The following is a 115,740-nucleotide window of genomic DNA, read 5'->3' on the forward strand; positions in this document are numbered from 1 at the left end:
TGGATTATGATTACTCAAGGATAAGAGATAATATGGAGGGGATCTCGAGGAGATTAGTTCCGTGTAACTATTGTAACAAATTCCGACTAGCTTAACATTAGGATATAACTGGATTTTGAATGAAGGGGAATTTTCTCCGAACTGTGTAAGCTCTCCGGACATGTTGGAGCAGATGTTTGTGTACGACCTGCGACCCACATTTTTTGTTTTTAGCGCAACTGCGTGAGTCACCGGTGAATCACACTTCGAACAAAATAAAATATGAAAAATGATTAGTTAAATTCTCGCGTGATCTGAATTGAGTTGCGTTCCAGCACGAAAAATCCGAAAGCCGAAATGGAGAAAGATTTGCTGCGTGAGCATCTGCTTCTGCTCTCCTTTTAATTGCACTCGAACATTCATCTAAAGTACAGCTGCTTCTGAATCGCTGTTAGGAAATTCCTCCGTTCGATTCGTCAAAATCTTAAGGATTTGGTATGTACACTATTTTTTTAGAAATTATCATACCATTTATGTATGTCAGTCAATAAATCAATGAATAGAGGTAAGCACGAGAAAAATGAACGATCTCACATAATCTATGTTTAAAATTTCTAAAGAAAAAAGAAAAGCAATAAAAGAGAAGAAAGCTGGAAAAGAAGTTCAACTAAGCTTCTTTTTTCCCTCAAAATGTGTGCAGAAAGGTCGTTCTTTTCCTTCTCGTGATTTATATTCATTGTTTCGAAAGTGCAGGATTCTGACAATTTTTTTTCGGATACCAAAGTATCATCCTCTGAATTCTGAAAGAATATTGTGTGCTTATGTACTCCAGTTCAATAATTGTAATATTAGTGTAATTTTAAAACTAAACACAAGTAATAATATGATTATTTATATATCAATAATAATATAATACAATTAGTAATAGTACAATAATTTAATAATAATATAATTTTAATAATAACAATATAATTTTAATAATAATAATATAATTTTATTATAATAACGAACTGAGTTCTCCTATATTTCATTGTGATCGATTTGATCAAGCCCAAGAAAACTCCTTGAAGAAATCGAATTTTTTCTCGTTAGATTCAGTGAAGATAATGGTGGAGGAAGAAAACTCCAGAGAGAAAACAGAAGTAAAAAGAGACGGCAGAAAAAAGAAAATTTTCGCTATCGAAATTTTGACAAGATCTAAAATATGGATTAGCTGAAAAAAAACAAACAAATGTGATAGGCGCTTTTTGCAATGCATCTGCTATTCTTTGAAAATGCTTATTGTTTTATTCTTTGAAAATTCCCTTCATCCCTTTTTTTTATCATAGAATGTCTTCTTTACTGATTCATTCATTCATTCGCTTATTTCTCGAATAATTGTTTGAAAGATGTGAGGGTAAGACATTTAGGGTCTGGAAGCTATTAGGCTGCAGTCAATCCAGAAATGATCCAGATGTCCAGAATCGCGATTTTTTCACGCTCATTAGATAGTTATCTTGTTATCCATGGCCTATTATTAGGTTGTCAGGCTGGCGAATGGATCAACGTAACCCAGTCAGTAAAAGTGCATCGATATTATCGAACCAGTTAACGTTGGGGCGAATGTGGAACCATATGCGAAGCCGATTTGCAAAGAGTTTTTGTGGTTTTACGCACATTGCGTACGTTTGGTGCTCGTGAACAGAAAAAATAAACGAATTTCTGGAATGTTCTCTTTGAAAAATGTCCGTATATTATCAATAATTTTTATGTAAAAGTGTTGACTATGGAATATTCAGGAAAATTTAAGAAAACTGCACGGAAGTATGTAATATTCCTAGAGAGGTGTGCCTTTAGTTTGTTAAAAGATTCGAGGAAGTATTGATTGAGAAAAGTTGGCGGTACTACCGCGGGTGTAGTATACTTTTGCGATTAGAACACTAGAACATTTATTGGGCATGTTAAACGTTCAATAGTCTCTTTATTTCCTCCCTTTTCTTCTCCGGAAGTGCCGAAACATTCTTGCTGAGACATTTGCTAGTAATATCGCTACATGTAAATACAGTCGTTTGAGCTGAACGTGAAAAGTTAGGGGAAAAGGAGCGGAACTACCGCAAGAGTCGAAAGTCTGTAGTTTGACACCCTCACTATTCCATGCAAGTTATGAACTTTTTTAAAATTGAGACTGCAGCAGGTGTTTCGAAGGCAGAGTCATTCCAGTAAGATATTGGACATTATACAGGGAATTTCATTCTTTAAATTCCAGAGAAGCCAGGAAGGAGAAATTTTCCTACTTATAATATATTTAGTTGTTTATTTTTTAGTCTACTCATGAATAATAACACTTCGTGTTCCTCATTAACTCTATTCACTTCATTCCTGCCCTTTTCTTCCTTATTGCACCTCATTTTTGCTCATATATGTAGGAAATTCTGGGAATTTCCTTTTTTTTTGTTTCTTTCTGGAGGTACATTTAATGAGATTTTCTTCTCGGTTTTTTATAATTCACTTTTTTCAAAGCAGAAAAGTATGGGACTTTGAAACTGCCAATTTTCGTGCTGTTACAAGCAAATTTCTCTGATTATCCTCAAAAATGTTTTTAGATGATGAATTCCAAAACAGATTGCTGTGTCCAGAACTTTCAGAAACTAACGCAAGGGAGATTTTCGAAATATTCAATGTTTAATAGATCTTTTTGGCCTCAATGTACTTTGTTCGCACTTTTAATGACCTTAAGCATTTCGACTCCTACGATTTCATTTTCCCATGCTCATCTGGGAATCCCCGATGCCTATCGTCGCCGCTAATTCGTCGGCATTGCTCGTTTTGCTCGTCAGCTTCACCGTAAATCAATGTGAATGTCCGGCCTCGTACTGGTTACCGAGTGCTTACAGATGGAGAGTCCAACATCAACGGCACGATCTCCAGAAGATGAGCTCATTTTCGAGAAATCCGCAAAAGTCAAACAATGGGTAAAGAACCGAATGAAGGAGGTGAGTGAATTTTTCCTGTCTCGCTTTCGTTCTTCATTCCTTCCCGTTTTTTCCGTTAGTCTGCTCAGAATTGGGATTATTTGCAGTTTGCTTTTTTTTTCGTGCGACTGGGTGAGAGCACGTCGTTAGGATTTGCATAAATTTCCGGAATTCCCCCTTCCCAGTAACTAATCTACATCACATACACACACATAAAACATCGTTCCACGACAACTGTTAGGAGTTTTAATTTCTCTTCCAGAATCTTTTGTGAATTTAGTGCGACAAGAATTTGCGGGTAAATAAGTAAACAAAACGTTTGGGAAATTTAGTGGAAATCTGTCTCTTTCAGTAATTTTTCTGCATATGGTACTTTTTTTTTAGAAAAATGAGTAGTAGCATTGCATGTTTTGGATTGCGAAGCGCTTATTAAGAATTCTTCCTAATGGATTCTGTTTGGATACGTTGTTTGTCGCCGGAAAGACGCTACGACGGAAATTTTTATTCGATAAGAAGTGAAACCCGTTCTAATTAATCGGCTTTTTGATAGCAATGTTTGCAGTGCTCGGTCAATTCTTCACAGACTTGTCCATAATTTCAAAAAAAAAATCCGTTAAAGTACTGCTTGAAGAAATAATCCGTGTTCTCTTTTTATAAATGAATACAGCAGTATATTCAGATGTTTCATTCCATTATTTGTTTGTTTACATGCATATTCATGCCTGCATATGTGGTTTTTGGCTTTTTCTTAAAGATATTCGGTTAGTTCTCATCGAATTATCTTGTCAATTTTCAGAAGCTTTTTCAGAAGTGGATGCCTATTACTTAACACTTCCAGTTATTTGTCTGATATCCAATGATAAATTTACAGTGAAGAAAAAAGTACTAACCTTTAAAATTTGCTGCTAAAATTGGAAAGATCGGTGGTTTCGCCAGCATAGCTTATTTTTTCCTGCAAAATTGTTGAAAAAACTCTGGAATAGAGTTTTGATTTTTAATTTTGCAATGAAGTGATGAAACATCTGAATTGTTGGATTTCGGCTACTACGGTCTACACGACCATACATAATCTTTGCGGTTAATGCTAGATCTGAGTACGAAAAATTTTTTTGCTCTCTATAATCTTTGGGAAAATTCTCCGTTTCTTTTTAACTGCATCATTTTTTTTATTTTGGCTCTTTTTGTTGTTACAGATCTTTTTTTTAAATAAAAGAACACTTGATTATTTCTATGATATGATGTTTTCTCCTCGTAGAAGATTAATTGGACTCAAACAGATTCAGTTTTTTCTCTGAAAGATTCTCCTTTTGTTTCGTTCACTTTGTTTTCTGTCATTTACAGTATTTCTAAACATATTTTTGCATTATTTTGCTCATGAAAGGAGTCAGACAAGGAAAAATTCGTAGCAGAAATTTTTCTAGAAACTATGAGAAAATGCAGGAAAAAAATTAATTGAACTGTATATGGCTGAGAATGTGGCTGTAGATCAAATGACTTAAATATTTGTCAGGTGAATGGAACTAAAAAAGAACGATAAAATAAGATCGAAAATGCAAAGAAAAAGAGGTTTGCTGACAAAAGAAACAATGCAGAAAGTTCGTAGTCAAAACACTTGAAGCGAATTCCTATACGTCTCGTATTTTCTCCGTTATTCAAGTACGGATGCAGTCATGCAAATTGGGATTCTGTCCACGTTTTTCAAGGACTTCAATGCATTTTGGAAAACTCGCGGCAGCATCGCGCGCTCGTCGCTCGGCAAAATTCATCCATTGCGCGCTTATCGCTGGAGTGTTCGCCTCGGACCGATGGACGGACGGACGGACGGACCGACCCTCAAGCGTATTGGATCCCTAGCATTCGCCCTAATTATGTCTGGATATCGACTTACTGGTGCGATGTGGGGTTTCTTAATGTTTATGACATTCATCGCCCCCGAATACACATCGACTATACTTCCGTCCCTTTTTGGCTGCCAGGTTTAGGAAAAAATCGCAAAAAAAAAGAAACAGATGCAAATGAGCTTACTACCTACTTATTCTATCCAATCATTGATATTATAAGAAAATTCTCTGGAAAATAATCAAAACGGTGTTAATGAAATCATTCATTAATCTATTCTCCTAATCGACTTATTTTGTCACAGCATTATTATTCATTTTTATTTCTAAAAAAACCACTGAGGCATCATTGATATATTCATTAATTTATTTTATTTACTTATTTTATTTTTTCTTTATGTTTTGGCTGATTTTGCTTGTCATTTATTTAATTGGTTTATTCATATTCTACCTATCAGAAATACATAACTGAATAGAAAAAAACCAAAAAATCTACATCAGTAAATCTACATCCGCAGTACATAATTTTTGAGATTTTCGGCATCGGGAACCGTAACAAAAGAAAACAAATTAGAGGATATTCCCATGCTGATGGACTTTCAAGAATTTCTTTTGCTACGAATCTCCGGGAATGAACCTATCATTCTTTGTTGTGAAGCTTTCTAGCAACGAATAATTTTCTGGAAATTTCCCTCCAAGTTAACATCATCCTTCTCGGATGCTAATCTGCTCAATAGTGCTTGTAAGCGAGTGCCCGTGCCAAGCAATCTTTCATTTTCCATGCATTTTATTTGTTCGCCAGCTCCTTCGCTTCAGTCATTCTTTCATCGCATCCGTGGTGCTCTCCGGGCTACTTCCATTCGGACTTCCGATATAGAATTTCTTGGGAATTCCTGCCGAAGTTTCCTGGAAAATGCAGCAGAATTTCCTGCCTATACCCTCTTATACCTTGATTCTCTTGCCTACAGTGGCTTAGGACACTTCGTCAGAAGATTTAGCAAGGGTTTTCTGGAGTCTCTAGCAGTTTTTCTCTGGAATATCCGCACATTATCTAGCCCATTTCCCTCATATCTTTCCTCTTAAACTTTCGACATGTTTTCTGTCGGAGAGTTCGTGATTGAAGATCGATGAACGTTAATGCTGCCGCCTTTGCACATTTTTTCTTTGTCTACGGCCGAAGTGGCCAGGTGTGAAGCGACCGCCGGCCTATCCCCCTCAGACACAGACGCACTCAGTCCTCTCACTTCAGCTGCCCTTTTAATTTCGAGCGCCGGCCATCGAAAAACTTCCACGTTCACGAACACATTCCTCATTAAAGGAATAATCCATAAGAAAGTGGTCTTTGAGCCGTGTTAGCTCAGAAAGTGTCAGAAATCCATCAAAATCGCTGCACCACCGTTGTCAACAAAATTTTCGGCTCGAATCCATGGGTTCAATTATAATCGCTCTCCGTTTTTTTGTTTTTCTAGGGGAGTTTCTAAGTAGGAGCGAAAATTCTCCAGGGAATCGATAGCATTTTCCGACTACATTTTGCGACAACGAAGACTATCTAATTGGATTTTCTTCACGACGAGCAGTTTGTTTAGAAGTGACGAAAAGCCACGAATATTTGCCGCTTTTGTAACGTTGTCATTGTAACAAATTTCCTCTGATAATTTCTCGCGTCCGGATGTTTTCCTGTTTTTTCTTTATTCTTTTCTGTTTCCATGGCAAAATTTCTTTAAGGAGTGGGTGTGTGTGTTCTTTTGTAAAATGTCCTTCGTTTTGTTTGCACTCAAGAATAACGATCGCTCAGATGCCTTCAGTTTTTTAGCTCTCATGAAAGAAGACATTTTTTTCCTGGTCCGACATCCCTATGCGTTGTTTTGTTGAGAGACCCTCTTTTTGTTCTCTTTTTTTTGTTTCGAGTGCCTTAAGCAGTGCTAATTAGTAAGTAGGAAAAGAAGAAAAGAGAGAAATATCAATTGTCAGGGTATTTCTTTTTCAAATATTCAATATCCCCATATGTTCGAATTTCAAGTCGTAAGAGTTTCAGAACTCGACTCTCTCGAAACTCAATTTATTTTGAGCCGATGAATTTAATGTATGTGGGAAGCATCAATTTCGCGTTTTTTACGTATTTCTATCACTTTTTTACACCTTTTGAATCCTTTATTTCCTTTTTTTTCCTGGATCCAAGTCCTTTCCGTTGAGATCCTTAAAATTGGAAAAACGTCTCGAATTCGAATACAAATTAAAGTTTCGAAAAAATAGCGCAAATCTTCCAAAATTGTTTGAGATCCGATAATGAGTTAAATTTTTCTAAACTTTTAGAACATCATCTTTTCTTGTTTAGTCTTCCTCTCATTTTCAACAGCTCCAGTTTTTTCTCGGAGTTTTCCTCTGCTTTAACTTCCCAAAGTTCCTCTCCTTTTCTTTTAGCTTTTTAAAGGAACAAAGAAGAAACTGAGACTCGGAGTGTTCCCGCCGATAAGCGCAACATATTTTGCATCTAGGATTAGTAGTAAAATCAGTTAGCCACGAAAGGGTCCTTTACAAATTACGGAAAATTAAAATACCTTCGGGTCAAATTAGAAAAATCTGAAAAATTTGAAAATTTCCAAAAACTAATTACGTACGCATCGTTCCTTTTAATAATTCCTCTTTTTCACCCTCAACCAGATTTCCTGGCTCATTACTACGATCTGTTTGAACAGAAGAAAACTAGGAATAACCAGAAAAAAGAAATTCTTTTCGATGTGCAACTGCATTTGAACTTTTATAATAATTTCTGCGAGTTTTTGTGAGAGAAATAGATTTTTAGAGAATAATCTCATGATATTATCCGATTTCATGCTAATTTATGAACGAAACAAAAACGTTTGGGAGTTGGGTGATCTCTGATCTCCAGTATATATATAGAAGTTTCATTCTGGATTTGTTATTATTTTCGTACTCTTTCGTTCCACTCACCAGAGGGCTCGAAAATCGAGCGGATCTCTCAACAAATCCCATATTTCCACGTCTCTATTACTACTCTATTACTATTTGGCGGTGCAATTGTTGATGGCCGGAGAGTGCGGCGCTATCGATGAGGTGCAGAGACGATGGCGCTGGCGACCGCCGGCGTGCGCTGCTGTGGAGTCGAATTTCAAATGGCCTCTTCCTTCAGTGCGGGTGATGGCATCGAACCGCGTCGCCGTCCCGTACGAGATAACCATCTCCATCGCTTCGACGCAGCTGAACGACCCCGTTCAGCGCCGAGGAACAGCTGAAGCGGTAGCTCTTTCCGCAATAACCTCTCGCCTCTTAGTGCAAATGCAGAACTTCAGCGATTATCGGATTTCCCCGACACCGCGACTCGGCCCGGAAATTGGTTTAGCGTGGAGGTTACTGGATAGTTAGTGCAAAGCTTCCGGAATGCGTTAATTTTTCAGGAAAACAGTTATTTTGATAGTGGAACGGAAGAAGAGCGTTTCACTATCAGTAGCGTTTCACGTATTGAACTTGTAGGATTTAGCTGCTGGAGTTTCTAAAACTTCGGAAAACTGAAAAAGAAATTTTAATATGAATTTTCATTGATTTTGTTAGAAATTTCTTGGATGGGAAAGTATGTCTGACATTTTTTTCTGTGATCATAGGTCTGGGTTTCACTTTGAAAATTTCAGAAAATTCTATTGGATTCTCCTAGTGTCATTTATCACTGCCACGATACTTTTGCGACAGAAGCTCTATCTTTGACTCATGTTTTTGCGCGATATTTTAGAAGTATCGGTTGGATTCTTTCATAGGAAATAAAAACAATGGAGTTAGTAGACGTCAAGAAGTTAAAGGTGTTAAATTCGTCAAGGTGTTAAATTAGTTTTCTTTTCTCCCGGAAATCTTGCTAACATAAAGTTTCGTTTTTTATATCGGTGGCCAGCAAGACTCCTTCTCATAGGGAATTTCCCATTGTTTTGCCTCCCGTCTTCTCATTCCAGAAGAAAAAAAAAGAGACAAAAACGCAAAGAATTGCAGTTTTTAAAATAAATTCCTTTGAAAGGAAAGATAAACAGAACATATTGTTAGATTTCTTCCTGTGATTTCGTGAAATTCCGTCTCATTTCTTTTTTTCTGTGAAGAGTGTTTTTTTTTCCAAAAATTCACTCGAGGAAAAAAAGCTGGAGGAAGCTCTTAGAAACTTATTGGAACTACTTTGAAAACGACGGATAGGTCCTCTTTTGTACTATAAATAATAAATAATCAATTCGACTATTTATATACTGTAGAACGCTTTAGTAAAACGCCTATAAATTTCTTTTAAATTCTGAAAATTTGGCAAATCTCGGAAGCTTCTAGGAGGTTTTTGTGCTCTGGAATGAGCTCGTGACTTACATACAAAGACGAAAGATTCCAGAATCTTCCGCAACTACTTCACAGAACCATTTAACCTGGAATTTAAGAAATAATCCTAGAGATCTATGATCTGAAAGGAGTTCCCATGAACCCCTTTGATAAGTTCGAAACATCAAATTGGATTTTTTTTTACTATTAAAAATTTTTTAGACTAAATTTTCGAAGATTCATGCTCATAGAAATCTAAGTCTTTCCCCGGATTCTCTTCCTCAGGATATCTAATCAATTTTTCTCTTTAAGGAAAAATAAGAAAAAATGGAGTAACAAACACACAAACAGTAACTGGAGTAACATTCATGGGAACAAATATAGCTTTAAAAATTAATAGGAATTATAGTTTCCTATAATTTTTTTTTCTTTCAAAATTGTTGCACATGAAACTGCTCCTTGTTCTCGCTTTCTAGCTGTTTAGGACACGAGGTGAACGAGGTGAGGTTTTATGTGACGATTACGTCAAGGGCGTGACTGTCTCCGTTGACATCGGCACGGAGGTTTCTGACGTTCCACCCGAATGGGCGGGCGGAGTCTCCATGTAATGCCAGCTCCCCAATCTGTATCCATTACGCATCGCTTATCTCGTCGCCTTTGTTTTAACAGAAAGTTCTAGCGCTGAACTCGGGAATTTTCTCGAAAACACTAAAAATTTTTAATTATTTACTAGTTTCACGTTAGCTGCAAGGGCTGTTTTTTTCTAGTCTTTGTGGTTTTTCTAGTGTTTAACAATAGAACAAGGGTTTTCAGAGTTACGGCTGGTTATCCATGGGTTTGCCCGTTGAGTGAGTCTAACCGCTTAATTGTTGCTTAGGAGACAATTTTTTCTGTTTTCCCGGGTAATTTATGCTCGAAGCAGAGCTGTTCTGACTGTTTTGCTTCTCATACTCATAAAATTATGGTACACGCTATTCCTTGCTATTTATATGGTTAACTTTTCCTTACTTCGAAAGAAACAAAATATCTTGCCAGCCATATTTTTCCAGGAAAATTTCGTAGTCTGCAATAAAAAAAAATCCCTATAAGATTAGAGTTATTGACAGAAATCGCATAACCACAGCTTAAAAATTCGAAATATTCTAGGAATTTTTCAGATTTCTTTTTTTACTACATCATTTACATAATTCGACTTAAAACTACTCGAACCTTCTTCTGTGCTGCGGTTCAGCCGGCACTTCTTACAATTTTTCACTTTTCAAGACATCAAAAAAGAGCAAGTTACGCTATTTTTCAAGTCGTTCATCACCGTCTTCACTCTTCTTACCGTTCAGGCGCTTGTCGTCTCTGTTCAAAACTCTCGGAATGACCGCAGCACAAATAAAGCAAAAAAGAGATTTTTCTAGGAGTTGAGTTCAAGTATCATCTGCTCTCCAAAAAAATAGCCTGTCTTTCAGTGTCCTTGGTTAAGCGCAGGTTCCTTAAAGTTTTCTTTTTTCTCAAAGCTTCTTTAGAGTTATATTGCACTGCTTAAATCCCGACGTTCTACGAATCGCTTCTATTTTCTTTCAGATAATTGGAAAGAGGAGATTATCTTGAATTAACTCCCCTGTTATAATTTTTTCCTGTTCCTGTAGAACTTTGGATTAAATGGAATGAACATAACGAGACAATCTGCTTTACCTTTACGCTAACTCCGAGATGTCCTTGATTTAAATTTCAGTTGAGGTTCAGCCTCAACTCACAGTTTACGGCGACGTCTCGTTTGCCGGTTTTGAACGGCATCATATAGCTTTTTTCACTCCTTTATTTTGTATTTAATGCGAGTCGAGTTGTGCAGCCTTGCAAAAATCGTGATCCTGTAATTTTAGTGATAAGTTACAGTTGTCGGCAATATACGATAGTTCTCAAAATGAATTATACTCTCCTATTCATTCCAAGAAAAAAAAACAGGTTCAAAAACTTTTGGGAAGGTTCGCAGGTTAAAATTAATTGAATTAAAGTTATACTTGAAATTAATAATGTAATCGAAATGACAGATAAATTGAAATAATGTATAAACAAAATAAATGATCAAATAAATAAATAAATAAAATGAACAAAAATGGAAAAGAGTCGAAGATCCAAAACCTTATAAGATGATCTCGGTATTCTATTATTTTTGTAAGTAAGAGAGAAATTTTCAGAATATTTTCTCCATAGGGGCCAAACCGCCTAGAGAATCTCAATTTGCATTCAAAACCTACCGTTTCAGCTTCCAATAGTCCGAAAATTTCTGCATTTTCCAGAGAAAAAACTCCCTCAAGTCTCGCAAAGGGTGTCATCTAAAATTGTAATTGAGACTTGCTGCATGTTACTCTCACCGATATTACATTACATCCATCGGTTGGCCCTTTGTTGGATTTTCTCCTACTCCTACCTCTTACATTTATCGGTATTCCTCTGTCAAAGACTACTGTGTTTCCAGGAATTTGTTGTTTATGACACTTTCGCTGTAGGATCCCCCCTCCCTCGAAATCCAGTCTTTTGGACAGGTTTTGTCCGTCAGAGTTCTGTGGCTTCCCTCAAGCACACTTCTCGAATGTTCTACATCTCGCGAAGAAATTCGAATCCTGGAAATATGAATCCTGCTTCTTGCGGGGATTCCTGTAAAAACAGCCTATTCCTGAAGAGTAGTTGTTGACAGAATGCGAAAACTTGTCCCGTGTCTCGTTTTTCTCGAATTTTCTCCTACATTTTCTCGTCATATCCTTCAGAAATGCTCATATATGTATGTAGATACGCGCGAAAAGTTCGTCAACCATAATATATGTCATTTTTTCGCTCTTAGTTGCCACGTGTGTGTGCTAACCATGGAAAATGCTTTCATTACAGTAATCCCAAAGAATACGGTGTTGCTGCCGATTTGCAGCATGCGCAATATTTACCGAACGTTTCCCGGACATTCTTTCTAACGTTTTATTTGCGAGCTTAAATGTGCCTTCAAACAGATTAGTAAATAAAGCAACGTAAAATAAACACGTAAGTAGAAAGGGGAAATTTTTGTTTGGCGATTCATATCCCTCATGTTTTCTGTAGTGTTTAGGTAGTCTCATATTCGAACGACTATTCAAATAAAGACCGCTATACGACCATTTTATTTAATTTTGTAGAGAAAATAGGCTATCCGAAGTATCCTTTAACCCAAAAAAAAAGAGAAATGCGCTCATTCGTTCGAAAATCAGAAAATAATTGCCCATTCAGAAATCCGAATGGTCAGATATATGTTCAAATATCAAGATTTGAATCCTGACATATAACGTCGTGATGAAAAGATCAAAGATCTCTGGAAAAGGAACTATTTATATCTACGTGGATCTACACAAATGTACCAATCAACGGGGACCTTTTCTCGCAATTCTTCCTATCTCCTCTTTCTATGAAAAAGTGACAGAGAAATAATCAATGGAGGGGTAGGAAAATTTTCGTGGCTTCTGAGCCACTGTGTTCTAATTTGCGACAATAGGAAACGTTTTATAATATAAAAATAAATACCAAATTTTAAATAAATAAATATGCATAAATAAATATAAGTATAAGCAGTGTAAATATAAGTATGTAATTACTTTAAATACTAAATTCTAATAATAATAATCTTTAAACAATAAATTCTAATGTAGTTCTTTAGCAATCAATACTGTCTCCCCTACCCAATAAATATTTCTTATTCTAATTTTTTTTAAAAACATCGCCTCATGTGCACTGCAAGTGCTTAATTACTTAGCAAGATTAGCTACGTTGTGAGATGTTTGCCCTTGTGCAAAAATTCCTTAACTCTAGGGAAATTTCCCTTGTTCACCTCCAATCAGGAAATTTGATGCATTTTTAGTGCATTTAAGTTGCAATTTTAATGTGTTCACGTTCCATGTCAAATCGAATCGCCACAGCAACAGACTGACTGCTGTCTCGATAGTACTATTAGTGATAGTTAATTAGTTAGAAGAGCGTTAATTAGGTGATTTTGAAAAAAGACCCGGACGGACAGAGGTTGGTTTTCGGCGAGATCCTTCTAGAATTTCGATTTTCTTGTCTGCTCGCTCGTTTTAACAAAAACTGTCCATCATCATATTTCTTCATCGATTTCTATAGGCGGAGCTCTGCGTACGTACTTCCTCACTCCTCAAAGTGCCCTGCCTTGTTATCGTCTAAAATCTCTGTTGTCTTCTCCTAAATGAGCATATTCTTTTATTTGTTTCCACTTTCACCACCACCCCATACTTTTATTTTATTTTTCTTCTAAGTAAATGATTTTTGAATGATATATTTGTTTTATAACATACACTTTATAGCGTGTGTATTATTAAATATATCATATAAAATATGTAATAACCAGTCTGAACGCCCCACCAAGCCAGGATTTCAAACATTTTGTGCTTTTGTATTTCTGTGCTCGTTTCTCTCTCTTTCACTGAACGAGAAAAACTAAACGCAGTGGCATTTCTTGTAAAATCAAATTTGTATTTTTCTAACTACGTTTTGTTTTTTTTTTTGCAGAAAAAAATTAAACATCGATGAGCAGTATAAGATAAGCACCGAAGCGATGGCGCTGGGACCTTTGTCACCCCGCTTTATCGATTTTTAGTGCCAGCGCACCAATGCGACGCAGTGGGACCCGTCTCACTGCTTTCTAGAATTTTGTGGCAGAGACATAAGGCAGAATAAGCGTTTTATTATTATTATTATTATTGTATAAGATTTTTCTCATAAACCATGCTATATATACGCAGACACAAGGACTAAACGCGTTATTACAGCATGGTAAGTACATGTATGTTATGTTTATGCTTTTTTTATTATTGTTTATATTCCTATTTATTTGTGAGCGTTATTTGCGCAGAGTATTGCTTGAGAACGAAAGAACACGCACGAACGAGAATGAATTAGCTGATCTAGAAGAAGGAACTGAAAAAGTGAGGAAAAATAAAGTGTAAGAAGAGGACAAAGCAACAATTCCACTTTTGGATTTTCGGAATCCCCAGAGACATTTTTCCGTGATACGCACTCCTGAAATTTTTTTCCATAGATATTTTGGAAATTTGCGACGAGAAAATATTCATAGCTTCTCCTCTCTTTCATTTTTCTGCCCTCTTCTTTTTCTAGTAAGTTCAAAGTGATCATGCTGAGTGTGGAGACGTCCAGTTTTGGAGTATGTCGTGGAATTAATTTGAAAAAATTACTGCTTTGCACGAGAATACAAATGAAATTTCGCACCTATCTATAACCAGGAATATATTAAAAAGTTTCAAACCTCTGTTTTTTCGAATAAGAAGCGTTGCAGACTTTTTTTTGGCTTACTTTGTACGACAGACTCGTTCACATTTATCCAAGAATTTTCGGAAAGGACAGAAATCCAACGTAAAACTGTGAACGGGTCTGAAATGAAAGTGCACGCTCAGCTCATCTGACAGCAGTTGCGATGAATACTTTTTGAAAGCGGCTCACATACGAACGAGAAGCATCGGAATTGCGCTGGGGGGCAAAGCATAATACCCGATGGATGGATGTATGGATGGGGGATCGATGCAAAGGCCAATTCTAGCCGTGTGTGTGTTGACTAGCTCACATTCCACTCTTCAATACCCCATTGTTCTTCCTTACCGCTCGTTTATTCGTATACTTATTAGCGTTTGTTCCTCTGTTCTACGGATAAATGTCGGTTATCCGAGATCTTTAAAGGGTTTTTTCCCAACAACAACACTCTGTTCCTATTCCCTCGGCTGCCATTCTTCCACTCCCCAAACATCCGAAGATTCCTGACAAATGCGTTTTCGATGGCGCTTCGCCCTGCTTTTCGAAGTTTTTCTCGTTCCATTCCATCAAGCATTGTCGCGGCCATTTTTGCAGTGTATATATTCCCGGGAATCGTTCTGCCCTGAGTCTTGAAATAGCTCCCTCGCTGTTCGGGTCCCTATCACCTCCCCCGCTCTCTCCTCGCGTCTCCGAATTACGACCACGATTTTTCAGCTCGAGGACCAAAACGAACGTTTACGATTACAAAACCTACGATGTACGACACAGCTGCAGATGTTGAGAAGTTTTACTGAGAAAAGCAAACAACTGAAAGCGGAAATGGCGATGAGTAGAAGTATTACGGTAGGAGAACTGTTACGGTTTTTCCACGTGGTTTTTTTTTTCTTCTGATTTCGAATTATTGTTTGAGCTTCGTTATTGTCACAGTTTCATGCAACCACGCGAATTGATGCATTTTGTGCAAAATGAGACGTACAGTTTGATTTTATGGAGATTTTTCTACTTTTGGAAAATCCCAACAGCCATTTCTGTTGTAATATTTTGAAATTCTACTTCATGACGATTTTTTAAGAACTAAAAGAAAGCAATCTCATTTCAGTAGAAATTTGAAAGGAATCAAAATTTGTCCAGAAAGTTTGTAGAAGTTCTTTCTAAGCAATTTCTGGAACATTTCCCTTCTCTTCGATAATTCCATTCCCCACGTAAAAAGAGGATATTTTAACGCTACGTCCTTTTTCTTTCAAAAGTAGATTTAGGAATCTTTGCTACTTTTCCCATCAAAATCCACCGTTCAGAAAAGTAATAGACGTGCACTATATTTTGAAAATACCTTTTCTGAATAGATTTAATTACCTTTATTTCAACACCAAATGCATTAACACCTGCCAATTTTCAATCGTAAATTAAGCTTTCAAACGTAGATTTTTTTACGAACCGCAATCCATATTCTCCGTTTTTTTGTTGCTAGCGCTCTTTGTTTAGGGAAATGATCATCCGATCTTTTAATTTTTAATTCAGTATGTTGAAAACTAATTATTCTCTAGAAATTCACTCAATTTCCGGGTTCTGTCATTGGACCAGTTCTTTTTATGGATTTTGCAATTGCACTCTATTGCGTTCTTCGCTTTTTGTCCGTAGCATTTACTATTCCAAGGGAAATCCAGTTTTTATTGTCAATTGGATTTTCCGTAATCCGTATAGGAAATTTCTATAGCTTAAAAGTTCAAAAGAATACATTCTATGTAATATTTTATTTATTCGATTGACTGGGAAAGTATTTGGAGAAGTGAAGAGTAGACTGCTTCCAGAAAAAAGATTCTCCCATTTTTGTTCAGTATCGGGGTCAAAGCTGCAGCTTATTCTCCGAGCCACCACCTTTTTTTCCGAAAATAACTGCAAGTCGACTACGAGTAGCTGCCATAACCGAAAGTGCTTGCCAGTTCCTGACAATTCATCATCCTGGAGCGCATATAGAATGCTTGCACCGATTGCTTTCTTCGACTAAAACGGCAGCACCTATCCAGCACCAGCCCTAGGCTATTTCTGAAAATCCCCCTGATTCAGGGAACATTGCCAGTGATGCGGGACACTGAGAATCGTACGTCGGATGATTCGGGACTTACAAGTGACGATACCAGTGAACGACGTCTACTAGGAACCAGTGCAATCGAGTCAACACCGAGGCAACAGAGGAAACCAGGTGAGCTTACGGGGAGTTCAGTTGAGTAACCTTCTTTTTTTCGACTTTTTCTTCCTATTTTTTCTTCGTTATTTTCAACAGAGAAATTTTTCGGGGATTTGTTCTGTCGATGTCGAACATAATGTTTACATATGCATAATTGTATGTATATCTCACGTTATTCATTTGTTTATGAGAAATATTGCTTAATAACGTATTTTATCCACCTGGAGAGTCCTAGCTTTAATTTATTATAATACTTTTTTTTCGAAGAATTTGGTTTGTCTATTTTTTCATATATTTTTTATTGCATGAAATGAAGTACAACACTTATTTATGCGAATATTTTGCTATTTTCTGCTTTTTTTTTGCTCCGCGTATTTTCCAAATCGCTTAATGAAATGACAACGGTTTTTGAAAAGTTATTCAAGAAATTAATTTCTTGATTGTTCGAGTATATTCGATGGTTCTATCGTATTTTTATGGCCTCAGCAGGACAACCATTAATCATCTTCCACTTGAACAATTCTGAGTTCAACTCCTTTTTGTGAACCTTATTATAAACGCTGAAAGGACAAGACTGAGAGAAACTGGTTTCGAAAAGTTTTTCTCTAGAATAGACGATATATTTCTATTCAGTTTCTCATGGCATTGCTAGCAGAACGGGTATGCTTCCAAATTGGGGACAATCGCCACGAGATCTGAGATTAAGTGACAAGATTTTAGGCATCTTTTCAAATTTTACTATTTACAACCAATGATTGGTCAGAGTTGTAAATATCAAACTATATATATTATATACTCGAATCAATTTCGAAGCTTAATCTTTAACTCCACAAAGAAAAGATTAAAAAAAAGATTAAGAAAAAGATCCAGAAGAAAAAGAGGATAAAAGAGACTGCGGAGCACTTTTCCTCAGGACTTTTCCTTCCTCCTCAATGTCGAAATAATGAATTCTTTGAGGTTTTAATGAGGTTTTATGAAGAAAAACATGTTTATTTCTCTGAAATTTTTCAAATCTCAGGTGCAAATTCCAATTTTCCACTCATCCAAATAAATGACCATCTCGAAAAATGTCTGCGACTATTTTGCAAGAACCAGATTTGACTTATGGAGGCAAAAATTCCCAGAAGAGATAGAAAAGCCGAAAACATCCAATTTTGAAAAAAAAATTGGAAACTTTGAAAACAAATACATGCGGTGCTCTTCTACACGGCTGCAAACTCTATTTCCCTCTTGAGATTGCTAAAGTCTTGATTCCCTCGGGATTTTCCCAGGATGTGAGCAAATTCTCTTGCTTTTAGTTCGACTACGGAAAGAATCCAGCGAAGGAGACAAAGGTTCATCCACGTCGGATTCATCTCCGTGGGAGGAGAAGGCGAAACCGATTCCAGTACCGAGGAAAATCACCGGCAACAATAATTTCGTACGAAACTCAGCATAAATTTCTTGAAGCATCGATTTTCTAGCCGTCGTTTTTTTTTTCAGATGGAACGAGACAGCTTGAATTCGTATGCTGATGACTATGAATTTGACGTTGAGGATGAGATTTTTGATGAAATCGGTTCGCCAGCTGACAAGGAGGGGTTAGGATTTTTCTCAGCTGCTTCGACATTCAAAATAAAGAGATAATAGTTCCTTTTTCTCCAGGAATCATAAATATAGCGGTTATGTGAATCTCTCCGACTTTGTTGCAATCCGTGACGATAAGAACATCTACAGTGACATCGTGAAGTCGTCCAACGAACGTCCAGCACTTCCAGAGCATAAACCAAAGGCATGGGTGCGTGAAGGCTCAGTGAAAAGTCGGCCGCCGTCATTCCATCCGGGGTGGTCGCGGTGGTGGTAATTCATCTTTTCCAGGAGTCGAGACTGCTTCACTTAGCCACCGAATGCTTGTCAGTGAGTGATTGCGCGGCCGAGTGCGACGTCCCATGCACCAGCGCATCGCCACACCATTCGGCTAACAACCTTGGGGTTAGTTAGCTACTTTTTTCAGGATTATTCACAGACGGACCTATATATATATGGAAAAGCAAACATTTTGCAATATTTCTACAAAAATGATACATGGCTAAATTTCAAATCGTTATGAATCACATTGAACCACATATTCTGTCTACTTTCAACCTACCATAGCAGAAAAAGTTTTTTTTTTGTAAAAGAATTAGGTTTCTTCAGGACTTTTTCAGTATTGTATACAGACGTCGCCCGTTCCGCAGACTTTCCTCACTCCCTGAGAACATTACAAGATGGTGAAGGTCCCCTAACTGATAATGACCTTGGGCAAACTTTTTTTTTTACAGTTTTCCAATTTAAAAAACCTAATAACCTAAATTTTGCTTTTTTCACGATTATTAACGCAGTCAACGTGATCCTCTCCAAGATTAGAGGTTTCTGATTTCTTTAGCACCCATCTCTTTTGAAATCGATACGAATACGTAGAGATTGCGCCCAAAGTCCAAGGTGAAACGAAATTTTCTAAAATGTTTTTTCTCCCTTTTAGACAGATTCTCCGGCCTCGAGACGCTCCTGCATTAGTAAATTGTCCGTGCGCTCCTCTCCTCGTGCTCTGTCCTTATCGTCGGCGTCACCGATCACTCCCGAAGGTCTTTACGCGATCCGAGATGTCTCATTGGAAAAACGAAGCGACGACGGCTATTACACTCCACCAGATGCTTCACGACATAGCGGTGACATTCGAACATCACTTATACCATCATTTGATACGGTAAGGAAATTTTGGAATATTTTCTCGTGAAAAAAAAAGAAAAATTGTCGATCTTGCCTCAGGTGGAAAAAAGCGGATACTGGAATCAGATGTCAGATTCACGTCTGAAATCGTTGAAAAGAAGATATGTAGTACTTAAGAATAATCAACTCAGCTTCTATAGGACAGCCGTAAGTTGCTCCTCCGTTCCAATCAATACCTATCTACTTCATCTGATCTATTTTAGAAACATATTACGAAGGGAGAGGATCCGCTTATGAAGATTGCGGTTGCTGATATTATTTCTGTGGCAAAAATTTCACAGCAAGGATCAACCTATGCATTTCAGGTACGTCTCAACGACTAAATCTTAGTGACAACCAATCAGGTGTAATCTACGAACATTCTTCCTCTCTTGTAATTGGTTGCTGCAGGGGAGGTGCTTTCAACAAAAAAAAAAAGATTTATATAATTGATTAAGCGTCCTTATTTTTCTGGTTCGTTCTATTTAAAAAGATTTCATGGTCTTCAGTTCCAACATGAAGAAATTTACGGGCAACATTACATAAATTGAAATTTTTCTACTCGGGCAGCGCTCATTTGCTGATTTGCAGTTAGTCACGCAATCAGCTAAGTACCAGTTCATGACCGACAGCGAACGGACCACACACGAATGGGTCACCACCCTCAACGCCGTGATCAAAGGTACGTTATCGATCGGCACTTTGATCTACGTGATTGACCAATCAATTCAGGATCAACTATTCGTGATTTGGCCACTCGTTGTGCCCCGGTGGAAGCGTCGATCAGCGGTTGGATGACGAAAGTCCGATGTGGGCATTCGAAACGAGTATACGCCTCATTAGTTCGACACAAGCTTATGTTTTTCAAGAGTGCTGAGGATACGGTAAGTGATTTGGACGTGTGATTAGGGTGCCATCGTTCTAGTATTTCTTTCTAAAGAAAAAGGCAGCTTTTAATATTCATCTTCATTCAGGTTCCTTGTGGATTTACACAGTTAAAAGGAGCTCGAGTTATGGACAAACAAAAAACCTCCTCAGATGAATACAGCGGCAGCAGCGACGAGCAGAACACTGAAAAAAGCCCACAAACGCAGAAGAAGGACACCTACAGCCTAAGCATAGAGGTACGGTCTAAACCTCATCTTCCTGGACGAATTTCCCGAACGATTTGGTTCTTCAGATGGCCAATGAGGATCCGTTGTATATAGTGTTGAGAAGCAGCGAGGAAAAAGAGAAATGGTTGTATTTTCTGCGAGCAGCGAGTGGCGATGCGACTTTGTGCGGTTCACCTTTTGCCGTTTTGGTGCAACGAATGTTAGCTGAGGGTGGAGCGCCAGGTGAGGACAATGGCTGCGATTCCTGGAATCGTTCTATATGCCATCGTTTTTGGAATTTCAACCCTTTTCGTTTTTCCTAATGGCAGTGTGAGGCGAGAACTAGTCTCCAAACCGTATTCTACCGCTTCTCGCGCGACGTGCGAAGTTGACTGCACTACCGCTACTTGTGTTTATATTTTTGCGTCGCGACGCATCAACTCTCTCCTTCTTCTGGGCTGGTTGAATCGAATTCGTGAAGCGGTCTTTCATGCGAAATGATGCACTTCCAGATTCTCCTCTGTGGAAGGACCTATTGTTGACTTCATGTGACGACACCCCCAAGGAAACGCTCATGGATTTTGATGGAACTGACAAAAAGAAGGCACTCGAAATTGCAAAGGTACGCTGAAGAAGAATTTTCATATAATCACCAATAATGTAGCAAGTAAATTCCTGTGCAAATGCAAAACTGGAGAAAAAAAAATTGACTGGAAAATTGGAAGATTGATTATAATTTTGTTGTAATCACATTTGTCAAACTTTTTTTGAACAAAAAGTGCGAATGGCAAAGATGCAACGAAAAAGCGTAATCGTCAGAAAAACTTATTGATCGATGTGATTCCAGAAGTAAATGTGAAAGAATATAAGTGTGTCAAATTTTGTTTTTAACTTAAAGGCAGCATATCACGAATCTGACGTGCTGACGAAGTGAGAGAATCCATGGGCAAAGCTAGAGATGGGTTGTAATTTGCGGGAACCGGGGTAGTTCCTCTCCCTCATAAAACAACGGAGTGGAAGACGACATTTTTTTAGTATGTAGTTGTAACCTCTGTGCACGCGCCGCATACACGTGCGAGCGGTCGAACATCAATGATGTCCTCTCACCAGCGTGGTTAAGTGAAACCAATGAATAGGCTGCTGAGGGGACCGGAACGTGCACATAGAGGAGTCTTTGAGCGGAACCACCCTCCATCCCGTCACCTACTACTCCACGTCTACTGGATTCCCTCACCACGTAAGATTCGTGATATGCTGACTTTAGAGTTTAAATTGAATGTTTAGTATAATTACTATAAGCACTGCTCTAGAATAAAAAGAAAAACAATTTTTCGAAAGAAAAACAATTTTTCGAAAGAAAAAACAAGGTCAAGAAATGGCAGAGAGAGGGTTTCAGTGCTTCTAATAGGGAATGTCCTCGGGTCGTCGCTCGCAAACTGCTTTTTCAGATCGAACTCTATTGATCTGACACTAGCTACGGATTTCAGAATCATTATAGAACGATAAAATTCGCTTATTCATTCTATTTTTGTCGCAACCAGTCATTCAACACTTTTTTCACCCGCAAACAATGTTATAAGCTCCTAAGTACAGCCGCGTAGGCAGCTGCGATTGAAACGACGCGGTTGAGATCGAGAAGGTATCCTCGCATGCACCGTTTGTCACTGTAGTCCTAGTGACGCCAATGATGGTTCCATGTTTCCTTCCAAGCCGCCAGCTCCACTGCGTCGCTTCGAGCGCTGCCACTCACGCAGCTGCACCGGGCTTCACATCCCATGTCCGTATGTTCCGTTTATTTGCCTTTGGGAGAATTACGTTATCATTACGCTGGAAACGGAAAAAGAAGAAGTAGAAGAAGAAAAACCATTTTCTTCTACTTCTTCCTTTTCTTTTTCCAATCGTGCGATCCAAAACTACTTGGCAATTTTGCTGACGCATACTCGGTGCAACGACACTTCGTTGCGGGACCGTAGATGTTTGCTATAGAAACGTTTCCAGTGATAAGACGTGTGGAGACGTACTTCTGCTGCGTGACGCGTTTGTCCGCTAATAAATTTTTATTGGATAGCAATGTATCCGGTAAAGGTACATTCCTACGCTACACTGTGTTTATCCAACTCAAGAAAGTTTTGTTGAATAAGGGTATACGCATAGGTTAAGGTGGTTCACGATGTATCGGTTTGAACACAATAAAACAAAGATTGATTCAGTGGATAAAGTTTATTGAAATGAAGCTAAGAGGACAGAAGTTCCCCTCTGTCTCCGGCGTATAGAAAAGAGCAACTCGGCCGCGAACGACCCGCCTCCTTGCCGTATGGTCCGACAAGGAGAGGATAATATGGTAACATAACCATTACAAATAATTATGTTCCGAGATCGGAGCAACAGGTTCAGGTCTTTTCGATCCTACCACTGTATCGGTGTACCTTGCGTTTAAATTCCCATGTTCGTCTGCCCACTGTATCATATCAAAATTTTGCCGCGGCTATCGAGAGGTCGAGAAATCACTAGCATTTGTCTGGAAACAATAAATGCCCGCTTATAGCGACTATTAGTATCAAAATATAATAGTTACGGACACTAGCAGAAACAATAAATTATGCAGTGATTTTCAGGCAACGTACCTTTTTGTCTCGGTACTAATGCGTCCAATTGCTGCCCAATACCATATTGATCTCGCACAGAATATTCTGTCTACTGCCATGCAAGTGAGTGTTTTTCTGTGACAAATTCCTACATTTACTTTATAATTTCATTCTATTTTTCATAAGCAGAATGATACATTCGTAGTAATGAACTTACCGGTATGATATACAGCAGTCCATGCGATTTTAGCACGAATTCCTTCGCAACGAGGTGTATGCGCAACTAATTAAGCTGACAAGCGGCTCAATGCCCTTCTCGCTCCAGGTGGGGTAAACAAACTCGTGTCGTGCGGTCCCTTCTGGTAAAATGACATTTAAAGGGCTGGAAATTGCTGGCAATGGCGATTCCACTATTCGTCCCAACACAGTACTCACTACTTTGGCTGCTGAAGAAACACATCGCCCGTTGGTGTATGAAGACCGGCGACGAGTCAAACATGGCCGAGTACTGTCAATGTGCGCTGGAACGGGTGCTGCGCGTCGGCGGACGAGAGGCGGGCCCGAGTCGACTCGAGACCACGTCGGTCCTGACGCGAGATCCCACAACCACCAAATTCCCGCATTCGATTTCGGTTCGACTGCCAAATGGACAATATCAGGTGCGATTTCGTTGAACTGTGGGAGTTTGTCAGGGTTTCTTTTCAGGAGTCAAGATTTCTTAGTGCAAATGCACTAGGGGTGGAGTTCAACGCTGCTCCAATCGACTTGATCTTCGGCGCGCAAAGAAACACTCTTGGAGCGCTAAAACAATCCTTAGAAGCATCACCCCACGAATTTGAGGTGGTACGGATGTCAGGTGGAGTGTTCGTATACGGGATCGTAGATTAAGGAGAGGGGCGATTCCGTCCATTTCTTCCTAATTGCCATAAAAAACGGCCCGGAAGATACGGCTTCGAGCGTTCCGGCGTGCTATTTTCTGCAACAAGTTCGATTGGAGCGCGCCAGCCTTGTGGACACGCCGTATCTTCCGGGCCGTTTTTCACGCCAATTAGCAAGAGATCGACGGAATCACCCACCTCTCCATAATCTACGATCCCGTATACGAATACTCCACCTGAAATCTATACCACCTCAGATTGGGGTGATGCCTTTAACTGTCATATGTCTTTTCCATTGAGTGGCATTGGAGAAAGCGATAGTTCATCAGTCGAAAGTTCATCACTGAAAGTGAATAGCTATGTCAGTTAGGACCCTAAAACTTAAGCATTAGTCTTCCATGATCCATGACTTGCAGGTTAAAAGTACAAAGACTTGAGACATTAGTAGTTCAAGCTTTATCTTCCTTCTCTCTTTTAGTAGCTTTACCCTACATGTCATCCTCATAGATCATGTCCTAGATCCTCTAAAACTGATGCTCAGCTTTTAGCGGCCAGACTGACTTAGCTATTAACTTCCAGTGATGAACTATCGATTGATCGATCAACTTTCGCCTTCTCAAGTGGGAAAGACAGAAAGACATTTTACAGTTAAATACGATCTCTAAGGATGTTTTTTTTCGCCCCACAGTACAGGGCGATTACAACGGCGCTGAATGCCCCCTCCACTTCAAATCCCTTTGGGTCCTACCTTTTTATTTCCCAGTTTTCATTCGAAGCAAAAATTTTGATGGAAAAAGTTCTCCGTTTCCATCGAGGGAAATATTTTCGCAATATTGAGCATCTGATCGGAAATCGAAAATCGGAATTTAAAAAAGATTATGTGGCTGCTTATGCAGAACACAGATTATCGAAGGCATTGAAGAAATGTCTTTTGTTATAAGAGGAAATGTTGACGAAATCACTAAGCTTCATGAGAGAAAGAGTTACAAGGTTCTAAAGGTGCTGATGAACTGTTCAAGATAATAGTTACAATTGAAAAAATATCCATTTGCTAAACTAATTATAGCGCAGAAAAAAGTAGGTGGAAAAAACAACTTGTGGTTTCTACCAAATTGTTTTTTTCTTTTTCATTCTAAACCAGTTTCATCTTCCATACGTTGAAAACATCTGATGTCTGTGCCACTTCAGGTGGTCGAATTCGATGGTTCCACAGAAATCGGTCAATGTCTTTCGTCCTTGTGTCTGAAGCTTGGGATTCGGCCAGCTTTGCTTTCCGGCTATGCCCTGTACATTGACGATCCAACAACGAAAGGTCTTCAATTGTTAAAGGGAAAACAAAAGGTTTGAGTGGCTAGTTCTCTTCACTTTTTGTTAGAATTACAGTGGCTCAGAAGTTCGGTTCGTCCGGCCTTCTCTGCTTCAACTTTTTCTTTGCAGCTTTGCGATTGTCTTTATGAATGGGAGGTCCGACAACGGGATGTCCTCCGTGGTCGAATCTCCGCTGATTGTACAGCAACTCTATCACTCAGAATGCGGCACTACTGGAGACATTTGGTTCGTGATTCCATGAGCTTCGCGATTTCGAGCAGCTGACAGTTTCTCTTCCCAGATATGTAACGAGACAGCGATGGAGCGATCTTTTTTGGTGTGGCGAATGGCGGATGAATTGGTTTGCGGGCAGATCCCAACCAGCCCACAGTTAGCAGAACAGTTGGCCGCTCTTTATGCACAGGTACTGTATTGTTTGATCTGCTCTCTTTTCCTTGCTTTTTTTCTCTGAATTTTTGATTTGGAAAAATATATTTGTCTAAATTTGATCTGCTCGCCACTACGGAAAAATATCACATATTTTGAGTGAGAAAAAAGAACAAAATTATGCGCAATTCTATCCTATCCGAAGAAGAAGCAGGAGGGTAAATAGAAACGAGCAGCGAAGAAATGAATTCCTTATTAAGATACACTTAAAATGTATCAGATAGTAAGGTGCTGTTACCATAATGATGGCTCTAATTATATGACAATCCCATTTTTGTCATACTGTCATCGCAACTGACCCAGCCTTCGCCAGAGACATTGAACTACCTCCCATCACAAATTACGAGTTTTGCCTTACAATTCATCTTTTTGAGTAACCTGCTCTCTTTTCCTTCTTTTCAACGGATTCCAGTCATTTTCCCAGCTTAAGAATACGTAGTATTTCGTGTTTAGCTCTCCTATGGTGATGCTCCTGCGCAAATCACTGATGAACAGTTTTCTTTTATTACCAAGCAATTCTATCCTGCAAAAATGCTCGATGTGTCCTGCTTGAAGTCATTAAGGTATGATTTCCTACCCATTTCCTATATTCACGAACTGCAGTCGAAAGATCTATTGATTCAGATCATCGCTTCATTCAAGCTGGAGTGAGCTTTGTGGTATGGGTGAGGTGGACTCCATTAGGGTTATCCTTCAGGTGATCATCACCTCCATTACTCTTTCCTTTGTTTTTTTTCTACGTTAATTGTTCATTTTCTCCAAATTAAAAAGTTTCATTTGGATAGTAGAGTTGGATTGTGTCAAGAAACAGTTTCTGCTTTCTTGAATAGTTGCTGTTTTGCCTGATCCTCCTTGTAGTAATCGTTTGTGTCCCTTTTTCGGTCGCTTTTTCATAAAAAAAGTGGACTTTTTGAAGAATTCGTATATATAGTAGGGTCAGAACGACATGAAACACGTATGCAATTGCGTACGCGGCTTCTTTTGAGGCGCTTCGCTGGAGCGTAGTGGCTAGGAGCGTGGTGAAAATCCTTGCTGGCACCAGCCATCCCTGCAGTTTGCGACGGTCCCAACTTGGTTCCAGCTGCTGCCTTCACCGCGCCATTTCGAGCGCGTACACAAATGCACCGCAACTACATTCGTGTTTCATGTGGTATTGACCTGACTATACTATTGTGTTATTGTGTAAGTAGTAAGTGTCTAGTAGTTGAAGCTGTACCTTCTTGGCCTGTTTTCCAGGGTAGAGCCTTTAAAACATAATTAAACTTAACTAAATTACTGTTGAATGAGGTTTCGTTGATGCCATGAAGACAATAATCAGGACCAGGCTTCACAGACCACCTTGGTTCGCGACGTGTAGTACTTTTTATGCAAAAGATGCATATACAACATAAAAGCAAGTGTGCATCACTGGATTTCATTTTTATTACATTTTAGATGCTATAGTTGTTCTCTAACCATGGTGAAAAATCTACGAAACTTATTTCTACAATTCTATCTGTTCAGGTCCTGCGAAAGTGGCCGCTTTTCGGTTGTCATCTCCAGGCGGCTGGCATGAGGACTAGCAATGAGCGGAAAGTTTTCCTGGCGTTGGCGGATACCGCCGTCCATGTCATTGATCATCGACATTTTGTACGTTTTCCTTTTCTATGCGAGCGATTCTGCATTCTTGCAGAAATTTACATCTTCATTTCTTTTAGGATGTTATTCGGTCATTCCCTTACAATCGCCTAGCGTCTTTCGGTGGTTTTCACAACGATTTTATGTTGACAGCCGAAAGAGTGTTGTTACCCGAATCTCATCCAGAAGAAACAAGTCGAGAGAGGGTGACTTTCAGTATGGAAAAGCACGAGGTCGAGCAGGTTGGTGTGTTGCTGGGATCATCTTTGATTAATTGATTCTTGCGATCGCTTAGATCATCATTTTTAGTTGACACTTCATCTGGCTGAGTACATACGTTGCCAAAAACTCGTGTGGAAAGTTTCTAAGTAGTCTGTGGTTATTCTCATACAAATGTGCTCCATATAATATATTTGGTCATTTGCCTTTGTTTTGCTTGCCATTGTGCATAGTATTGATGCCACCATTTTTAATTTGTTTGTAAAAAGTAAACTATTCGATTTTTGTTCCTGTTCTTCTTTTCAGTAAAGTAGAAAGTGGAATGGATAGAGCTACTTTGTAGCTTTTTTGCGGGTTCAGCACTTTTTACGTCGGAAATAGTTCTTAATAAGTACATGGAGGTCACTGAAGAAATTTCTGTTTTTAAGCAGTAAACATGGTCGATAAATGTGTGATTTCCGACTTTTCTAGGAAAAATTATGAAAAGAAGTTGTTTGCGGATGTGATGAGTGCGGAGACATGTTTTTTTTTGGCAAAACAAAACTGCTCCGGAAATGGGAGGCGAGACATATTCAGAGTAAAGAGAGTAGCAAACAAATCCGAGAGCATCTCCACTGTGAGTTGACATATTTCGACATTATTGTCGAGATATGTAAAGAATTTCAAAGTAAGGTTCTCTTGTTTAACAGTTATTCGTGTTGAGTGTTCCTAGTTGAGCAATTCCAGCAAACTTTAGTTTTGACATTCATTACAAGAATTCGTTAAGAACCATTGTAAACCCTTGCGGAGAAGCCCCAGAACATTATTATAGCGTCTTGTTGTAGCTTTCTGTTGTTTCTCGAAAGCGCTGATTATCTTCTGTCTTTGTACTCGTGGAGCTAGACATATCACATAAGGAGAGTTTCGGCGGGCAGAGCGCAGTCGGGAAGATGTTCCGTTGTGCCCTCCGAAAGCTGTGACTGCACGGTCGACGGTTCGAAACCGCCCTAGTGCTAACCGCAAGTCATTCTTAGGTCCACGCGCGTTCATGAGCCTTTAAGAGAATAAAAACTTTGAATAGACTTACCGTCTAGCCCTCGCAAGTCATTGTATAGGTTATACACACGTTCGCAAGCCTCAAACGATTCTCAATTAAAGGCATCACCCAACGAATCTGAGGTGGTACGGATTTCATGTGGAGTATTCGTAAACGGGATAGTAGATTATGGGTGATTCCGTCCATTTCTTCCTAATTGCCGTGAGAAACGGCCCGGAAGATGCGGCACGTGCAGAAGGCTGGCGCGCTCCAGTCGAATTGCTTGTAGAAAATAGTGCGCCAGAACGCCCGAAGCCGTATCTTCCGGGCCGTTTTTTACGCCAATTGGCAAGAGATGGACGGAATCACCCACCTCTCCTTAATCTACGATCCCGTATACGAATACTCCACCTGAAATTCGTACCACCTCAGATTCGTGGAGTGATGCCTTTGAAGTGAACGCGGTGGCGCATCCCGCACGGAACGCCAGTCACTTTACTCTTTATCCTTAATGGAGGTTTTAAATAGGGGCGCAAAAGTAAGACGAGTGGTGCAGGCGTTTTCAAGTTCGTTGCACCAGTATAGTATATATACTGTATGTGGTTTAAAGGGATCATTCAAATATTAGACGCAGATGACGTTATTTGTGGTTGGTCCGGGAATTGCGACGCATGCCCACGCTATTGCAATGAGTCCAAGTTTGCAGCGGACAGGATTGCGTGAATGCCAGCAGTAACGGAAGTAGCAGCCTGCAAATATTTTTTGCTACTTTGCCTCATTGTTTATGACATATATATATGCATACATGCATAAAGGATGAAGTGTCTGACGTTAGCACGGAATCTTAGTCTTGGTTTACGAATACGTGTCTTGGCTATTCAATGGCTTACTGAAGCTAGCCGGTGTATCAAATGTCAGTGTTTTCATCCTTCCAAACAAGTCTGGTACCAATTTATCGACCTGGAGGGATAAAAGGCTTAGTTGACTTCAGAGCTGTTTCGAACCATCGACCGTGCCGTTATTGCGGAACCTCTCAGCAACTGCGCTACAACCGCCTCACATACACACGCACATATAGTCGTTTCAAAACGACATGAAACACGGACATTTGCGAAGCGGCTGCGCTCAAAGCGTAGCGGTTGGTAACGATCCACGCTACCGCCACACACCACTGCTGTTCGCCATGGTCCCACCTCGATTCCAACCGCTGTCTCCAACGCACCGCTTCCGAGCGCGGCCGCTTGCGCAACGATCCGTGTTTCATGTCGTTTTGACCCAACTATATGTATGGAATCTGAAATGGTGTGGAATGTGGAAGAATACGCACACGTTCTCTATTTGACATCTAAACTGCCCTCATCGAAGGCACCCTGTGTGGATTTTCAAACAAAGGAAAACGGAGCCGCTTGTAGTAACCTCACTTGTTATGCAGCTTTGTTTATTCAGTCTAAATTTCTTTCTGCAGTTTATGTTTTGTTTTCTTTGCGAGTGCAATATTCCCTAGAACTATTTAACGACTTTTCCGACGCCGATATTCTTCAATATGTCGATGATTGCATGACTCAGCAGCACACCGCTACTTAAAATATTTAATGGAAAAATTACCAATATTTCTTACAATAATTTTTTCAAAACTATTGTAAGAAATATTGGTAATTTTTCCATTAAATCCTAGAAAAGGCGTTTAGGACTCGCATGTTCTCCTGGTACAACGGCCAAGTTGTAGAGATTGAAATAATGAGCATGGATATAGTCGGCGCTGAACGTTTTCAACCAGCTGAACGCGACGCATCTGCCGCAACTGCCGTTATTTTCCTAGTTTACATACACTTGTTCTTCTCTTTGTCCTGGCACAGCTCAACAGGCCAGTCATGCATTCAACTGAACACATCCTGGAACGACTATGCGTGTTTCTCTGGAAACAAAATTACTTAAGGTCCCAAAAATTCTGAAATACCTCAAAAATTTAGCTGCTCCCTTTCTTTTTTGTGCGATTTCCTCTTCTTTTGCTCTATTGCTAGGACAATGCAAGTCCAAAGAAATTTCTCTATGGACCAATTTTCATGTTCTCCGCTCCATGTCATTTTCATGATCTCGACCTTTTTTTTCTCATTTCTCGAATATCTTAGCGTATAGCGATAGCGTGAAATTTTTGCAGATTTCGTCTGCAGGAGATTCCACTCATTTAGGAGTATGTGGGACTCCTTCAGTAATGCCATCGGACGTCGGACACGACGACTTATCGCAGGCCTCTAATGCAATAACGCGCTTGTTGAGCTCATTATCGTAAATGTAACAACGGCACCACGTGAACAACAACATTTCGGATGCAGTGGATAGCAAGAATTTTCCGGAAATTACATGAAGAGAGGACGTTTCTGGAATAGTCGTTTGAGAATTTTGCAGCAATTCTCATTCTAAGTCGAAGAGGATTTTAGAAATTTTATGGAATAACACCTGTTGTGGTGTTATCATTCATTTTCTTTCTTTATTTCTCTCGAATATTTCTAAAAATTTCCAATTCTTGTAGTTCTTATAAAAATACCTCCTAGTCATCCAACTGTGTATATTTTTATTAGTATGACTGGAGGTACACAGCAGCAGACATCTCACAGAAAACACACAAAGAGATCAGGGAATTTCGTGGAGAGCGAACACCCGAAATATTTACGATTATATAAACATGGATACAGTAGACTACAGTAAATTATTGTAACTATACAATAATCTCGTAGTCTTGTTCACCAGGAAAGTAGTACTTGATAAGCCTGCGTAGTGGAGGCTGAGCAAGATTCAACAATGTGACGAGCACAGCCATCATCAGTAGAATGGCGACACCAACTAGGAGGTATGAATTGATCACGTGAGGTTCCATAGAGCGGTACGACCGCAAGACATGAGACGGCGAGCTGAAAAGTACATTTTATAGCTGGTTTATCTGATTGAGGAACGCAAAATGGAACAAAAAAAGTAACAAGGAGACGGACTAAACAACGGGCTTGTTTACCTGCCCGGAATGGAGATTTTCTGGTACTTTGAGTTCCGGGTCAACCAATGGTCTTCTTTAAAGAAATAATAGCATTACCAGCGCAGATAAGTATTGTGTGCGGAACACTTATTCAAACCTTCACAGAACTACATATCGTGTCCTTGTGTGTCTAAGTACATCGAGACTAGTAGACGGAAATTGAAATTTTTTGAAAAATTGAGTTTTTTTTTTAGCAGCGGTGTAAAATGACTATTTACAATGTCTCAAGGCACTTATTTTAAGATTTATCCACTCTCATAGATCAATACGAGTAAACAATTGTTCGATAAGAGTAACAGTTGCATGGATCGTGATCAGAGGGAGAGGGTTCAATGAAAAACATTTTTTTGCGACATGAAAATGAGATAGATAATTACGAAATGATGTAAATATGTAAGAAGAGTAAAAGCGAGGAACCAAGAGTAAGTCGAATACAGATCAAAAGTTCAAACGAGTTTACCGGGGGAAAAATCGGAGATTTTCCTCGCAGTTTTGGAAACACAGAAAGACCAAAGTTTCTTGCCTTGTAAAACAGAGCAGTAGTATAAAAAAGGTAAAGGAAATCCTTCATTCCAGAAAATTCAATTTGCTAGTGACGACAAACATTTAGGAATGACCTTTCGGGAGAACACCTCCGAACTTTTCGATATGAGGAGAAATGGATTGTATGCCAGCGAATGTTTCGGGCAAAACAGAAACAGACGGACAGAAAGTTCGCTGTCCGTGATTGTTTTACGATGGAAGTTTCAGGAAAATCGCTGTTGAAATTAGCGGCTACTGCTAACCACAGTCCATTGTTCGTGACTCAGCTTTCTGAGGAAAAAGGAGGAAAAGAGCTTGTAACCACTTATTAGCTTATTGAGGTCTAGTAGTCATTAAGCGATGTGATCAGTTCAAGCGCAAAATTCGCTTCTGAAAGCTTTGGTAATTCTTTTCAGAGGCGATTTTGGGTTTTCCATTCAAATGCCTTCTATTTCCAAATGAAAACTCGTGAATTCAGCACCTGTGTAATTTTTTTGCGACTAGAAAATGCAATAACCAATGAGAAAAGAAAAGAAGGAGTTTCAGGAATAGATTCTCTTTCCACTTTTCTGATCAGCTCTTTGCTTGATCAGTTCTTAGATTGATCGCCTTCTAAGATAAGGACTATAAAAAGAAGCTCAGCCAGAAAATTCAGCAAATCATGGATAGAAGACGAGAATTGCAATCTTCCTATATTTAGTTTAGAACAGCTTCATGGATGTAGAGACCTCTGATTGGGTCAGCTATTTAAGCCAATCACATTTCCTCACTAAAAAAAACCTAATATTTTTACCAGACGAAAATTTGACTCAATGGGTGGTAATGTGGAATTGAACACTGCACTAAATTTTCACGCTAACAATTAGGTCTCACTTCTGTTGTCCCGATAGGATGGATGAATGGAGAATTTAATGAGAATCCATAATAAAATAGTAGGTCTCCTCAGGAAAATAAGGCGATTACTACTACATGAATGAGATAAGAGTAAGAAAAAAGTATTCAATAAAAACGGGAAACTTAAATTTTGCGGCATTCTCCAAATGAAAAACTCACAGTGCGCTTACAATGGAAAAGTGCAGTGTTTTCATTCGGGCGTAAAGCAGACACAAAACGTGAGAAGCATGAGCCATTCTATTTTTACCCCATTGACGAGCATAGAAATTTGAAGGAACAAAAATTTTCCCGGAAGAGCGAATGTTTCGAAACTTTTTGGGAAAACTAAATTAGTTTTTTTTTCGGAAAGTATCTTTTTTTCTTTACTCACGTATAGGTGAGATTGTATAACGTGTAAATATGCACATCATAAGATTTTTTCATAAATTTTTTGATTGGTTCTAGTATCTAAGAAATTCTAAGCTGCTAAAATGTGGTAGTGCCCATTTAGTTCAATTATTAGGGGCATATGAAAGAAATTGGTAAAAAAAAATATCCGATGAAATAAGAAGAGCTAACACTCTTACAACATAAATATGTCCACACTGCAAAAAGTAAGTGGATTTGAAACCCGTGTTAAGATCTCAAGCATCTTTTCAGAATAGAAATAAGTGAAGATATAAATCCAAAGTCTTTATTGCGTTCCACCGGGATTTTCCCGAATTTTTCTTTCGGACCGGATGTGTCCCGGTTGAAGACAACATGCAGAACCAGTTTGACGACATCAATCCTCCAATGTTTTCCCATCGCTAGCGCTTCACTCTGTCTAATCAACTTCTGGAAGAATCTCCTCCAATCCAGGCGCTCAAGAACTTCTCGAAGATCCCCTCGACACACGTGATCGTCATGTCTAACGAGCCTTTTGAAGGTCCGTCGCACGCAAAAACTACCGTAATGCGAGGCGATGACGAGAGAGCAGAGAAAAACAAGAGGTAACGGGTCAGGTGGGGACAATAAACGCATACCTGCGCTCTTTGTCGACGTTAACTCCGGAGATAGTATTGTAGCAGAGGAGACGAGGAGAAAGCCACCAACCGCGCCGACCTTGATGAGGGTCACTCTTGGCAACGCGCCAGGCCGACGTTCGCCTGCCCGCCCCGCCCTCGTCACCTCAAAGGGGCGACGGTCACCCAGCTCCAGCCCCGTCCGGCCGAACCCGTAATCGATCGGGCCCGTCCGTCTGCTCCCAGGTGCTCTCACCTGTACATGACTCATCGTTCAGGTGTCCGGATCTCGACGTACTAGGCAGCCGGATCGTCTACTGCCAGCCGCCTGCGATTCATGCGGCACAATGCTGCTCCGCTCTCGACTTCTGATCTGCTTGCTGGTCCATGTTGGCGGAATTCTGGCCCAGGGCCAAGTGGTGCTCGATCCTGGCCTGATGCCGGCTCGGCAGCCGATTCAAAATATTCTTGGCGGAGTTTATTCGAACAATGTGACGTTGTTCTTCCGTAACTCACCCTATAGAGTCACTAGCGACCTTACGGTTGAATACGGTGCAACGTTAACCATAGAGACTGGTGTACAAATGTATTTCGATACTGGTGTTGGATTGAAGATTAAAGGAGCATTGCAAGCTATAGTGAGTGTGGAGCTTTTTCTGGATTTTTTCTTCTATTTGCCCGATGCAGCTCGCTGCGACGTCTTCTGTTGATTCTTATCGATCGACGGTGGTTTTTTGATGACTAATGCTACGGCGATAGTGGGGTTTGCATTATGAGGGGAAGCATCGCGAGAAGATTTTTTGATAATGATGTTTATTTCGAGATTATTTATTTATTTACTTATTTGTTTATCCATATGCATCAAAAACAAACCAAAAAAAAAAGAAAGAGAAGAAGGTTGCATCGAAAACGGGGCAAGATTTATGTAATCATCCTCATTTCTGACAGATTTGTGGCAGATCCTGAATAGTTGGTTGGTTGGGGCATTCTCTCCCGGTTGAAAATGCAGTAGATTTCCAATCTTTGCGTTATCCTGGTGTTAAGCGGCTACGAACCCTATAGATCAGGATTTTTCTCCCGGTGAACAGTATGAGTAGTAGTAACAAATAGATTCATGTTCCAAGTGTTCATTCCCGTACACTATGTGCTCTGTGTGGATAGAGTCACCTGAGCATTATTTGCTCAGCCTGTCCCAACCTTCTGACCACCACTTCCAAACGAATGCGAATGGGAACAATAACAAAAAATATGGACTCCTTCAGTCAATTACCTTCGCCGATATTTTGACCTCAAATAGGTGCAGGATATTGAGAGTAATGGATTTTTCCCGGCGATTAATGGCAGTACGGGGACCCTCACCAGGTCACGCTTAGCGGTTTGTCGATGGTCATGGGGAAATAGAAATCCATGGATCGTTAGCCACCAGGTTGCTGATTAGGGACAATTATTGCGAGACAGTATAGGATGCGGAGAGGTGCAGAATGTGAAAATAGCTCTGCCAACCAGAGGTTACGTATTCGTAAATCATTGCAATGAAGGAGTTCAAATCGTAGGCTTAGGATCCGGATCGTATTGTAGTTCCACCAATAATTACTTATGCATTCTTCAAGTATTATTATTAGTATTCGTTTAGTATTCTCTGCATGTGTTCATAAATTTCGTATAATTGCGTTTTTTTCTTCTTTTCTTTCTTAATTTTTTTTCGAATTTCTCAAGTTCTATGTAGAGCTCCCTCTGCAGAAAAGAAAAAAGGCCAGCATTATTTCTCGTTTTTTTCTGGCAATTTTTTATTTCTTTACTTGTTTATTCATTTCTGTTTGCGTAAAAAGTCGCTAAGTTGTCGTTGTTCGTAAACTTTGGAGCCAGTTCTGTATAAAAATTACGCAAAATTACACAGGTTCTTACATCTATTGTTAATATTATGTGTTGGTGATTAAGGGTCGCAATTAAAAACATGGAAGAACACCACCAATTAAGATCTTAATTTTGGTGACTACGCTTCTTGGTTACATACATTCCTTATCCATATTTTCAGAGCCTGTTTTTATCAATACATTCCTATAAGTATTTGTTTTTGCGCGCGTGTTGTGAAGTTTTGCGTAATATTTTTCGAAATCATTTTTCCCACAAATCTGTACGAGAAGCAGCTAGAAGTTTACGCAGCAGTAATACAAGAAAAATTACTGTGGATATAAAAATAAGGATAGTGACTTTTTTCCTTTTATTAAACGTTCTGTAAATTTCTGTAAATTCTGTAAATTATACACAAACTATAAAAATGTAAGTCGTGAATGAATAAACTGGTAATGTATGCCATAGGTATATAGCTTTTTTTCGTTTCCATAAATTTTAACAATTTTTAATTTCTTTCGTAGGTTTGGTTTTTTTGGAAAATTTCGGCTGTAAATCCTCTTACATCTGGGAATATTTTCGAAATATTTTTAGGTTTAGGTCCCACAACTACAATAAACAATTTCATTCACGTAGAGGAATAATTCAGCGTAATTCAGATGGATAGGTCTAGTTTTCTTTAAAACTTATCTGCGTGATCGAAAATGTTCAAATATCGCTGGTGAAACTTTTATTTCTGGCATATTGTTTTCCATGTAATCCGTAAAAAGCTGTGACTATGCGATGCGTCATCACATTGATCACAGTGTTTTTACAAAAGCATCGCATAAATTCACAATGCCATTAAGATATCAGATGATAATGTTTTGCAAATATTTCATCGAATCAGCCCGGTTCCCATGAGATCGTTCCGATTACTTTAAGGACGAAAACATCGGACAGCGGACACACACATACATGAAGTCCGTAGCGCAAATGATGAAAAGAAAACGGTAGAAATCATCCATTTTTATTTCTCACACACAGTATGAAATTCAAATTCTTTTTATTCTAGATGATAATTTGGACCTCTAAAAAACCCTAACAATTATTGTTATCTTAAATTTTGCTTTTAATCATTACTGTCCCTATGTATTACCGATGACTATTTTTACTACTATTACTATTTTTTTATTATTACTATTTTTATTATTACCGTAGAAAATCGGCAAAAATATTACTTTCTAAGTGTTTCGCTTCACCAGATCTCTGGATGGAGCCAAAAATGTTGCGAGGGTTTTTATATACGTTTTCTTGTTTATGTGCGTTCTGCTTTCATTAGTTTTTCTTTCTTTTTCGTGCTCTTAAAGAAATTTACACCGCAATTACCCCTCATCTTCTTCCACTCCCCTAATTGTTGTTCATTCATTTTATTGTTACGTTTTCCTCACCTCAGGACCTTTTATCTCAGCTTTTTTTCGTTAAACCTTTTTGTGTGTATCTTACTGGCTTCAACGAATGGTGTTAAGATAATGAACAAGTAGGAAAGAAAAGAAATAAGTTATTCATTAAGAAATGCAAAATAAGAGAGAAATTTCTGAAAATTTCTCCGTTGTATGAATGAGAAAAAGGGAAGAGTACGGGCATCTTTAGTCACATGGAGAACAAGCACACAAGAAGCAACATTTCCTATTCAATTACCTTAGTAAGAAACAAAAAAAAAACAATTTAATAAGTGGTTTTAAGACTGTTCAAGTGAAATTAGCATAATCTTTGAGAAATTTTTCTTATATGCAAACAGAAGTAGTGATAGGATTTTGTACTCTTTTAGAATTGTAAAATTAAAACAAATTAAATTGAAGAAGGTTTCTAAATAACGACTGTGACTTTTTTTCTTTTTATTAAACGTTCTGTAAATTCTGTAAATTATACACAAACTAAAAACATGTAAATCGTGAACGAATAAACTGGCAAAGTAAACCATAGGTATATAGCTTCTTTACGTTTCTATAAATTTTAACTATTTTAAATTTTTTTGTAGGTTTGATTTTGAGCGGTGGGTGGTAAATAGTTTATACCAGAGTTCTCAGAAAGTTGATGCATTTCTGAATATCAGAGAATCACAAAATAGAAAATAAATGCGTAGTGGCTTTTTTTTCGTCTGAGATCTAACAATATATGCAGCTCACATTTTGAGAAACACAATCAGAATTTCTTCAAGCAGAAAAAAAAGCCAAATGCGATGAAAATGGGAGGAAAAGTGAGGGTTAGCTCATGACGCAAGCCGTTTGGAACAATGTAATGCAAATTTGAGCACATTATTTGCACATATGAAATTTGATCGGTGACTATCTACAGCCTACGCGCCACCGTCGCGCCAACGGTTCCCATCAATTTGCGGGAGCCTTTCGCACATATGTAGGTGTATGTACTCCCGCGCACAAATCGAGTTACTGTATTTTTCAGGGAAATGAATTCGCTCATATTCAAATGTTGCCATATCAACAACAGTTGAACTACGATGACTCGTTCCCGAAATTTCGTCTTATCGATGGAGCGACGGTCCGGGAGGGAAGGCTGCAGGCATTGTTCCGAGATCGTTGGCGTTCTGTATGCACTATGGTCACTAAGTATGTGCTTGATTTTTGCAGTAACATGTTTTTATGCGGAAAAAATCCCAAAAATACCAATAATCTTGAAATTTTCCTTTTTTCCTGTCACAAAGTGTTACGAGAATCGGGAAACTGACGTAGTCGGGAAACCTGTGAGAAAATATAGAGTAAGAGGCGTAGATGACGATTATGAGGCCTTTTTTTTCCTGAATGTCCCAGAAACGGCCATTTTAGTCCATACAAGGTACGTTAGAACGCGACTCCACGTTCATGTTCTGGTTCTCTAGCTGCCCATTCATTTGTTTTACTTCAATTGATTACCGAAGAGACCCCATTGATCTTCGGCCGCCCGCTCGTGGATGCGACGCGCGCACAAAGATGGCGCGCTGCAACTGACACCCTTGGTACAAACGCAGTTCCTCTTGCCGTTTTTTGGAATAATTAGTAGAAAATGAACGGGCCACGCTAATACTCGTAATCTTCACCACGAACCCTACGTTTCCCCACAGAAAACCCAACATCGTCGGTTTCGTGATACGCTGCCTTTAATATTGGCTCTTCTCCTTTGCCTTGGAGGCAAATTTTGTCGAAATTCGTAGGTTTTCACTGCTGTTTCTATTTTTAAAACGACCATCTTTAGCTGGACCAGCATTGACACTACGACCGCCTGCCGATCCATGGGCTATAGCGACGGAGGTGAGCTGTTTCATTTATGCTGTATCATCGTAGTTTCATTATTTTTCTGGCTATTTTCCTGTTTATCCCATCGCCAGCAATTTTTTTAGAGATATTTTTCAACTCTCTTGATCTATCGTTCTATATTTTTCATGATATTTGCGTTCTTTTCTCTTCAAACTCATTCCAGCTGTTTACGTAGTCATTGTTTTCTTTCCGAGTATCTTTTTACTCACTTATTTCCTGTTTCTTTTCGCTTTCTTTTATGCTGTTTATTTCTTCATGTTTGTTATTGCGTGTATTGGTCCTGTCAATTGATTGATTGAAATTTACTTGTCGATCGATGACTGACTTGACCTACCCTTCTGCTATATTAGATATACTGCTTATTTACTACATTAATTACACATACTAATTATTCACTGCTTATTTACTTCTTATTTAATTATTTCATACTGTTTATTTACCTCTCTCGATTTCTTTCTCATATCGCTCATTTCTTGTTTGTTAACTCTTATTTCTTTTTGTACCTCCGTCTTTCTGTTGAGAGGAAAGCAACTGTAACTGTAAGATTTCTAACATTCCCCTGGTATTTTCCAGCCCCAAATATGAGAAATGGAAGACTACCCCTCCCCACCCCCCCCTCCCTTTCGAAAAGCTCTAATTGAAAATTGAATAAAATAAAACTATAATTAATTTTAAAAAATTGAATCCAGACGTAGTCTCGTGCGAAATGCAAGAACTTTTCGCCCGTCTCACTCATCAAAATATTCAGGGGCTAGCGAAATGCGTAGGCTAGGATTACCCCATGGTATCACTTATCAAATATCTGCTTCCCTAATAATCATAGATGTATTTCTGCAAGTTTTCGTAGAGAAAAGGTCCGACACTGCCCTTTTTGTGCTCTCGTAAGCAGATCAAATCTACTTCTAAATTCTCTTGTCGCAACAGCCGCACATTCATATCCATGCCGCCAATCCTGTTACCGAAACAAAAAATGTCCCCTCGCAAAGTAGTGAAGGTGATTTGGAATTGTTAGCAAAGTTCCAGAAAACGGCCGGAAAGAGTTGATCAATGATCTAAGTCAATCGGTGCTAAAACCTTTGACCAGGGGTTGGTTTTGATCCATCGGATCAATCGATCGGACCACACAAATCCACGGAGATTTCCCGCCGATCGGCTATCTCCGACGAGATCAACTTAATATTGAAATTACGTCATCATACGCAATTTTTGCTACTAAGAAGTGTTTTTGCACCTAGAAACTGTCATATACTGTCATTTCTTCCTCTTGTTCATCTTTCTTCTCCAAATTTCCGCCGATCTGTGGTTTTTTTTCTTTTATTTTTCTTGAACTAAGCGCACTCATTTCAGCTCATTAACTCTTTTCTTTCTCATTTTTCCATCTTTTGTTGTTTCGTGATTCTCACTACTTCTCTACATATACATATCTCGTGGTTTTATGCAATCTTTCAACCAATTCCACATTTTTTGTTATCTATTTTTAATATTCTATTTTTTTCACAAGTTTTTCGTTGTTCTTTTCTATCGCTTAAATCCCAGACATTAGAAATCTAGAACTCCGGATGTTTTAGGTTCCGGTTTGTTGGTTTTTTTTTGCCTGTCTCTTGCTCTATCTTCTCTACAGTTTTTTTTTGTGGAATTCGTTCATTCACTCTCTTATTTGTTCTCTATTTCTTTGAGATATTATTATTGCATTTTCTCAATCCTCCAACTACTTTTCAATTCGCCCTTCACTTCAATTTCGCTGAATACCATTCACATAACGTGCCATTCATTTTCTTTTTCATTTTTCCTTCCTTTCCTTTCTTCCTCATTTACTTTCTCCTCTATCTCACTTAACTGGCCTTTCCTCTTCTCTCTCATCCCGATCTTGATCCAGAAAATGCACTAATAACTTCTGAACTCAGGGTTTCTCAAATGGCATCTACGTAACAATGACACTTACCCTCTGGCAATGCCACGCCCTGATTGTCATCCGGGAGCGAATTCCCTTTGGGATTGTCCAGGTTTTGCTGATCCGAACGCTATTCGCCTTAGCGAGAACCTCTGCCAAGGTGAAGACGATCTAGGACTCGTATGCTGGGGAGCGCCGATATTTCAAGGATGGGCTAAGCATTGGAAAGGTACCTAGCACTTTTTTCACTTTTTGTTCATTTTTTATTTCCATTCATTCTTCTTTTTTTTTTGTTCAACTCTCCCAATTTTACAAGGAGTTTTTTTTTCGGAGGAAAAAGCCCTGAGATTCTTGTTTTGTATACCGTACAAGTCTCGGAATCTTCCTGAAGCTCTGTTCTGTTTCATTTTCGCCGCTCCACGACCAATTTTCTCAAGTGTTATTTAAAATTCGCGGTCATCGCCATTAGTAACACATTTAATCGCAGCTACTTTACTGTCCCTCTTTGAGTCATCTCATTATTCCGTGGCCTGCTGACTAGCAGACAATCAACTTTTTTCTCAATTCCAGCTCCAGAAGAGGAAATAAACAGGTGGAGAGCTGACAGTTTAGAACAAGAGGTGGACGAGCCGATATGGATGGGGTAATTTGTCAGCAAACAAGCTGCGATTTTGAAATGAGTTCGTACATCTGTGGAAATCATGTATGGACAGACAAGGGGGCAAATAAGCGAAGGAAGGGGAAACATTGAAGCGACGGCACTTATTTTTGCATAGGCAATCGTAACGCATTTTCCACTTCTCAGTGGTATATCAGTTGGCAAGCGTCAGAGGAAGTGCATGAATTGCGGCCGACGTCTTGCGCTGCGGTTTCGTGAGTCGACATAAGTCCTGACGGTTTTTTTTCACAGATGCAAGATTGCAGTAATCTGCAAGTACGCTAATTTCTGCTCATACGCATCCTAATTCCAGTTCTCCCTTCTTGGACATCCACTCTTTTCTTTGTGTACATCCACTCTTTTCTTTGTGTACATCATTAAACGTGGCGTAAACAAACAGATCGCGAAATATTTATATGAAATGGTCCTTTTCCAGGATTTTTTTGTCTCAGTCTCTTTCAATTACTGTATTAGGGACAATTTTCCAGATTCATTTCTCCGCTATGATAACAGTTTAGTAGGCTGCGGAATTAGAGTTTATTCGCGAAGAAGGTCAAACTGAATAAAATTGTGATTTTATGGAATTTCTGCGGAATTATTCCACGGAACAGAGGCGTCGATGACCGCGAAGTGATTTGCGGCCAGCGCTTGTGCGGAGGGAGGTTTTGTCAAGAAGAGGAATAAGTAGTTTGCGTCTCAGTCGCAGGAATTTTCTTTTGATTTCACGTAGTCTGTCGTTCGGCGAAACTGTTTTTGGATCCCCGGGATCATTCAGATAGAGAAATTACGTAGATAGAGTGACGCTGATTTTTTTAGAGGATTTATTTTTGTTCCTGCATTTTTGAAACGAGTCGGAGAGGCCTCGTCAAGATTATCTTTCCAGGAGTTTCCTTTGGGTGCTTTCTCTCGATTACATGACAGAGAACTAATCATTAGCTTCGTTATTATACAGCGTAAGGAGAACTGCGACAGCACAACTCCTTGAAAGTGTCCCTCGGGTGATTCAACGTTAGGATCTGTCCGCTACAAGTGCTTTTGGCGAAAATAAGTGACATTATTTTGAAAAAAGAATAAAAAACTTTTCTGACGTCACTTTACTAGTGAAAGTAGAATTTCACCTAATCTGATTAATTTAGGGCTTCAAATATACAACTCACCGTACACCTACGTTAGCGCGGATCCGGATCACGTAGCAGTTCAAAAGGAATCGCTTAGTCGCATGGAATACGTGGATATACTCTACGCTGGCTACGATGGGTATGCGTATTGATTTTTTTCCCGGCGACGTCGCCATACTTGATTCGCATTCGCTATAGGTCGACTAAAAACACCACAGCTGCGTTGTGCATCGAAGGTGTGGCACCGATCATGAATGGGATTCGAATAGAGCGAAGCGCTCGAGATGGGCTCTATGTCTATGAACCGTCAGGTGCGCGTAATTTCGTGCCGCCGTTGTGCTGCGCTACTACCGATCCAACTCTAATGTTTCAGGTCCAATTTTGATAGCGAACTCAACGTTTTCATGGAATCGCGGTCATGGAATCATGATCGATAACACTACCGATGGACGAGTTTTCATCAATATGACTAGGATCGAGAATAACTACGGAGACGGGGTTTGGTACAGAGAAAAAACTGGTGCAAATCTACTTAGTCATGGAATAAGTGGGTTGTTTGGACTTTTAAATTTCTTGGATGATATTAGAATGAGATGATCCAGGGAATCGTCGAGATGTCACGAATTTCGCATTCGCTGAGGAAAAACCGCGAGCGGATATTTGTCGTGAGCATTCGTTGTCGACGCAGTACTTTTTTCCGCATCTGCTGATGGCTCGGCTCGATAATGGTACCCTATACGATCCATCGAATCCTCCGTCTTGTTGGATTGTACGCTGTTGCCTTGTCTTTTCTCAAATTGACGCCTTTCTTTCCTCCTTCTTCTTCATAGAAAAAAGTTCTAGGCGATATCGTTGCCGCCAAGGCTACAGTACACCTATTCGCTGCAATTCGTGAACGTTCGAAATCTGAACCCACCTCATACGTCGAACACTCATTTAGTTGTTTGTGATGCTACCCAGGAAAAGAGCGCATGTGCACTGGAGAGGTTAAGGGTCTCCATTCTAGACGGGATCTACCCACAGACTGTCAGTTTGAGGTCAGTGGCCCAGAGGAAATTTGTACTTCAAATTGTAGAAGTTTGTAATTTATTTTCCTAAGAATGGAAATGGAACGTTTTTCTTAAATTAATTAAAATATCCTAAAATAATGCCCTACCAGAAGCGGAAGTACGCCTTTGTATGTTGCGCTCGAGCACCAACAAGAAGGCAACCAGGCTGGCTACGTAGTAGGAGATGTTGAAGTCTTTTTTCGTGTTCACGCTAGTGTTACAGGTGGGCGTGGTTTATTTTCCTTTTTTTGAAATCGCGTCGTAATGATCGCTTTAGACAAGGCATTTTATGGGCTCAACATCACGAACTCAATAATCAATAATAATATTGGAAATGGTGTCTTTGGAAGAGATATCCGTGAAAGAACCGCATTCTCGAACGTAACCGTCAATCTGAATCAGGGTCTGGCTGGATTTCTTGTCAAGGTGCAGGGAATTTTCCTGGCATATTCTGTGAAAAAATTGGGAAGAAATATAATTAAAGGACGGAGCAGCTGATATTTGGCTGAACGACACACGGATTCAAGAGAATTGGGGTGATGGTTTGAATGTGAGTTATGCTGGAGGAGCTATTACCGTCAATGGGACGCGATTGGAAAGAAATCGATGGCGAGGTGTGTTCATTCATTCATTCATTCGTTCATTCATTCATTCACTCATTGGTTCGTTAATTTATTAATTAATTCGTTTGTTCGTTTATTCACCCACTTGTTTGTTCGTTAACTAATTTACTGATTCGTTCATCCATTCACTCGTTCATTCATTTGTTTCTCTTCAATCCAATCATCAGTTTACTCGGCTATTTCCTCATTTATTTATTTATTTGTTTATTTCGCAAGGTGAGTAATGCACCTAAATCCGTTTTCAGGAGCTGCTTTCCATTTCAACGATTCCTCTCCGTTCCTGGCTCTTCACCAGGAAATCGTCTTTAAAGGACGTCCATCGAATAACATCTTCTACCTCCCAACAATTGTGGCCAACAATCTCTGGGGTGGAGTTCTGGTGGGGAATTTCTGTCTCCCAGCGTACAGAAATATCGAACCGAAGGTAAGTCGTGGCCTTTACATAAATTCACTTCATTTTTACTAATTTTATTCGTTAGAATCTCTTGAGTAGCGAGAACAGGTCTCCATTTTGGACTAGGTAGCAGTCACTTCGTCTATTTTCGAACCTCCTTCCTTTCCCTCCCCTATTGCAGTGGAATCTATCAGAATAAAAGTAAAATCAAGTAAATTAAATTTGAATAGGAACACATTCTGAATCTACACTTTCGAAGACCTGTTCTCGCTAGGGATTAGAAATAATTCTTAAAAATGTAGAAAGAATATAGAAGGACTACAGAAGCAACTATAAAATTGCTCTCTTGATGAAGATTCAGAAAACGGGGACGGGAAGAGCATTTCACACCAAAATTTTTATTGAGAGAGAGTTAAAAGACGCTTTTTCTATTTTTCTCTGTTTCTAAACTTTGCTCTTTTTTTGTATTTTTCCTCAGTCATACATAACTATATGTTTTTTTTTACTTTTTTTTCGTTATTTGTTTTTTTTTATTTGGCCTTTTTTTGCATATTCTTCGTCGTCGCTTAGATTTTATCATTTTCGAAGCAGGCAAATTTTCACCTTCTTCAGCTACGGACCAACACCTTTACCAGAAAAACACCTCAGTTTCTCTTTTTTTCTGAAAATTCATGTAGTTTTCTTTTTTTTTCGCAAAAACAATAAAAAGCCTCTGCTGTAGAACCTCAAGAGCTCTTCTTTGCGATAACAACTTAGAAATGCACAGGAACCTAGCAGTTCGTTACCGTAGTTGAGGAATTTTAATATTACGAACTCTTCTCTTATCTATTCATTACGTACAACATGCGTGGCTTCCGCAGTCTTATTGTAAAATTTCTAATATCAGTGAACGCATTGGTGCGGCAGATTTGTAAACAAACAATTTGCAGGTCTTGATAAACTGGGTCGAATTCCTGAGCAATTCCTATCATCCAGCCCTCGAAATTCATTCCTGTCAAGGTTTCGACACAGCGCGAACGGTCGTCGATGTGACAGGAAATCGTATTGAGGGTTAGTTTCTCTTCCATAAATCTATAGTGTTTAGCCGTAGTTCATTTTACCGTGGATAAGGAAGGCGGCTACCGCCTACTGATTTCCTGATTCTGAAACTCACATCAATTAAGTGTAAAAATTCGTGAATCACCAGGCGTTACCGCCCATTTCCAGGGTAAACATTAAAAAATAGTGAATACGGTCATTGGATATCCAGGATGTGCACAACACCGCCATTTTCAGGAAATACTGGAATGGGTTTCCGTATGGCCCCATCGGTGAACGTGTTGGCATTTATCAACAGCAATCATTTCCTTAACAATAACGATACAGCGCTGCTGATTAAAAATGCCGAACATCCACAGCTTTGGACGTTGAGAGCAAATGTGAGTGTCTAGCAAATCCGTGTGATTCCTGGGAAATTCGAAGGTTTTTTTTTCGACGAAATTTCCCCTTATTTACGGGAATTTTGCTTTTGAAAGGGTGCATAAAGTGTTGTTTTTCTCCTTTTTTTAGACTAAAATCACAATTCTTCTTCTAAGTTCGCAAATTTATGTATTTTTTGCATTTTATATTCATGCATTACTCATATATTCTCACCTTTAGGTTACTATATCCAAGAATGCATTCAAATTCAATCGTGGCAAATATATAATCTCAGTCGGACTGAACGAGGGCGCCCCTGCTCAGCAGCTGATTTTCAATCAACAGAACGAGGTGGGACTCAGTTTGGAAGAAAACATATTATTTCTCCCATTACCAAAGATTTTCAACTTGTTCTTTTTTCCCAGTTTTCTAATTTTTTTTGCGTTCATTTTTATTCATTTCTATTGCTATCAATGTTTTGTTATTTTTATTATTATTCCACTCTCTATTTTTGCCTTTTAAACTTATTTTGAAAGAACTTCCTTTTAATATTTCCTGTCACGTTGAATGATGTTTGCCTTCGATTATCTGAAATTTTTAGATCCGAGAGAACACTGTTTTCAATCCATATCCAGAACTGAGGCCTCGTTCCACCCCCTATGCAGCAATGGTCGTTTCCAGTAGGTGGGTGATTTTTCAGGTTGTTTGATCCTTTTCAAGTTGTTTTTAGTTTCTTTTTTTCTTGAGCTTCCTAATTTTCCTTGCGCGAAAAAATTATGCTTAAATGAAGAATAATATATCATGTATAATTTTTGGGAAAATCTACGGCAGGATTTTTGTGCTGTAATTCCTAATATTTCCCAGAAACATATTTTATAAGAAGTACCAGTGTAGAAACTGTAGCATAACATTAAAAAAACTACCAAAAATCCGGAACGTTTTATCTCTTTTTTCTTATTTCCAAGAAGTTTCCTAGAAAAATCAATTGAAAAAGTCATTCAAATTATTTCTTAGAAAAAACCATTTCTCCAGCATTGAGGTCATAGATTTCTTACGAATTATTTCAGCAACGTAATCATCCGCCGTAATTGTTTCAAAAATCCTCAAGCCGCCTACGAAATCGGTACGGAATTAACGGAACACGCTAAACGGATCGACGCTAAGGAGAATAATTGGGGATCGCCAACGCCGGCACAATTTATGGCCAAGATATTCGATCAGGTTAGTGGAATTTCTGGCGTTTATCGCCGTGGGCGCATAATTTCGTGTCAACTCTTTTAATCATCAAGTGGCTTAGTTTTCTGCCGTCATATTCTTTTTGGCTTTAATTTTTTGAATATTTGTCATTTTTTTACTTTTACTGTTTTTCATCTTTCATCGTTTTTTAAATTTTTTGAAAATATTTTTTATTTTTATTTTATTCAGCAGGGTGATGCTATCAAATCTTTCCTGCAACGATTTTTCAGTTCAATCGATACTCACTGGCGGTAGTTGAAGTCTTCCCTTACGCAGCAGTCTGTAACCAAAGGAATCCCCATATCACGTATCAACAAGAGTTCTTCCGAGAATTCCGCAAGGATTCCCAACCATTCGTGCTCGGTGGAGCGATCTACGAGAATCATGACCTCGTGCCTGGAAGGTGCGTCTAGTAGCTGAGCCAATCAAATTTGGTAGATCGATGTGTAGGAGAAGCAGGTCCTCACCTGAAAAGTTTTGCCAGAACACAAATCCCTTGGTAGAAGTACAAAACCGTAAGGTTTTTCCTCTCACAACAACGCTCATTATGCAGGTATACGGTAACCGACGACCTACACGTGGTACCAGGAGCAAAACTTACCATAGCGCCCGGATCAGTATTGGAATTCCATGATGGCGTAGGGATGCTTGTCCAGGTGTGTTTTTCCCGTATTTTTACTTAAAGAAATCCCTCTTTTAATACGTTCCTGCGGTATCGCTAGCACATTTCCAGGGTGAACTGTCCAGAACGGAGTTCTTTGGTCCTGAAAAGAAAGTAATTTTCACCAGCAAACCATTTGTTCCTGTGAAAAATAAGAACATTCGATTGGTGGACGAGGACGGGAGTGATGACGTTACCGAAGGACGACTTGAGGTCAGATTCATTGCCAAAAAATACTTCCAACAAGGAAGGAAGAAAAAATAGCATTATTGGGGTTTTCTACATTTCTGCTGAATTGGGTGAAAATAACAAAAATAGGCTTGAAAAATACCTTTTCAAACCCCGTTTTATCTCTCATGCAAGTCTCCATGCAGTAATTCTCAGTTGTTCCTGGGTGGCCGCTATGAAAATAGGCGAACAGAAAGAATGGCTCCGCCTTTTCTTGATAGTTGCTCTCAAAATTCCTTATACATGAAAATATTCCAAGAGAACATATGGGTGCCATCAAATGTAAGAAAAAAAAAACAGATTAGCGGCAAAACGAATCATCAGATTTTTTCCTAGCGCTTCATGGCACTTCCCTGTTGTCTTTTTTGCTGTTTTTTTTTTCGTTCTGCTTACAACTGAGCTCAGTGAAATACAATCCAAAAATTCTTCACAGTAATAAGGAAACACCAATCACCTACAGTGAATGTGTCCGAAGTTGCTGACTATTTCGGTTTTTTTTTCTGGTGACGAGTCGAGGAGGTTAATTCCACAATTCGTTTTCATAAGTGGAGTAATTTCTTCAACTTCTCATCGCCAGATTACTTAAACTCCTCTGTAGAACTCGGTGACTTATCCGCTGTTTCTAGGTTTTCGTCGATGGCTCTTGGGGTACGGTGTGCAACCGCACGTGGTCAGCAAAACTCGCACAAATGGCCTGCAACCAACTAGGTCTGATATCTGATCCGGAGTTTTTCGAAAACTGGCGAATATTCCGTCACAAGGGTGATCTTCCAATGATCATGGACAATATACGCTGTGAAGAGAATGAGGTAAACCGTTAAAAAAATACGTGAGGTTAAAAATTACGACGAATCAATAATTAGCTTGAGTGAGTTGTTCAGGTGGACTTAACTCAATGTCGCCATGATGGTGTCAGCCACAACGTTCCGGCCGGATGTCGCGCCACGGAAGTAGTAGGTGAGTAGGAGGATGCTGATTTCAAAGCTCTCTCTTCCGCAAAGTTGCTGTTTAGCCATTCGTTGCACGGAACCTCGTTGGGCTGGCGTACGGTATTCGTTACTGGCAAATCCGCCCACTTTCACTGGCCAAACCACTATGCATAACTGGATCATTGAGAAGGTACTTAATCCATGTCATTTCTCTTTTAATGCGTTTATTTATATACTGATTGTATACTTCTTCAATTCTTATTCAAGTTGGAGACAGCAGCAAAACTACCAAAATTTGTATGAATCCTTAAAGAGGAATTTAAAAGGAACACGTTTATGAGTAGCACAGAACTGATTCCTTAGGAATTTCGAGCTAAAGCTAAACAGGAGGATTTCTCGAATGTGACCCAATAGATTAACAACTAAACCTATATTTCTGCTGTACTTTCTTTTTAAAGCAAGCATATTTCCATTTGATCCAGACAGATCTGATCTAGATATTCGCTTTTTCCATGTCTGCTTTATCCCTTTTTTATTGCCATTCTCCTCTTCATTCCAGGCCGGCTTGTTCGATTTCCGAACTCCTGAGTTCTCACCCGCCCTTCAAATCGACTGGAACTATCACGTTTTCCACAAATTGGAGATCAGGGTACGGTATTATTTCCCTGTTCTTATCAGAGGACACACAAATGTTTGCTTTACATTGTAGAACAACTTCTGGAACGGCATTGATATCATCTACAACGATCTAATCAAAAAACCGGCCATACGAAATAGTGTTGTGGTCAATAATCGAAGGAATGGAATGCATCTCCGATCTGTGGGAATCACTCTTGAAGAGGTATGCGAAGATTTAATGATTTCTTGCGGATTGTGGATTGAATGAACGCAGTACAGATGTCTCTGACACATTCCGGCCAAGCAGGCCTACGGTACAACCCGAGCATCTCCGCTTCTCTGCAGCGAGATATCGTATCCTGGCTGGATATGCGAGAACAACCCGAACTAGAAGCTAATAATATATACATTATTCCTGACAGAGCTTACCAGACTATTGAGGTGAGCCGTTACAGTTTCAGCTGCGGTATTTCACGGCTTAGTGATCCACTATGTATAAAAATTCATAAAAGATTTTGCCATTCACGACCTCAGCGCTCTTTATTACAGGTTGTCGAGAGTCACCTGAACCAGCGGAAAGTTTCTGATAGCGAAGCCAACGGCGGAATGTCCAGAAGGTACATCTTCATTTTCTCTTGGAACCAATCTTCTAGGGGGAAATTGTAGTTCGTATATAGTTCAATTGAATCCTTGCTTTTCCACCGCACATTTCTTTCCAAATACTTTTGTTAACGATTTTTTGATGCGTTAATTTCCAGTCATTTTGTTGGCACATTGAAGTAACCGCGATAGTAGTGCTTTCTCACAGAGCCGGGGTGATTTCTTCAACGTACAATGTGTGTTTGAAAATTTCAGTTCCCCTGGAAAGGTGTATATTCGATATGAAACTCCACGCTAGTGGATTTGGCTATGGTCTGCCTGCGAAGATGGCAATCCAGGTAGGTTCACTTCTGATTCTTCTTGGTCTTGTTCTCAACTATCCTTCTCGAACCACTTGATCTATCTTTGTTTGATGAGACTTTTATTTCATTTTGACTTGTGTTTGTGATGGAAGCATCCCCTTCCGGTGGAAATTAGTTCCACGATTCCCTGAAACGCACCACAAGCACAGTATCCGAGTAAAGTTTCCGTTTGAAGTACCTAATCTACGATTCCCCTAGTTCTCGGGATAGCACAAGCTGCAAGTCCAAAAAGTGATAGTGGTTTAAGTTTTATGATAGCGACTAAACATACCAGTAATTGTTAAGAGTAGCTTTTCTTGAAAAAGAATAGACAAATAGTGAATGTCCGTTCTCCAGGTGTTGCACGTAAGACGCCGGCGGTCTTCATCCGCAGTCAAACTCGGAGCCAATTTGATTATATCTCTGAAAATGATTTATGCGTCTTTTTTTTGTTAGAGACAAGCCCTTAGCATTTTTCAATTGCTTACTTAGTGAAATCCAAATTCACTGAACATGACCCATCCAGTACTCCCGACAAGGAATAATGTGAACGTTATCGATTTTGCAGGACTCTCTATCTCATTTCTTTGTTATCAGCCACTCATTGCCTAAGCTCAATGGAAAAGGCTATTCTCTGTTCTATCGTAATATACCTGTCTTCTGTCTTCGTTCTCAGAGCAGCCAATGAATTGATTGATCACTCTTGGAATTCCACAGAGGAGCTCGCCGACTAACCAATCATGAACACGGGAACTCTTCTTCAATTTTCTTCGAGGTAAAAGCGAGACACTCCACGAAATATTGCTGCGTCACAGATGGGTAAAATAATGAAGTCTGAGGATGATGGGTGTCGTGTCCATGCAACGTGCACACTCATGTACAGGTAGATGAGTTTGCGGAAATCATGAGAAGTAGTAGTGTAGCACTACAGAGTACGAGATTACCGATCCAGTACAGTTTGATGTATTGATGTGTTGGTCCCTAATAAGCACTGGCGCAGACAACGACGACAACTAAACAAAACGTTTATTGCATCGCAGCAGGAGTTAATTCTGCACAAGGTTATGATAGCCAGTGAAGCTTGTGACAGCATAGGATGATTCACAATGCCATGTGAGGACATTACTTGAAGAAGGCCTAAATTACCGTGTCGTGCTGACCTGCACTTTGTTTTACACCGGCCTCGTGCTTGGTCTTACGATATGTAACGTCACCTGTGTGGTACACGTGCTGCTGCCCTCCGGGCTCATTCGACACTGAGTTGAAGACAACTCTTTGTAACCGTACTGTTATGCTCGTATTCAGCTACCTCTACGTGGCACTCCTACACTCTTTTACTTACGGAGCACAACATACAATATATATACATTCTTCGTAACCCGATGTATATATGCACTACAACTGAAGTGAGCGCGGCTAACCAGCCACTTACTATGGGAAAATTGAGGAAATAAAATAATGGTGGTTATGTCACCTAGAAAGGGAGCGATCCCGGGCAATCTAGCCACCTAACCACCACCGACGGAATTCTCAGGTGTCGTGAACTTTTGTTTCGATTCATATCGAAATTAACGATGTGCGCTTGAGCTCCTGACATTCATTTAGGGGCAGGCAAATACAAATTCACGGACGTATGGGTTAAGCCTAAGAAGGGACCTTACCAGGAAAGGAACAGGTTACTTTGCAATCCGAAGGACGTCGGTTTCCTCTTGCTCACTGCAGCTCCACGTCCTCCTTTTGGGCTGCCGGTCTTACTCAAGAATTGCGCTTGATTGTATTGTTCTGCTTACATCCGCTTCTTAATGCCCACTCCCGTTCGACACTGACGGAATTATGAACTACGAAATACTAAGCGTGGTTTTTATTGTGTCACAATTGAGTGTTTGGTCTCCCCTACTTTTCTTCTCTTTTCGTCCCATGTCATGTCTTCAACAACACTTAGGTGAAGATTTATTGATATGAAATTGAAGAACGATGTCCCTAAACAGAACAAAACGACATGTAGTAATCGTGGTAACATCACGTACAAGTAGCCGCTCATTCCTTTAACATGTTAGAAATACATACAACCAAATTATTAGAATGGAAGTTTAAGTACAATACCAAGTATAATTTCCCCTACGTTTGTGGTTTTTTCGCTCCAAACGGAAAAGCAATACATAAGAAGATGGACAACTATTATAGCAGAGGTTCAAATACGAATAATGACGGGGCTCTTTTACGTGCTGGTTGCTCGCGCTAACCAGAACCTGGTTGCCACGCTGCTTGTCCAACATTAAAAGCCCTCGGACTTGAGTAATTAAACCCTTATATATAAACTGAATAACTGCGAAATAATAGGTGAAGTAAAAAGTTCTGAGCGTTTTTTTTTCGCTTTATTTCGATGATGAGATTAACATAGTTAGAACTAACCGACTTAGATCAAATATCCGTCGTTTTGTTCGATACCTTTGTCCATTGCGATGACAATTTCATAATTCCGCGAAGAAGTCCTCGTTCTTATTGGCAAGGAACCTGACAACCTCATTTTCACAACCCTCTCTTGAAGCCAGTTTTGTACCATTAAAAAAAAATTTTGGAAATGATTGAAAAGGTGGTAGTCGCTTGGTGCCAGTTCTAGACTATACGGCGGATGCTGTAGAACCACTCATCCAAGTTCAGAAAGGTTTGCTAAAGATGTGTGCGGTCTGGTGTTGCTTCGATACTGCATTAGATCCATAAACAGCACAATTTTTTTTGCCGCTTGCTTTTACTTTTCACCTTTGTCGAAATGGTACTGAAGAATGTATTCAATCTTTTTTTTTACCTTCATTTTGGAACGCTACGACATACAACTGGCTCCACCATACACAAAGCTGATAAAGAAATTTTTAAAGCATAATACCTTGAAATCGCCGTATATTATGACCCGATGTGATATTTGCATCGTCAGATGTGGCTCACTAAAGACATCTAGCGAAAACGCTCAGAACATTTTACCTCACCTAATATAAATAATATAAAGCAAGAATTGGTTCGGTTTGTGGGATGATGTCTTTAAGCTATGAACTTAAAGGCATCACCCCACGAATCAGGGGATACAGGGAGAGATAAACGGAATCACCTTCTTCCCCCCAAGCTACGACCCCGTATAGACATTACCCGCGTGAAACTCGTACCACCCCAGATTCGTGGGGTGATGCCTTTAACCGTAAATTCAAGGACAGAAACAGTGTCTACAGAATAAATTATGTAAAAACGCGAGTGTTTGATTAAAAGCTAAACGAGGACTATTATAGGTGGTCTATAGAATAAGTGGTAATAACTGCATATAAGTGAGAATAAGTGAGCATAAGTGAGAATAGTCAAGTAAACTGATTCATTTTGTGAATAATTTATAAGAAGAAGCGAAGCAAATCAAACAGAAGATTAAGCGCGCTCAGATGAACAAGACCAGCGAAGGCAAAGAAGATCGTGACAAACTCATCATCTAACAGATTTACTCCATTCACATCAGATATGTAAGCGAGAGAATCTGCCGTTCCTAAACGGCATCTGCTGCTTTCAAAACACGCGCCACCTAATCCTTATGACTCATGTGGTAGTATTCACAGCTCAAACACAATTTAGAAAATCAGCGCTATTAAATAAGACTGCGACAGACATTTGTTGACAAATAAGGTTATAATATCAAGTATTGATACGAGTCGTGGGCTGCTTTTCTACACGATAAACTTAAGTAAAACTTCTTAAAACAACTAGACAACAACAATGAAGAGGAAGTAAAGGAGTATAAAAGCTTTAGAAGGGACAACTGGAAGGTGTAACCGGTTAAAAGCGGTCGAAGCAAGTTCTATGGATTGCATTGGGAGTTACGTAAGTGCTACTGTAACCAGGAGGAAGATTAAGAGAAAGGAAGCCTTGAGCGGGCCATCCCCTATAGTTTTAAACCGCATGTCCAGACAGACGTAATACAACGTATACAAGTCGTAATACAACTCGATAACCAATCATTCCAAGCAAAGATGGTATTGCACATGGCCTGATTGCAAAATACATGGGAAAGCTAAGCACGTTGTATGCGAGGCACGGTTGGTAGTGGCTCTGGCCTACTTCTATCGTGAGGAGCCCAAAGCGAGTCGCGTCAAACAACCGTATGTGACGATGTAGATCCCGTGTGCGAACGAATTCCCTACAAATCTTCTCTTGAGAATTCCTGTTAGCTGAGCCTATATCGGCTGTCATCAAAGAACGATGTAATGGAGTCATGCGTGTCCTAAGTCGTTGAAAAAGCGAGCTGCGAGTGCCAGAAAACAGCACTCGTTGTGAGAAGGAGACGCCCCAAAACGATCTAGCGGAGTCAGACAAGTACTACATGGTCAAGCTGACGTGCCGTTGGTAACAGAAAACAGCACTCGATGAGAGAGGTGCTCTTTCGTACCCCCAGCGTAAACGCGAAATCAGTGTCGACCTCTATAGTAGCCATCTGTACACCTCCCGTTAGCTTCAAAAGTGGAATTTACTAGGGAAACGGGCCCATGCCACCCAGATGGCATGCCATACGCGTCAGTACCGACTTCCTTCGGACTTCCACTGTACACGATATCTGCAGCTCTTGCATCCCGACGACGTGTCTTTTCCATTGTGGAACATTAACCCAACCTCGCCTGGAGCTGCTTTGTAGGAAGTCATAAATCTTCTGTCGTTTTGAGAACAGTAATTCTCTGATGGGGAGCGAGGTGGCAAAATCTTTCCTGTTCGCAGAGTCCAAGTTTCCAAATACGTCATCGGGAACAACGTTTTCTAGTTTGAATGTAGTCTTCGACTTGCTTTTCGATTTATTAAACGCCCATACACATTTTTTTCCTTTGCCATGTCATCTTATAGTGAGCTCCATCTTTCCTACGGCTTAGTAGGATTAATGTGATAACGTTCACTTATTTTGTCAACTTCGGAAGATTAGGTCGAAAACAGAGGTTTACTTTTTTAAGTGGTTGAGCTTGGATGTAATTGCACTAACACGCTTCAGTGAATGAAATAGTAAAAATAACTAGCAGCATACAGGAATAATAGTATCAGTGAGCAAGTCAACAAACAGCGAATAAGAAAATGATACGAGGTGAACTATAGAAAGAAATTCATGCACAGTATCTAGTGAAAGAGATTTTTGAATACATTTGGGAGAGGCAGCAGGCGACAGTTATCGACTACGTCCACCGTGGCGCGCGTGCACTTTGCTACGTAACAGCCGTTTCTTTTTTATAGTGTTGCTATGAGACAACCATTTTCTCTTCATACATTGCTTGCGGATTCTACAAATGTGCTATCTGTTACGGATGTATATGGCTACGATTTTGTTCCCTCTCTCTCTTGCGATACTTTTGTCGATACAATTAAACATCTTGCGACTGTTCGGCTATTGTCTGAGAGCAAACAACTAACAATATAGAATAAAATCGCTATCGCTTGTCGCAGAATTTGTTGGAAAATATCAATTACTAGCCTCACTATTTGAGCATTGATAACTGAGTCGCTTGGAATCAACCATCCACCGCTGCAAGTTGAGGAAGCATACCACTTTGTTCCGATCTTTCCAAGAAAAGATTAAGTTCACATCCAATTCCGTTCAATCCTGGAAACCATCACAGCAAACAGCCATTCTATGCGAACCTGCTTACGAAGCGTTTGTCTATAACGCCACCTTGTACACACCCGTTTCTCTGCGGAGAATTCATTGGTTCTACTTGTATAGGATGCTTGGAAAACTCGCTGATTATCGTCCGCTTACCTCGCAAATGCGGCGTTTTGTAAAGGGTCTCTCAGGAAAATTTGTTTAGGAAAGTCGTTTCCTACGCCACTTTTTCAAATGGTAATTAGGGTAACTAGGGGAGGGGGAGGGGCGGGCGGACGGTCGTTAGGTACCTGCAGCCGATTATCTACAACCGAATAAGTGTCTGCAGAAGAAGCTGTCGGTAAGTCAGAGCAGACATATATTATTCTAGCTGTGATCTCTAAGCCACGCCCCTTCACCTTTGTCTCGTTTATAGTCTTTTAACATTTTTTTAAAAGAAAGATGTAGATATGTGGTTGAAAAACTACAGGTAAGATACTGTGATAGTTTGTAAAAGTTTCGATTAGTTTGTTTTACACCATATTCTTCTATTCTTATGTTCTGGGACTTCGTGTGCAATCGTTGGATGTATCTCTATACGTAAGCGATCGATAGTATAGGAGCAATACCAGATTTGCTGGAGAGATCCCAATATCTTCAACTTTGTGATATGTTGCCTTTATAAACAGCGCATCACGAAGCTATCGATGTTGAGGTCTCAGGGGACAAATATAGAGTTCGGGATGTAAATTACGATATGACCGTAACCTCGCTTAGTTTGCCCTAATCTTCTTGAAATGACGTTTGTTCTTACACCAGTTCCTTGAGTTCGTTTTTTCCTTGGAAACGCGCTACTTTTGTAGACGCGCCGCACCCACCGGCCGAGCGGTTGAAAATCAATGAGGTCTTCTCAGCAGCCTATTCAAGTGAGAAAAATGAATGGGCTGCTGAAGGAAGTGAAGCGTGTACCAAGGATTGCGCGCTTTAAGCCATTTCTTAGGACCAAACGCCATTTCCCATAACATTTTTCAGGAGGATTAGGGGACTGTCATACTCGTAATCTACACTACGAACTCTATATTTGCCCACGGAGACCCCAAGATAGTCAAATAGTTTCGTGATATGCTGTTTTTAATGTGCGAGTTGGCAAAAGACAAAGAAGTCCTCAGCTTTGATAGAATTTGAAGCTAGAAGGCAGTAGAAAAAGAAAATTCAAATCCTTTGGACGAACACTGCATGCAAAATAGAGAGCGATCGAACTATTTCTTATCTCGCCGTCTGCCTCTCATTCCTGTCAGCCTCTATTCTGCTTCCAATGTCCGATCATCTTCTTTCATAATCACGCTTTCAGTTATATGAATATTATGGTTATTTCTATCCTGTTGCTTCAGATTGTCAATCCTGTATCGAACATCTCCGATGAAGACGCCGTATTTTATGACCAACAAAGCGGGAAATCATTTAGCGTTCGTGGCGATTCCATTCAGGTCTAGTGGATCTACCCCAGTGCTAAACTGTTCCTAAACTTTGTGACTTTACGAGTATTCCAATAATTATTTTCAGTTCCCCGTCGTCTTCACCTCGAATGTAGTAACTGTACAGTACATGAGATCCTATGGGCCACCGAAACTGATCGTCTTAGTGTTGTTCCTTGATGGTGCGATAATTTCCCTTAGAACATGGAAATTTCTGCGCTGTAGTCAGAGAGCAGTCTTCGTCTCTGCGCTGTTGTCACATATTTGCTATATTCTGTTCTCTATCACTTATTTTACAGCTCAGGAATATCTGGACCGTTTCGTCCACTTGTACCAGTCTGTTGTTGAAGACAATCAGTGTGGTATTTCATCGGTGCACTACAGTAACCTTTCATATTCTGACGGAACGATTACGAACAGGTGGAGCAATGAGAAGTTGTGGTTCCAAAAGGTAGGCTGGTGATTGTAAATAAAAAGTTTGCGTAGACTGATTATCAAAAAGGAAGAATTGTGTGATGGTGTTCTCCATTCTTTTCTGGTGTTTTTTTTTGCAACAGTTTTCAAAATCCTTTGTACTGATATATAGTCGGATCAAAACGATATGAAGCACGGATAGTCGCGTAAGCGGCTACGCTCGAAGCGGTGTGGTGGAGCGCAGCGTATCCTTACACGATCGCAAACGCTACGCTCCACCTCGCCGCTTCGAGCGCTTACGCAACTGTACCTGCTTCATGTCGTTTTGACCCAACTATAAGCTTATGAGGAAAGAACATATTTGGAAGACATCTGGGTCGATCAGTCTGCTACTGACTGATCATGCACGTGAGTGATGGATTTCAGTTCGAAGGCTCAGTTCTTCCTAGAACGCTCAGGATTTCTCCAGAATATGAATCCTTTTGTGGTCGTACATCTGTATCGGTGAAAAAGTGTGGTCCTTTTGTTCTTCTTCACAAGGTTGCTGAAAGTTCTGACTGGCTTCACCTAGCTTCACTAACATTCGTTTGAATTTTTATGCAGATGTGGAAAGATGCAGAAACAGAAAAGTGTGGACGAACGTTTTGTATGCTGGTATCACGTTTAAAATAGACAATATTACAAGGCTTAGGTCTCGAGTGGAACTGTTCTACGGGAGAATTTTTTGATCAAAAGCATGTTTTGAAAGTTTCGACCCAACACTAGTGTTAGGGTGACGGTCGTTTTACTTTTCCCTTTCCTCTTAGACGCGCAATTACAGGTGAACTTCACCAGAAACTCCGAAGCTGTGGTGTGGATCCACTCACCCCAACATCAAGTTTTACCTAACACTCCAATTTCTGAGGTTTGCAGTCTTCCGAATTCCTTGGGAAGTGGGTCGAGTAAAATAACCGACTTCTCTGTTATAGATCCATTACCACCTAGACAACTGCTCCATCGCTGATAACCGTGGACCTGTGATTGAAACGCATAGAGACCTTTTTGCTTCAGCAAATGTCTTCCATTGGAACATCTGGTGAGATCCAACTATTGAACTTAATTTCTCCTCCCTGTCGACGACCAACCATTTTAGGTCAAACACCTTCATGAACAACTCGAATAGTGGTGTAGCAATTCGCCTTCCGGACACTTATGACCTACTTGCGAAGCAGGAGCACAGCTTTTGGGTAGGTTGCAGCAACGTAAGAATTTTTCGCTGACTTACGCAGATGATTTCTATGATTGCAGATGACTGAGAATCGATTCGAGGATAATGATAACTTGTACATACTTCTGGATGGCTACTACACTTTTGCGAACATCTCGTCGAATAATTTCACGGATAATTATTCGTACGGTGCTCTAATGGATTTAAGAGGCATGGAAAAGAAATTGATCTTCGAAAGGAATCGATTTTTGACCAACAAGGTATCTCATAGGTCCACTACATCCTCCTAAGGAACCAATATAAACGTTGTTGATTTTGTAGGCGAAATGGCTGCTAAGGATGGGAATCAATTCACAGTCTCTAAAGAATCTTTTTGTCGACGCGTTTATACAGTACAACTACTTCCTTCACAACTACTTCATCAAGGTCATTTTCTAAATATTTTAGTCTCAGTTTTGAAAGATTTTCAAAATTTTAAGAAACGATTTATGTTCTTTTTACTCTTATGCTGAGAGTTCTTAGATTCGTGTTAGGAAGAATTTCACACTGATCATATGAAAATAATTTCTAGGCTAACGAAGATTACGTAGACTCATGGCCAAGATCATACGCAGTTGGGATATTTGGCTCACAAAAAGCGGAAATCCATTTCAATCAATTTAGAAACCCTCTCATGGATTTCGAAGTGATTTCAGGATGCAAGGTGAGTGGGAATTTTTTCGATGTTCCTTCCAAATTCTAGGATTTGTTCATGTTTTTTTCTGCCAAAATTACTTCGTAAAAGCTGTTGACCTTGAACTCTCTTTGAAAACATTTCGGTGTGTGTGTGAGCCTTGAGAAAATTTTGAAACAAAAAGAAGCGCTTTTTTTCTCTGAAAGTAATTACACTTATTCTTTTTGTCATGTTTTAATTATTTTGATCAACTATGTACAATCGAAAATTCTATTACAATGTGGTCTTTCCACATTTCGGACCACTAAAAACTTGGTGAACTCTACGACAGATATGAGCAGTTGTTCTTCCAGTATGTATCGATCGAGGACAGAATGAATATATCCTATAATTGGTGGGGTACTGGCAATGAAGCTGAGGTTGCCCAAAGGGTGTTCGACTTCGATGACTGGAACACATTCACCTTAGCTGACTACAGTCCTTTCTATATTACCAATGAGTTGTTTATCAACTTCTGGTGGGAACCAAGAAAAGTAAGCTTGTCTAAGTACCGCTACCGTATTTAGCACTCAAAGAGTTTTTTTCTTTTTTTTTGTAGGGACAGCTGGGTAACGCTACCTATAGTGAACCATCTGCGCTTGATCTCAAGGGTCGAATGTATGAGTCGAAGAATTTAACGCTGATACGAGAGCGTTGGCATCAGTTCCCTCACTACTATAAGGTAAGCATGCATTAGACACCTACTTCGAATTTCGTTCGTTTTTTTTGTCTTCTTATTTAGTTTCTCATCCTTTCGCTTCAGTAAACAAATGAGTAGTAGACTTTATGATAATCAACCAGTGACCGTTCCAGCCATTCCGTCCGTATCGTATCACCAGAGATCTGACGATTATGCCAGGTGCAACGTTATGGATAGAAAAAGGTGTCGAAGTGCATGTCTGGCCAAATGTTCGTATACTAGTGTTAGGCGATCTCGTCGCTGATGGAACTTACTGGGAGCCCATCAGGTAGTCCGCTGCCCTTTCGAAATCCTTATTCCTAGAATAGTACAATTTTTTTGATGAAATGCGCATGTTGCGCTGTTTGTTTTGGTTGTTTTCAACGTATTTTGAGTTTTTTTTTTAAACAGATTTAAACCCATCAACACTACTGAATACGATGAAATGCGCGGGAAAATAGGGACAAGGTATAAAAGGCAGTCTGGATTCCTCCGCCGCCATAAACGAAGCGATGTGGGTCTGAGAATTCAGAAATGGTTGAGGACAAGAAGAGCTAATAGGTGAGTAGTTATATCTGATGAATATGTACTTCACATGCTCCAAGTCCTCTCTTGTTAAAACCTCGGCATTGGGAAATATATTTTTACTTTCTTGTTATGCCAATGAGATTTAGGAGGAACTTTGTTATTGGCCTGACCTTTTGACAAACTCGTCTTTATCAAAGGCCTGAAAATGGCTCGAGGTCTTTGATATCATGCATATGCCATCAAACTCCTCCTCTCCTTACGAAGCCCTCGATATTTTTCTAAGTACGCAAGACCTTCAAAAGGAAAACAACTGACCAGTTTCACCGACTACCGGAGCGGACGAGATCTACGGAATGAGCAATGCACTGCTCATTCGCCTTGGTAACAATCCATAAGTGCGTAGATCTCATTGATGGGATATGTATGGGATCAAAGACCAGATTCTTAGGATTTTAAGATTTTCAGGCCTTTGATAAAGACGAGTTTTTCGAAAGGTCAGACCGGTAACAAAGTTTCACCTAAATCTCGTTGGCATAACAAGAAAATATAAATGTATAGTTGTGTCAAAACGACATGAAGCACGGACCGTTACGCAAGTGACCGCACTCTGAAGCGGTGCGGTCGAGACAGCGGTTGGAATCGAGGTGGAACCATGGCGAACTGCAGAGGTGAGTGGCGGCAGTGAGGGTCCTTACGCGATCCCAACCGCTACGCTCCACCGCTCCGCTTCGAGCGCAGCCGCTTGCGGAAATGTCCGTGCTTCATGTTGTATTGACCCGACTATACATCACATGTTTATAGATGTTTGATGATTTATGTTTATAGATATAGATTGTTGGTATGCTAGCTTTTTAAGTCGAATTTCAGGGAAAAGTCAACAGCAATCTGTCAACATTGCAGCAACATTCTTCATAACATTTTGTTTCCTTTTAGAGCAAGATCAGATGACGTTTACTACCAGTTTCCATTACTCCATAGGGAAGATCCTTATTATCAACGTTTCTCAGTGCAACTCACCTCCAATAGTACGATTCCTGGACGTGCTGGATTCCTTCAAGTACAACTTCATTTTGACTTCTAAATTTCTTCTTTTTTGATTTGCATGTTCTTTACTAAATGATTTCTTTAGATTTACAATGCCACCACCGGAGAAGTGATTCCATCATGCGACCGGCAATTTACCGTGAGGAACGCTCAGGTGGTGTAAACATAGAGAAACTATCTCGATTTTTGCGGAAATATTAGTTCTAGTTATTACTTCTAATTCTGGCCCATTGCGATTATTTAGTTCTGACTAACTACTCTTAGTCTTAAAGAATGACTGTTCTTTGTAGTTTCTGTACGTGTAAAATAATCAAAAAATGATTTCTTTTCTCTGTAACGTGAATCACAATCATCTTTATAAACAACTTTTATTTTTAGGTGGTCTGCCGAGAATTAGGATTTGAAACCATGAACGCATACCACTGGATCACTCCCAGATGGGAGTACAATCCACAGATCCGTCTAGTCAAAACTTATGTGGAACCGCGAGAATGCAGAGGAAACGAGAAGAGCCTGGATAGGTTCGATTCCTTAGGTATTTAGTAATCGTTGTACTAATTCCAAAGTTCTAGATGTAATCTACGGCTGACAGGAAACGACTCTCAGTGGCAGTGTATAGATAACGAACATTTTAACTATATTTATTGTGGGAGGAACTCTACATTGGATCCGTGAGTAATCTTTCTTTTTCTCCTTGTTTGTAGCTTTTACTATTCTCAGACGTCTCCATGAGAATTCTAGTTCGAGCCATTTTTTTTTCTAGTCAGAAATCTACTTTTTAGCGGTTTCCTCTTTTTTTCCGGCATATTTCAAAATTTTTTCGTACTTTCTAGCCACAGCTTTTAATTTGCTGCTCTTCTGAAGACTGAGATCTTTATCCAATATTTTTTTACGTTTGCAGAATTTACATCGGTAGCTGGGGCGGCGTGAGCTTTGGTCGCGCTTCACTTGAACTTGATCAGATTCCTTCTAAAGGTAACGTGACATATCGGGTCAAAACAGCATGAAGCACGGTGCAGTTGTATAAGTGGTTGCGGTAGAGCGTAGCGGTGGGATTCGAAGTGGGACCACTGCGAACTGCAGCAGTGAACGGTGGTGGTAAGGGTTCTCATTCGATCCTAACCGCTGCGCTCCGCCCCACGCAACCGCCTACGCAAGTGCACCGTGCTCCATGTTTGACTCTACTATAAGGTTGGCATTCGAGGCAAATATGCCAATTTTCAGACGCTTCCCTGCTTAGAAATGTAGAGATCGTTGGCGGTGGTTCTGGACATAATGACAGTTTCCAATCGGCTGGGTTACAACTATTCTACAGATCACCAATGATTGATCATGTAAACGTAACTAACAGCAGCATGCACGCTATACAGGTATGTGATAATTTTGATTGGAAAATGTGAAATGAAAATTTTTGCAGTGGACCTATCTTGCTCGAGCATTACTTTTTCTATTTCTTTCAAAAAAATATCCCTATTAAATGTAGAGTATGTTGTTGCTGCTTTGCTATGTAAGTCGCGTCTTTTACGCTCGGAACATTAACAAAAAAGAGAGAAAGCTGAATTTTTCTCATACACCCTCCGTTACGACCCGCTTGTTAACATTTTAGGTGATCTCTCCACGAGAAAAGGTCATTTTAAATATGGTGAATGTAACTAACAATGGTGGTATAGGCGTGAGCATTACTACCTCCAGCATTCAATCCGGAAACACGAATACAGGTAAGTGTCATTGAAAAATATTGAAATGTCGATGCTACTACAATTAATTCTCAGATATTCCTTTCCAACCACTAACAATACCGTACTACTCGCTTGGAATGGTAGATATTTGTGCCGCAAATAAAATGCTACAAGTCAATAACAGGGTCTTGGTTAGTTTATCGAACGGAATCGTTTGAAGTTGATGTGGTTGTTAACAGGAGATTTAGGTTTACTACAAATACGACTCGCTACCTGTAGATTGCGTAAAAATCTTCTCTTCTTCCGGTCGAAAAGTTGCTTTTCGGTTTTTGCAGGTGAATTAATCTTCCATTCACATTGCACTCTTCTCACGAATGTGAAACGTCTCAAAAGTTTGTCTAGGAGAGATGGAGATGTGCTTGCTTCCTGTCTTTCTTAATTCCTCCATTTCCATAGCAACTAAATTGTCCATCATATTATACCCATTTCATCCGTCTAAATGTTGGGTGTTTTTAATTCATAGGTTTGCTTGCTTTTTTGGACTCCATTTTTTGAACATGCTATCCCTATCTCTACTTTTCCATTTTTGATATCCACGTAGCTAGCTTCTATCATTTTGAGTTGTATCAAACTTGTTTACTTCTTAGGTGAACCTCTACTCATCCCCAGCCGACCTCGGTAGATCCGACGCACTTCGGATATACGCCTCTATAGCCTTTAAGCCTGTAACTTTACTGGCTGAGTACAGGTAAGCATGATATGTCGCTCTTAGCAGGCCAGCCGCTACCGTATAAGTTACTACAGGCTAGATCGTGAATCTACCCCGTTCTCAAACGCAGTGAGTGCCGACGTCTTGGCTCTGCACTTCCGCGGTACTGCTGCTGATGGTGAATACGGATTCATCGCGGAGATTTCAAGCATTCCCAGTAGTCCAGACTCAAGTAAGCACAATCAGCATAAATTTCGTTAATTGCGTTATTATTTCTAATATTATACTTACAAATTACTCTGCTAGGTAGTTCTGAAGGGTTTCTAGTATCGGAGTTCGATGGTGTGGCGTACTCTTTTTGCAGGCGCTGTGGAGCAAGTCGTTCTCAGAGGTTCACGGATAGATAATAATGATCGGGGAGCTGTTGTGTATCAGAATACTGGTGAGATGAGTCCAGCCGTCGTTATTGGTGAGTTAAAGAAATAAATGGAAAAAAATAGAAATTGCACTTGCAAGAAAATGTGTGAAGTTTATGACTCCGAAAAGATATTATGATTGAAGTTCTTTTTTCTACTTTGGTGAGCTTAGGTCTCTAATTTCTTACTATTCTCATCTATAGTCGGGTCAAAGCGACATGAATCACGAGTGTAGTTGCGGGCCATTTGCGCACGCGTTCGAAACGGCACGGTGGAGGCAACAGTTGGAACCGAGGTGGGACCATCGCAGGCTGCAGCGATGGTGATGCCAGCATGGGTTTCACCACGTTCCTATCCGCTACGCTCCACCGAAGCGCTTCGAGAGAAGCCGCGTGCGCAATTGCGTACGTGCTTCAAGTCGCTTTGACCCTGCTATAGTTATACTCTCATCGCATGATCATATCTCCTTTTATTTCAGAAGAATGTTCACTAAGTCGCAACGGTATTCATCTCTTCGGAAACATATCAACCACCAACTATCCAGTTGAACTTCGTCTTCATAACACCATGGTAAGTGTTTTCATCACCAAAGTTTTCCATTACTTTGTGCTACTTCTTTTCTCTCTCAATTTCCTTCTTTTTTATTCAATTCAAATCTGTTTTTAGTTTCTTCTCTTCCGCGGGAATTCTCTTGCTTACAATCGAGGTGGTCTACTGGTGTCAGCAAAATCTTCATCGGCTGTCGCTCGTCTGAATGCCGTGGTGAAGAATAATTTGTTCACATGGAATAGTAACAGCACTACTGTTGCCTTGTATGGGAATAACTACCAGGTGAAACATTCATATCAATTGATTATTCAATTAGTTAATCGGATTCTTTATTAAGATGGTTACCATGCTTAATAATATCATCTCACATAACTACGCACTCTACCACGACACAATTAAAATCCAGGATATGTCTGTAAATCTAACTCGAAATGTGATATTCAGCAATCTTGGATTACATACGGTAGACTCCCATGGGTAAGTTCGCTTTTTTTTTTGCGAATGTGGATTCGTGATTACGATTCATCCCGTTACCGTTGTCGTCACGAAAGTACATCCAGTAATTTGTTTTCAGTAGCTTACAACATGTTTATCTCTGTGTAGAACCAGTACTCCAAAACCAGTATTGATTCGCTAAATGACTCATTTAGTCGAATATTTTACAGATATTCTCGTATAACCTCCGAAACACAAACATTCCTCTACAACAACTTCGAGGATAATACTGCATTGGGTCACGGGCATCAATACATGGTGAGAATTTCTTCTGATTTGATGCCATTTTTTTTTGCATTGTAAGATGCATATTCGCGTGCAGCGTTAGAAGTTGTAACAGTGGAATCTCCGCATACTTGAATGCATGCCGTAGGCTAGCTTTTTGAACAAAAATTATTACTTGTCATAGTATATATATACTTGGTTTTCTGCTGAAACGACTCTAGCCACTTAGATATAGTAGGGTCAAAACTGTAGGAAGGACGGTGCAGTTGCGCAATTGGCTGCGCTCGAAGCGGTGCGGTGGAGCATAGCGGTTAGGATCGAGGGAGGCCCTTCCAAACATCGTCCGTCGCTGCACTTACCGATGGTCCACCTAGATTCCAGCCGTTAACTCCTTCGCACCCCTTCCAGCTCACACAACTGCACTGTGGCTTATGTCGTTTTGGCCCGACTATAATTCCGTGGAAAATAGAACTAAGATTTTTTTTATAAATCACTGTGTTGATTCCAAACTGAAATTAGGTGCGTTTTTTCAAGCGAACTTCATCGCCCAATTTCACTTCCTTTCTCGATAACTGTATGACTGAGTTTTGACCTTATGCCTAAAATGTGTCAAACATTTCATATTCAGGAACAATTTGGTTATCTACCAGAGGAGGAACACGACGAGTTTTTGAGACGCCCCAGAAGACAGGTCAGATTTGGCTGCTTTTTTTGTTCGGTTTCGTTTATTTTCTATTCGCAATGCACTGAATCGGCGTCCTATGTCGTCGTTTCCACTCCATTTGCTTTGTTTGTCCTTCTTTATGATAAGCAGCTATGGAAACTGAACTTATGTCCTACGCTCCTTTTGAACCCTGTTTTGAAAAGTACTGTGCTGCTCATGCAGTTTTTCAAATATCTATTTGTTATTTCAACCTATAATGAGCTTCTTTTTCCGAATTGCGTTTCTGCTTCAACATTTTGGTCATTCTTAAAGGCATCACTCCTCGAATCTGAGGTGGTACGAATTTCAGGTGGAGCAGTCGTATACTCAATAGTAGATTATGGAGAGTTGCGTGATTCTGTCCATTTCTTCCTAGTTGCCGTAAAAACGGCCCGGAAGATACGGCTTCGGGCGTTCTGGCGCACTATTTTCCACAACGAGTTCGACTGGAGCGCGCCAGCCTTGTGCACGCGCCACATTTTCTGGAACGTTTTTTTTTTTTACGGCAAATAGGAAGAAATGGACGGAATCACCCCCTCTCCATAATCTACTATCCTGTATACGAATACTTCACCTGAAATCCGTACCGCCTCAGATTTGTGGGGTGATGCCTTTAACAACAACAACATACAGTTCACTGTATGACCTTAATTATGGAAAAGCTATTGATATACTTCCCGTATATCAATAGCTATTCCATAATTAAGGTCATGCAGTGATCCCAATGTTTGTCTTTAGCCACAAGATACGAAACCATTATTCGTTCAGGTCATAACCCAAGAAGGAGTCTCATTCGACTGGTGGACACATGTTGGTTCTGAGACAGAGAGATATCGAAGCACGATCCTGGGTAAGCTTTGAGTGGGTGTGTAAGTTAAAGATTTTCTCGGAATTTTTCTGAGAAAATTTTGGATGCTGTGACATTCTAAAGTTATTTGAAATTGAAAACAGATTCTTTAGCCGGCAGCTCACAGCAGAGCTACCGCGGCAATGTTTTCAACAATAAGAAAAATGCATATGAGCTCACCACAACGAAGCGAACCCAGTAAGTCGAATAGCATATGTAGTCTTTGTACATGGCAGAGTAGAACAGAACACGTGATTTAGATACGACATTGGTTCAATCGACGCTCGCTTAAATTATTGGGGATATCCTGGCGTGGAAAGTGTAGCCGCCGGAAAGATAAGGGACTTTTCGGATTACCCTTACTTGATTAAGGTGAACTTTTAGCGACTTTGGACCACATGTGAAGCCAAACAACAGTCTTCTTCTCCTGCAACTAAATGAGCAAAATGATAATATGTAGTTGGACACAGTATATGTTTTACATAATTGCAATTCTATCTGAAATTATTATACAAATTTATTCTTCGCATTCGATTCTACTCAGTGATTTGGCACAGTATGATTTAATCAAATATTACTTCTAGGTCGACTATCAACCTGTACTTGAGTCGAATTCCTCATTACTGGAGGGAGATTGTCCAGCAGGCTGGTTTGAAGCAGGTCTCGAGGAATTTAAATCATGTTTCCTATTTGTGGGTGCGGCTGCCACCTACACGGATGCAACGTTGTATTGTACGGCTATGGGTGCGTTCGTTCCGTACTTGCGCACCGATGACGTTCGTCAGAAGCAGATCGCACAAAGAATCGACCAATTCAGTCAACAGTATTTGACGGATCCGGAGAAATTTGATTCTTTTGCGGTAAGTTCGTAATTTCTGGATTGGGAGGCAATAGGATAAACAGATTTTGTGCACTTACTTGCATTCGTCATTATGTGAAACGGTAACCACAGTCATCACAGAAGTGGTAGATCGTAACTCCTGTATTCTGAAATATAGCTGTGTTGTTGTTTTATTTTACCATTTATTTTGTAGTTAATTTTTGAATTCATAACCGTTTTCTTCTTGTAACCGTAAAGATGGGATGACTATGTTAGCTAGTAGGAAGGAAAGCATAGTTCGTTGCGGGAGAAAATAGTCTGAAAATTAAGTCAATTTCGTCAGTTTTACTTTCCCTTTTTTAGCTTCGATCTGACACGATTGTTTGGATTTCTTCTGTTACAATTCCACCCACACAATGTGCTTGGCTCAGTGCTAGGACGGGCAAAATTGGATCGCAAAACTGCAACAATCTGATGCCTTTTGTTTGCGAAAAAGGTAAGCAATATTATTATATTCTCCCATGAATCTAGCAATCTTTCCTTGGACACTTATGCAAAAAATTGGACTTCGTAGCCAACTTTATGTTCTCTAAAAAATTATTTTGCTAAAAATGATGTATGAGTAATTTAGGAACTCGACCTTATGTTGAGCCGATCATGTGGCGAGCTGGCATTGTGATAGCTGTAGTCATAATCGCTGTTCTGTTCGTTCTCCTGTTCCTTTTGGCTGTGTGCTGGTGCATAAAATCCAAAAGAAGAAACGAGGACGCTATTGAAAGGAAAAATATTATTCGTGCTAGCATTAACCTCCAGAGGTTTGTAGATTTGTCGGTTTGTCGTCTTTGTCGTTAGGAAAAATTTTTGAATAGTTGTTTTTTTTCAGAAAAGCATCAGCTCATCAGCGAAAATCGCTCCCATCACACGAGTCAGCAAAGGCCAGCCTGACGTCTTCTACCATCAATGCCTATGGGGATCCATTTGTCGCACACAGGTTCGCGAACATTTCACTGAAATACCCTAGTTACTAGAATTGTTTGCGTATATACGATTGTGAAATTAGTTGTTATCCATTTGTTCTGCTCAGGAATATGATGCGTGGTCGTGCGACTAACTCACGTTCACCAACTGAGACAGTTCGAACGGAATGCTCTGATTCACTTTCCACTGATCGTACCTATGAGAGAACTTCAACAGCAGATGCATCGAGGTAAGGCTGGAGGTGTAATCTAGGTGTTTTGAGGTTGCTGGCTTTTTTCATTTCTAAATTAAATGCTTTATCAAAATTCTTCTTTGTGCTGTCAAAATTTCTTCTCTTGAAATTTTCGCGGCATGTTTTTAAAAAGGAGTTCTTTTCAAACTTATGATATGTGCACTTAGAATTATTTCAATTCAATTATAAGTATAAGTATATAGTATAGTATAGTATATTATAAGTATTATAGTATTTCAATTATAAGTGCTTTTTTGACTCGTTATCCTCGAACGCTGTTAAGTTTACTTCATTTGGACTTGAGACTATAACAAGGTTCTCTTCCTTCTTCATTCCTATTGCATTTTATTATTCCGAAATTTTAGTCTTATTTAAATATTTGGATACTGTTGCAAAATATTGTTTTTAGTGCATTTACGCAAAAATTACTTGGATTTTTCTCCCTCCAACGTTCGTCAAGTTACTGTAGAAGCCCCGTTTTGCTTACGCATAAAATTTTGCACTTCATACTAACAATCATTTTTACATTATTCCCCTCGATTCTATTTTAACTGGGTCTATTTTTTTAGCTTTTTTTCCAGTTTTTATCAAATAGTTAACACCATTTAGAATGACCTCGTCGTATACCAGTGGTTCCTACACACGATCAAAGCCCTACAGCGACGTGTCATCTGAAGGATACTATAGTGGCAGGATGTCATTGAGGTGAATAGTTTTTGATTTTTCCGATATTCCTGACTAGAAACAGACTAGTTTTGTAGTTTTCTGTTTGCGAAAACATTTCGATTGCGAGAGAGAAGTTCCATGCAAACATTGCTTTCTAGTGCATTCGAGTAAAAACAGCCGTAGAATCACCTTAGAAAAAAATCAGAGACACCGCTGTGAGAAGTAGCATTAGGGAACTGATCTGATGTTTATATATCATTCTAGGCACAAAGCTTGTTCAAATCCGAATCCATACGAGGAGATCCCAGCAATGAACACCTTCCAGCCATCTAACAAGGCTCGCGATGCTGTGCGGTTGCGAGACCCACGCTCAGATACGACCTACTCTTCTACCGTGACGGGCTCTTGCTCCACATGCCCAACTGAGTCAGGTGGGTGCTATTCATTGATGTCGCATTTAAAACTTTGAAAAGTTTCTCTATTGCTTTTCCACTGATATTTGTTGCTTTTTTATGTCGATAAAAGAGATAGTAATCCAAGTTGCCGTGGGAAATTAGAGGTGGTAAACCTACCTTTTTCATGAACTCATTTTTTAGAGCGTGATTCGACTCTCACGGACGGTTCCTGGAGCGAACAATCATCTACCGCATCCGAGAACACCGTGCAGAATCGACGCCTGCTACCACCTCGACCCGAACCGCCCCCTAGGTACGAGTCTACACCCCGCCTGGCACCAAGCCGTTCGAATCCGAACCTCCAGAGTTTCCATTCTATTGGGAAGTTCAGCGGGCAACTACCACCCACTTCTGCTACGCTGTATCGAGGAACTACCACCACTCCTCAACGGTCATTAGTAAATCTTTATAACCCTCTCGCCGATTCACCGGGAAGATCGAGAAAACCCGTGATTGAGACCGCTATGTGATACTCATTTCTTCACTTGTCTACTTATAGATTTAGTCATTATTAGTTTGTTTTCTCGTTTGTGCAGATTTTTTGAAATCATCTTTCATATTCAGCTTTGCCTTTACGAGCTCATATCACTTACTGTCACTGTCTTTATGCTGAACTCAGGGTACTCACCTTTGTGTTACGTTATATCTTCCATGATGATTGTGTTTTCTCTTGCCGTCAGATAGCATTTCACTTATCTCTGTGATTTCTGCTGCAGTTGCTGCATTGTTCACTCGTTATTGTACACAGATGTCATTTTAGTAAATCTTTGAATCGTAATCGTTGAAAACAACTTTGGAATAGGGAAAAATTGAGTAGGAGTGTTTCTCAAGTCGTTCCTGTAATCGCGTTAGTGCGACGAAAAGAACAATATTTCCTTGTTTGTCTTTCCCGGTGGTGAAATAGATGTAGAAATCGTGAATGTCTTGAAGAAAACTTCGTTGAATTGTTGGAAATTGTTGGAAATTTAAAGAACGGTATCGATTTTTCTTACGAAGTAAGAAAACAGCGTAAAACAAAGTACTAGATACGGCATAGTTGTTTTACCTTTAGAGAGAAAACGAACATCCGTAAGAGTTTCACAGCTCATAGAAGTGACTAAAATTCGCAGTATTGATCAATTGATATTGATTAATATTATGATTAAACGCTAGCATTTTTTTGGTATTCCTTTCTGTAGTTTGCAAATCTTCGAAAAAAAAAGATTTGCTGACCTCAGTAAGATTTGTATCGGTAGTTTTTTTTCTCCTTGGCGTCTCATTCCTGTCATTCATTTCTAGCAGAAAATGTTACTGTTACATCATTTCTGGAAACATTAATAGTACCTAAAAACCGTTATTTTGTAGTATCGAGAGACTAGCTGAAAAATTTTATAATAGTTTCGAATTGGAGATTTAAAAAAAACATTGTATTTTTTGAACACATTTCCTTAACTTATTTTCAGAAATTCAGAAATTAAAGTAGGATCCGGCATCAAAATCTCCCATGGAAGCCTCGTAGTTTTTTTTTTCATGCAGAAAAAGCGCCGTGCACTCCTATTAAAATCACGACTTTCTGCAACCACGAGTCACTTCAGAATAATGACCCCAGATTTGTACACGAACTGGAGATGTCCATGAAAAAAAAAATTAATTACCATAACCGTTGAGGGCTTCTCTGCACCATACTTTTATCTCTACAATTTAAAGCAAACAACACAACAATAGCACACTTTAAAGTTATGGGGAAAAAATGCCAAGGTTTCCTCGTTTAGGATTAATCTCACTTCACATTTGCAGTTTTTTGTGCACAGGATTTGTCAGCAAGTGCTGTGAATGCTCTTCAAGTCACCCTTTCTGCTCGGATTGATGGTTTTTTTGAATGGGATAGCTGAAATAGTGTACGAATTTGGGTGGCGCAGACGCCCTTATTCCACTTCCCAAGTCCGTGACTCTCTCACGAAATGAGAGCCGAGTTACATCGATGTCGAAGAGAGTTCTTTTCAAATTTTGTCCTTCTCCAAGTTTCCAACTTCCGTGGAGAAAATTACAACACTAAACCACCTCCTTGTGGATTAGGCATCCGCAATTCGTTGACACATGACTTTACTTTGATCTCAGACAGAACTCGCACTTGAACCAGACACATTCGACGGTTGTGTGTTGCCAGCGGAAATTACACTGAAATGTGATTCACGTGCAGTCCGCTGATCGTTTGCTGTGCGTTTGAGGTCGCTATTTATCGAATCATCGTATCAATTGTCAAATTCCGTTCTCAACATTGCTAAAATCTCTTTACAAATCCCGTCCACTGACTGTAGTACGGTGACGGTTGCTAAGCGTTTCCATAGGGCCTTATTGTGCATTGGTTATGGTTTTTTTGTGGTTTTCTTGAGGAATGTGAAGGGAGCGGGAAAGACGAGAGGCGTGACCGGAAAAGAGTCAGTCGACCTCCAAAACATGTGACTTTCCTCTGGACGATAATTTGCCAACGGAAAACCTGCTCTACATAGGTTATCTGCCTCTCTCGCATTGATCGCTTAGTAACCGCATAGGGTATCGATAGGGTGGGTTCTATTGCACTAGTTAATTCCATAGAAATTTTTCTACATTTCAGAATTCATGCAATTATGAAATCTATCGATTCGTGCCTCTGTTTTTGTGCTTTTTGTCCATTATCAATCAGCAAACGGGGCGCTGTGATAGCAGTCGTTCTATGCACTTCGTTAATGCTGCTCGGAGGCTTTTAGATGTGGGATTTAATTGCGCATTCGAGAGAAACATTATGGACGCGTCAGAATAACATTTTCATGCGAAATCAAGTCAGAACAGTTCATTTAATTTCGTTTAGCACGCTTGCCTATATCTGAACTGCTTCATTCATTTATTCATTTATGCATTCATTCATGCATTTATTCGCTCATTCATTCATTCATTTCTTCATTCACTAACTCACTCGCTCATTCATTCACTTATTCTGTTATTTTTTTTTATTCACATTTACTTGTTCATTCATTCACTGATTCATGCTCTTCATTCATTCATTCGTGCATTCATTCATTCATTCGTTCGTTCATTCATTTATTCATTCATTCACTCATTCATTCATCTTTCTTTCTTTTGCTTTTAGAGGAATCAGTTCATCCAAATTTGTGTTCCGTTTTTTTTTCAAAATAATTTTGATTTTGATGTCACTTAGTATTAATTTTTACTTCAAGTTGGTTCTCGAACAAAGTAACCGTTTAATATTTCAGCCTTATCCATCCCTTTTCTGTTTCAACCATTTGCATGTCCATTCTTCCATTCCACTCTCAATCATTGGCTTGTTCACTTTTTTCTTTCAACTACTTCGGCTGAAATTGCAGGATATTTCGCCAGAAAGTTGTTTTGTGAAAAAGTCATTTTGCCGAAATCGGTGAAAAATTCCTTCTCATTCACAGAATTCGAGTTTCAGACAGCAATAATTTTATTTCGGACATAAACTACCGCTTTTTTGGTACTTTCTTCTGGTTATTTAAATCTTTACTTTGGAATTTCCAAAATTATCGATATGGTAAATATGGTATGGTGAAAAGGGTTTTCACAGGGAAAATTAACGATGAAGTTGTCGCCTCTCCACGAGAGTTAAGTTAAGTTAAAGGCATCATCCCACGAATCTGAGGTGGTGCAGATTTCAGGTGGAGTATTCGTATACAGGATGGGAGACTACGGAGAGAAGGGTGATTCCGTCCATTTCCTCTTAATTGCCGTAAAAAACGGCCCGGAAGATACGGCTTCATTCGTTTTGGCGCACCATTTTGTACAAGAGGTTCGATTGGAGCGCACCAGTCTTGTGCGACGCCGCATCTTCCGGGCCGTTTTTTACGGCAATTAGGAAGAAATGGACAGAACCACCTCCCTCTCCGTAGTCTCCCATCCCGTATATGAATACTCCACCTGAAATCTGCACCACCTCAGATTCGTGGGATGATGCCTTTAAGAGAACCATAAGCTCAGTGCGCCTGGTGTGATGTCACCCACTTATTCGACTTTTTTTTTGTTGCAAATATTGCATTTTTCTGGAAATTTGCTGCTGTTTCTTGCCACTGGACGAATATGCTATGAATCACATCAGCAACTGTCTCATTGACGCTCTCCCCTATGTTGTTCAGTTTTAGAAGTTCCAAATTTGAAATTGCAAACGTCATCCAGGGGATTTTTTCGAATGTTTCAACTACAGATTCGGGTCAGAAAATCCCTCAAGAAGCTAGCAACAGCAACAACAACTCTTTCATTCCCCTTAAAAAACAATTCAGTGCTGCAAATCACACACAAATTTATTCACATTTTGCATGCATTTTTCTGCACGGAAGTTTTGAAATCCTTCCATCAAATGGCCACTTTTCCTACCCTCTTATCTCATGAATCTTTCAACATGATCACTGGCGTTAAACGTTGGTGTTAACGTTTTATCAGTACCAGATAAATCGAGGCCAACCTTTGAAAAAGGATGTTGAATGATAAGATAATCTGTCACAGTTCAATTTTGTGCTTTCCCGCACTTTTTTTCTCAATTTTCAAAGTAAAATGGTGCTGATGAGGCTCAAAGACGGAAAAGGAGGCAGAGAAAGCGGAAAATAATGAAATACTAGAGTTTCTAATGTATCTGAAAATCAAAAGAATTTCGAAAATGAAACTTCTGTAGTAGCAAGAAAATTAATAGAAAAATTAACATTTTTGTAAGGAAAAGAAACCGACAAATTTGCTGCCATAATACAATGTTACAAATATGGTTATGAATTATGTACAGTTAATCTACTTTCTGGTATTCTAAGGGGAAACCTTCTTGATTCTTAGGATTTATCAGCAAATTTTATTTTTCTGAGACTTTGTTTTTCATTTGAATTTCCATTGTCCTAAAGGATAAGGACGCTGTTTTTAAATTTGTTCACTGAACATTGAGACAAAGAAATTGCTTCGTAATTTCACCCTTAAATGTCCTACCCGTTGATGGTGACGGTTGTGGTACAATGATAAGAGGCCACTACCGCCATATCCGTCGTGGATCGACGGCTCGACATCGCCACGGGTCCGTGCAAGCGCGCCTCTTCTGTCTGGGAAGAATAGAGCGCATAACTATATTAATACACATATTTTATGAGGGCCATCTAAGTATCTAAGTAAATAAGTATTTTATGACTAAAAAGTGAATAAAACATAAAGGGCTTGCTTTGCTAATCAATCCGCTTCGAATACGCTACCGCGTTCACTTCAATTCAGAATCGCCTGAGGTTTACGAACGCACCCTCTTTGCAAGTGGCTTGTGGGGACTAAGCGATGGACCAAATCAGTGTTTTTATCCCCCCAGACACTTCGGAGTGATTGAGGGCTTGATTGGCACTAGGATGGATTCGAACCATCGATCCATCGTGCAGTCACAACCGAACCTCTTGCCAACTGCGCTATTCCACCCGTTTGTAAGTTATATTAATATATATTCTATGAGTTTTATCTGTCATTTGTTTCCTTAAATGCTGTAGCTATGTTTCATATTAGTAGTAGTAGGTAATTAGTAGAGAATCGAATTTAAGAGAAATTTGCTGTCATAACGCAATGCCATGGCCAATTGATTTGGTATGTGTAAAGGATAAAGGATAAAGTTTCTGGCGCTAATCAATCCACTTGGGATGCGCCCCCACGTTCACTTCAATTCAGAATCGTTTGAGGTTTACGAACGTGTATCCGGCCGTACAACGACTTGCGGTGGCCAGCCGATGTGTCAAGTCAGTGTTTTTATCCTCCCAGACCAGTCTGGCACCAATTCATCGACCCTGGAGGGATGAAGGGCTTGGCGAGCCCCAGAGCGGATTCGAACCTCCGATCGATCGTGCAGGAAGCGGAACCTCTAACCGCGACACTACACCCATCTCCACGTCTATAGTATACAGCGAATTTTTTTTAAAAATATTTTGAGATCTTCATACGGGCGCTGCCTTGGTACACTTCTTTTTTTTTGTAAATGGACATAATGAGAACGAAGAAAATTGTTGATCATTTCTTGAATTTTCAAGAAATGTTGCGGGAGATTGTTGTGATTTGGTGTAATGGTAAGAGACCACAGCTACGATACTCATGTAATCAATGGTTCGGCACCACAGCCGTGGCCAAACAAGCGTTTTGTTTTTCGTTCGTATCTGCTCTGCCTGGGAAGATTGGTGCGCTATGAATATGTATAAACAATTATGACCAAGTTGCCCAAAACTGAATGAAGGGATGGAGAAAGAGAGAATTGTTCTGAATTTCTTAAATCTCCCATTTGATGGGGTGGTGGTGTAGTCTTGTGGTAAAGGCTCACTGCCGCCATCTCCTTCCGATTGGGGATTTGACACCATGGGTCAAACAAAATTTTAGTTCCTCTGTTGGTATTTGTTCGGTCAAAATTTGTTTTGAAATGAATATTTCCTCTATTTTTTTCCGTTTCCCTTTTACTTTTATTTTTTTAAATTAAATGTCTCAACTCTGTTCCACTAATAGCGTTCCGTCTATGCCATTTTTCCCCTCAGATTCTGAGATAAAGGAAAAAGTATAAAGTGCACGATGTCTTTTTATCTTTTCAGACAGTCTGGCACTATTTTATCGACGCCGGAGGTACAAAAGTCTTGGTTGACAGTAAAGCGATTTCGAACCGACGATCGATCGTGCAGTCAGAGCGGAACCTCTTGCCGACTGCGCTACACCCGCCATAGTTATGAAGCTGTGGAAAAACTCCATCGTTTGGTGTCAAGATGCATAAAATGGTGTCCTTGCTCATCCTTTGGACGGGAAAATTCACATCTTGGAGTTGAAAGGATTGTGATCATTCCGTTCATGATTTTTTTATTAGTTATTATTAGTTATCTTTCGGCCAAGTATGAATAGTTCAGATGAAATCTATTGCAGATAAATAATGCGAAAAAATTGGCGCAGAAGCGCCACGTGAACTCATAGAAATCATCGTAATAGCAAAAGCGTAAAGTTAAAAAAAGGGATGATGTCGAATTTTCTAGCGTTCAACACTTATACCTCGAAGACAAAGGATTTGACTGATACTTGATGTTTATCACTGATCTATTTATTATTATTTATCTATTATTTGTGATTTGACACCATGTGTCAAACAACATTATTAAACATTATCATTCATTATCTTTATCATTATTATAACTATTTATTATTATCTCTATTTTGATCATAAATGTAGCAGAATTACCATTTGTTCTTCTTCCATTCTTCCTTCTATAATACATTGCTCCTTTGTGAGAGTCTCATCATACGAATCTACGCGAATCCCTGGCATTCTTATGCTATTCTCCTCTAGTCAAGATTTCCACCTCGATAGAAATTAAGTCAGATTGAACTAGAAATTAATTAATTTAATTCTCGATAGAAAAATGAAATTTTGTCGTCTCTAGACTCTCCTCCTCCTCTCAGTTACTCTCTTACTCTCAGCTTTTTTCTATCATCAATTTCATTTGGTGCCGACTGGTTCTGCCTGTTCGATGTTCGAACGATGACATTCGTTAGTCAACCTATCTAATTGCAATTTCCAACTTATTCCTGTACTTGTATTTTGATTCTTGTGAATTCTTCAACATTTTATAACTCATAACTTTAATCTCCATTGTATTAGAACAACAACTATTATTTGCAGTGATTTCAAAAATACTGATAGTTTTCCTTTTTTCACTTGAAATGCTTTCCTTCCCGACGTCCGTAGTCTCATCCATTTCGTTCGGGGCGCCATCACTACGTATTTATTCTTGATGTTGAAAAATTTCAGACTTTAAAAAAATGGAGCTGACGCCTATGTCTATATTTACCTCATGGTTAACTGTAATCTCGGTTTCATTCACGCTTCTACCATTGTAAGTTTACAGTTATCCACTGAAAATTTCACATAATCGGCAAACTTGGTGAAATTTCTACGACACTCAACGCATTTTCCCGATAAACCTCCTTTTACAGTATGATGGTGCTGGACTGGCGTCGTCGCGGGACCGCTGATGGTTTCTCTTCTGTGAACTTCGTCCTTCCATTGCTTACGTAAGCTAATTTTTTGAAATTGAGTAATCCCTCGTATGGCAATTTGTCTCTCTCCTCTTTTTTTAAACGGATATGAATGCTTCTATGTTCAGTAAATGTTTGGTTCGTTTCAGGACTTCATGTTGGTTAAAACATGGTCATATGACTAATGACAACACAAACATCACAATCAATACGATCAATATTGGCTTCTTCATTTTCTACATTCTCTGCTTTGCGTATTATCAGCCGAAAAGGGTAAGATCGCGCTTTCATCCTTCCTTGGTTTTAAAATAAAGAATGAGTCGCATGTTTCGAAGAAGTGAGTTGTGGATTTACTAAATTATACTACTATAAGCTGGGTACTGTACAGTAATAATTTGCTAGAAAACGCTATAAAAACCCAAATCCACTTTCTTCGTTCTCATTAATTGGTTCAGTTTGCTCGAGATCATAAGATATGTACATCAATCAATTTATGATGACAAAATCGACCTTTCTCGATTGTTGTGCACTCAGAAGAAAAGAAAAGTAATTTTAGTACTAAAAAATGTTCCAAGGGAGCACCAAGTTGTAGAACTAAAACATTTTTAATACCTTGTAAGCAGCTGCTCAAATGAAAAATCGCGCATTTCTCGAGAAAGTCTAGCTCTTGTAAAAAAAATAACCTTGCAAATTGGAATGTTGATGACAACAAATAGTTCTCTGAAAAAAATCCGCCCTAAATCTCTTCAGGGAATTTACGTTTTTTAGTCAACATTAAATGTGACACTTCCCTCAAGTCCAGAACATCTCAAAAATTCTCAAATATAGTTGTGAACGCAATTATTTCTGAGTCATGTCCACCAACTTATATTCATTGGTGATTTAGAAAATGAGCTTTTTTTGGGCGTTTTTGGATTTTATAATGAACTAGATCTCGTCATTTTGAATCGATCACATATCGAAGTGATCAGAATAGGAAATGAAATAGAGCAAAGTGAACCAAATTATGGAGAACAACGAGAAAAAAAAAACACGGATTAGCTTTTTTTTGTCTCTTTTTGGCGGAAAATTCCCGTGCCTTCCTGTAGCATAGTAAAATTGTAGAATGTCTGAGAATTTCGTCATTTTATCACCATTCATTTTCTAGATGCTACAGGTACAGACCTATTTCAGAAATATCTGTTTGGTCAACTCTTCGTATGTGCTACCGTCCTTAAGCTGCTCTTCACGTATGTCGATATGCATAGTGGGTTTTTCCAGGGTAGCTGTGTGGGGTTTTCTTATTACAAATCCGTTAAGAAACCCCACAAGTGTTGAATTGTAGCCAGTGACGTTGCTGCTGATGTGATGGGTTCAATCGCTGCTGCTTCACAAATCGCCAGCTTGGCTGGAGGTGTCTATGAGATTGTAAGTCTAAGTGCAAATTATCGAACGAGTATGAGTAAATGACTGAATTACTTCCAGAAACGAGCCATCTCTTTCGGGCACACTGAGTACTTGCCGGCTTTGTTCCAGTATGCCATATTTTTCCTTGTTTTGCAATGGCTCGCATTCGGAATACTCACAGGCAACAAATATATCGCGGTAGGTCAAAGGCTGTCACAGTAAAATTGTGAATTTAAACATGTGAGAAAAAGGTGAGGGCAACTCAGTTGAACGATTTTACGAAAACACGTTCTTAACCAATTCCACCTTCCGACTTCGTCATAAGTCAAAAGCCTAGCTGAGAGCTAACCACTAGCAGCGTTTCTTACCGTATTAGAATAACAAGTGGCGGAATGATTCTCTGATCCAACGATGACGGTGGTGAAAACTAAATTCACCATGGCTAGCTGATTAATATGGAAAAATATCATGCCTTTCCAATGCGAATTCTGCCGTGATACCCCTCAAACCATGGCCTACGATCTAACTTCGAACCGCACGATAACGGAGAAACAGCATAATCTCAGGTTGTGCAACACGTCCTTGATGTGAACCAGGGCGGTATGACCAAGACTCGTTAAGGAAACTGTTTCGGACGTTGCACTTACAGCGCGGGAACATTATCCTCGAACGCGCATCGAATTCCACGTGATTGCTCTGCAAGAGATCAAAAGTAGACGAAGCGACGTGCGGCAGTTGAAAAACGGTACTTAATGTAGACGGAGAATAGATTTGAAACGTATGTACGTTGATTTTGCCGTGTATCCATCTGTCATACGTCGCATCGATTAACACGCAATCCTGTTAACTCGTTTTCTCACCGTTGACTTCCTCTCCTTCCAAAAATCCACTAGCATTGAAAGGGACAACCAGCGATATTGGCTAATGTTTTCACACCACGGATGGGCCAACTGAAAGCTCAGCTATATGCGGCTCTGGAAGCCCTGAGCTCGAACAAAGTCAATTACCGAACTTAGGAAATTCCTGGATGACTTGAGAGAAAGACACGAATGCAAATGATGGTGGGGGACTATCAGAGAACGGTGACCGCATAAATAACCAAGTAACCATTGAGATCTGCCAGCCCCATATAAAAATATATCGCATCATCGTCTGCCAAACAGAAAGCACCCACTTTGGAGGTAATCACTATAGTAGCGCCAAAATGACATGAAACACGTACGAATTGTGTGTGCCGCTTCTCTCGAGGCGCTTCGGTGGAGCGCAGCGGCTAGGAGCAAGGTGAAGCCCTTGCTGGCACCACCCATCGCTGCAGTTTGCGACTGTCCCAGCTCGGTTCCAACTGTTGCCTCCACTGCACCGTTTCGAGCGCGCACACAAATGCACCGCAACTACACTCGTGACTCATGTCCTTAACCCGACTATACGTATCAGCACCCACACTTCACTCTTGCTAAATTCACTTCAGGTGTATCGTATACACAAGACTCCATATATAACCACATGCTTGAAATAGGGTATAAAGGGTGAGGAGTCACTTTTATTTCATGACACAGTAGTTACCTTGAAGAACAATAGAAGATTCTAGTTACAGTTGAATTCTTTTCAAAGAACTTTAATTAAAGCATTGCTACGTTTGAGTACTGCAACCAAATTATGATTTTTCTTTTCAGATTGCCAACGTCGCCGCCCTCATGGTGAACGTGGCGACAATCTCGTTGTACTTCATTTATCCACCGCTCACATGGCGAGTGCCTATCATTGGAACGGGCCCACAGCAGAGAGAGAAAAAAGAATAGGGAGATCTAAACTATCATGCTGGCTAGTTTTACTTAACTGTCCCTCATGTCACCATTTTCAACTTCTTGCCATTATTTTTGTAATAAATACATAACAAAACTTGTCCAATCATTTGACGACTTGAGGAATGCAGTCCAAGCTGCAATTTAGAATGGTCCAGAAAAGCATGATGCTGGCAATATTTTCAGTTTCCTTTAATTTTCCCATACTCATATCCCTGATTTAAGTTTTCGCATCTGGACTCTTGTTTATGAAATCCAGTGACAGGTAGCTTCGGGCATAAAGTCGTGACCGCAGTGGTCATAACAGCTTTGTTAATGATAAGAAAACCATGAAAAGGGCTGTACAATGTACATTTCTAATCTCACGTTGTGAAATTCACTCCCAGATCCTCAGATAACCGCCCCTATTTAGCTATTCTTTTTATTGGTGTCCCATTGGTTCGGACGGAAGCTGACAATGCAGACAGTTTTATTCCAGAAGTTGATGATGTTACACCATTCATATCTTCTTGATCAAAAATTAACTATATGTACAACAGCAATGCAAAGGCGATCTTAGAGATGCAGAAGAAATCATTGTCGGAATAACATTATGTTATGTCTTCACAATACAAAGCGATAAACAAGTGGGATAGTACAAACATAGAAATTTCCATATCATTTAACCACAGTAAAGTGAAAATTTACTTAGCTGACTTCTTTTTAACATTGTTGGTGCTCTTTTTCTTGGGCTTTTTCTTATTATCCTCCTTTTCATATGGTTGACACATGTCCTCAGGTAAACTGAAGGTGGTTTCTATGTACGCGAAGAGCTCGTCCGGGTACAGTTTCTTTACCTGTTACAAAGGACAAAGAACTGATGGAAATAGGACGTTCTCAGCGTGAGAAAGATAATAACAGACCTGTTCATAGGGCATCAGTTCAAGAATAACTCCATCTTTCTCGTTGTCGCGCTTGCTTTCTCTGTAATAAAGAAGTCAGAAAGTAGACTTGCAATACAATAATAGAAATAAGAGACAGAAAACAAAACCAAGAGAATAGTCTAAATCACCCACCTTTGGATAACTATATCCATGTCTTTTATGGACTTCTTTTGAATATTCTCAGGAGTGTGAATTGGACCTAGCACGACGACAGAGTAGTGAAAGTCGTCCAGTAAGCCTGCATCCATGTCCGAATCGAAAACCCACGTTGGTCTTGAAAATCATCAAATTCAAATACTACTTCAAGACTAATAATTTTCAGAAGACTTCCAACTTACTCCCAATCCACTAGATACTCCATCTTGTCCTGTTTTCCATCTGCTTTCCTCTCAGCTAAAATTCGTTTAATCTCGTATTTTTCGTCGGTCATAATTCCTAAAGAACAGCTGAGACTGAACAAGAGTAATGAGAAAGCCTTTGACATAATGGGCTAAAAGAAACAATTTCAACATTTTCGACATATGCTAAGGAACGTCCTCTTAGACATCAAGCTCCAGCTAGTCCAATCATTTATTTGCTTGCATGTTGAACTTCAATTGGATACAAAGAGATCCACGTTAATCCATGACCTAATAATATAGGAAAACCGAAATAGCCCGAAAGCCATGAAACGAACTGTTTCCGAAAATGACATGACTGTATGGAGTAAATTGAATACAAATCTACAGAAGTGAACATGGTAAAGACAAGGATTACAAAGCCACTTCTTAGTCTAACTTAGAATAAATTAATAGATATCACTCGAGGATACGCGTAAATGTTAAGTACAATGTTCTGTATTAACAGGGCAAAAAATACACTTGTGATTTCACACGAACTTCCCTAATACGGCGAACATGACGCAAACAAGGAATAACCGAACGGAATAGGACTCGCCCACGATCTGTTAGTTCAGGCTTAACGTCAGCTTCTTGGCAGAATAGTTTGTTAGCAGTAGCAGGGGTTTCCTGGAACGATTATTTTTCCCACCAAAGAAGACATCGTACACAATCAAATTAAATGAAACTGCATGGATTGAAAGAATATAGAGTAAATCGAGAAAATATGAACAATTCCGAGGAACGCTACAAGATAGTAAGATATCTGCGCAATTTCGGATACAACCGAAATAGCCCGAAAGCCATGAAACGATTCAAGATTTCGCGAAAATCATCTTGACTTCTGTTTTTCTTGGGATTTCGAGAGAATCCCAGTAATTCTTCAACTTGTCCCAATCAACTGGAAGATTTGTCCAGTGGTTTCTCCTTTCGCGAAAGATACGAAAGGCATGGAAACCTCTTTAAACTCTTCTTGAAGTGCGTTAAAGGCAGCATACCACGAATTTGAGGTGGTGCGGATTTCAGGTGGAGTATACGTATACGGGGTTGTAAATATGGAGACGGGGTAATTCCGTTCATCTCTCCCCGCATCACTGCAAACGCCTCCAGAATGCTGTTTTGTACGACGCCAGCTATTGCAACGCTCCACCCCTTGCGCCGCCTCCGCCTTGCGATCCGTCGAAAATCAATTCGGACTGCCCCGATAGGCAGTCAGGGACGCTACGCATGCAGGGGTGGCGCGCTGCTATAGAAGGGATCATACAAAACAGCATTCAGGAGCCAGCTGCTTGCAGTGATTCAGGGAGAGATGAGCGGAATCACCCCGGTCTCCATAATCTACGACCCCGTATACGGATACTCCACCCGACCCCGTATACGGATACTCCACCTCCGTACCACCCCAGATTCGTGGTATGCTGTCTTTAAATATCGCACTGAGCCCAGAACAACTCGGAATCAACTGGTGTCGTTCAAACCTATCAAATGTGAGGTCCAGCTTATTTTACTTTTCTTAGTAAATCCAGATTTAATCTGGGTCTAAATCTGCAGTCTTCGATCGCTGACATAGGAGAGAACATCGAATCCTCTCCCTCACTTGCGCGATGCTTCTAGCAAATGTTACAGAGGTGAACAAGGAGCCAGGTCTTCTTGACTACATCGTCAATCCATTACAGCCCGGTATACCAGGATGGATAGATGTAGCTTTTCAGCTGGAGACAACTCCAACCTCTTTTGGCAGTACAGACTGCTTCTCCTACACCTCTAAGCTGTTTGATTGCAAGCTTTTGGCAGGACAAACGTGTAGGAAATAGGGACATTACGAATCGATCTTGACACAACAGAAACAGGATGTCCGCCTAACGAATCCAGGATATCCAATACAGGATAGGCAATTCGCCTCTGGCAATGCCACCCGTTGAAGCCCCACACATCTTCACGACAAACCTTGCCGGCTGCGATCCTTCTAGTGAGCGAGAACCACAGTTTATAAGAATAGAAAACTAAAACTTCGACATTTCGGCAAAAAAGGGTTTAACTCACCTGTTCTTTCCACTTGCCGACTTGATCCTTATCTTTTATAGATAGCTTTTTAAAAGGAGCGTTCAATAAACGGCGCTTCTGCATTAAGAACTCATCGAGTTTTACAACAATCTACAAACAGTTACAACCCTAAGGCGAAAACCCAACCAACTGGGAAAAAATGTGAACACATACCTCATTCAGTTCAGCACGGGTCATACGACCACGCATATACCTGGGAATCTCTTCAAATTCTGTCTCACTTACAGTGCGAATAATATTACCAGAAATTGCTTTTGGCTCCTGAAAATATAAATATACTCTTACTCTGCAAATGGAAAGCACGAATGAATCACTATCAGTTATGAGAAACATACTTCACAGGCACCCGATGGAGGATTCGGCTGAGTGGTATTAATTGGAGCCGCACCCGCTACTTCCGCTTCTAAACAAGTCGACTTTGCAGTAATTTCTGCGCTTGCAGATCGAGGATACTCAACGGAAATGTTTTCATTCTAAAAGTTTAGACCATGCTTTAAATTGTACCTTGTAAGGTGAATCTATGTGAGATTGCTAAAGCAAATGGCTACGTAGGTCATTCAAAGGCAGAAAAGAATGAACGAGCAGCTCACCCTTATCACATCACCAACACCCAAAAATACTTGCTCTAGCGGGCTCATTTCTCGAAGTTCTGCATTCAGAAGGTTGCAGTCACGTATCAACTGCTGCAGATGCGCAAGCTTCTCATTGAAACGATGAGTAACTAAACATCTATGAAGATGAGAGAATCATCAGTAACATTATCGATACACAGCAGGAGCTGTACCACATAGAATATTCCAGAACAAAAGTTTTTTCTTGGGTTAAATGCAGTCGGTTGGGGGAAGGGACACTCAACAAGGCTCATATTTGTGGAAGTAAATAGCTAAATCAGCCGGGGCCTAAGAGCTATTCTTTAGTCTTCGAGGATCTATGACGTAAACCTGAGTTACTAAGAGAAAAAAGGAAAATACAGCAAAAATCCAAAAATAACAGCACGGTTGAGTGTCCCCCACTACAACTACATTTTTCCCGCATTCTTTTTAAAATATAACAAAATGTTATGCCGAGGTTACATAAATGTCTCATCAAAAACACTTCAAAAATCTAATTCTGACAACAATGGCACAAAGGAGAACCCACTCTTCTCGATCTTCGCCGGAGGCAAAATTGACTCTACGTGACTAACTATTTCGTTCTTTCGATTTGTAATCGGTTCAACATGCTCTTCGCTTATAGGCAGAACAATATGGTCCGACATTCCGCTAGAAGGAAATCAAATAAAAAGAGGACATTCGAAGGATTGTGGAAATAGGGACGTGGATGAAAATTGGGATAACTAAGCTGATCAGAAGGAATAAACCGGAAGCTGCAACGCGCGAAGCATCATGACATTCGAAAACCACAATTTCGCGCGCTTGTGCGGGCCGTCCACGACAACTCGTACGCGCAATTTCGTTTCGAAAATACGCTTCGAACAGCGGTCAGCAGTCCGATGAACTCTCGCATTTCTATGGTTTTCTGCTCCTTTTCCGTGTTGAAGAGGTTTCTTTGACATAAATAGAGGCTTGACCTATTTATTCCAACAAATCTCCTCAACGAGGCTTCATTTTTTTGTCCCATTTAACGCTCGAGAGTGGGGGGTTAGTACAAAAACTGGGAGTGATTCCTTGATACCACTCATTTTTGATTGGGAGCTTCCATTTTAAGGAGCATGTTAGATGGAAACATTCCGCTGCCTTCGTGTTGCACTACACAACTTCGATCTCTCAGGTCACTTGAAGTATAGTCGCGTGGAAACGACATGAACGAGTGTAGTTGCGGTGCATTTGCGTACGTGCTCGAATTGGAGCGGTGGAAGCAGCAGTTGGAACCAGGTGACAACATTGCAAACTGCAGCGATGGATGGTGCCAACAAAGGTTTCACCACGTTCTTTGCTGCAACGCTCCACCGAAGCGGAGGGAAGCAGCGTACGCGCTTCATGCCACTTTTGGACTACTTTATGTCCAGTAACCCGGTCGCATTAAGAGCTACTAGTGTTTTCAGATTTTTTGGAAAATGGGAAGATACTGTAGCTAAGAATTTCCTTGTAATCTATCGTAATTTGATTAATGAAGTCGAATAGAGCGTGCAGACAATCTCCCAGAACCTCGTGAATTTAAGTAGGAACCATCAAAAACGACAGGAAGCTCAGTGCAGTTGGGCAAGCGACTGCGCTCGAAGCGGTGCGGTGGAGCATGATGATGGATGGGAGACCCTCGCTAGCACCACTCATCGCTGCAGTTAGCGATGGTCCCTTAATCTCAACGCTGGCTCCACCGCGCCGCTTCGCTTCGAGCATAATGTCGTTTTGATCCAACAGCGTATAGCAGGGTCAAGACGACATGAAGTACGTACGCAACTGCGTGCGCGGCTTCTCTCGAGGCGCTTCGGTGGAGCGTGGTGAAACCCACGCTGGCACCACCCATCGCTGCAGTATGCGACGGTCTCACCTCGATTCCAACTGCTGCCTCCACCGCGCAGTTTCGTTTGTGTACGCAAATGCACCGCAACTACACTCCTGATTGATGTCGTTTTGGCTCGACTATACGTGGAGATCCTAGGGACACTAAAATGTAGTTGAGGAACAGGGGAAGGGGCACACAGCGGCGCCCTCATTTCTGGAAGTAAATACCTAAATCAATCAGGGTTCTAAGACCTAAGCATTAGTCTTAGAGGATCTATGATATGTATGCTAAAGTTACTAAGAGAAAAAAGTAAGATATAGCGTCTAGAAATAAGGGCACCACTGAGTGCTCCCCCTCCCTTCAACTTTATTTTCCCGGCGTCCGGTCGTGCAGTGCGGTGGTCTATAGAATTAAATTTTTGGAAGATACACGCACCGTATACAGGCTACCTACAAGTTGCATATCTGACTCTTTCAGAAACTCTGAGAAAGTGTTTTCTCCACTAGAATTGCTCACATTATTCGATATAGATTTCTACTCTATTCCCTTGAAATCGAATTGTCTTATAAAATCCAGTTACGGTTGCTCTCCTCCTTTTGAATAGGTTCACTGTCGAATCACAATCTTTTTCTTCTACTTTCAGTATGTCTCGTGAAATGTAAACGCCATCTTACCTCATGGACATCAATTCTGCTTGGATCTTCATCGGTGGTTTATCAGACTGCCTCACCGAGGGTGACATCATCACAGTTTTCTCTCAGTGAGTAACATTCGACTTCCTTAATTCTTTAACATAGTTGCGATAGTCGGAGCCTCTTCACTTTTGGACGGCTGGCGAAAGGACCCCTTCACTTGAGGTGCACCCCATGAGCTAAGCCCCCTTCACCTGAGGAGGGTCCGACTCGACCCTATAGCACCTATGTTCTTTAATGCATGTTTGAGTCAAAACCACCTAACTTGTGGCGCAGTCGTGTTGTAACTTGCGCTCGTGGTGAGACCAAATACATTTTTAGAACCGATGCGGCCGCGGAGATCACCCACCTCCATCGCGCGGCTTCGAGCGCAACCGCCGACGCAATTGCACCACATGTCACGTTGCTTTAACTTGACCATAATGTTTAAAGAAGTTGACAAAAGTGGTGGTCATTTAATGGTCATTATTTGTCTAGAATTCCTTCTAAAAGGGAAATTTTTTCCTCTTTTTCTCTCCAAGCGTTCTTTTTCTTCATACTGCTTAATTTTAGATACGGCGAAGTGGTGAACATTAATTTACCGCGTGATAGACGGACCGGCAAACCTTGTGGTTTCTGTTTCCTTTGTTATCAAGATAAAACCAGCACCAGGCTAGCTGTCGACAACCTTAGTTGTATAAATGTGCGTTTCTCTATACTCTTTGCACTTTACGTTTCGAGAAATTTTTGTATTATTTCTGCATTTCAGTTGCTTGGAAGAACCTTAACCGTGAAATATGTTGAAGAATACAAGGTCCCAAAGTATAGAGAAAATGTTGATGAAGAAACAAAGCGCCTATGGGAGGAGGGTTGCGGCCCGAAGCCTATTCAGAGAGTTAAAGAAGAAAAGCACAAGGCAAGTAAAACAATTTCTTCTACACGCAGTAAACGGCTGGGAGATTTGCCTTTTTCAAGAAATTATGCCGCGAGAGAAATACGAGCATAAACGTCGACAAAAAACATCAGAAACGCAGGCGGAAAGAAATGAAGCGTCCAGGTGATAGATTCCCGGCACTCCAAAAGATTGTTGCCCCCCATGATGACAAAAACTCGAAGGTTCTCTCCGAGGTCAAGCCTCTTGTGAAGGTGCTTCTTCAAATTTTGTTGCATTTTTTATAACGTATCGTTGTGATGTTCTTGGTATAGTTATCGATGTCACGATCATTCCTATGTTAACCCACATAATTTCTCTTCTTCTGCGCAATTCAACTGAATTTATAGGTCTTAATAAATAATAGTCTTCTCACTGGTGCCATTACTTCTTTCTCTATTACTTTATAATCTGATCGCTTTCGTGATGTATTTTGCTCTAACTGGAAAGCGGAAGATATGCTGCGCTCAAATTTCCAATCCTTTTATCATTACCGGAGATGTAGTTTTTGATTCTTAGGAAATGTGAGTTATTTCAGAAAGAGATTTCTGTATTTCAAGAAATGCTTCAGGAAGGTGGTTGTCGTATCCAAAATGGGGACCTAGTGAGAAGAAGGGAAGAATTCATTTACAATCCTCGTCCTCCGCTTGAAAAGGTTTCATCAACTGTAGTTTGGTTGGCTCGCCGCCCCGTTCATATGTATCATTTAGGCCAACTGGCATGACATAGAAGTTTGGAGGGAAACACGAAAGCGTGAGAAGGGTCTGAAAAGGACGTCTGCATCAACGGATGACGAATTCTTCGTCCCCAAACGATATCGGTAGATGTTTCCTGTCATCCTAATACTAGTGATTTCTTCATTTTGGGTTTTTCCCAAATCACGGTAATCAGCACTTTTGAGGACTTTTTTTTAAATTGCACGATGCAGTTTGCTACTCTTTTCTCTTTGATAAGCAGTTATTATTGATAGCTTATCTTCGCAATATACTAAAGATAAGGGAACAAGTTTTCAATCACAAAATTCACTTTCCATTACACACAGTTCTCATCACTGGTTGTAGTTTTTGTGGTATGTCCACCGGTCACTGCATATCTCGTCACTATAGCATACTTAAGAAACATTTTTATCAATGAAGGATCAATTCACATTTATACATGTAACATGTAAACGATAAAAATTCGGATTGAGCTTTCCTCGTGGAGCAAGCGCGAATTGTATGCTAAGTAGATGCATGGCAAGTGAATCGAGCACCGACAAACAGTCGCAAAAGAAAAGAAAAAAGAACAAACAGAACACGTGCATGGATGGAATAGAGAAGAATGAATATAAAACTCAATACATCGTAAGCTGATCTCTGTGTTGTTTAACTCATGAAGAAAGAAAAAAAGTATCACACGAATGCAGGGGCGCGTTATAATACAGAAGAAGAACAATGAGAGGAGAAGGAGGTAGAAGAGATTTGGCAGGCTGGCGCTGAGACTACTCGCTAATCGCTATTTTGCTAGTCGTCGATCGGCAACAACGAAGGAGTCGTCTACGCCGTCGCCTCACATCACCATAGGCGCTTTGCGACCTGCCGGATACGGTGGCGGTGGTGGAAGATCCATCACGGTTGCCGGCGCTGGTGGTCGCCAGGGGTAACTGTAATGGTACAGAAGGTTTTCCAAACAATTTCCAAGATGGGTAGATGAAAGAAGCGTTTATTCTTACGCTGTTGAGATGATATTCGTCGTCCGTACGTATGGCGACGGGTAGTTGTGAACAGCCGCATCGGGAAAATAATCTCCTCGATGGAATGGCACATGGAAGTTGCCTGAATATGAAGGTTAACAAAGAGAATCATCAAGATACCGCAATGAGGGAAAGCTTCAAACGGCTAATTGCGGAATGGAAATGTAAAAGAAAGCGTAAAACACAGCGTACACCTCTAACTTCTCCATTGGGCAACATTTGCCGAATTCAAACAAAATTAGCAACGGAAAAAGACAGCAACTGAATGTACCTGTTGTCATTGGTGGTGCCAAATGGTTCACGTATTCCGAAGTGAGGTCGATGCATGACGACGGTCTTCGTTGATGACTGAGAAGACTATTCGATTCACGTAGAAGTCGATGCATCATTGGGAAGTCACGGAGTCGTTCCGTGCTCAACCCCTCCTTCAAATAAGGGAATAAATGTTGCAGGAACCAAGAAGATATCGTATCTCACATACCTCATCTATAAAATAGTCGTGCGTTGCCGAGGATGGAGGGAATGCAGGCTGTCCACCGGCAGCTTCGGCGGCTAAAGGTCCCATAGCGATGGACTGGACAACGCTTGGCTAAAACAGTTTGCTTTGAAAAGGATATTGCAGGCCATTCTATGGATAGAGGAACAAGATCTATACCTGAAGGTGCAAATGCGGGTTTATCTGGGTGTTGGTGCTTCTCTGAATGTCGAGAGCTCTCTCGTACGGAGGTGGATCTCTGGTCTTACTTCGAGAAACTGGCTGCACGATGTTCGGCATTACTGCACCATTTGCCACTTCTTCATTTGGGCTCTGCAATTGAGAGCATTAGTTAATTCCGGTGAACAACTTTTAAAAACGGATGCTACACCTACACTTCGATATCCATTAATGACATGATAGTGAGCTGGCATCGAATGCACCCTGTTGATCACTCCATTTGAAGTCTTCTTGGTAAACAAGCGTCCACCATTTGCGGTTACTTGGGAATCTAACAGTGCCACAGCAACAGATGGGTGGCCCCATAGCTAAAAAAAATTGTTTCATGAACTACTATTCTTGGATTGGGAATGGTCCAGATATTAACGGCTGCGAGACAGCACTTTCCTCTTTCTCCTTGGGATTTTGAGTTTTGCTGGAGCTATGCAACTTCTCCATCTTTTTAGCTAAAGCGCGAAAAAGTCTACATATACATACCCAACAACAGTAGAGAACTAATCCTGCTCCTTTTGAAAGAAGCAGATCATTTGTTTTCATCGAAACAAAGCTTAACACAAAAGAGAATCAAAACACTGAAAGGAAGGAAGTATGAGAGAGAGGAACTAACTATAGAACTCACATCAGAGTCGATTTTCGGCTCACTTCTTGCTTGTCCAGAAGCGCTTAACCTCTGTATTTGATGATCAGGGGCACACCATCGTAGTGCTGGAGCAGCTATTATGTTCCTGAAATGAAAACACTAAAGATGTAGAAAAATAACAAGTAGAGCGAGTTACAATTTCTAGACTTCCGAGATTTCTATACATGATAAATCATAGGATTTCATTCAAATTTTCCTAGCTCCGGTTTTCTTCAAAATTTGGTTATATCAGAATTAGGGGAATGAAGAGTTTGAAAATCATTTTTGAAAACAGACCCGAGGAATTCACAAGTTTCAAAGCACTTCTGACAAATCAACTGAACTGAACACTCATAAGAACTTACGCCTCATTATCCATCCTCTCGTCGATATAGCCTGGAGGTGGTTTCATACCAGCTGTGCGCAAATCATGGAGTGATATTGATGATTGTTGTGGAAGACATGAACGCAGAGTTGAGTCAGCGTCTTCGGATCTAGCGCAGCCCTACAACAAACCCTTTGAAATCGCTACCGTTTGTACCTTTCATAGTTTGTCGCTTGTGTTCGCCGAGTCGCGACGTGCGCTCGGTACGCTCAGTGACCCTACCTGCTCATGATGGTAACTGTGGATCATACTCTCTGGAAGCATTTCGTTCGAATGTTGTACGGAATCGCTTCGTGACCCACCAGATGATGAGTACTGTAGTTCACCCTGAAGGGAGGTATGAATCTTTGGTCTAATAAAAAGAGCTTATTGATTCATCCATTTCTGTACCTGGTAGGGTATGCCATAAGCTTCCAAAATAACGAAGTCTGATGGGGTGATACCGGATTTGAGGTTGAAATTAACGTCGACGGTGGCGCAACGGTTACCAGTCTCAATGGTCTGGGAAGCGGAGTCCACACTAGATGGTCGCCTTAAAAAAGCAGGGTGAGTGAGTGTGTAAGTATAGAAATAAGAACAAAAAATAAAAAAAAGTGTCAGAGAAGAAGAAGAAAATTTCTTTGGTTAAACAAACGTACACATTCGTGGCATCTATGATGGGATGGGTAATGTGTTCTTGGACTTCACTGTGGTCAGATTCTGTCGATGAAGGCAGCTTTCGCTCGGTCTGCTCACTAGCGTCACTTGCCTTACTGGACTGGCTAGCGGCGCGTTCTTGTCGGATGTCTATAAAACATTCCCTTAAATCCTGGAAACTTTGTAGGATCTAGAATTCCTTGGCGAAAACTTACGCTCCAACTCCATCTTTTCAATCTTCAGGTCCAGATTCGAGTCCAATTTGATGCGGACTCTTTGCTTGGAGGACACGGAACCTTGTCCTCGATCACCCGAATTGCTTAGCGAGTCGTGCAATAACGAATCACAGTCTAAAATTGTCAGCGGATGTCGCGGGTTGTTAAGTAAAGACTATCAATCTAGAGGAATTAATTAAATAAACCCTTTCCTCTCACACCAGTGCTAGAACAAACCTCGTTCGTGCTCCCCTGCCATGGTGGTAGCATTTGACGAAGTCGACACTCGATCAACGCTTTTCTCATGGAACAGTTGCGGAAGTGGGGCGATTTTACCATTTTGATGAGAGAGAACTAACAATGTCTGATGCACAGCTCGACACAATTCAAGCAGATATCTTAAATGCAAAACACTTTTCTTTTTTTCGGTTGAAGTTCCCCATACTGATGTACGAACCTGGCTTTGCTCTCGGTTTGAGCGTAGAGGCACATTTTTGTAGCGTCAGCGCCGACGATGGTGAGTTTTTTGCGATCGAATGAGAGCCTAGTGACTCGATTCCACGGCAGTGCTCGTAGTGGAATACGTTCGCCGTCTTCGCCGATATCGCACATTTCGATCCCTCTAAAATAGTCACTTTTAGCTGAACGGTGGCGATGGCAATAGAGATGTTCAGTGATGGTTTTCGAAGGACGAAATTTGTTGGCTCATGACCTTAGCCTTTCACTAGTTCTTCCTAAGGTGTTCTAATAAATTATTTAGCGATGCAGTGGTCAAAGGTTGTACTGCGATAGCAGATTCGATGGTTCGAGACTGACCTAACCCAACCAACTCTTGCACTTCATCGAGTTTAACAGATTAGTATTAGATTTATCCGGGAGGATGAAAACGTTGACTTGGGTCGTAGCCACCTAGTCGGGTCAAGAAGCTCGGTGCAGTTTTGTAGGAGAATGCGCTCAATGCGGTGGGGAGAAGCATAGCGGTTGGGACCGAAATGAGAAACTCGTCGACGCTACTAATCGCTGCGGTCCAAGTAAAGCTAACGACCTCGATCCCAATAGCTTCACTGGGCACGGAGTTTCAGGCCATTTTGATCCGTTATGCATTGGGTGGCCGTCGCAAGTAACTGCAGAGGTCGCACTCACTTTCAGAAGCGAATATACGATTCAAAATGAACAGCACGTTGATCCCTCCCAAACAAACTGATCGAAGCTAAGCACTTTATCCTTGTTTGTTTTCTTGCCTAACTTACTGAACTACCTTTAATTCTAAACTTCAGGACTTCTCCGTTTTCGTAGACGTCTCACCGAGTGATTTCTATCATATAGTTTTTATGTTTGTCGTGTTTACTGTTTGTGTTTGTGTTTACTTATCAAAACATCTTAATTCCGTTGATCCAAACTGTTTCTTTTTTAGGTACGCATTGTGCTGGGAATCCCTACTTTCAACCGTATGTGCTTTTTCTCTACAGAATTATCTTCTCCTCCATCTGTTTCTCCGTCAATTTCTCCAACAATTTACGTACAGAATATGTATTGGTCGATCACCGGACAAATATCAGAGCACCAGTCGATAAGTTGACCTGCATACTTTTCTATCAAACTATCTTACTGTCTTTTTCTTACAACGGATCCACCGTAGATGTATTTCCTAAAGTATCGCCAGGAAAATAGACCCCAAAAACCTCACACCACATGTGCTTTTCGCTTGACTTTTAGCAAAAATTGCTTCGAAAAGTACATACTTCGCATTAATGCCGAGCACAGCGTTATCTACCGTATCCATCTTGTGCCGTCGTAGCCCATAAAGGTGACAATTCAAAGCAAACGGTGACCTGAAACAAAGTACATTTTTCGTGAGAAAAAAATTATTCAGGACGATAGAGTCTGCGACGATACTGTAGAATACAGTAGCGCTTACCGGCTAGCTTCAAAGGCAAATTTCATCATAGCGTCCATGCGGCTCATATCCTTCAAATCTTCGGATGCGGCCGGCATGTACTTGCGGACATACTCCAAGCCGCGCAAATCTATCACCCAGATAGGAAAATACTGCTCGGCACGAAAATACCTGAATCCTTGAATATTCGAATGAGATCACAGGAAATTCGGTTTTCCCATGGACATACCCGCCAGGATTATCTCCTTTGTCCACCTTTAACGCTAACGCTGCCATTTCCCAACATCGTTCCTCGGAAACACTATGACGACTTGCCCATTGGTCAAGAAAGTTGTCCTTGAGTTGGAGATAGTAGTGCTCCAATGCTTTAGGGCACCTGAAAATTCGTGCTGATCCCACCGCGAAATGAAGAACTCTCATCTCTATGTGCGTAAACGTTCGCTTGTTTTCTTGAACCAACATCTCGACCGCGAGGGTTGCGATTCGATGTGATCGAAATACGATCGCGCGGTTAAAGGATGTGCATCAAAAATCAAAACCCGGAGGTGGATTGAGTGGCTTGTAGCTGAACAGTATGCTTATGGAGGATTATTTTCATGAGCCTTGAATCAGCAAAAACAAAAGCAAGAGTTCAACACAAAAGTTCAGTTTTTGAGGATTTTTCCTATACCCTGGTCTTTTCTTTCTAGAACCAGTCAAATCTCCCCTATCAGAAAATCCTCCAAATAATTATAGGTGTCGGACGAAAATCCGGATTCAAAATTTTCCTAGTTTGCTTTAAGTGCTAGTAGCCGAAAAAACATATACACAGCGTGAGGATAAGCTTGAAATGTTGAGTTCTTTGAGTTCTATTTCTTAAAATGCCTACTCCTCAAAAGTTATGAGAAGGTGGTAACACTTCGGTGAAGGAATGTTTGCACGGTTGGAATGTTCTTCTGCGGAAGCACCGCATAAGTTGGATGCTCACGTGATCATCAACAAAAATGATTGAAAAAGGCAGCGAAACTTACGTCAACAGCCGAACTTGGTCTATGTACACACGAACTCGAAAGTACAACACCAACAGCGGTCGATTCTCAGTACTTCGATTGTGCTGAAATTCGAGGCGTATACGGTAGGAATGCTGTGAACAAGGTTAACGGTATTGAGACTGGAAGAAAGATGACAAGTAGAAATGATAGAAGAAGTCGAAGTACTTGAGACAATCTTCCAGATCGTCCGTTACTGAGTGAGGAGTGGAAAATCCCATTAGGTTAGAATTATTTTGGCCTCTCTTCTATTAGCTCACTACTTCTTTATGCTGCTATTGGAATCGATTGCCAATAAAAGACAACTCTGCGTTTCTGGACGCAGACTGATTCATGAAAAAATTCATAGTGAATAATGGGAAATGATCTGTAACTTTTGGAATTACTATAATTACTATTAGTGAATGAAAGTGGTAATCTGACCAAAACCTATTTTTCTTAGGCATATTGAGTGATTAGACTTGTGACAGATGAGTTCGGTGCACTGAATGCGTGGCTACTAGCAGAATTGTCCTAATTTCCTAATTAGTTATACACTGAAGAAGATCAGGAAGTTAGGATAATTCGGATTGATCGTTCAAACTGATAGATTGAAAATCGTTTGAGAGGAATTCATCACAAAACTGTTCTGAATGAATTTTATTCCATTCGATTTTGTAATTTTCCAGTAAATTAGGGAAAAGACACACAAACAAAGACAAATACACCAAAAGTGGGACCAATGCGTGATGGTTGTAGATAAATGGAACAGCAAAAAAAAAAAAACTGAGAAAAAAGAATGAGACATGATCACGAGAAAAGCGCGAGACACAAAAAATAAGAGATTAAATAGGTAAAATAAGAAGGTAAAATAAGGATTGATACCATTTTTATGTTTGTTTACTATACACATTTTAAGCGCCTAATTTAGATGATTCTCTTCTGTTATCATTGTCCTGACTTTGCACTATTGCTTGATATTTTTTTAAAATGTGTTTTGGTGGAACTATGAGCGAAGCATAGGAGTTTCATGCATGATTATTTTTGCGTTTTCATCTCATATTTGGATTTTTTTTGCGTTTTTTTTTTTTTGGATTTGTTTCCTCCATCCGCTCAAACCGACTTTCAGTGGTGTCATCTGATCCTGATAAAAAGATTCTTATCTTTCTGATGCCCTTCCAGAGTCCCTGGAATTTTCACCGAAATCTGTAGCGAGTGTTACACTGTTTTATTGTAATCATTTACCGTAACTAAGTTTATCCCATTAAGAAATTAAAATTGTTTTATATTTCATTTCATTCTTCAGTCATGTTTTTCTTTCTTCCTTTTTTTCCAGAAATCCTAGGATACGAGGGAAAAAAGTATGATTAGTTTGGTCTTTGTTTGTTTTTCATACGTCGTAGATGGTTGTCCTCGTAATATCCCCGAGAAAATATCCCCAGTGCATTGATAGCCCAATAGTGGCCACCGTTTCGTCTTAGTAGTATTTGATCTGCTTTAAGTTCTTTGGAAAGAAGATGTCGAAAAATCTCAAATGAATGGCAGTTGTTGTAAATTCATTGGCAAATCTCTTTTGTTTTTACAGCATTTGCTTCTTTCCCTCGCAATCGCCGATGTTCTGACCTTAGTCGAGTTGGCGAGAAACGGACGGCCGCACTACCAGATATAGATAGGCATCTGTGAGAAAGACGCAAAACGGAATGGAATGCGAAGAAACGGGCGTGATCTATGCGAGATAACAGGAAATGCCGCGAACGAAGCGAGGTTACCAGCCGAGAAACACTTAGCAGCAAACCTTTGCAGCATCGACAGAAATAGTGAGAGAGACACGGGGAGAGAGAGAGAAAGAAATAGGAAGAAATGAGAGCAGAGGAAAGAAAGAAGTAAATAACGAACCCAATTCGAGAAACGCGGCTGTTTCGGAGCGTATTTGACGATTTTTTGCGCCGGATCGAGGAAGAAGTACTCGTGTCGTGGTTGGTCACCTCCTGGAATGCAAAGTTCGAATAAATTGGAATTTTGGCGTACTGTAACTTGTGGTGTAGGTTAACATGTACGTGATCCACGCTTAGCCGTGTTCGCTGTATATGATTAAATGGCGAAAATTCTTTCGAATAATCCACGAAGTCTATGATTCTTAGGATAGTAATTGCGACTCTTTACATACCAGAGAGTTTAGTACAGAGTTGGATGTGTGTAAACGTGGAGATCTAATGTAAATCTATCTAGATAACGTAAATAGTACGTAGAAAAATCATCTAGCTCCCATTATTAGCATAAACTGTAAAGAATTCACAAAAACATTTCTCCAGAAACGTTGGGAATATTTTCTTTTTAAAGGCATCACTCCACAAATCTGAGGTGGTACGGATTTCAGGTGGAGTATTCGTATGCGGAATAGTAGATTATGGGGAGGGGTGATTTCCGTCCATGCCTTCCTAATTGCCGTAAAAAACCCGGAAGATACGGCTCCGGGCGTTCTGGCGCACTATTTTCTACAAGGAGTTCGAGTGGAGCGCGCCAGCCTTGTGCGGCGCCGCATCTTCTGGGCCGTTTTTTACGGCAGTTAATAAGAAATGGACGGAATCACCCCCTTCCAAAGTCTCCCATCCCGTATACGAATACTCCACTTGAAATCTGCACCACCTCAGATTCGTGGGGTGATGCTTTTAATTGAGAGAAGAGAAGGGACGTAGAATCGCCTGTAAGCACAAGCTAAATGGAGCTATATGAGAAATAAGTACTATTATTACAGTAATATTACCTAGTATTCTTAATAAAATAATAAAATGATCAGAAAGTCGTTCCTATCCCCGTGCCCAAGCTACAAAATTGCTTTTAGAGTTGAAATTTTTTTTCCTAGTTCTTCGGTTCTTTTGACTATCAGCAGTGCGTAGAATTTTCTTATGTTGCTTCCAACAGCTGCCAATCTGCGATAGGGAATTCCTTGTGCCTGCCTAAGCACTTGCTAATCACGTGTCAATTTTGAAGATTGATGGTTTTTGAGAGTTTCGAGGCTACCTTTGGATAAAATTAGAGCCAATTTGAGATATGGTTTGTACAGATTTTGTGGAAATCTGCCTAAACAGTGTTCTGCAAAATGGAATAAGAAGTTTAGTATAGTTAAGATCAAAATTTTAGAATTTGCTGGAATTTGAGTGATTTTTGCTTTTTAAAATGGCTCTCCAGATGCTGCGGTTCAGGTCAAGAAGGATTTTTCCTAAAAGTTTTTTTCGACGAGAAGAGACGATTCACTGTCACTAATTCTCTCACTGTAAAAAAAAAAGAAACTCGCGTGTTTTTAATAAGTTTGTCCCACTATTTGTAATATTTATAAATTGTTTTGGACAGGGTAAATTGGCCAAAAAAATCCCGCTGTGTCTATTCCCTTGCTTTTCAGTTTCTTTGTGGTTCTTTTGCGACAATTTCATTTTTCACTTTTTTCATCTTCTTCTTTTCTTTTTGTTAATTCTTTTTCATTTTAATTGCACGTTACTTGCTCAAGGAGAGTTTGTAGTAACGGTAACCTTCGCGACTTTTCGGCTGATTCGCCTTGAAGCAGTTTATAAGTGTCTTCTACCCCACTTTGCATATACCCTGGACTAAAATTCCTGGAGTTTCTCTGAGGATACGGAGAAAAAAGTGTCGAAAAACAAGAAAAGCACCTATTCCCTCCGTCGGTTGACGCAGCGCCAGTCCGAACAGTTTATCCTCGGTGATCTCCAATATCTCACCACATTTCCACAACACATCGTGCACTTTGGTTTTTTGCTGCAAAGAGCAGGAAATAAAAATGAGTATTTGGTTTTCAAGAGCGTTAGGTAAATTCAAAAGTACGTACGTTAACGACGATCACTAGATTTTCTTTGGTGAGTGTTTGTACGGTGACATACGTTTGACCCGGTCGTATACTATGCACCGATGGGCTGACCACAGCTGGACCTGGAAATGGAAGAGATTCGACGGGTTTTTGCAAGCACCGGATTCAGCTCAAGTTTTGGACGTGGTGTACACTGTTTATATGGGCATACAGTCATAGGATATCAGATGGAAAACGAGGGCAATGGTAGAAGGAAAGGTAACCGCTGTTTCCGGAGGTTACTTCATAGGAAATTCCGTAAGAATTTCTCAAATGAATAAAGAAGTATGTAATTTAAACTGATTAAAGGAATGAACACTTATGTTTCAAATGGAAAAACCACAGGTTCGGAATATATAGTATGAACTAATTCAAATCAACAAAGACGTTCAAGTACAAAACCGTCCAAAGATGTCAGAAGAAAAAAACCTGGAATTCAGAGAGACAGAATGAGATTGAAGTCGTTAAACTGATCTTTAAAGAAAATTGCTGAGCTCATCCCCGAAATTGCAAACAAGTGACCGCGGAAATCTTTAAAAATTTGCGACCAACCGATCAAAAAAAGAGAACAGAATCTGATCTTTGTTTGTGTAGAGTGAACTATACAAAACAATAGTGTAAGAAAAAGAAATACGAATTGAAACAAAAAAAAAACACAGAAGAACCAGAAAGAAAAACAGATAAAAGAGAACTGTTCAGCATCCGGCACACGTGCTGGAATCTATGCAGCAATTTTATTGCCCCAATTTTTCTTTTTGTATAAAGAGGGACTGAGACTCGATGTTCAATAATAATGAGCGCTAAAATTTTCGTACAGAGTGTTTAACTTAGCTGTACTATTTCGTTTCTTGCTGAACATTCTGGACAAGAAATATTTGTTCCTCTTGTAGTCAGTTTTATTCCTCTTTGACAACTCCGAACAACTCTTGAATACTAAGGGATTTTACAGCGAAGTTGCTGCTAATTTTTGAAGTTTGAGAGAACACTTTTTCTTTTTAATCTGAGTCTTATCGCTGGGCAGAGGCTCTTTTTCCAGATACCGCTTAGACATCTTATAATCTCATTATCACCTTAGCTTTTCTATGATTTTACGTGACCTTTCTCACTGTTGTCCCTCTCGGTTCCCTTGTTTCTTTCTTTCTTTCTCTCTCTCTCTCTCTCTCTCTCTCTCTCTTTCTCTTTCTAGATCTCTCTCTTTATTTCTCAGCTTCTCTTCTCCCTATTTCGAGAAAGCTATGCAGAAATGTATTTCACTACCCAGATTGTTCCACTCGGCGTAAACAAGCTGTAAAGAAATTTGCAAAATCTTCTCTTTTCATACCCATAAATGTATATTAACCTTATCGTCAATCAGCAAAACGGGATACTTAGTATTTTTCATTTTAGGGAAAGGAAATTCAGAATTTTTGCTGAGTACCCGGGATTGTTTTTTGCCAAGAGGGGGCAAGGGGTACAGAAAGAGGAGATTTCACAAATTATGGAGAAGGACACTACCAATATTGTGGTTAGACTGAGTGCTCACGTTTTTCTTTTATATTCACTTTACTGCAGTAATATAAATACAAAAAATTTGATGGGCATTCATGGTACTTGACGAAAGTGCAAAAAAAGAGAAGAGCAAATAGAAAGAAATTAGAAATTCAAAGGCACAAGAGATAAATTATCTGTCAGAGGAACATAAGTGAGAGGAGGAGGAGTCATATAAGGAGGAACGAAATGAATAGATGGGCCCAGTCAGCACAATTCGGAACAAATAAATATATTGTGGGATCAGTTACAACGAAGAACCATAGAAGTGGATGAAAAATAAGAAAAAGTTGAAAAAAAAGGAAAAGATTTGAATGAATGAATGGAGTGAGTGAATGAATGAATGGACGGACGAATGAATGAATGAATGAATGAACGAATGAATGAATGAATGAACAGTACACACCTGAATTACTTGATGACGGTTGCTGTAGGTGAAGTGGCAGACGTAAACCTGCCGCTGAACGTGAACGGCTCGACCCTGGTGTCGAGCAGGACGATTCCATTACCTAAGTGATCAATCACTAGGAACATTCCATACCATCATGAACCACCAACGATGCGGACGAGAAAAAAACAAGCACACATACGACGCGACAACGACAACGTTCGAAATGAAAACGAGAACAACGGAACGAAGTTATTTGTTAAACTGGTGTGCGAATAAGGGATGACGCGTGAGCGGCGGTCGAATCGCAGCAGATTTCCGACGCCGATTCGCCGAAAATTTGACGCGGAGGCGGTGAGCGCCGGCTGCCGCTATTTGGAATTAGTGCGGATTTGTTGTTAGCGGCTAGATTCTTGGGTTAGATTGTAGTTGCACTTCAGAAACACAAATATCTGGAGATTTCCAGGTGATTTGCCGGCTTTCCCAATAGATATCTGGAGAAATATCTACATTAACTATTTTCCCATACTTTACTAGCACAAGAATGTTTCTCTCTGATATTTTCCTATCCATCAACATCTAATAAAAAATAACTGAAAGTATAATTTTTGAAACTGAACGTGAACTTCTAACAAGAGCTTCTTGCTAGACGGAAAATCTGTCATCTTTTACTGAAGTGAAGTGAAATTCTCCAGGCCTTTAAGAAAGGGTTTACTGTGCATACCTGGATTTATTTAAGCTCTCATCAAATATGCTGAATTTTATTATGAGGGTGTTAAAATTTTCACAAGAAAACTCCTTAATTTTCAAAGAGCCCAATACTACTAATTTGTCGAGTTCGTTTTATTTATTTAAGCTAATAAGAAATTTTCTACAAAGCTCAAGCAAACACAAACAAGGAAAGAGATGTAAAAAAGTATATGGGAGGGGGAATATACGCTCAAAAAAGCACAAATTTGGGTATTTGGAGCTTTTACAACTGGAAAAAAGGTAATGAGCTATTAATTCTTGTGGAATGCAAGAAATTCCATTAAAAAGTAGAGCAGGGAAAATTGCTGCACTCTAGGTAACAAGTTTCAGGGAACCGGAAGTCATAGCACAATTACAATGCACCTAGTTCAAAAGGGTTTTGAAAGCGGGAACAAGTCTTTCGAGAGTAAACAAATGTGTTCTAAAAGAACGACAGGGAAAATTGAGAGAAATGAGCATGAGAAATTTCCAGCAACTGCGTTTGAGATCAGATTTCCCGAGAAAAAAAACAGAGAGAGAGAGAGAGAGGAAGCACCTAAAAGCTGTGAAAATTCACAAAATAGATCTTTATGACAGCCATGAGGATACATCTTAGTTCGATCCCTCGTAAAAAGGAGGAACACAAGCTTGAATGAACAAATGAATTGGAAATTTCCAGGAATCGCTTGGAAAAACCAGTCAGAAAAAAAGAATTACAAGGACGATTGGTGATATGCTTTTTTGTTTCTTTTATGGCATAGATCTTTCGAGAAAAATGAAAAAGTCGGATGAGAGTTGAGAAAATCAATGGCGGGGTTAGTTTTTCTTTTTGAAGAGAAAAAAAACGGAGAGAGAATTTCCTTCACTTTCTGAAAGATGAAATGAAAAGTGACGAAGACAAAACACCTGAAAATTGAGCACGATCGTGGAGAAACTTCAAGTATCCAAGGTAAACGACATCATAGAGGTTAGGTAGGGATTACTGCACACAGAATTATCCATGGAGAAATCTTGGAATTCGTTGTCATTAGCTCTCAGACCATGTCAAATTCTCCCTCCAATCAATGCGAAGAGTTCCAGGGATGAACGCTGGGATAGGATGAACGGATTCATCCCGTTCATATACGTAGAAAAACCGTTGAAACAGGCCAATTTTATTGACGATCGGCGAAAAATGCAAGTTACTTCGAGGTCATGACAATCAAGTCACGTCATGATTGGTTGATATCGCACCGTGCTGCAAATGCGAACCACAAACGGACGCACGTAACGCAGCACGTACGTAAAGATGAAATCACAGGGAACACCGTAGTATTTTCAGAGAACAGCTGAAAATTGGTGGCCACTCGAGGTGAATGAGTGTTAAGCTGCGCCCATAAGCTAGAGTTTCGGTGGAAAATCTGCGGAATTCTGTTCAGCTACGAGATAATTTCCATCGCTGTGGCGCATATGGAACCAGAAACACATTTTTTTCGGAAATGAGATGTATGGAGGAAAACGATGAGATCAGCTGATCAGCTAAAGTTGAAAATTTTCCAATCCCTTCTAGCGAATAGCAGATTATTGCGACAAATTGACGGAAAAAAAGAACAAAAAGGGAAAATGTATCCTGAAAACTCATTTAAAAAATAGAGCAACGAACTAGCAATCCTTCGACGTTCAAATATGGAAGAAAAATTCGGGAAAAACTCCGAAGAAGAAAATATTTACATCGTTCAAAGCAAGTTACAAATAGAATAAAGACAATAAAATTAATTTAAAAAAGTCCAAATAAATATGCAATTTCAGAATAGTTACCTGCTTGAATTCTTTTGATGCAACTATCCATATTCCTGGGAAATATTAAATGTCACAGTTAAATGATTTTCTAAAGGAATGATGTACGGAAGAATGCAACAACAATGATGATAATAGGAAAATAATAGAAGGATAGAAATATTAAGAGAATTAGGGAGGTTTAAAGAAGTCGTAACGAATCTATGACACTATAACTAGTAAACACCTAATCGACGAATCAAATCGTTTCACTAATGCAACGACAAGTGCCAGCCACTGCCCCAAAACAAAGATACGAATGGAATGCTGGAAAAACTCCGCAAGCTGTCCTGCTTTCCGTTGGAATTTTGTGAAGAAAAGTCGCGAATTCCCCGGAAAAAAGCCGGCGATGGGGACCAGGGATTACGGTGTAGGTGGAGAAGTTCTAGAAAACACTTTACAGAATCGTTGTTGTGCTGCGAAATGGCGCGGACTATCTGGCTATGGTTGGCTGTGAACGACACGACACTGTAATAATATTACAGCACCCAGAGACCCACATGGAGAACGCGCACGGAGAATTGCAATCGCGCCGCGATGACGGCGCGCGATCAACGGGCGACGACGGAATGGAGTGAATTGCGTTACAGGCATGGCAAAACAATTAAGACAACTGCGATTTCCGCCGCTCATCAATGAAATGCACCTTTAATGAGTTCGGGAGAAAGAGATACGAAAAAAAAAAGAACAGGCATCAGCGGGGGTGAACGAGTTGATATCGAGCCAACCGCGGTGGGCGTGGCCGAGGGGAGATGTCCTAGTTGGAAGGAATGCGACTTCTAGCACGAACTATTCTATGTAAACACAAAGGACGTTGCCTGGAGGTGGAGTAAAGCGAGAGCAGACAGCGGAACTTCCGCAGTCCAACAGAATCTTCAATTCAATTCAGCAGAGCTATGAAGCCAGAGAGTAACTATACACAACAGCGCATAGGCAATCCACTGTAAATCAAAACAACCCGGGGGCAATTTGTTGCGGAAGTACCGCAGCATATTTCAGTCTAGAAACCTTTGACATTGAGATATGGTGCAGAAATAGAGAAAATTAGAATATTTATTCTGGAAATTTTTTAAAAATGTAGTACATTAGGACTTTTTTTTACGAATTGAAACTCAGGAATTTTCTGGATCAATATCTATACTTAATCTCAACAACGCTATTCGCAGTAGTACTGTAGTAGTAGTTCCTCTTCAATACCACTGCCGCGTACTGTGATAAGCACTGATAGGAAATCGATAATCGACGTAATTCTGAGGAGGATCAGAAAATTTTGAGACGGCTGTGTACTATAATTGAGCTGAATAATCTCATCCTATCAGCGCAGTGCATTTTTTCTTTATGAAGCTACTCGAACGTTCTCTTCGCATGGGAAAAGAGAGGAAAAATCGCGAGAAAACAAGGAAGAATTCCTTCTCTGATCGAAAAAATCTACTCATAAAACAAACGAGACAAAAGTCACCAGTGCCGCAGCACAACGACAGCGCTATATTTTCCTTGTCCTGTTTTTTTTTTTGCTGATCACCGATGTTCTCTGATAATAAATATTAAACGGGTAACTAATATTTATTAATTAAATTTAATATGAAAATTGTACGAATGATGCTGTTCCCATTCAAGAATAAAAGGAAAAACATCTGTGATAGATTCGCATAACACGCTGACTTCAGCACAACTGCTATCGTGCTGCAGTTAACACTTAGAAGGAAAAAAGATGCGAGAAAGGAAGGAAATTGCGTCAGAGATTGTCCGCGAGAATGACCTTTACGCCTATTTTCACAAATATATCATTGACTCAAAAAAAGAACATCATCTAATCGAATTGATGCAGTTCTCTAACAGTAACTGCTGCTGTAGTGCTGCTCTAGGTTCTCTCAGCTGCGTGCTTTGGAAATTTTCTGTGAAATAGGTCTAAATCCAGAGCGTATTCTAATAGCAGTTAAAGGAGAAAAGAAAAGACTTTACAGAACATGTCTTAGAAATAGTTTTATGCATAGTAGTCTTGAAGGGAAAAGGGCAGGATGAGCTACTGCTATTGTGCTGCAATACTACCGCCATTGGTACGGCTATACTTCATTGATTGTTCAATCAAGAACAACTAATTCCTAAAAACAAGGACTTTCGAGCAGCTTGGTCATCCTAGACCTACTTAATGCAACAATAATTCATAGCTAAAAAGAAACCACAACTAAAGAACTGTAGCAGTACAATAGCAGCAGTTGCTGACATCGTGCTGCAGTGCTTAGAAAAAAGGGAAAGGGACTCGGATATGAATGTGAAAAAGATAAAATTTGTACAATGTAATGCACGGCGAACTTACGTTACAGTGCTGGCAAACAACCGGCTTACACTTCCGAAAAAAAGCACGAAGATAAAAGAAGGAAGAAAACGAAAAGATGATGATGATGAAATCCGGAACAAAATCACCAGCTTAGAAAATGTTCGAAAAAGGGAACGAATAAAACGAGTTGTTGAGAAACCAGAAACCACGACGACGATGATGCCGGCGACATGTTCCACCATGCCATGAGCGGAAAGAACAAGAGCGACAACGACGGCAACAGTTGCCCGACGACATAACCACGACCGCATTCCTGCTGCCATCAGCGTTCTGTTTGTTCTTGTGCACCGAAGAAACCTCTTGAATACGCGGTCGGGTGTAAACGGGAGTTGAAAGGAAGCGCCTGTTACCGCCAACGCCTGCCGGGTAGCATTCTTCTGCCCCGGCCGGGGAACCGACGGGGACAAGGTAACTGAATCGTTCTGAGTGGTCGATCGAGAAACGCAGAAAAAAAGCGGCAACGAGGCCGGGTTTTTGCGAGCGATAACAGATAAGCGCAAGGCGCGACTCATGCACGCATAAGCGCGCACACACACGTACACATTCCGCCAGTCACATGCACAGTATCCGTTGCCGATCCGCCGTCGACACCTACGGATCACCGCCGCAAGGGTCATGACATACTACTCATCGATGAGGCTGGTTACGGTAGACGACGGCTCTCAACTGAGAGATCAAAATCCATGGGAAATAACAGATCTGCGCTTGGCACCAAATGAAAGAATTGACGTCAAGAAGGGAAAAAAAGGAGGAACACGTATTGATGGAAGAATGATTGGAAAATCGATTGGTAGATGGGCACGCAGTAATTCCTCATAGGCAATCATTTTTACTTTCCGGCGTTCTCATTTTTGAGAATTCCGTTCTGTTTTTCCAGAGCATGGTCTTTTACAGGGAAAACTAATATGCTTACATTCTTGACTTTTTGCACAATGGGTTTTTTTTTTTATTTGTGTGAATTAAAGAAATAGGAGGATGGATGAATGAGATTGGGCAGAAGTGTAAGTATAAAAGTATAAAAGAGAGTTCAGCAAATAAAAATAGTACGAAAAAGAGATAGAGACCACCAGGGAAACAAATAAAATATTGAATGAGTTTTTTTTAAAGTGAAGTGATAATGATATTTCGTAGAAATTAGTGGGAAAATAACCAAAGCCCCTCTCACATCTTATCTACTATGAAGGATATCTCCCCTACTAATATCAACTCGGTTCTTCCGCAGCACAAGCATGAGTTGCAATATTTAGGGTGAATTAAGTCCATAATAGCTGCATTTATGTCTGAAACTCCTCTTTTCTATCTCTATCTCCTTTTTTCCTGAGTATTGGAAACTTGTTAACAAGTTCTTTTCATTGAAGACCACTAATAGTAAGATGATCTAGTTTTTACCTAAATAAAAAAAAAGAAAAGGGAATGAAAGAAGACGGAATGACCTAATGATTGATTATAAATAGGACGAACGAATACCGAAGTGAATAAATGAAATGAATAAAGGAACAGAAGGAACGTGACATCCCAATGTAAAAATCAGGAATGATTTTCGGTCCTTCCGCAGTACAATAAACAGGGATTCTTCATCAAGGTTGTAATGCTTAATGTTCTTAAGCTGATTCAAACGAATAATGCCTATTTTTAGATTATTATGTAAGAATTGTCGAAGAAATGATTGATTACATGATGGACGAATGAGTGAATGAATAGATGAATGGGTGGATAAGCGAGTACCAAATGAATGAATAAGCCAATACAATTTCGGTAAAAAAAACACGGATGTCCCAATGAAAGGATGACTAATCAGGTGATTAATTAGAGAAGAAATCGACAAAACTGCTTAGGGTTTGGCCTTGATTGACTGGCGATTTATTTCCGACTATAGTGAAATTTCTTAACGAAAAGAATTAAATTTGAAGAAATATTCATGCTGGATATTTCCTTCCCGCATCCGACAAACAGTTGCTCTGGAACTTCCATAGTTTCTCAGACAAATTTTCTCGGGGTAGTGGAGAGAAAGAAAGAGATGGAGGTTTTCGCCAGAGAATTTTTCCAATTTCATCGGTTCTTCCGGATTTGCTGGTAAGGTCATCCGTCGTCTGTGAGAAAAAAATGCTCGCTGAAGTTGACTCAACAAATAACCGGTTGATAAGAAGGAAGAAAAACACACTGGTACAGAGAAGAAAAAGAAAGCATTGGGGTGCGTTGCAGAAAATTCATGAGATTTTCAATTCGAAGGTGAGCAAAAAAATTAAGAAATAGCTTGATAGCAATTTTATATCCAGAAAAAAAGAAAAGAAGAGAAATTAAAAGATAAGGGGCGACTTTAAGAAAAACGTTAATTCATACTCCATAAATGAGATAATTTGGGTATAACAGGAGAAATTTTGAATTTGAATTGAGAGCAAAAGAAACAAAAACGAACTGGGAACTATTTTGATTCATAAGAGAAGACTTTTTCCGGCTTTCTGTCTTTTCATCCCAGTTAAAGCTGAAGAGTTCACGTTTAACCTGCTAATTTCAGCAGCAACAAAAGCAGGAAAATAGAGAACATCGGGAAGAAAATCGAGAAACGTTTCATGAGTGCTATAGAAAGTTTCTAATCAGGAAAGTTCAGCAAATATTCTAAGAAAATATTCAATTCATGATTATTTCATGAGCTTATTAAGAAGAGCTAGCCATTAAATTCTCTAGAAAAAAAATCTTTGGAAAATGTTGGGAAAGTTTATAGAAGACATTATGCACTTTTGCATTACACGCAAAAAAAATCGTTTTTTTTTAACTGAGTGTGATTTTGAACACAAAAAAAACTTGTAGTACATTTTTAAAGTAAAAGTTTACTTTAGACTTTAGAAGTTTTAAAAAAAACAATTTTATAAGAAAGGTCTCGAGATCAGGGAACAGGATTCTGCTGGAAGGGAAGGGGTCTTCTCGAATGATTTTTTTCTGTAATCGTTCCCGAATTTGTTAAATGTGGTCAGGATTTCTCCTTTTCCTGACAATTTTACAGAATTTCATGAGATTGGCGCAAAATCTGAAATAAAGTGTGTTATATTGTGCTGAGGTAAGACTGCTTTCCTAAGGCTCCACTTCCAAAGAAAAAAAAAACCGAAAGTTAATTTGTAGGAGGCACGACTAGTGGATGAGGCGCGATGTGTTATGCGAATGACTCGTTCTGAGCTGTTGAAGAGTTCAAAGATCAAATTCTATCAGGAGGAAACATCCCTCCCTATTCTTTCATTCCGGACCGGTGTAGTGTAACGGTTAGAGGTCCGGCTACCTGTACGATCGATCGGAGGTTCGAATCCGCCTAAGCCTTTCATCCTTTCGGGGTCGATAAATTGGCACCAGACTTGTCGGGAAGGACAAAAAGCGCAGTCGGCAAGAGGGTCGGCTGTGACTGCAGGATGGATTGATGGTTCGAATCCATCCTAGTGCCACTCCGGAGTGTCTGGGGGGATAAAAACACCGACTTGATACGTCGGCTGGCCACCGCCAATGATTGTATAGGCCAGTTACACGTTCGTAAACCTCGGGCGGTTCTGAATTGAAGTGATCGGTGGGGCATCCCAACCATACTGATTAACGCCAGAAACTTTATTCTTTATTCTTATTCATTCATTCCAGACCCCCAGCACATCAGAGAAAATTTTAACGCCACGAATCGTCATCGCAGTGGCCGACCAACGCAGCGGACGGTCCGGTCGGCTGCGTGCGTCGCTCATCTCAAAGGCAGCCAAGGAATGCCTCTTCTCATCATCGTTTCAAAGCCCAAATAGCACACATTCAGCTATTCATAGGAGGTGGGAGAGGAGGTTCTTATCACGCTGCCACAGTAACACTGTGAAGGACGTTCAAGCGAGCAACTCACGTTCATGTAATCCATCCGTTACGACACTAAGACATTCCTAGCGGTAAGGTTTAGCCATAAAATATCGGAAATCCAGTATTCTTAGATCGTTAAAGATACAATTCTTAATGTCACGTGCCTTTACTTCTAAAATTGTCGCACTGTCTAGAAACAGCAGGCTCGAATACAACAAAATATGTTGGTTTTGATCAACAAATGGTGAGTGGAATGAAAGTTTCGAATTTTCCGGATTCTCCGCAAACGTTTATAAGAATACCAGTGACTGTCACGCAATTTTACACTGTTTCTGTAAGGTAACAACTTAACTTTCTGCTACCATACATTACTACACAGTACTTAGAAAAACATCCTATCAGAGTAGTAGAAATAACAACCTTTAGAGAAGATTATAGTCCTCACGAACTTTTTTTTTCTTGAAAAAACATAACTGTTAGGCAGGAATCACTATCAAAACAGAAGATGGAGCGAGTGAATTAAAGAGTTTTAACCAAAAAAACCTCGAAATTTCGATTCGACTGTACGTACTGCTGCGGAAGTCCCGATAATGCTGTACCATACATCGATTCCTTAATCTTCACAGTTTGGGAAGTGAGCGCATAAAATAAAGCTCCTCAAACTCAGGCAAAACCTCAGCGAATAAGCGCAAGCTAACTAAGACCGTGAAAACGTGAGCTCAGACGAAAACATTGCGTGCTCAGCGGCGAGAACGACACAAATTTGCGGGAATTAAAAGAGGTAGCACACAAATTTCCGGGTTCTCCATTCCGCAAGTGAATTTTTGAGGAAGTTCAGATTAGCACCACGAAAAACTCACACTTCATACGGAAATAGAATCAAAAATCAAATATTACAGTTCATTGTGTACTGTAATATTTGATTTTTGATTCTATTTTCAAATGAAAGTGTTGACTTTTTCTACAACACTTCCAAAAAAGAATCAACTCCGCAACTACAGAATCAACTTATAACGTTTACATCTGCATTTGTCCAACAATCTCAAAAAATCCACTAAATTTCAGCAACTTTTTTTGCGTGACGTCAAAGTGGTTGCAGTATTATGAAAGCCATATTCGATGAACATGAACTCCGTTGTATCAGAACTCAAAAATGGATTTTTAAAAAAAAGTGAAGAAAGGTGGAGAATCTAAGATACCATGTAACCGATTCTGATACTGAATAATTTCCAATAATAACATGTCTATCTTCCTTTTTTGCGTTATTTATGTACAAGGGGACATCACCGTATTCACAGGTAACTCGCCAGGTTACAGTATCATTAACATGATAGTAAGGATCCGAAGTAGGCCCGAATTTTTAATAAAAATGAGAACAAGTTGGTCGCTCAACCAATTCTGATTCCCTTACGAACCCATCGAATGTCTGAATAATCGAATAAGTCAGTATTCGGATCGCCTCAAAAATTTTCCGCATTGAAACGGATCAACCAACGCGAACACCAACTGCATTTACAACTTTTCAGATGTTTTCTTCACCTTCAACTTTAAATCTAGTCTGTGAAACTTTTTTAAAATTTTTCATTTCAGGAAGTAAATGAAGGAGCAAAATAAGGGATTAGACCGGAAGTAAACAGGTCAAAGTTATCTAAAAGTTCTTGAAGAATGGAGAAACATTTTGAGAGTGAAAAAGGAGAGTTTTTAAAAATCCAGAGAAAAAAACATGGAAAACTCTTCAGGAACAGAGATGATCATTGATGAACAATAGAAATGAAATGAAAAAGTAGGCGATGAATAACGGTATTCAATGGAAAACTCGTAAAAAGCTTAGGAAAACCAGAAAATTCAGAGCTGTGTTCTGGAGTGACTAAATGGAATAGGAAGGAAAAACTCATCGAAGGTATATGACAGAAACAGAATGTGGTGATGACGACGTGGGGCACAGCTCCCCTCCCTTTCCTTCAACACTACGACCACGCAGCACACATACACACAGGTGAGAGAAACCGGTAGAGACTGGAAGGGTGAGAATCATAGAGGCTGGTCGTAGGGTGGGCTGATGGCGGGGTGATGATGGTCGGTGATAGAAAGCGAGGTGAAGGTGCGCAGAGACGGGGGAGGAATGGGACGGGGGTAGGAATAGGGGGGGGGGGTTGGTGACAGGGTGAGAAGATGGGAAATGCGTAAGTGATACCCGGTTGGTCGCGGTAGCAAGCAGATAGGAATGCAACAAAGAAGACACCGACGGCTCTTCTTTAGCGACACCGACGGCGACAGGCTGCTGCTGCTGCTGAAGCTGCCCGCGCCACTGCTGGTTCCGCGCACCGCCAGCGGAGTCGCGCGGCGCGCAATTCCGTCGCCGATAGGTTTATCATCTTATCTCTGGAAGTAGTAGTACTACTACACACACACACGCTAAACACATAGATCTGATCGGCCTCGATGCTGGTGCGCGATCGTAAACGCCAAGCATTTGCGGCGCGGTTGTTGTTTTGATCCATACGCGCACCGCTACCGTCACATATCCATGGCATTGCGTGCAAATCGCACGCCAAGGACGTCCCGCATCGTCGTCGACGCCGTTGATCGCCTATCGACACTTTTTTCTAACCTCCGCGACGACGGACATCTTCGCAACATGCAGAGAGTGCTCTAGTAATATAGTATGATGGCCACCTGCTGGATGTCGCTTACGGCTGCGGACAATCGAGCGAGAACAAGCGGTTGGCGGGCATATGCGACGACACGAGGTCTCAAAAAATGTTAATGTAAACGTTAATGTATCTGACATTTTGAAAATACTGGAGGTTGCAATTTTAATTTCAGAACGTAATACTAATGCAGTAACAAGAATCGTATGCAAACAATTAGAATTTGAGGAACCTAAAAAGAAGCTTCAAAAGGGCTCCATTCATGTGACTATTCAATAAGAACAGAACGCGAATAGATCGAACATTCGGAGAAGATTCTAAATTAGTACATTTACGTTCTTATGACATTCTTCTCTTTATGCACTTGTTATCAGATGTGCGAAGTCATGTGATAATTAGTACGCCAACGACGCGCTCTAACATCATTTCTTTGACCCAACACGGATAGGAGGAGCGATATACTCCTACTCCGCATTTGAAGTACACTAAAAAACTAAATCGAGGAAATGACACAAGCAAAAATGTTGAAAAACGAATAACAAATAATATGATAAAAGGATTTTCTAGCAGAAAAAATCTTATGCAAGAATTCTTCCATAAAAGAAATTCTTTTATCGGGAGATTATCAGGGAATATCGGGAAATTTCGATTGATTGATCCTAATTCCGCTCGCAACGGTCGGTGGTGAAATGAGAGATCCGTTCCGATCCTAGGATATCTCGCTGAATCACACACCTAAGTGTGAGCGGGTGCAAAGGGAATACGTCTCAACTGAGACCTAGATAATTTTCCTTGATTCGTGAATAATCTCCATTAAAAGAGCAAGAAGAGAAGCTTCTTTTTCTCCTTGACATCTTTCATTCGGCACAAACTACCAAATAAGTTTTAAAAAAACTAAAAATCGAGAGATTTTGTTCCGACTGAATGGAAATTCGAGGAGAAATTTTCATTTGTTTCGTATGAGTTCGCAGAACTACTCCACATTAGCCAAAAAGAATCTTTGCTCAGGAAGGTCCCATATCGAAAGAAACGTGATTGAAAAGCAAGAAAAGAGCACGAAGGAATCGTCCTCTGAAGAATTTGACAGGGAATCCTACTCTCGGTATGAGACCTTTTAATTTAATTGTAATTTAAAAAAAAACTCTACAATAATAATTATTACGGATGATAGGCTTCTCGAAGGAGTTGGGGGAATTAGGTTCCATTACCATCGTCTATGACAGAATGTTTGAAAATTCCATCAAAATTACTGCTAAGCTAAAAGCTATGAGAATTGGCTGACTCTCAACGATAAGTTCCGGCAACCTTTTCAATGTTTCTCCGGCCGAGATGCTTCTCCTCCTTTTTCTGGGATGGGAAAGAGAGGGATAGGACTCTCTGGAACACTTTCCATTCCCTTATTCTCTACGAATCGGCTATGAAGTAGCTTTTGAAGATGTAGTCAGAAGAGCCGAAGTCAGCGTGTTCATCCCGCTGTAGTTTTTCTCTTATCGCTATCACGGCCGAAGTGTGTCCTTGCGACGGTTTACATTTACATATCAGGTGATTCAGGAGTTTGGTATGCGGTATGATGAGTTTGATCTTTGATGATTACAGAACGTTACATTTGTCGAATCAATTCCTAATATGAAATCCTTCA

General features: G+C 40.0%; 8 protein-coding genes across 17 annotated transcripts; 5 read left to right on the forward strand and 3 right to left on the reverse strand.

Moving 5' to 3' along the window:
• Positions 1–2,852: 2,852 nt before the first annotated feature.
• RB195_013650 (uncharacterized protein) lies at positions 2,853–27,572 on the forward strand (the record flags this gene model as incomplete). 2 transcript variants are annotated; one of them, XM_064203569.1, is made up of 26 exons in its annotated part: positions 2,853–2,951; positions 15,074–15,202; positions 16,424–16,559; positions 17,843–17,964; positions 18,027–18,124; positions 18,189–18,321; positions 18,402–18,515; positions 19,045–19,269; positions 19,332–19,439; positions 19,496–19,597; positions 19,863–19,953; positions 20,004–20,155; positions 20,246–20,395; positions 20,452–20,608; positions 20,878–20,987; positions 22,981–23,073; positions 23,201–23,275; positions 23,331–23,609; positions 25,017–25,169; positions 25,266–25,382; positions 25,438–25,560; positions 26,037–26,146; positions 26,208–26,280; positions 27,087–27,212; positions 27,281–27,442; positions 27,510–27,572. In XM_064203569.1, the coding sequence occupies 26 exons, from the start codon at positions 2,853–2,855 to the stop codon at positions 27,570–27,572; spliced, it is 3,300 nt and encodes a 1,099-aa protein (XP_064059450.1). The 2 variants fall into 2 exon arrangements, with proteins under 2 accessions (XP_064059450.1, XP_064059452.1); XM_064203570.1 differs by lacking the exon at positions 2,853–2,951 and having other exon boundaries at positions 15,134–15,202.
• RB195_013651 (uncharacterized protein) lies at positions 7,814–8,152 on the forward strand (the record flags this gene model as incomplete). The annotated part of the gene is made up of 1 exon (XM_064203571.1): positions 7,814–8,152. One exon carries the CDS (start codon positions 7,814–7,816, stop codon positions 8,150–8,152), a length of 339 nt encoding a protein of 112 aa, XP_064059451.1.
• Positions 27,573–31,150: 3,578 nt separating the features above from the next.
• Positions 31,151–34,132, reverse strand: RB195_013652 (uncharacterized protein; the record flags this gene model as incomplete). Of its 3 annotated transcripts, none has more annotated exons than XM_064203574.1 (3): positions 31,151–31,343; positions 33,883–33,961; positions 34,048–34,132. In XM_064203574.1, the coding sequence occupies 3 exons, from the start codon at positions 34,130–34,132 to the stop codon at positions 31,151–31,153; spliced, it is 357 nt and encodes a 118-aa protein (XP_064059453.1). The 3 variants fall into 3 exon arrangements, with proteins under 3 accessions (XP_064059453.1, XP_064059455.1, XP_064059454.1); XM_064203573.1 differs by lacking the exons at positions 33,883–33,961; positions 34,048–34,132 and adding exons at positions 31,442–31,496; positions 32,248–32,257; XM_064203572.1 differs by lacking the exons at positions 33,883–33,961; positions 34,048–34,132 and adding an exon at positions 33,249–33,301.
• RB195_013653 (uncharacterized protein) lies at positions 33,764–71,642 on the forward strand (the record flags this gene model as incomplete). Of its 3 annotated transcripts, XM_064203575.1 has the most annotated exons (72): positions 33,764–33,849; positions 33,925–34,075; positions 34,140–34,499; positions 38,158–38,321; positions 38,944–38,999; positions 40,910–41,125; positions 42,691–42,811; positions 42,871–42,983; positions 43,046–43,219; positions 43,275–43,441; positions 43,516–43,709; positions 43,832–43,944; positions 43,999–44,147; positions 44,206–44,335; positions 44,590–44,768; positions 45,668–45,788; positions 46,014–46,156; positions 46,377–46,487; positions 46,738–46,820; positions 47,204–47,357; positions 47,603–47,775; positions 47,926–48,028; positions 48,106–48,246; positions 48,888–49,070; positions 49,143–49,218; positions 49,274–49,380; positions 49,750–49,839; positions 49,900–50,031; positions 50,088–50,249; positions 50,358–50,425; positions 50,677–50,746; positions 57,731–57,826; positions 57,903–57,996; positions 58,114–58,265; positions 59,049–59,132; positions 59,197–59,303; positions 59,361–59,454; positions 59,516–59,695; positions 59,757–59,861; positions 60,007–60,138; positions 60,462–60,641; positions 60,707–60,829; positions 60,961–61,115; positions 61,238–61,387; positions 62,288–62,411; positions 62,484–62,552; positions 62,777–62,919; positions 62,971–63,069; positions 63,300–63,373; positions 63,623–63,768; positions 64,005–64,116; positions 64,171–64,268; positions 64,326–64,412; positions 64,725–64,825; positions 64,882–65,018; positions 65,151–65,255; positions 65,681–65,772; positions 65,869–66,033; positions 66,089–66,228; positions 66,417–66,504; positions 67,100–67,162; positions 67,943–68,024; positions 68,135–68,219; positions 68,282–68,393; positions 68,606–68,881; positions 69,205–69,337; positions 69,473–69,656; positions 69,725–69,832; positions 69,926–70,048; positions 70,661–70,756; positions 70,982–71,148; positions 71,314–71,642. In XM_064203575.1, the coding sequence occupies 72 exons, from the start codon at positions 33,764–33,766 to the stop codon at positions 71,640–71,642; spliced, it is 9,480 nt and encodes a 3,159-aa protein (XP_064059456.1). The 3 variants fall into 3 exon arrangements, with proteins under 3 accessions (XP_064059456.1, XP_064059457.1, XP_064059458.1); XM_064203577.1 differs by lacking the exons at positions 33,764–33,849; positions 33,925–34,075; positions 34,140–34,499; ... (25 more) ...; positions 50,088–50,249; positions 50,358–50,425 and having other exon boundaries at positions 50,735–50,746; positions 71,314–71,425; positions 71,504–71,642; XM_064203576.1 differs by lacking the exons at positions 33,764–33,849; positions 33,925–34,075; positions 57,731–57,826; ... (38 more) ...; positions 70,982–71,148; positions 71,314–71,642 and having other exon boundaries at positions 34,209–34,499; positions 50,664–50,706.
• Positions 71,643–78,957: 7,315 nt separating this feature from the next.
• RB195_013654 (uncharacterized protein) lies at positions 78,958–82,358 on the forward strand (the record flags this gene model as incomplete). Of its 2 annotated transcripts, none has more annotated exons than XM_064203578.1 (7): positions 78,958–79,031; positions 79,132–79,209; positions 79,323–79,446; positions 80,347–80,419; positions 80,498–80,580; positions 80,638–80,757; positions 82,233–82,358. In XM_064203578.1, 7 exons carry the CDS (start codon positions 78,958–78,960, stop codon positions 82,356–82,358), a joined length of 678 nt encoding a protein of 225 aa, XP_064059459.1. The 2 variants fall into 2 exon arrangements, with proteins under 2 accessions (XP_064059459.1, XP_064059460.1); XM_064203579.1 differs by having other exon boundaries at positions 78,973–79,031.
• A 686-nt stretch (positions 82,359–83,044) lies between these two features.
• On the reverse strand, positions 83,045–86,983 carry RB195_013655 (uncharacterized protein; the record flags this gene model as incomplete). Of its 2 annotated transcripts, none has more annotated exons than XM_013453865.2 (10): positions 83,045–83,197; positions 83,264–83,324; positions 83,417–83,557; positions 83,623–83,719; positions 84,225–84,291; positions 85,705–85,815; positions 85,879–85,986; positions 86,061–86,198; positions 86,316–86,446; positions 86,866–86,983. In XM_013453865.2, the coding sequence occupies 10 exons, from the start codon at positions 86,981–86,983 to the stop codon at positions 83,045–83,047; spliced, it is 1,125 nt and encodes a 374-aa protein (XP_013309319.2). The 2 variants fall into 2 exon arrangements, with proteins under 2 accessions (XP_013309319.2, XP_064059461.1); XM_064203580.1 differs by having other exon boundaries at positions 83,623–83,774; positions 84,163–84,291.
• Positions 86,984–88,847: 1,864 nt separating this feature from the next.
• On the forward strand, positions 88,848–90,596 carry RB195_013656 (uncharacterized protein; the record flags this gene model as incomplete). 3 transcript variants are annotated; one of them, XM_064203582.1, is made up of 6 exons in its annotated part: positions 88,848–88,930; positions 89,415–89,544; positions 89,611–89,757; positions 89,817–89,987; positions 90,344–90,427; positions 90,483–90,596. In XM_064203582.1, the coding sequence occupies 6 exons, from the start codon at positions 88,848–88,850 to the stop codon at positions 90,594–90,596; spliced, it is 729 nt and encodes a 242-aa protein (XP_064059462.1). The 3 variants fall into 3 exon arrangements, with proteins under 3 accessions (XP_064059462.1, XP_013309321.2, XP_064059463.1); XM_013453867.2 differs by lacking the exons at positions 90,344–90,427; positions 90,483–90,596 and having other exon boundaries at positions 89,611–89,847; XM_064203581.1 differs by lacking the exons at positions 88,848–88,930; positions 89,415–89,544; positions 89,611–89,757 and having other exon boundaries at positions 89,886–89,987.
• A 724-nt stretch (positions 90,597–91,320) lies between these two features.
• Positions 91,321–102,870, reverse strand: RB195_013657 (uncharacterized protein; the record flags this gene model as incomplete). The annotated part of the gene is made up of 22 exons (XM_064203583.1): positions 91,321–91,414; positions 91,484–91,586; positions 91,776–91,929; positions 91,986–92,093; positions 92,160–92,312; positions 92,375–92,527; positions 92,839–92,944; positions 93,204–93,343; positions 93,446–93,550; positions 93,614–93,755; positions 93,862–94,009; positions 94,075–94,209; positions 94,312–94,472; positions 94,532–94,696; positions 95,817–95,906; positions 95,993–96,142; positions 96,201–96,347; positions 96,982–97,064; positions 98,875–98,966; positions 100,644–100,749; positions 100,820–100,920; positions 102,771–102,870. 22 exons carry the CDS (start codon positions 102,868–102,870, stop codon positions 91,321–91,323), a joined length of 2,736 nt encoding a protein of 911 aa, XP_064059464.1.
• Between the last annotated feature and the right edge of the window lie 12,870 nt (positions 102,871–115,740).

Source organism: Necator americanus, chromosome V (genome assembly GCF_031761385.1).
Source record: "Necator americanus strain Aroian chromosome V, whole genome shotgun sequence".
NCBI classification, from domain to species: domain Eukaryota; kingdom Metazoa; phylum Nematoda; class Chromadorea; order Rhabditida; family Ancylostomatidae; genus Necator; species Necator americanus.